Source organism: Rattus rattus, chromosome 2 (genome assembly GCF_011064425.1).
Source record: "Rattus rattus isolate New Zealand chromosome 2, Rrattus_CSIRO_v1, whole genome shotgun sequence".
NCBI classification, from domain to species: Eukaryota; Metazoa; Chordata; class Mammalia; order Rodentia; family Muridae; genus Rattus; species Rattus rattus.
Window position 1 is genome coordinate 3,689,492 of NC_046155.1, and position 140,964 is coordinate 3,830,455.

General features: G+C 47.9%; 7 protein-coding genes across 12 annotated transcripts in view; 3 read left to right on the plus strand and 4 right to left on the minus strand.

Moving 5' to 3' along the window:
* The window catches only part of LOC116894784 (aldehyde dehydrogenase family 3 member B3), an 8,468-nt gene extending 7,965 nt beyond the window's left edge, over positions 1 to 503 (minus strand). The window contains exons 1-2 of the mRNA XM_032896435.1: positions 429 to 503; positions 192 to 283 (exon numbers count right to left, since the gene is read on the minus strand). Of these exons, the coding sequence (XP_032752326.1) occupies positions 192 to 283; positions 429 to 503 (167 nt within the window). The remainder of the gene's footprint in view (positions 1 to 191; positions 284 to 428) is intronic.
* Positions 504 to 13,895: 13,392 nt separating this feature from the next.
* Positions 13,896 to 24,762, minus strand: Unc93b1 (unc-93 homolog B1, TLR signaling regulator). The gene is given in 11 exon segments (XM_032891278.1): positions 13,896 to 14,594; positions 16,202 to 16,320; positions 19,308 to 19,581; positions 19,893 to 20,075; positions 20,368 to 20,492; positions 20,745 to 20,838; positions 21,144 to 21,276; positions 21,486 to 21,647; positions 23,580 to 23,733; positions 24,088 to 24,229; positions 24,604 to 24,762. Coding segments are annotated over 11 exon segments (1,860 nt in total). The 3' UTR covers positions 13,896 to 14,279.
* Positions 24,763 to 32,684: 7,922 nt separating this feature from the next.
* Positions 32,685 to 47,195, plus strand: LOC116890801 (aldehyde dehydrogenase family 3 member B1). Its single transcript, XM_032891283.1, has 10 exons — positions 32,685 to 32,758; positions 35,991 to 36,153; positions 38,593 to 38,703; positions 38,792 to 38,912; positions 39,113 to 39,198; positions 39,941 to 40,022; positions 41,806 to 42,192; positions 42,584 to 42,750; positions 45,293 to 45,392; positions 46,585 to 47,195. Exons 2-10 carry the CDS (start codon positions 35,992 to 35,994, stop codon positions 46,773 to 46,775), a joined length of 1,407 nt encoding a protein of 468 aa, XP_032747174.1. The 5' UTR covers positions 32,685 to 32,758; position 35,991; the 3' UTR covers positions 46,776 to 47,195.
* Positions 47,196 to 47,931: 736 nt separating this feature from the next.
* Ndufs8 (NADH:ubiquinone oxidoreductase core subunit S8) lies at positions 47,932 to 51,867 on the plus strand. Of its 3 annotated transcripts, none has more exons than XM_032891280.1 (7): positions 47,932 to 48,021; positions 48,924 to 48,981; positions 49,053 to 49,103; positions 49,543 to 49,638; positions 49,733 to 49,905; positions 51,451 to 51,579; positions 51,662 to 51,865. In XM_032891280.1, exons 2-7 carry the CDS (start codon positions 48,924 to 48,926, stop codon positions 51,791 to 51,793), a joined length of 639 nt encoding a protein of 212 aa, XP_032747171.1. In that variant the 5' UTR covers positions 47,932 to 48,021; the 3' UTR covers positions 51,794 to 51,865. The 3 variants fall into 3 exon arrangements, with proteins under 3 accessions (XP_032747171.1, XP_032747172.1, XP_032747173.1); XM_032891281.1 differs by having other exon boundaries at positions 48,016 to 48,265; positions 51,662 to 51,867; XM_032891282.1 differs by lacking the exon at positions 47,932 to 48,021 and adding an exon at positions 48,553 to 48,577.
* Positions 51,868 to 53,675: 1,808 nt separating this feature from the next.
* On the plus strand, positions 53,676 to 65,625 carry Tcirg1 (T cell immune regulator 1, ATPase H+ transporting V0 subunit a3). Its single transcript, XM_032891284.1, is given in 21 exon segments — positions 53,676 to 53,758; positions 55,806 to 55,926; positions 56,212 to 56,290; positions 56,814 to 57,034; positions 57,125 to 57,213; positions 57,390 to 57,516; positions 57,596 to 57,678; positions 57,845 to 57,938; positions 58,023 to 58,235; positions 58,531 to 58,675; positions 62,424 to 62,450; positions 62,453 to 62,562; positions 62,658 to 62,815; positions 62,896 to 62,986; positions 63,774 to 63,892; positions 63,973 to 64,186; positions 64,477 to 64,608; positions 64,743 to 64,853; positions 64,929 to 65,046; positions 65,224 to 65,401; positions 65,484 to 65,625. Coding segments are annotated over 20 exon segments (2,505 nt in total). The 5' UTR covers positions 53,676 to 53,758; positions 55,806 to 55,809; the 3' UTR covers positions 65,563 to 65,625.
* Positions 65,626 to 67,141: 1,516 nt separating this feature from the next.
* On the minus strand, positions 67,142 to 113,447 carry Chka (choline kinase alpha). Of its 4 annotated transcripts, XM_032891288.1 has the most exons (13): positions 112,835 to 113,447; positions 100,341 to 100,452; positions 89,422 to 89,451; positions 88,412 to 88,465; positions 79,850 to 79,963; positions 75,701 to 75,834; positions 75,201 to 75,305; positions 74,135 to 74,193; positions 71,856 to 71,943; positions 70,991 to 71,099; positions 69,278 to 69,384; positions 68,709 to 68,790; positions 67,142 to 68,168 (listed from the first exon to the last, which is right to left on the minus strand). In XM_032891288.1, the coding sequence occupies exons 1-13, from the start codon at positions 113,170 to 113,172 to the stop codon at positions 68,109 to 68,111; spliced, it is 1,392 nt and encodes a 463-aa protein (XP_032747179.1). In that variant the 5' UTR covers positions 113,173 to 113,447; the 3' UTR covers positions 67,142 to 68,108. The 4 variants fall into 4 exon arrangements, with proteins under 4 accessions (XP_032747179.1, XP_032747176.1, XP_032747177.1 ...); XM_032891285.1 differs by lacking the exon at positions 89,422 to 89,451 and having other exon boundaries at positions 112,835 to 113,446; XM_032891286.1 differs by lacking the exons at positions 88,412 to 88,465; positions 89,422 to 89,451 and having other exon boundaries at positions 112,835 to 113,446.
* A 25,727-nt stretch (positions 113,448 to 139,174) lies between these two features.
* Positions 139,175 to 140,964, minus strand: part of Kmt5b (lysine methyltransferase 5B) — a 16,965-nt gene continuing 15,175 nt past the window's right edge. Inside the window, exon 7 of the mRNA XM_032896436.1 lies at positions 139,175 to 140,964. This exon is cut by the window's right edge and continues 2,475 nt beyond it. The gene's annotated coding sequence lies outside the window, so the exon portion shown is untranslated.

The window sequence follows — 140,964 nt, forward strand, 5'->3', positions numbered from 1 at the left end:
CAGCCAGACCTGGGGGAGTCCCCACCTAGACCCCTAGCCAGGAAGACCAGGGTCCATTCCCTGCAGAGTTTCCCTGGAGGACCTGGGCCTGCCTGGGGCTACTTGGTTCCCCACTCCCTAGACAACTGGAACAACTGGCCTAGACTCTATGCCTTCGCGCTCCTTCTGGGAGCCATGTCACCAGCCCTCACGATGCCCCCTGCCCAGGCTCCATGAGCTCCTGGTCACGTTGCCCATGGTTCTCACAGTGTCCATCCTTCCTCCTGCCTTCCTGGGGCTGAACCTGGGATGTAGTAAGGCCCCTGGGGCGCCTTAATGTGGGGCAGCCTACTCCTCTCAGCTCAGTTATAATCTGTAGGATTACTGTTGTGCTCACTGACTGTCACTGACTGATGTGTCGCTTACATGGCATGAGTCTGTAATTATACAGGATCAGCACCATAGGCATCTCCAGAGGCATTAGCACCATAGGCATCTCCGGAGGCAGGCCAGAGAGCCGTCATCCCAACTCTTAACTGCAGTGAAGACACAGAGATGTTGTGCACTGTGGATGTGGGATAGCAGGGCAAGGTCCTTGGGGTACAGAGTGTGAGAAATGGGGTATATCAGGGACAGTTGTCTTGATGGGAGCTGCTTCACGGGGAAACAGGGTGGATTCTGTGCACACCAAATACAACATGGAACAAGACTGGAAGGAATTGCGACTTTTACTCTTCCTGAGTGGGATTACAGTGCCTGGCAGATACTGTTACCCCATTTTTAGGATGAGAAGACTGAGGCTCCAAGAGGCCAGCTGATTTGTCCTATTCACAGTGGCTGCTGACCAATACATCTCTGTGGACCCCACAGACCTCTTCTCTCACCAATATTATGGTCATGTGCCAATGTGTTGTCCGTGGTGTGTGTGTTCAAATGTATGTGTGCTCATGTGTATGTACAAGTGCATGTTTACATGTATGTGTGGAGGCTATAGGCTAATGCTGAGTGCTTTCTCCAATGGTCTGCTTTATTTACTGAGGGGGGGTCTCTTACTGCCTCACAGCTCACGAACTTGGCTAGGTTGGCTGGTTAGACTTACTCAGGCTCCCCTCCCTTTGTCTGACTGTTTGGAGCTGAATTAATTAACACATGGACTGCCACACCTATTCAGCTTTTTCTTGAGTGTAGATCTGAACTTTGGCCTTCATACTTGTGTGGCAAGGCCTTTACCTACTGAGTCATCTCTTCAGCCTCACGAGTGCACGAGTGCATGTGCTTGTGTGTATGTGTGTGTGTGTGGTGTGTATGTGTGTGTGTGTGTGTGTGTGTGTATGTGTGTGTGTGTGTGTGTGTGTGTGTGTGTGTGTGTATTTAGAGACAGGTCTCACTATGCAGCCTTAGCTACCTGGTATTCTCTCATAACCTTGAACTTGTAGTAATCCTCCTGTCTCTGCTCCTACGTGCTGGTATCATACCTTTTATCATTAACACCTTTCAGAAGCTTCAATTTTCTACAATAAGAATGTAACACATCGGGGTTGGGATTTAGCTCAGTGGTTAAGAGCACTGACTGCTCTTCAGAAGGTCCTGAGTTCAATTCCCAGCAGCCACATGGTGGCTCGTATCTATAATGGAATCGATGCCCTCTTCCGTGTGTGGGAAGACAGCTACAATGCACTCATATACATAAAATAAATAGATCTTTAAAAAAAAAAGAATGTTACACTTCACGTCAGCGAGCTGTCTCAGTAAGTAGCCAGGAAGCCTGATGACCTGAGTTTGGAGTTCGGATACCGGGAGCCCACACAGTCAAAGGAGAGAACAGCTCATACAGGCCGTGCTCTGACCTGCACTTTCTACAGTCATTCTCCCACACCTGCCCGTTCTAGTTGCTGCAAACAACACACACACACACACACACACACACACACACACACACACACTAAATGTAAAAATAAAAAAAGTCACAGTTCTGAAAACACAGAAACATGACCACACACTCCCAAGCCCAGCTCTCTCTCTCTGTCTCTGTCTCTGTCTCTGTCTCTGTCTCTCTCTCTCTGTCTCTCTCTCTCTCTCCCCCCCCCGAAGAAATAAAGTTTGATAGTTCCATAGATATGAGAAACAAAGAAACAAAGTTGTAAAAACAAGGTTTTGAGAAATACATCTGACGTCAGGTTGCCTAATTTATGACAAAGTTTTAGTAGTCAGAATGACCAGACTATTCTGACCATAAGTTAGTACAAAACAAAGATACTGTTCTCGGAAAGACCCCCCTACCCCTCCCTGTTGTAAATCCTGAGAACAACTACAAGATGTCATAATGACCCTGCCGACCACCCAATACCTCCCTGCTCTAAGGGACGTGCCAACTTAGCCCTTTCCCAGGGATTTTCCAAGGCCAGGTGAAGGGCTGGATGAGGAAAGTGTCTGACTAAGCCAAGAACAGCCTGAGCAGGCCAGCCAATACCTGACCAGATCCTTTGTCCTGTGTTCCACCAATGAGAATAGGCCAGCTAACCCTGTTGCTGAAGTCTGCCCTCTGTAAAGAGTTGTGTGCTTTTTGGGATCGGGGTTGCCTCTCCCTGTGTGGATGAGCAACCCCACATACGTGGATCATTAAACCTTTTGCCATTGCAGCGGTTGCTTTGTCAATTTGTGATCCTAATGTAAGGCCACTACGGGGTCTTACAACATCTCTCTCTCTCTCTCCAGAATCTTATGTAGCCCAGGCTGGCCTCAACCTTGACATGAAGCCAAGGATGGATGACCTTGAACCCAATCCTCCTGCCTCCTCCCAAGTTCTAGAATGACAAGCTTGTGTCAGAATGATCCATTTATACAGTGCTAGGTGTTGTGGTAATCTCTTACCCCAATAAGCCCGTATAAAAAACACAGAACCCAGTTATTATTCTATTTATAAGATATATGCCTAGATTGGGCAGATATATCACTGTACTAATTATTCCCCAGCTGTGACACCCCTTGGTACTTGCAGATTCTCCAAGCCACGTGGTTCTGCTCCCTCCTCCTCCTCCCTCCTCTTCCTCTTCCTCCTCCTCCCTCTCCTCCCCCTCCTCCTCCTCCTCCTCCTTCTTCTTCTTCTTCTCTCTCTCTCTCTTTCCCTCTCTCTCTCATGCTCTCCCCCCCCCGTCTCTCTCCTCCCTCTCTGAGACCTCCAGACCCACCTTTACCGTCCACTGCCCAATCATTGGCTCTAGTCTTTATTTGACCAGTAAGAATGGAGAGAAGGTCCTGTGAGATCACCTGAGTACATGATCTACCACAGCCCCTCTTGAGGAAGTAGAACTAAACAACAAAATACTAACAGCACCAGGGCAACCCACATCAGCAGGGGGTGAAGCCCAAGGCTGCCCTGGCACACTAGGCCGGCACCCTGTACTAAGATGCACTCTGTTTCATTTTTTGTTTGCTCTCTGATACAGAATTTATTACATACCTGAATTCTTGAGTTCAGGATCCTTCTGCCTCGATCCCTAGAATGCTGGGATAACAGGTTTGTGCTACTCTGCCCTGATGGAATGTGGCTTTTTAAACTTGAAACAGTAACTCAGCTCTGGAGTGGTCTCCCAAGAAGTCCCATTCTTTTTAACAACCTGGTCACAGCTCAACCAGGTCCCCATATGCCTGTAAACCTGCCTCGTGTCACCTAGAACTTCTCCAGGAAAGACGGGGCTTGTCCCTACCCCCGGGAAACTGGGTGCTTCCAGCAACCTATCTATCACAGGGATATGATGCTCAGAAGGACAAGGAAGATCAAGACCACCATCCCCCTGGCCCCACCTCTGCCATGAGCCTCCTGGTCCACCTATCACTCTGCAGTTCGAGGCTCCTTTTTCTTTTTTTTTCTTTCTTTCTTTCTTTCTTTCTTTCTTTCTTTCTTTCTTTTTTTTTTCTTTCTTTTTTCAGAGCTGGGGACCAACAGGGCCTTGCTCTTGCCAGGCAAGCGCTCTACCACTGAGCTAAATCCCCAACCCCCAGTTTGAGGCTCCTTAGTGGGCTCAACCCCTGGGCTCCTGGTCCTTCCCCTGACCTCCTCATCCCTGCTGAGGCTCCTCTCAGCAGGTGCACCTACCCCTGGTCAGGCTGTGGGTGTTTGCCTTTGGTGGGCATTCTGGCTCCAGATGTGCAGCTCCTCTCCTACCCCGCTGGCTCCTGCCTCTGTCTCTGCCAGTCACTCTAAGTGCCCTTGGACCACAGTCCTGCACCCACGTCTGACAGCGCGGTGATTCGGTCCTCCTGGGGCCGCTGCTTTTAAACCTCACACCCTTCCTCTGCCAATTCTCCACTGAGGGGAACTGGAATGACAGGACGGTCAGGTTTCCAAGGCATGGAGGGGCAGCTGGGAAGCTAGCTGGAAGGGAAAATGTCTTGGGGCAAACCTCACCAGAGCTCCACCAGCGATACTATCTCCTCCAGGAAGCCCCCACAGACTAAGTCACCATCTCCACCTTCAAACACATGCACAGCCAGGCTGTCCCTGTCTGGCTAACCATGGAAACTAACTTCATTTCCACTTTCCTATGGTCAAATGCCACACATAGGTCAGAGGAGGGACCAACAGTTGCAGAGGAGACCTGGTAGGTATGGGGGGAGGGGGGAGGGGACTCCCCCAAGGTGGATGTCACTCATAACCCTATTTCCTACTGTCTGTGTGGAACCAAGCTGAGTTATTTAACCTCCTTGCATGTGATTGTGGTTGTTTCTGAGAGACTGTCCTGGGAGTGAGACGGCAAGCTCTCAGCTTCAGGCACATTCACCCAGTACCTCCTAGGGTTTAAGAAGCAGGAGGCTGGGATCAGCCCTGCCCTGTCCCTCGCTGGTGACCAGACCCTATGCCCCACTCCTCCCTAAACCAGACATCAAACACACCCCCAGTTCAGGGGTGCAGAGAAGGAGTCTCCATCAGAAGGTGTCTGGCAGAACCTTTCCTTGTGCTTGGAGTTCAGCCAGTGGAAGCCACAGCACAGTACAAACCTCTGGTCCATGAATCTTTGTTAGTTTCAGAGCTAAATGCCCATGTGGGCCCAGGAAGGAAGCACAGTAGGAGCCGAGGGGACATAAGATGGCTTCTCTGGGGTGGCCTTGCCTAGGAGTAGCAGGTGGATCCCAAAGATGACTTCCTACCCTGAGTTGTGTAGCTACACTGGGTGTAGGCTACAGGCTGTGTGAAGCTAACTCAGTGGAGAAGCTGACTCAGTGGAGAAGCTGACCCAGTGGAGAAGCTGACCCAATGGAGAAGCTGACTCAGTGGAGAAGCTGACTCAGTGGAGAAGCAGACCCAGTGGAGAAGCTGACCCAGTGGAGAAGCTGACTCAGTGGAGAAGCTGACTCAGTGGAGAAGCATTTTAAAGAGAACCAAACCAGGGAGGAACCTGCACAGTTGTGATCCTGAGAGCGATGGGCAGAGTGGAATCAAACCATTAGGGAACTTCCTGTACCCCTCTCGGTCCTGTGCCAGGCTGCTGAGACAAATGTCCCAAAGTGGCCAAGACAGCAGAGCTGTGCTCTCTCACAACACTGAAGACAGAAATCCACAACCACGCTCAATATGGTGGCTCACACCTGTAGTTCTAGCTCCACGAAGCCCAGGCAGGAGGATTGCCATGAGTTTGAGGCCAGCCTGGTCTACACAAAGAGTTTAGCCAGAGCTACAGAGTAAAATCTTGTCTCAAAATTTAAAAAAAAAAAAAAAGAAAGAAAGAAAAAAGAAGGAAGAGAGAAAGACACACACACACACACACACAGAGAGAGAGAGAGAGAGAGAGAGAGAGAGAAAGAGAGAGAGAGAGAAGGACCGATGTTAGATGGCACCCAATTCCCTTGGAGTCCGTGCAAGAGCATTCTCCATGTCTTCCAGCCTCAGGTAACTTCCAGAAACCCTTGACTCATCTCGTCTTTCCAGTCACTGTCTCTGTATGGCCTTTGTCTCAGAACACATCTATTCACTCTTTCCACCTATCACAGTGCTGGGAATGGACCCAGAGCCTCCAACATGAAGCGCTCAACTCCTGAACCACAGAGCTACATCCGAAGCCCACCTGTCTCTCTTATGAGAACATCTGTGACTCAAGTTATGGCCTATCTGAATGACCCTCTTGTCAAGATCCTTAACCTTCTCAGATCTGGAGAGAACCTTTCTCCACAGGGTCCTTTCCCAGTCCCAGCAGTTAGGAGCTATTGTTTCCAGATCTACTGTCTACTGACCTCAGGTGGGGGCGGGAGGCAAACACCATTGTTTGTCACCCCTAAGGAGTATGGGATCACAGCTCTCAGAGAACATACTTAGACGCCCACAGATGAAAAAGCCACCTTACCCTTGCCTTGACACACCCACGCAGGGAGGAGCCTAACAATAGGACAGGGAGAGAGGCAGAGAACCAGTCAAGTGAGCAGAGGCCATCAGTAAAACACAGCAGAGGGCTCAGGGCAGGTGGCAGGAAGCAGCCACATCTCGTGTGCTAGGAAGGGGAGTAGCATTTGACGCAGACTAAAATCAAAGCCATGGAGATTTCAAACTGGGTCACTGTCAGAGTTTTGGTGGCCTTGGATGGGTTGGTCCTGGAGAAGCCCATTTGTAGTCATGGGCTGTCCTGGACTATGTGAACTTATCTTAAAAAGAAAACGAATGCCTTCCTGGAAGAACTGCAAGGATTGTCCTGCACTGGAGGACAGGGTCTGGGGGCAAAGGGCAGGGGAAGATGGGGGCTGACCAGGTGCCTGCTGAAGCCACTGAAAGTCACTTTGTAGTTCTCAGATTCTGGGCCCTGGGAGGTGGGGCCCCTGAGTCCTATCTGGATAAAGAGGTCAACAAGTGCCCAGTAAGACACAGAGCAGATGCCCAAAGTGTGAGTCAGGGGCTCAGGGACAAAGCCAGCTGTGGGTTTTTCAACATGTCTTGGGCAATGGCAGCTCATGGGGAAGGAGTATAGAAAACAGGCAGCCATGCTGGGCAGTGGTGATACATGCCTTTAACATGGGCACTCAGGAGACAGAGGTAGGTAGAACTCTGTGAGTTCAAGGCCAGACTGGTCTACAGAAAGAGATCTAGGATAGCCAGAGCTACTAAAAGGAAATCTTGTCTCAAACAGCCAAAAAGAAAAAAAGAAAAGAAAAAGAAGAGAAAGAAAGGAAGGAAGGAAGGAAGAAAGGAAGGAAGGAAGAAAGAAAAGGAAAGAAAAAGCCAAGCTGGCACCAGGGATACCACAAGGCAGCTATGACTGAAATGGACAGACCTGGACACACCCAAGTCAATGAGGACAAACAGGTTAGAGCTGGAGGTTGCCACCTGGAGTCGGCCAGGGGGACACCTGGCTGGTCTGACTCTAGGTGGCAGTCATGTTTTGACCTAGCAGGTTCCTGCACTTGGAAAGCTGTGGTGTCAACAGGCTCCAGGGTGCGACTTGTTGCTCTGTCATCTGCATCTGCAGGCACAGGAGTAACAGCTGGGCTTGGCTGCTCAGCCGGGGCCTATAACATCCTCCAGTTGTGAAACCAGGGTTATCTCCACCCATTGCAAAATGTTCCCTAGAGTCACCTCACACCCTGTGGAGAACCGTGGACTTCTGTGCCCGGATGGATGCAGACAGTGGCTGGTACCTGGTGGACGAGGTGGGGTATCCTGCCACCAGACACTAATGAGACCAGCCTAAGAAGACATTACTGCAGGGGATGACCATGAGGGTGAAGTGGGACTTTTAAATGGGAAGACGACGCAGGTTAGTTCTCCTCTGGGGGCTTCTACATAAAGTGACCAACCACCAAGCATGCTACCATCAGCCATGACACTCCAGTGAAGTCTGGCAATGCCTTCCAAGATTATATATTCAAGTCCTAACCCCAGGGTGACAGTATTTGGGGGTGGCCCCTTGTAGGGATGGTTAGATTAAATCATAAAGATAGGGCTGGCTGTGGGGATCTGATGGATGTCCTTGTAAGAAAAGAAAGATAAAGTGTTGGAGAGAAGGCTCTGTTGATGACGTGCCTGGTTTTTAAGCCGGACGACCTGGGTTCCCACACCAGAATCGTGTGGAAAAGCGAGGTGTGGTGTTGCATGCTTATAATCCCAGAATGCAGGTGGGGCAGATGGGGGATCCCCGGGACACTGAGCAGCCAGTCTTGGTGAATTCTAGTCCAGTGAGAGATCCTTGTATCATAAAGTAAGGTGGGCAGCTACTAAAGATAGACAGCGGAGATTATCCCTGGCCTCAGTGCACATACACATACACAAAAGGAAAGAAAGAAAGAATGAGAGAGAGAGAGAGAGAGAAAGAGAGAGAGAGAGAGAGGAAGGAAGAAAAAGAAAGAAAGAAAGAAAGAAAAAAGAAAGAGAGAGGAAGGAAGGAAGAAAGAAAAAGAAAGAGAGAGAGAGAGAGGAAGGAAGGAAGGAAGGAAGGAAGGAAGGAAGGAAGGAAGAAACAAACAAAGAAAGAAACAAAGAAAGAAATGAGGAAGAGACACCAGAGGGTTTGCAGGTGTTGTCCCCCTCTCCCAGGGTGGAGATAGGACAGAGTGAATGGAATCCACCTGCTAGGAAGCTGGTACAGCCCAGCTGAATACCAGAACTGTAAGGAAAAAAAAATGTCTGAACACAGATCTAGCAGTGTTTTCACTGAGCCTTGGGAAGTGAAAAGCCATGGCACAAGAGAGTGTGGACTGGGGGAGGAGGGATGGGGGAAAAGCTACTGAGTGTCCAAGTCAGGGAGCCTTCTTGGGTAGAGAAAAACAGCCGTGCCCATGCCTTCAGGCCCCGGCTCCCTCTCCAGGACTCAATAGATTGATTCTGGGACACTTTGGCCTCCCACACCTTGGAATCCCCAGAGAGGCGCCATCTGTCAATGTTTGTTTATTTGTTGTTTGTTTGTTGTTTTTGGTTCTCATTTCTCTGTGTAGCCCTAGCTGTGCTAGAACTCTCTATGTACTCCAGGCTGGCCTTGAACTCACAGAGATCTACCTGACATGCCTATAATCCCAGCTGTAGAGAGTCAAAGGCAAGAGGATGACTATGAGTTCTAGCAAAGTCCATATGAACCAAAGCTACATGAAACCACAGTAAAAAACAAACAAAAACAAAAACAAGGGCTGGAGAGATGGCTCAGTGGTTAAGAGCACTGACTGCTCTTCTGGAGGACCTGAGTTCAATTCCCAGCCACCACACGGTGGCTCACTGTTGGGAGCGATGCCCTTGAAGCCTCCATCGTTGATGTTATTATTATGGTTAGAGTTAAGTATGACTGGGTTCATGGAAAATCCTCAGCCAGCTGCAGAAGACTAATACAAATCTGGTGGTCAAAATAATAATCATATGATAAAGATACCCAATGTGATGACCTGTAACCTTTCTGAAAAACCAACATCCTGCTGACTAACAGATATGACAAACCTGTGACTTTTCTGACATCCTGTCAACATCAGCCTACTCCCTGACCACACGAATATTGTGTCCTTGGCCTGCATAAATGTTTCTCATTTCCCCCCTCCCTCTGTTACCCATGTTATGGTATAAATTCAGCCTTGGGGAAAAATAAAATTGTCGCCTTGATCAGACTCTTGTCTTGGCGTCCTTCTTCGCGTCCCTTGTCCCCCATTCTCTTCCAGGTACCCTCAGACCCGTTGCTTACAGCTCACAACCATCTGTCAAGGGGATCTGGTGCCCTCTTCTGGTGTGTCTGAAGATAGCTACAGTGTACTCATATACATGAAATAAATAACTCTTTAAAAAAGAAAACAGACTGAGCAAGCCAGTAAGCAGTACCCCTGTGTCTCCAGGTTCCTGCCCCCTGTGCCCATCTTGATTTCCTGTACTGATGAACAGTGATATAGAAGTGTAAGTCAAATGCATCCTTTCCTCCAAGCAATAGTAGCCGTGAACTAAGACGCTGGGTAAAGCAGGCTGGCTTCAGGTTCATAGAGCTCATCCTGTTTCTGCCTCTGGGTGCTGGGTTAAAGTCGTGTGTCACCACATCCATCTTTCTCTCATCTTATGAGTACATTTATTTGCATTCCCTCCAGGCCATTTCTAAATGCTGCTGTACCCTCTTGAACTTTTACTAATTCATAAACTCGTGTACACACACACATACGTAGATGTATTGTGTGCTGTGTGATATGAGTTAATATTAGTAATAAAAGAACATGGTTGGGCTACCAAGGTGGGCAGGATCATCTAGAAGCTGCCATCACTGAAACCGCTGAACTGTGTGAATTTATTGCTATTCAGTCAATTGTGACCTTATTGAAAGACATAAACGTGGGACTGGAGAGATGGCTCAGCAGTTAAGAGCACTGGCTGCTCTTCCAGGACCCGGGTTCGATTTCCAGCACCCACACGCCAGCTCACAAGTCTCTGTAGCTGCAATTTCAGGGGATCTGTTACCCTCACACAGACATACACGCGGGCAAAACACCAATGTACATAAAATAAAATAAATTTTTAAATTTATTTTATTTTATGTATATGAGTGCTCCATCTGCATATATACCTGCATGGCAAAAAACAGCATCCGATCTCATTATAGATGGTTGTGAGCCACCATGTGGTTGCTGGAAATTGAAGTCAGGACATCTACAAGACTGACCAGTACTCTTAACCGCTGAGCCATCTCTCTAGCCCCAAATAAAACAATTTTTTAAAAAAAGAATGACACAAACATTTTTATCTGTGTTTATATCATTGTGTAGCCTCCAGCTGGTGGCTCTGTGCTTGGGGGTTTATAGCCGGTCACCAGCCCCAGCTTCCTGAGAGTAGATACAATGAAATCAGCACTTCCTGTTTCTGCCCTCCCGCCCCCTTTCCTTGCCTGTTGCCCTGTCTGCCCACCATGATGGACTGCATCCCTCAGGAAATATAAACCAAAATAAACTCTTCCTCTCTCAGCAACAGAGCAGGAACCCACACATCATCCAGAGTGTTGAGAAAAAAGAAAACAAGGTTCCATTCTCCTGACAGTGCTAGGGCCTTATGACATCAGGAGAGGTTCTTCTAAAAGCTCTGAAGCATCGTTCATTGTGAGAAGGCTGTGATATGGAGGAAGTCAAGGCCTGTGCCGTTGTCTCCAGCCCAGAAACCCAACAAAATGAAGCTGAGATAAAATGAGGCTTCACACAGCGGAGCCTTGTGAGGTAAGATAGTGGCTGAGGGCTGAGGTTCCCTAGGCAGATGGTAACCAGAGCTGTGGTGTAGGAGCTGTCCATCATCCTGGCCGGCCTCGTGGAACGTGCCTTTCATCTCAGTGTGGGAAGCAGACGGAGGCAGGAGCTAGATAGCTGTGAGTTTGAGGCTAGCCTGGTTCTACATAGTGAGTTCCAGGACAGACAGGGATATATAGACAGATCATGGCTCAAGAAGAGGAGGAGGAGGAGGAGGAGGAGGAGGAGGGGGAGGGGGAGGAGGAGGAGGAAGAAGAGGAGGAGGAGGAGGAAGAGGAGAAGGAGGAGGAGGAGGAGGAGGAGAAGAAGAAAGTCACCTTCCCCCATGACAACAGTGTGTGGTAGCAGCCACATGCCACCTTTGTTGTTGTTTTGAGTCAGAGTGCTGTCCTGAAATTCACTCTGTCGAAGACTAGGCTGGCTTCAAGCTCACAGAGATCCTCCTGCTTCTATCTCCCTAGTGCTGGGCTTAAAGGAGTGCACCATAACACCTAGTTCCACATGTCATCTTGCTGACCAGCATCTCAAGCCGTATGTCTGGGCATCTAAGGACACAATCAGGCTCCATGAGACAGTAAGGGGCAGACACATGTATCAAAGTATGTGACAGACACAATTAGTGAACCTTAGAATCTTGGACCCATGGAAAAAGTATTCTGACCTCATCCAAGCCATTTTTTTATTTATTTATTTATTTATTTATTTATTTATTTATTTATTTATTTTTTTTTTTTTTTTTCAGAGCTGGGGACCAAACCCAGGGCCTTGTGCTTGCTAGGCAAGCACTCTACCACTGAGCTAAATCCCAACCCCGCCAAATTTTATAATATGAAGAACCTGAGATTTGAAACACACAAAACCAGGGGTTGGGGATTTAGCTCAGTGGTAGAGCGTTTGCCTAGCAAGCGCAAGGCCCTGGGTTCGGTCCCCAGCTCTGAAAAAAAGAAAAGAAAAAAAAAAAAGAAACACACAAAACCTTCATTTTCTTTTATGCTGTCTGCAATATTTAAGTGTCTAAAGTATAAAGAATAGGGATGGGGGCAGGGAAGATGGCTCCACGGTTAAGAGCATTTCCTGTCCTTCGAAGAGGACTTGAGTTCAGTTCCCAGCCCCCACATTAAATAGCTTACAATTACTTGTTAACTCCAGCTCTCAGGGGGTCTAACGCCCTCTTCTGGCCTCAACAGGCACTGCCCTCACATGCACATAACCCCACACAGATACACATATCCTGACAAATAAAATCTTAATATGTATTAAAATAGCACAAAGTAACCATGAATATGCACTCTGGCTTTGCCAGTTAACGACACTGGCCTGATCTGGACAGATCTTCCTCCTTCCCTCTTCCTTCCTTCCTTCCTTCCTTCCTTCCTTCCTTTCATTTTTGAGACAGTCTCACTAGGTAGCACAGGTTGACTTTAAAACCGCACTCAACAATTCTTGTACCTCTGCCTCCTGAATCCTGTGATTCTAAGGCCGACGTCAGAGCCCTGGGGGTGAGGCTCGGTGTGTCAGTGTGCTCCTTCTCCAAGTCTAACTTCCAACTGTGACCGAAGTAGCTAAATCCCGCCACAAGGATGTCACCACACCTGCCTCCGCGGAGGGATTCTGAGGGCTCTGGTTTTTTAGGTGTTGTGTTTGTTTGCTTGTTTGTTTGTTTTGAGACAGGGTTTCCTAGTGTAATCCAAGTCCGTTTCAAACTTGTTTTGTAACTGAATAGATGAGGCTTTGACTGGCCTCAAACTCTCTGCAATCCTCATACCTCAGCCTCCCAAGGGCTGAGAGACCACACCCGGACTGAATTCTCAGACAGAGCACAGTCTTGTTGCCAAATTTGCCGGCCACACAGTGTTACTGTTTCTGGTCCGCTTGTCACCCAGTGTGCACAAGGCAGACTGCTTTCCCAAAACCCTTAGAAAACTGGACAATCTCCAGCTGTCCTGAGTTCCCTCCAGGACCCGGACTTTGGTTCTAACAATTCTCCTATGCAGAAACATTTCAGAGAGAAGCAACCTAGGACTCCAACGGTGATTCCTTCCAGGGTAACAGAGCCCAGCGCCAGGGATGGCTATAGACTAGAGAGGATGCAGAGGAGGGGTGGGAAGCCAGAAACCTGGGGAATGGCAGGAGGACCCATGAGAGCTTGGTGTGGAGCTGTAAGATAGGGTCAGGGGCATGGTCAGGGGTCAGCCAGGGGTCAGGGGTCTTTAAGGATAGGAAAAGACATGGCCCTAGCAGAGCCTTATGGAGAAAGTAATGGCTGTGAAGAAAAAGGTTTGGGACAGGGTCCCAGGGGTTTGACTTTTTGTCTGCTTCTGAGGTTGTCAAAGAGAAGGGCAGTGACCAAGTTTATCCAGGGTCCATGACTAACGCAGCCCCTGAGCTGGGAAGATACACCTCAAGAGGAGAAGGCTTCGATGTGTACTGGAGTATGGGTAGGGGATGATGGGTGGGCTGTCCCTGGCCACCTGGAGGGAGAGTGGCCTCTGGCATCCGTCCTGTTCTCTAGGCTCAGGGGAGACCGTGCTCCTCTGCTGAGGTCCCTGTAAACCATTCCGTGACCCCTGTTCCTGGGTGGGTGGGTGCAGCCAATAGGCTGTACTTCCAGGAAAAGACATGGCTCTTGGTGGGGCTTAGAGGGGACACATCCTCCATGGGGTAACTGAGCCTCCCCACAACCAGCCAAAGATTCAGCTTTGTGGGAGAAACCCACATGGGGTCTACTGGGACACAACTTACACCCTCTCCAGAAAATACATAAGTCTTTATTGATTATTTTCTATTTTTTAAAAAAAAAAATGCCCCCTGCTCTGAGGTGGGGGAACCTGTGGGCAAGAAGTACAAAGCTCCAGTCAAAAGTCGTTACACCGCACGACAGGGGCAGAGGGTGACCTGAGCAGTGGCATCGGAAAATCTCGCTGATTTAGGCAGAGGGATATCCCTTAAACAGGAATGGGGGCTTGGAGGGTGACCCTTATCTCTTTGGAGGAAGTCCCAGGTGTCCCAGGCTCTGAGGAGGAAAAGAAGGCCCTTTTGGCAGATGGGGGATCCTCAATCTGAGACGCAGTAAACTGAGACTGGGAGGCTGAAAGCCGAGTCTGAGGGCCGGGCTGGCCACCCTGGCTCCCTCACTGCTCCTCAGGACCATCGCCACCCAGAGCCTGTTCATAGGGACAGGGCCTGCGGCAGGGGCCGGCTGGCTCTGCACCCAGGGGCCCTGCCTGTGGCGCTTCCTCCTCTGCGCAGTCCCCCTGACCCTGCTCGCCCTCCACGTCGCTCTCATCTGAGTTGTCCTCCTCCAGGTAGCGGTAGCCGCGGACTTTGTGCTGTGGCTTCGGAATGCGCGGCTGTCGGGGGACCAGTCCCTGCTGCAACTTGTTTTCCATCCACAGGTATGAGGTTGTTGCTGCTACCAGGGTCACCAGCAACACTGCCAGCTTGGCCTGGGAGCAAGGGAAAGGAGAGACACCACGCTCCTTCAGAGTCTTCCTCCTCCCCGCCTCCTGCCTCTCCCCCCCCTCCCCCGTCACACGGGATTTCCCAGGCAGTCTCTGAAGACAAGACTCAAAACCCACACTGACTTGAAAGTCACATATCCCAGCAGGGCTCAGTTTCACAACGGAAGAGGGGCTTAATCCCTTTGTCTCAGAGAAAACATGAAGGTCAGAGAAAGTCTAAAAGCAGGCCTGGCTTCCTTGGACCACAGTTCAACTATTCCACGGCCCCAAACACAGGAGGACAGAGGTGTGCACAGAGGCACGGGCTATAATCCCACTTGAGAAGTGGAGAGGGAGGGGGTTTAAGTCAAGGCCGGTCGAGGCTATGTTTTGAGACTATGTGTGTGGGGTAAAATGTAGATACGGATACAGACAGATAGAGTGATCGTCAAATCCACTACATTGAGGCCACAGGAAAGCCTTCCAGTGCTTTTCCTGTTTGTCTCCAGTGTTGGGGTGAGCCGTGTACGTGTTTTGTGTGTGCCAGGAAGGTGTTCACCCCAGAGCACACCTATTCCTCTTTACAGACAGTTTGACTGTAACCCACAGCCCAGAAAGAAACACACAAATATGTTCGTATTTGTACTCTGGTTCCTTGCTATTTCAATTCATTTCACTTCCCCCCTCCTCCCCCAAAAATTGTTGCACCAAGCTGGGCCTGTCAGTGCAGGCCTGTCATCCCAGCCCACAGCAGGCTGAGGTCAGTCTGGGCTAACTTTGAGATCCTGACCCAATGATACGGGAAAATGCAACAAAAACACGAGACAGGGACCTGCTAAAATGACATGCCTGGGAAGGGAACCGACCAGGAGCTTAAGGTATGCTTGATAAGCAGCAAGGAGGGCCCTGGCTCCCATCTCCAGCACAGTCAGTAACAACCCAAAAGCTGGACAGTGGTAGCACATTTTACCCCAGCACTCAGGAGGCAGAGGCAGGGGAATCTCTGTGAGTTCCAAGCCAACCAGGTCTACAAAGGGAATTCCAGACCAGCCAGGGATACTGGGACCTTAGCTTAAAAACAAAACAAAACAAGCCCAGTGTAATGCTGCACACCTTTAATCCCAGCACTTGGGAGGCAAAGGCAGGTGGATCTCTGTGAGTTTGAGGCCAATCTGGTCTACAGAGTTCCAGGACAGCCAAAGCTATATTGTTAAGACTTAGTGATAAAAATAAAAAAAAAAAAAATTTAAAGAAAAAATTAAAGAAAAGAAAAATAATAATTTTCTTCAAAAACAAAAAACCAAAATCAAAACAAAACAACATAAAAACATAGAGGAGCTCATTCCTATAGGAGCTGAAATTAGAGCCCCTGGGTGTCCAGAAGTCCAGTAGCTGGTGAGCAAGTGATCTGACCACCCACAGTTCAGCTGGGTGTAGCCCACCAAGGCTAGCAGGTATAGCAGTAAGGGGGGTGTTCGGTTGGGTATATTCCATGGGCTAAGGAGTCCTTGGTTCAATGCCTGGCCTTTAGAAAGTAGTGCACTTCAGGAGGCTGTGAAAGCAGGGTCTGTCTCCCAGTGAGGCATGGACGCCCAAACTCCACCCATCCTCACCTTCATGGGCAAGCTGGAGCCCAGGTACACAACGAAGATGGCCACGGCCTGCCACCAGTGATAGATGGTGAAGATGAAGTCCTGCCTCTCTTTGTCTTCATATAGGATGCCCAGGAGTGCTGCAGGGAAAAGGGACAAGGCAGGTAAGGAACCCTGTACCAGTTCCATCTCAGTTCCTGAGATTGAGCCAGGAGTACCAACAAGAACGGTGCGCTGGTCCTTGCCTGACCCCTACTGGAGACTTTGGTTACTACACTGTCAAGATGAGCCCAGAGGGGCGCCAGAGCCTCCACGGAGTCCTGCTTTTGATCCATCACCCAGTGTGCCAAGAGCTCAGTTGCTGTTTCTCTACCTTGCCAGGGACTCAGAAAGAGAAAAGCCTATGGCATATGGCTTAGGCAGGAAATAAAAGGTGGGATATCTGCGAGGCAGAAAGAATTCTGGGATAGAGCCACGCCTGAGATCAGCTTGGGAAGATGTGAGGCACAGGACACATAGTACCTGAGCGCAGGCCAGCCACATGGCAGAGTGCAGGTTGTAATGAAGGGGATACTTTAGTTATGGTCTAACTATAGTTATATAGTTAACTAAAATATAGGTGTTTTAGTTATGATCAGAGTAGAGCCTAGCTATACAGCCAAGGTATTTGTAAATATATCTTGAGTCTGAGTCTTATTTCTGAGAGCATGGGACTGGGAGGTAGAACCAGAGTCTAATTTCTTTCTTCTTTTTTCCCCATTTTTAAAAAGAATTGTTTATTTTGTTATTTATGTGAGCACACTGTCGCTGTTTTCAGACACACCAGAAGAGGGCATCGGATCCCTGTTACAGATGGTTGTGAGCCACCATGTGGTTGCTGGGACTTGAACTCAGTCAGTGCTCTTAACTGCTGAGCCATCTCTCCAGCCCAGGCCTAATTTCTATACATTTCAGTAATTAGCTTTTCACGAGTTAAGCCTGGGGCGGAGCGGGCAGGGCTGGTTTCCTGAGGGATCACCTCAAGGTGGTAGAGAAACAGCAAGTGGAACTGAGACTCCAGAGCTCAGACGGGCAAAGGTAAAGGTTCAAAGGTCACACAAAAGGTGATTTAAGGAAAACTACTTAAATCTCCAAAGCTGGCCCAATTTTTAGAAAAAGAGCTCATACAGGTTGTCTGTTGGGTCAGAGGCTCCGAAGTAAGAAGATTGCATATGCCTGGCTGACTGTGGCTGCTACTTGCTAAGCTTTGTCCGCTCAGGATGTGAACAGCCCGGCATGTGGCTTGGGGGCAGTGGGGTGTACAGCGTCAGACCATGAGAATCAGTGCCAGTAAGGACAACCTAAGACTGTACTCATGTAGTCTGTCACTTATACATGCCTGTCTCCCACATACCCAGATAGCCCCACGCAGCTGAAGCCTAGCCCCCCCATAGCTTCTTTTCCCAGGGTCTCAGTCCAGCAGCCCAGATTTGGGCATGGATTCTGAGGCTGGGCGAGCTAGGTTTGGGCTGGACCTGGATCCTCATTACAAACAAACCCATCCAGGTATGGAAGTACACACCCTTAGTTCCAGAGCTGGAGAAACTGAAGCAGGCTGACCTCTGTGACTTTGAGGCCAGCCTGGTCTATATAGAAAGGCCATGTCAAAAAGAAAAGGAAAAGAAAGAAGAAGAGGAGGTTGGGGATTTAGCTCAGTGGTAGAGCCCTTGCCTAGCAAGCACAAGGCCCTGGGTTCGGTCCTCAGCTCCGGAAAAAAAAAAAAAAAAGAATTTTAAAAGAAAGAAGAAGAAAGAGAAAAGGAAGAGCCATTGAGATGGCTTTGTGGGTAAAAGGCACCTGTCACCAAGCCTAACCTTCCTGGGTGCAATCCCTAGGACTCGTGTGGTAAGGGGAGAGAACTGACTTCCATAGACTGTCCTCTGGACTCCATGTTCATGCCATGACACCTGTGCTCCCACACTCACACACAGATGCATTATAAATAAATAACATTATTAATTTTTAAGTCTTGGGAGGAAGAGGCAGGCAGGTATCTGAGTTTGAGGCTAGCCTGGTCTACAGAGCTTGTTCTAGGACATCAGGGCTGCTACACAGAAACCCTGTCTCAAAAAAGAAAAAAAATTAATTAACTAAAAAGAAAAAAGGAGGGCTAGAGAGATGGCTCAGTGGTTAAGAACACTGGCTGCTCTTCCAGAGGTCCTGAGTTCAAATCCCAGCAACCACATGGTGGCTCACAACCATCTGTAATGGGATCTGATGCCCTCTTCTGGTGTGTCTGAAGACAGCTACAGTGTACTTATAATAGATAAATAAATAAATCTTTTTTTAAAAAAAGAAAGAAAGAAAAAAATGAGGTGAACAGTGGCCTAGGCTGTAATTCCAGCACTCAGGGATCAAACTATTGTTTAAATCCAGCCTGAGCTACATGGTGAGTTCAACCCGGCCTGGGCTACATTTTAAGGCTTTGTCTCAAAACATATAATTGAAGAAGGAAAAGACTGAACGAGGTGGTGTATACCTTTAATTCCAGCACTAGGGAGGTAGAAACATGTAGGTCTCTATGGGTTCAAGGCCAGTCTGGGATCTATATGGTGAATGCCAGGCCAGCGGAGGCTACAGAGTGAGACCCGGAGAAATAGAAACAGAAAAGAGTCCAGTTCTGCATCTCCGCCCTGGAGTATGGACAAGCTCCTGCACCCTTTCCCTCCTGGGGCCTGCTTCCTATGGCATGGAAATTACGCCCACATACCCGAGTGCTGGTGCTTGTTTCTATATACTCTCTCCAGGTCTCCTCCCTGAGCCTGCACTCGCCCTGTCTGTCCACAAGATTTCACATGTATACCGCTCAGCGTGATGCCCACCTGCTGCAGCATGGGACTCCTACATCCTTCAAGAGTATCCAAGGGACTTCCCCAAACATCTCTACAGTATCCACGGAACTCTTTCCACCCCCGACTATGCCACACGATCTCTACCCGCCTCGACTACGTCCACAGAACCGCAGAGAAGATCCCCAGTGTCCCTTGTAACCCATAGGATGTTAACAGTTCGGAAACACCTAGAGGTGACCACAGCCTGCCTCTCTCTCCCCCACCTCAGACATGCCAGTTCCTAAGGCGGTACTCACTGCTAAGTCCGGTCTTGTTGAGGGCACTGCCCACACCCCAGAGAGCAGCCACGAAGTAAAAGATCCAACTGTGCTGGAGGACCCGAGGTGCTGGAGCCCAGAAAAAGAGGCTAAGGGTGAGCAGCAGGTGCAGTCCTGCCCCAGCCACGAGGGGCACAGAGCGAGGGAGCCACAGTCCCAGCAGCCCCAGGACCGAGGCGGCTGAGGCACCCAGGCTGTAAGCTATGAGCAGGTACGCCAGCCGCTCCAGCCCCATGGAGCACACGCCGTAGCCCTAAGGAGGAGAGCAAGAGAAGCTAGTTGGTCCTGAGCCCTTCCCACACCAGATAGCACTTTAGTTCACATCTTGCCCTCCCTGGATCTCTTGGTGCTAACTCTCTCTAAGGCTGTAAGAAAGGGTGAAAGCATCTCCATTCTAACTACAGAAAGTGGAAAAATGACTTGTTCAGGGTAAAAGGCGATGGGGATGAGAGAGGGAAGAGAAAGAGGGAGGGGACTAACTCGGGATATACTTGTACATATTTGTACGTGTATATGCTGTGCATCTGAAATTCAAGGATAGCCAGACGTCTCGTCTGTTCTTACCAGGGTGAAACCAGTGCAGGCAAAGAGCACCTCAAAGCCACTGTAGATAAAGAAGGGCACCAGATGGCGTAAGCGAAAGTCACGCACGTGTTTGAAGGGCAGCTGGAAGATGTTACCCCAGCCCACGCTGCGCAGGTCGATCTCTTCCGTGGGCCGGTAAGCGGCTCCACACAGGCCTAGAACCTGCAGAAAGGAGCTGTGAAGGGACCATCAGCCAGGCTTCCCGCCCTGGACACACCCACCGGTCTCAGCTCGAGACTCCGCCCTAGACACGCCCACAGATCTACACAGGGCAGCACTGGGAAGGCAGAGGCAAGAAGATTTCGATGAGTTCTGGGCTGTCCTGGTCTACATATTGAGTTCCAGAACACATTCTTAGGCTCCTGGCCTGCAACCCCGACCTGCCCACATACAAGGCTTGCAGGGAAAGAACCTCTTGCTCCCACCACCTCCTCCCCACCAACCCGAACCTCACCAGCAGCATGGCCAAGAAGGCCACCGCCATGAGCACGCTCTCTACAACAATAAGATTTCTGCTGCGAGGCAGCGTCCGAAGAACCGTCTTGTTGAAGCCATTCAGGATGCCATAGCTCTTAGTGCCTGCGGAAGGTGGGTGGAGACACAGTTAGGCTATACTGCAGCCAGGCCACAGTGAAGGTGGGGTGTAGGGGCAGGAAAGGATTCCTCCGGCAATCTCCTTTTTGGGGTGGCAGCTTGTGAAGGAGGCACCATCCACTTCCCCCCTCCATGCATGCAGCCCTGAAAGCTGAAAGGGTGGGCCTGGTGTCTGCTGGGTGGCTGAGTGTGAACGGGAAGCAAGCTTTGGAGGTCCTGCCCCTCCCCTGGACTGACCGCAGCTCTTCACGTTGAACAGCGTGTGGTTCAGGTCATACAGGTAGTGGTTGAGGAAGTAAACCATGGGCAGCTGGGCACAGGCGAAGCTCAACTGTGGGTGGGAGGGGAGGTGGGGGTCAGAGCCCAGGAACGGAACCAGATAGGAGGTGAGGCCTAGGGAGGCGTTTGGACATGGCCTCTTTTGGAGACAGCCCTGTAGTGGCGATGGGGTGCCCAAGGCAGGAGAACTTCCTCCTGAACACTGGGCAGGGAAGAGGTCTCCATCACTAGAGGCAAGAGAGCAGGGTGTGGCTCAGGAGGGCTGAGAAGACTGTGGAATGGCCTGTATTATGTGGAATCTAGACTAGCCTCCTGTCCTCCCCCTCCCCCTCCCCCGGGGCTTCCTGTAGCACTCACGTGGAAGAAACTATAGAAGATGGCCTGGAAAACCAGGAGATAGGGGGCGTGGGAGCCTCGTGGTGGGCGCTGCTGAGGCCCCTGCTCGTCTTGCTCCTTGTAGTGGGAATATTCGTAGTACTTCTGGGACATCCTGGAACACAGAGGGTGAGGGCTTTCCCCAGCCTGCCCTCTGCCACACCTCTTCCTCCTACAACTACAGCTATAGGCTAGCAAGCTTCAGAGGGGGAAACTGAGGCCCATGGAGTAAAACGCTTGCCTAGGGTCCCCTAGCCTAAGATGGCAAAGAAATAAATATTCAACCAGGTCTCCAAGCCTCTGTTTCAGTGCCACCAGGCTTACCTGGTGATATAGTTGCCCATGGAGGCCCAGAGGGGCACAATGGCCATGCCCAGAGCCACAGCAGAGGGTACCAGCGTGTAGTAGCGTTCCCAGTAGTTGGTAGAGACGAAGAGGGCATAGATGCCCACAGCTAAAAACATCATCCACTTGGTACCAAAAAACCTGTACAGAGGAAGGGACATTAGTACCACAGGTCTAGGGATTGCTAGGGCCTCGGGTCCCAGTTCCTAAGGCTGTGGGAGGTCAGGGGAAGCCTGAGAACAGAGGGCTCAAGGATATAACCTCAGAGACACTGACTGGCAGGGCGGCCTGTGCTCATGGCTGAGATAACAGCACAGGCGTGTGGCAGGATTCTCACAGTCACTGTAAGGATATAAAACAAGAGGGCAGGCCCAGAAAGGTCACTCACTCAGTGGCCTGCTTGCTGCTCACACACTGGTTCCTGTGTTGTGTCCCCAACCACTGTGAAACCTACACTACATGCATCTGTAATCCCAACCCTGGTTAAATGCTGATAGGCAGATCCCTGGAGTCCACTAGCCAGCCAGCCTAGCCTACGAGACAAGCCTTGAGTCCCTGTGAGAGACCCCGTCTCAAAGAAACCAAATAAGATGGACCTCTGGCCTACACACACACACACACACACACACACACACACACACACACACACACACACACGGTAGGGGGCTGGAGAGCAGCTCAGTGGTTAGGAACACTGAGCACTGGCTGTCCTTCCAAAGGCTCTAGTTCTGACTCCCAGCATCACATGATGGCTCACAACTGGATGTAACTGTCTTTTCGGGGGATCAAACACCTCTCCTGGCCTCTGAAGGCACCAAGCATGCACAGGGTATATATAGGTAGACAAAACACTCATACACATAAAAACAACTATAAGATAAAAAATAAATCTTTACCAAAATAATGTTGGAAGATCAAGAAAGACACTTGGCATTGACCTCTGGCCTCCACGCGTCTGCACAGCCATGTGCACACATACACGCGTTTATATCACACTTCAATATTTCGTTAATCTTTATTTTCTACTTTAAGACAGAGTCTTACTGTGTAGCCTTGGCTGTCCTGGAGCTTGGTATGTAGACCAGGTTGAACTACTGGATATCCACCTGCCTCATCTTTCATTACTGGGATAAAGCCATGTGCTAGCATAGCTGGCTGAATATTTTATAATCCTTAAGAAAAGACCTGGGCTGGAGATATGGCTCAGTGGTTAAGAGCACTGACTGCTCTTTCAGAGGTCCTGAGTTCAAATCACAGCAACCACATGGATGGAATCTGATGCCCAACTCATATACATTAAATGAATAAATAAATCTTTAGGGCTGGAGAAATGGCTCAGTGGTTAAGAGCACAGACTTCTCTTCCAGAGGTCCTGAGTTCAAATTCCAGCAACCACATGGTGGCTTACAACCATCTGTAATGGGATTCAATGCCCTCTTCTGATGTGTCTGAAGAAAAGAAAAGACCCACAGCCTGGGGTTATAACAGGTGCAGGTTCTCCATAGCACACAATGTCCTGGATTTAATCTCCAACACCACATAAAGTTGGGCATGATGCTATATACAGCCTGGGCAAGTTAAGTCAAGAGAAGAAAAAGTTCAAGGCCTCAAAAATCCCAAGTTAGCCATTCAGGAGTCTCATCAGACTGTGGGGAATTTCTGCAGTGGCCAGGAGGTTGGACCATGTACACCCTAGAGCTCCAGCCTGACCAACCTGAGTCTCTGCAGCTTTCTGTGAGCAGTCTCTTTCTGTGAGCACTGCCTTTCAACACAGTCAGGGCTCACTGGGCTGAGAACCTGGCCTGTGCTAGGGACTTCAAGGCTGTAGTCCAGGAAGTCACTGTCTGGTAGGATGCCACCAAACCAGAACCCCCACGAAACCAAATGTGCAGATGGGCGTGTGTGTTGTGCGGTGGGGGGGAAACTCTTGGTTCCTCCTCTATAATTGGGATTTCCCCTTTTCCTTCTCACACTCCCAAACAAGCAAGGCCTCTCAGCAGTTGGTCCCCTCCCTTCAAAACACGAGGGCAGCCCACAAAGTCGGGGTGGGGGAAAGGAACAGCAGCCTGGCACCTGATGAGCACAGGCGTGTAGAGCAGGGCAGCGATGGGCGTCACGTTGATACCCATCAGCATCTTGCTATCGATGTCCGGCAGGCCCATGTTGCCATACTTCACTTCCCTGTAGGTCTCATCATAGTGCAGGATCAGTTGCATCTGCAGGAGGCCTGGAAATGGGACAGCGAGGAGCAGTTAATCAGTCTGGCTCAGAGCATCGGAACAAGTTCATGACAAGGCTGGCAGGAAAGGTCCTTGCGACCCTTTCCTATGCTCATCAGGACCAGGATAAGGAAGACAAATTCCCATTCTCATCCACCCGCACTTAGTCTCCGGCTGGGTTGCGGGCACACTGGCTCGTGCCACCCCCTCCCAGTCCCAAGCTCACGCCAGGGCAACAGCAGCTCTGACCCGGGAAGTGAAAGGGGAAGGAGGCCAGCTGGCCGCAAGGTTTCTCTTTCCAAGCTCGGGTGTGGAGGGGGAGGAGTAGCAGAGGGATAGCAGGGTTCGGGAGTCTGCCCTACCCAGGTAGACGCCGTAAGTGAGCGTGCCACCCGTGCTGGCCGCCAGCACGTTCTTGACCACTCCGAGACGCTTGCGTCGGTAGTAGCGACGCTCCTCCTCCTCCTCATTGTAGTTGGGGTACGCGCCCACGAGTTCGTCCAGCTGTGGGCCAATCGCTAATCACACAAAGGCTCCCCGGTCGGACTCCTGACCCTACCCCTCATTCCAGGAGTCCCCATCCCAGGGCCCCCGCACCCCACTCGGGGTGTCAGTTCACAATTCTGGGGTCCCTGTCCCTCTGACCCAGAGACCTGACCTCTTCTCTAAATTCATGCTCCCCACTCCGGGCTCCAGTTTTCCACTCAGAGCACCATCCCCTATTCCGGAGTGTGTCCCTACTCTGAGACCCTGGTCCCCTGTCTGGAGCCCCGCCCCTCATCCTAGGGTACAGGGGCCCCCATCTCAGGGTCCTTCTCCTCCCGGTGCCTCGCAGGGCAGTCGGCCCGTTCTCCCATTGTGTTTCCCGCTCTGCTCACGGGAGCCTCTGGCCCATCAGGAACTCCGAGCCGGTCTTCATCCCCTTGAGGACCCGCGACACCGGCCACAGGGTAAAGCGGAGGCTCCACCTCCATGACCAGATCCAGACCAAGGGCTTGCTGTTCTGGGCACCACCAGCAGGTTGGGACTTCCTACATCAGAGACCGCCCTGTTCAGTCGGCCCCACCCCGTGTACCGCCTCCTCCCAGAAGTACTGTGCATGGTGGTGTGTGCGTGTGTGTGTGTGTGTGTGTGTGTGTGTGTGTGTGTGTGTGTGTGTGTGTGTGCGCGCGCGCGCGCGTATGGGTGTATGGTATATCTGTGGTGCATGTGTGTATACATGTGTGGTTTTGTGTTTATGTGTGTGAGGTGTACGTGTATGTGTGTGCAGTGTGTAGTGTGTGGTTTGTGTGTATGTGTGTTGTATGTTGGGTTTATGTGTGTGCAGTGTGTATGGTGTACGTGTATGTGTGCAATCTGTAGTGTGTGGTTAGTGTGTGTGTAGTATGGTTTGTCTGTGTGGTAGGTATATGTCTGCTGTGTGTGTATGTTTGTGGTTTGTGTGTGGCTTTTGTCTGTGTACATGTATGTGTGGCATGTGTATAGAGTGTATTGTGGTATATTGTGGTGTGGTGTGTGTAGTGTATGAAGTTATGAAGTATATGTGGTATGGACGTGGGTGTGTGTGTGTGTGTGTGTGTGTGTGTGTGTGTGTGTGTGTGTGCGCGCACGCTGCAATTGTATGCATCTTAGAACCCAGCCCGAGGGAAATGCTTGTTCCAGACTCAGATCAGCCACTGCATAACTTTATGACTTAAGAAACCAATTCCACCTCTTCATCCCCAGTTTACTCCTGCATACAATAGAGACCTTCCAAGCACCCCCCTGGAGAGTATCAGAAAGAACATGAATGAAAAATGAACAGAGTGGAATAGGTGACAAAGAAGGGTCGCTGGAGGGCAGGAGAGATGGCTCAATGGTTAAGAGCACTGACTGCTCTTCCAGAGGTCCTGAGTTCATTTCCCAGCAACCACATGGTGGCTCACATCCATCTGTAATGGGATCCGATGCCCTCTTCTGGTGTCTGAGGACAACTACAGTGTACTCATATAACATAAATAAACCTTTAAAAAAAGGGGAGGAGGGTCACTGGGGAACTTAGGGCCTGAGGTGTGGGGACAGGTTAAATTTGCAGGGGTTCTGAGCTTTTGGCTGGCAGGACTGTGTCCAGATGACAGAGGGTACTGCTGTGGTGAAACAGGTGGGGTGTTGCAGCGTGGTGCCTAGTAGCTCTAAAAAAGGAACAAGGTTATGCACACCTATACGCCCAACATACAAGACGTGGAGAAAACAGACTCAGGACTCAAAGGGTCATCTTGCTACATCTCAGGTTTGAAATCCAAAATGACTACAACATAAGACACTGTCTTACAAAGAACAAGAGACAGGTTGGGTGCCTTTGTGTGGGGCCTGGAGGACACAGGGCAGGAGGGGTACAGTGGGCACTAGGAAGTTCTGATGCTGTGTGGCTGCAGAGTGGATACCAGAGTTCACAGCCTCATATGGCGGTCATGGTGAGCCTGTGGCTGAGTGATCATAGTGTTGGGAGTGGCAGTGAGGCGTGATGAGAAGACAGCAGTTGGCATGGGTGTTGTACCACAGGGAGTGGGCTCAGTGGGTACTGAGTGGAAAGGGCAGTGGTGTGTGTGTGTGTGTGTGTGTGTGTGTCTGTGTGTCTGTGTGTCTGTGTGTGTGTGAGAGAGATGTGTTTATGTGTGTGGGTGTGTGTCATATGTCTATGTATGAGTGTGGGTATGTGTCATGTGTCTATGTATGTGTGTGATGTGTCTATGTGTGTATATGTGTATATATGTTTGGTTTGATGTGTGGTGTGTGATGTATGTGTGGTATATATGGTATATGTGTATAATGTATGTGTGTGTGCATGGTGTGTAGTCTGTGTTTTGTGTGTGTGATATGTGTGGTTTGTGCTATGTAGATGCTCTGAAAGAAGCTGAGAGGAAACACCAAGAGAAGCCCCACCCCTCCCAGGAGTAAATCCTTCAATCATATGGGCAGAGGTCTCTGTGTACCAGGGCAGAGGCTAGTATCATATCCCTAACATCTGTGCCCTCTTCTCAGTCAGCCACTGGTTTAAGAACAGAAATTAGGGCCAAAACCATGGCTCAACCAGTAGAGACGTTTTCTGTCTAATCTGACTACCTGAGTGCAATCCTGGAGCCCCGCATAGTGCAAGAGAGAGCTTTGTCCTCTGACCTCCATAGCCTGATGTGGCATTTGCACACACGTATATGCCACGTACACTTAGGTGGACTGTGAAAATTTTGTCAGAGAGCAGAGGTCACCTGGGTAGACATCCACTATGACTTGCAAAACAGAGAACTTGACAAGGCTTCTATCTCTGCCACTTCTAGTCAGACTGACAATTTGAGGTGAGACCCCAGTATGGGGCAGCTATAACCCACATGCTTTCCCAATGCCTTCTCTGCAATAATGTTTCATGATTTTGGCTTTGTTTTGGTTTGGCTTTTGAGACAGGGTTTCTCTGTGTAGCCCTGGCTGTCCTAGAACTCACTATGTCAACCAGGCTGGCCCTGAACTCAGAGACCTACCTCCCTCTGCCTCCCAAGTGTGGGGATTAAAGGCGTGAGCCACCAACACCCCACTACCTTTCATGTTTATATTCTCCTCATGACAGTAGTCAGTGTCCCTCACAGGAAGAAAAAGTGGAAGTGGACTGCGGCAGCTCACACCTGTGAACCCAGCACTGTCCCAGATCCCATCCTGGGAACCGTTCTAGTTTCTTTTCTCTTGTGAGAAAACAGTTGAGAGAAGAAAAGGTTTTATTCAGCTTATAATCTAGGTCCAATCCATCACTGAGTGAAGTCAAGGCAGGATCAAGACAGGAACTTGAGGGCAAGGTTTCTCACGTCGCCCCTCCTGACCAATCACTTCACAGCTGAAGAAAGACAGCGGAGACCATGGAGGATTGTTAAGGTTGGTCTGTTGTTGTGTACTGCAATGCTAAACTCTACATTGAAGTTCTAGGCCTACAAGTGAATTCTCAGTTACCAGTTTTTGTGATTCAAACCTTATTCCTTAAGTTAAAACTATTAGTTACATAAAAATGACTACAGCCACTGTCCCAGTCACCATGGGAGAGCAGCAGCCACAGCCCTGCACTTCCTCATGGCCCTGGGCTTCCACAAGGCCCACACATCAGCAAGCACACCAAGTTCTTGAGGCACACGATCGGGAAGTGTGCGGCTTCGCGCCCTACATACCAACATCAGTGCACCAAGATGTCCAAGGAGAAGTGCGCACTCAGGTTCATCTAGAAGAGGGTGGGCACACACACATCTGTGCCCAGAGGAAGCGGGAGAAGCAGAGCAATACTGGAGGGATTAGAGCTAGGTGGGCCTTTGAGTTACCTGGTTGGGAAAGAGGAGAGCGAGGAGAGAGAGAAGGCCGTCATGAGAGCAGATGTACTATGAGCACAAGGCCAGGAGGAACAGCAAGTATCTGGGATATACCACTGGGGAGGTAGCCAGGCCAGCAGTAGAAAGGTAAATTAGGGGTGACCCCCAGTAGTTATCAAAGACAAGTAAAATAATCGTAGTCTGGGTCTCATTTATTTGTAAACTAGTCAGGGACACGCTTTAACTGGTTGTATTACCTACCAAGGATGCTGCTTCTGGCTCCCTCGCCCATGGGTTCACGCTCACCTAACTTTCTTACATAGCCTAGGACCGCCTGCCCAGGGTATGGTGCCTCCCACAATGGGCTGGCCCTCCTATACTAAGTAAGCCAGGTAATCCTCCACAGACACAGCCACAGGCTAGTCTGATCTAGCCATTTCTCTCAATTTGGCTGAATCCCAGGCAATACTACCTCAGGTACCTTGTCCTCGAAATTTGGAATTCCTGTGGGCCTTGTCTGAGGCTGTTCCTGAGTTGAGACAAATTTAATGCCTGAACTGTAAAAAAAAAAAAAAGTCCCCGACAGCCCCCTGACTAGGAAAGAGGCTCTCAGAATCCTCTAACATTCCTCTCGCTTACTAGGATCTCTACTAGATGAGCCCCTTTTTGCTGTGTGGCCTCAGACCAGTGGCTGACCCTCTCTGGTCCTAGTTTCTGGCTGAGAGCTACAAGCTCAGTTCCAGCTCAGCCCTACATGACAGCCGCTCTGCCTGTGCATCTGTCTGGCTCAGTTCCAGACAGCAGCACTGCAGAGCTGTCACATGCTGATCCACGTGACAAGCGGCGGCCGGGGGCTCCATCCCACGCAGAAATCAAGGCCCTCAGTGGCCCCTCAGCTCTACACCTACCCCAGCTAGCTGAATCCTGCAGGTCTGTCGGCGGGGCGTGGGTCTGAAGGCCTCTTTTGCCCTCCCAGGTAGGCTGGGGAGCGGGGTGAGGCAGTGAAGAGCATCTCCCAGGTGCAAGGTCGGCGCAGAGGCCCTGACCAGCAACCTCCAGGCTGGCCCAGGGCACCTGTGAGGAAAGACACTGAATGGTGGCCCAGGGCAGAGACACAAAGGATGTTTCTCCCCGACACACATGTAATCCAATCGCCAGCCTGTCTGCCCCAGCAGCGGCTCAGAATCATCCCCCTTTGCGCTGGCTCCCACAGGTGTCCCTGGAGTAGAGCCAGGCACAGCTCTGCACCTGCAGAGAAGTGGGACCCCAGGGGCCACCTCAGCAACACAAGGTGGCAGACAAAGGGGACGTCTTTGGGGACACACATCCTCAGCTCTACAGTGATAGGTGTGCCATGCACATCCTACGTGGCCAAGTCCTGTCCCCTCACAGGTCCCGACTCGTCATTGTAAAATGTGAGGTGACAAGTCTGTGAGTGGGTTTCAGCTGGAGGTAGGTTGAGGGTCACAGGCAGGCAGAGGCCTGGGACAGAGATGGCAAAGTCTGGTCCTGAGACAGTATTTCTGGAGTCTGGGTCTGGCCTCTCCTTTTAACAGATAGGGAAACGGAGACTGAGAGTAGACAAGGCTGGGTGGGGTGTAGAGTCTTTTTGGATATTCCAGGCCTCTTTGTCCCTACCCCACTTCACACTGAAGTTCCTAGGCTGCAAACACTCCCACCTCAGCCTTCCTTTCCCTCCCCTACTCCACCCTATTCAATGCTCAGAACTGCTGTGTGACTCTGAACTGGTGCCTTTCTCTGGGCCCTACCTCCTGTTTTGTGGTCTGAGAGAGTATCTCAAACCTCTATGAGATAGATGTTGTGGTAAAATCCCAGCTAGCAGCTTCCACCTGGCCTGGAGCCAAGGTCAGGCACTAGGCCAGGGCGGCCCCGCCCCAGAGGCCGGCATTGTTGGACCTTGCATAAGGGCAGAGTGCCAGGCAGAGCTGGACAGCCAGGAAGCAGTGCAGCTTGGCGAGGCCTCAGGTACTGTATCCCGGGAAGATGAGAGTAGAGCTGTTATTGATCTGTTCCAGCTCCTCTGGGGTGCCAGGCTTCCTGTCTTGTCTGGCAAGTGGCAGTTTCACACACAGGCAGCTTGTGTCTACTAGGCCCTATCTGCCTGTAGCTTGAGGAGAAAAGGGAAGGAAGAGACTGAGGAGGAGGGCTGAGAGGCTCGGAGGGCAGGGCCCAGCTAGCTCCTGAGTCTGCACTGGGTTCCTCAGCCCTTACCCTCCTGGGAGACTCAACATCCTGTAAGGGGGATGAGAGACATGGCTGCCACAGGAGAGAAGGTCCATTCAGGCACTAGCTGTTTCCAAGGCACTACTACCAGGCAGGCCTGGCTAGCTGGAGACACTCCAAGGATCATAGGGAAAACTCTTCCTCAACAATACATTTAGTCAGAGTGAAAGAGAGGCAGCCACCCACCCCCACCATGCTGGGGGAGGGATCGTGTGGTTCCAAGGACTTCATATTCTGGGCAGCTTATCTATAGGGAGGGAAGGTGGGCTTGGTCCCCAGGCCAGAGATTAATTAAAGCAAGAGCCCCTTAGATTTCAGGACCTGACTGCCTGACCCACCTCTGGCAGTCCTAATGGAGGTCTCCACACCCTGAGACCTCCACACTCAGATCCCAACCCTCCTGCATCTCAGGTGATGCCTTTGCCTGCCCGGAACCCACATGGATTGAGGTTGCCTTGGACCCTCATCCTGGAATTCTTCTCTCCCAGTCCCTCTGGCACTCACTGACGCCCCCATGACTAAGAGCTTCTGGGGGCTGTGCCTGGATCAAGCCTTTCTAAACCCCTGCCTTTGAGTTTCCCCAGAAGCAAGCACTACAAGTGCCAGCAAGACCTTACCATGTTACCAATGAAAAAGGAGAGCCAAAGAGCCGAAGAGACCCGCCTGAGGTCCTCGAGCCTTGAATGAATTTGCTGGGACTTGTGCCCAGGTCACTGAGCCCCTAACTATGGAGGCCTGCGGTGTTGTTGAAGAAACCGAGGCAGGAAAGATGGGGGAGTGGGCAGAGCTTTCCTTTCTAGGAACCCATTTGGGTAGGAGGAGAGCAGGCATGAGTGGGAAGCAAAGTCCATTAGCTGGACCCTTCCAAGAGTACAGGGCTGGGCACTTGCACGGAGGCTAAGCCCCGGGCACTTGAGTGTTCACTTGTTCCCCATTTGCTTCAGTTTTCTAGTTCACCCTGCAGTCCTGGGCATCCACAGCAAATGCCCATGCTGGTCCAGCCTACTACAGGCAGCACCTGTTTGATGAGACAAAGTCTCATTGTAGCTCAGGTTTGCCTCAAGCTCTCTATGTAGCCAAGGATAACCCTGAACTCTCTGACTTTTCTGCTTCCACTTTCCAAAGAATCAAATTCCATCCTTTATGCGTACCAGACAAGCCAAGGGGTGTGTATACATCTCCAGCCCCTTCTTAGTAGTTATTTTTATTTTTTGTATGTTTTTTTTTCTTTTTTTCTTTGGAGCTGGGGACCGAACCCAGGGCCTTGCGCTCACTAGGCAAGCGCTCTACCGCTGAGCTAAATCCCCAACCCTTTTGTATGTTTTTATAAAACATTTGTTTATAGCTAGGCAGTGATGGCACACTCAGGACTCAGGAGGCAGAGGCAGGTGGATCTCTAGTTTGAGGCCAGCCTGGTCTACAGAGTGAGCTCCAGGACAGCCAGGACCACATAGAGAAACCCTGTCTCAAAAACCCAAAACCAAGCAAACAACAAACAAACAAACATTTGTTTGTGATGTGGGGTGGTGCATGCCACAGCATGCATGTGGAAGTCAGAGGAAGACCTTTGTGGGGTTGACTCTCCCCTTCCACCTTTATGTGGGTTCTAGAAAGCAACTTTAGGTTCTCAGGCCCTCTGTGACATCTTGCCAGCCCATAATTTGGGGGGGGGGTAAGGGGTTGTTTTTGGGTTTGGTTGCCTTTTTAAAAAAGATTTATGTGTGTGAGTGCTCTATCCACATGTATGCCTACATTCTGGAAAAGGGCATCAGATCCCAGTATAGATGGTTGTGAGCCACCATGTGGTTCCTGGAGATTGAACTCAGGACCTCTGGAAGAGCAGTCAGTGCTCTTAACCACTGAGCCATCACTTCTCCAGCCCTTCTTGTTGTTGTTGTTGTTGTTGTTGTTTTGTTGTTGTTGTTGCTGCTGCTGCTGCTGCTGCTGCTGCTGCTGCTGCTGCTTTGACTGGGGTTTCATGTAGCTTTGGATCATGTGGAATTTACTAGAACTCATAGTCATCCTCTTGCCTCTGCCTCTCTACAGCTGGGATTACAGGCATGTCTCATCATCAGGCTGATTACTGCTTTTAGAGGGATTCCCCAGGCCCGAGGTCCTACTTGGACCCTAGGGAAACACAAATGACACAGAAACTCCCACCCAGTCTCAGGGAGACCCCTGGGCTCACCAGTTCTGAATCTAAGCAGCTGGGCCAGGGCCTGGACAGAGTAGCATGGTGGACATCAGGAGGAATGATCGATTGAGGGCCAGAGACCGACCCAAGAGATCTGCTCCTCATGCTTCTTGGGCTCTTTTCTCTTCCTTCTGGTCCTGAATCTGCAGCTCGCAAGTGTTGCTTCCTCCCAAGGACTGTCTGTTTCTCTCCCCACCCTCAGGCTGCTCTGTTCTCAAGCTCCAGGAACAGGGAGTCTGAAGCAGGCAGCTTCTGTGCGTCTGGACCTGGACTGAGGTATTCCCAGTGTGAGCATGTCCTCAGGCTTGCTGTCCTGCCTGCACCCTGGTGTTTGTTTCCTTCAGTGGGGTGAAGAACAATGCCCTTGCTGTTGTTGTGTTTAAAGGAGTCAAGACAGACATCGTTACTGACTGAGCCAGGGTGGGATATCCCTGGGGAGCTGGGGAGGGGTACAGCCCAGTGGAGTTACACAGGATTCCCCAAGGGTATGTCCACTATGGCTTCCTAGTTTTCCTGTGACGTCTTAGTTTAAGCTTCCTGATCCCAGGTGACAGATGACCTTGGCTCCTCTAGCCCCCAGTGGACACACCCTTAGTCCACAGTAACCAACCTCCAGGGGGCATCATGGGCCAGGCGGGCAGTCCTATAGGAGAGATGTGTGTCCCGCTGCCATGGTGTGTTGGTATCAGTGTTGCTAGGAGCACTTCTAGCGTGTTCTGCACAGACCTCACCCATGGAGCTCCATGCCTGCAGTGTTTGGTAGCATGCCTTACATTTTTGTGGGCTCTGAAGAGGCTCCCTCCAGTGAGCAGAGAGTGACTGCCGGAGGTGTCATTTCTTTCTTTCTTTTTTTTCCTCATGGATACGTGTGTTCTGCATGTTCACATGTGAATGGGTTCACTGTGTGGGGGCTGCACATGTGTTTATGTGTGTGTGTGTGGAGGCCTGAGATTGATGTCGGTCGGAAACCTTTTTCATAGCTTCCCACTTTGCGACATGGTCTCTCAGTCAAACCTAGAGCTGGCCAATATGAGCAGTCTCGATAGCCAGTTTGCTCCAGGGTGTCCTCTCTCTGGTTTCTGCGGTTGGAAATATAGGAAGGTCACATGCCCACTGGCATGTCCTCGGGTCTGGAAACCTGAACTCTGGTCCTCTTGCATGCACAGCAAGGGCTTTAACCACAGAGCATTTCCCAACTCTGCCCGTGACTCATGGGCACTGACCTTCCCAGTACTTCCTGAGAACAACAAATGCTTTGTACAGTAGTCTACTCTGAGGCCCTCTAGCAAACCAGGGCTCCTTCTCCCGTGGTGGCAGGGAAACTGAGGCAGGTCAGAAGAGGCTTCACTCAAGGCCTCACAGTTGGTAGAAGCAGAGCCCAGAGACACACTGATAACGCTTGGGGGTGGAGGGTGGTGCTGTCCCTTACCATCTCAGCTTGTCTTGTTGGGACAGGAGGCCTGGAGGGTCAATACTGGTCCCTCAACACAGACTCTGGGGTTGCTTTGGCTCCAGATTAACTGCTCTCCACACACCAGTCCCAAAGGCCTCCCAGGTGCTGCCTGGCAGTAGCAAAGCCCTGATGCTCACCCTGGGCCCAGAGGCAGACAGCAAGGCCCCTCTTCACAGCTATCAGCTAAGTCAAGCATGGTGCTGTGTGCCCATCAACTTAGGAGATATAAGCAGGGGGACACGAGTTCGAAACCATCTCAGCCACATAGAGAGTTTCAGGGCAGCTTATCTCACAGTCAACCAAACCAAACCAAACCAAAACACCCAGGGCTGAAGAAATGACTCAGCACATAGAGTCCTTGCCAGCAGTGTGAGGACCAAAGTTCCTATCCCAGAACCCGGCTGTCTGGAATTCCATAGCCTGAAGGTAGAGAGAGTGGAGCCCAGAGCAAGCTGTCTGGTTACACTAGTTTTCCTTTTCGGACTTCTTCTTTGTATTATGTGTATGTGTCAGTGCAGGAGCATGCAGAGGTCAGAGGTGTCAGATCCTCTGGAGCTGCAGTTCCAGACGTGGGTGCCGGGAATTGAACTCGGGCCCTCAGGAAGAGCTGCACATGCTCTTAATGCTGAGCCATTTCTCCAGCCCGGGAATGGTCTTATCTGTGAACTCTGGATTCAGCTGAGAGACTCTGACTCGATAAGCTGGAGAGTGACTGAGAAAGACACCGGAATCAGTCTCGGGCCTCCACGTGCGTGTACATGACACACAGAGGCAAAACTTTAAAAGACAAACCGACAATAACAATGACGAATCTCCACACCTCCAGCAACCGGGAAGTTTGGGGCACTCAGCCTCAAGAAACGAGTTAAGTAGCCACAGTGGGGTTGGCCTCCTGGTCCTGTGGGAGGGGACAATAAGTGGAGGTAGGCAGAGAGTAACTAGGCTTCCATGCTATGGGGCCACACTGTACAGAGGCGAGTGGAGCCGAGGGGTCCATTGTGAATAAGGGAGCTTTGGACTGGGTTTCTGGAAGGGACTTCAGCTACACTGAGTGCTGAAATCAGAGGAAGTGAGGACAGAAAGGGCCCCCAAGGGGCTAGGCACCAAGTCTAGGAGTGAATTTGTCACAGGGCTCCTCTGATGGGGCCAGGGGAGTAATCAGGCCCCTCTCTGTCTTCCAGTCCTAGCTGGTGACTGCCTATCACCCCGCCCCACCCTTCTCAGCTGTCACTTTCTCTTGCGTTCCAGCTGTGATCATGGCTGAGATGGGCAGGAAGGCCTCTGGGAGGAAGCCCACGCCATTCTTCCCTTTGTGCAAGGAGACACAAGAGTGTCGTCACAAAGGTCTAGTAACTCTGTCCAAGGTCAGCCAAGGTCTCCGAACTGTCATCACTCAGTGGGCTCCTCTTGAAGTGCCCCTGAGCTGTGGTGGCTGCAGTGGTGTCCCTCGCCATAGTCCATTCCTGTCCATTCTACCAAGGCCAAGCAGTGGCAAGTAGCCCCTGGGAGGGCACTAGAGCAGGAAGGGCCTTGGGTCAGAGCTAAACTTCCCTGAAGAAGCAGCAGGACCCTGGCTCTCTGGCCCATCTTTTTTAAAAAGATTTTATTTATTTTGTGTATATGAGAACACTGTAGCTGTCTTAAGACACACCAGAAGAGGGCATGGGATCCCATTATAGATGGTTGTAAACCATCATGTGGTTGCTGGGTATTGAACTCAGGACCTCTGGAAGAGCAGTCAGTGCTCTTAACCACTGATCCATCTCTCCAGTCCATCATCGGGCCAGACTTAAAGGCTGGCAAACAACTGTCCCCAAACCCATTCTCGGTCCTGTAGCTTCCTGTAAGTCCACCTGGCAGCAGGAGACATGTCTCTTGTGTCTGGCTGTGTCCCATAAGGACAGAGTCTCAATCAGTGGCCACTCTTGTCACCAATGGGGTTATCCATGAGAGACCCTGGGAAAGCTCCGAGTCACTGGGAAGGGCAGGGGCTGAAGAGTGTCACAAAGGTGAGGGCAGCCCCAGCCACCTGATTCATACTGCGCTGTCCTGCAGAATGGACTCGTTTGAAGATAAGCTTCAGCAGCTGCGAGAGGCCTTCAACGCCGGGAGGACGAGGTCAGCTGAGTTCCGGGCTGCACAGCTGCAAGGCCTGAGCCACTTCCTCAGAGACAACAAACAGCAGCTGCAGGAGGCGCTGGCCCAAGACTTACACAAGGTGGCATGGGACAGGGACAGTGGGGTAGGGCTGTGTGTGCCCCCAGGTTGGCAAGGGTGGTACAGCTGGGATAAGGAGCACATCCTCCAGGAAGAGGAGCTGAAAGCCCAGGGGACCGCAGCTCCTTTTGTGAGACACAGCAGACTGTGTGACCCTCCAGCTGTCCTCCATCTACCCTGCAGCTGCTGACAGAAAACTCGGTGTGTGCTTGGTACCAGCCTAGGGTCTGGAGAGATAGGGCAAAGCAAAGTCCCTGTGTCTACAGAGCTGGCTTCCCAGGGGCCAGGCTGTGCATGCTGCCTGGTAATGTGTAAGGTTAACACGGACACTCCACTGTTAACAGGGGCCAAGCCCATGAAGCTGGTTTGTATGTGGGAGTCAAGAAGGGTTTTCTAAGAAGGTAGGAGAGGCTCAAAACAGACAGGAAGAGAGAGTAGGAGAGAGAAAGAGCTGCATGGACATTGGAGGAAGTGGCCCAGCAGCATATGCAAAGGTCCTGAGGCAGGAGAGCTTGGTGTCTGTAACTGAGGAGCTACAGGAGCCAGAGTGGCTGGGGGGAGTAAGAAAGACAGAGAGATATGGAAGAGAAGGCCTGAGGGAGTGGGCCACACCCCTGGAGGGTTTGGATCTCACCTGGCACTGTAGACATCACAGCCTCTGTACCCTACAGGCTCTGTGGTTCCCTCAGTTCCAGCAGCAGCCATACAGGGCCCCCCCAGCCTTGAGATAGCTGCCCAAGGGATTGCCCCAGGGAGTTCTTCTTCTCCACATCCCCTGTGGTTACCTTAGAGATGCTCCCCACCCCCAGTCCAGGACTCCTGGGATGGACTCCTGCAGCTTCTCACCAACCCCGCCCAGCACCCAGGAGACCCGACCTTTCCCCCTTCAGCTCAAGTTCCACCTCTGCTTTCTCCTCCGACTCCAGAAATCTGGATCTTACAAAGGATGCAGCAGCCCAGAAAATTCAACTGGGTGCCTCCCTCTGACCCAGTCAGACTACTCACTGTCTCCACCCTCAGCAGGCCAGGCAGCATCTGCCCAGTGCTGTGGACATTCCCTCATCCTACCCCTGGCACTCCTCCTGCTGGGCAGTCACAGCCAGTTAGCCCTAGAGGAGGGATCAGAGAACTCAGTTTCTTGACTGGAGACACACAGCCAGTAAAAGCAGAGCCCGAGGAAGAGCCTTGTTCATAGTACCCTGCTCTCTTGAGGTCACTGTGCCCCCTGGGTGTAGACTGATTCTTTTTTTTTTTTTTTTTTTTTTATTAGACATATTTCTTTTATATTTCAAATGTTATTCCCCTTCCGGTTTCCTGTCCATAAGCCCCAATCCCTCCCCCCCCTCCCCTATATGGGTATTCCCCTCATAAATCCCCTTTACTGCCCCCCATATTCCCCTGCACTGGGGGTCCAACCTTGGCAGGACCAAGGGCTTCCCCTTCCTCTGGTGCCCCAACAAGGCTATTCTCTGCTACATATGCAGTTGGAGCCCTGGGTCAGTCCATGTATAGTCTTTCCGTAGTGGTTTAGTCCCTGGAAGCTCTGGTTGGTTGGCATTGTTGTTTTTATGGGGTTGCGAGCTCCTTCAACTCTTTCAATACCTCCTCTAATTCCCCACAAGGTGGTCCTGTTCTCAGTTCAGTGGTTTGCTGCTAGCATTGACCTCTGTATTGGACATGCTCTGAAAGTGTCTCTCAGGAGAGATCTATATCCAGTCCCTTTCAGCATGCATTTTTTAGCTTCATCAATCTTATCTAGTTTTGGTGGATATATATATATATATATATATATATATATATATATATATATATATCATACATATATATATACACACACATATATACACACACACATATATATACACATACATACATACATATGTATGTATGTATGTATGTATATGGGTCACATGTGGGATAGGCTTTGAATGGGTAGACTGATTTCTAAACCCACCCTAGGGTCTCCAGGGGCTGCCAGGCTCACCATGAGCTGTATATGGCTGAAACTTGCTGAAACTAGGCTCAGCTACTAGGAAGCATGGTGGTGTTGGATAGCAAAGACATCGACCGGGCTTTGCATGGAGAATTCCCTTGCACAGTCTTGCCTGGCACTCTGAACTTTCTCTCCAGGCCTTCATCTTCTGCCACCAGGGCACTTGGTAATATTCCCCTGAGCTATGGGAAATCAGACAAGGAGAATCGTGCCTTGTGCCCCATGCTCTGTGTTCTGTGCTGTGCAGAGGCAGAGCAAGCCCTGACCAGCCACCAGGGCCTTTGGACTTGCTAGGATCTCTCCCCACTATGTAGCCTGCCTCCAGGTGCCTAAGGCTCCCAGGAGAGCATGAATGAATGAATGAAAAGATAAAGAGATGCAGGACCTACAGGAAGGAAGCAATACCTGCCCCATTCAGCCCTGACCCTCATTCCTTTCTGTATGTAGTCAGCCTTTGAGTCGGAGGTGTCCGAGATTGCCATCAGTCAGGCTGAGGTGGACCTGGCCCTCAGGAACCTGCGGTCTTGGATGAAGGATGAGAAAGTGTCCAAGAATCTGGTAAGTTGAGGGGGGTGGCAGGTGGCTTTGGGAACTCCTCGTTCCCACAGTGTGACTCCACGGAGCCTCATTGCTCACTCCGACCCAGGCCACACAGCTGGACTCAGCCTTCATCCGGAAGGAGCCCTTCGGGCTGGTCCTCATCATCGTGCCCTGGAATTACCCATTGAACCTGACACTCGTGCCTCTGGTGGGGGCCATTGCTGCAGGTGAGGAGAGCTTCGCTTTCCCATAGTCCTACTCACTGGGGAGCTCCAGACTACCTAGGAACCCAGAAAGGGAAGACTGGGGGACTGGCACCCTGCTCTTGGTGGTCCTATCCAGCATTTCTGATTCTTCTTCTGAGGGTGGGTGTGGATACATACCCTGCATGGCTACCCTCTCAGCATTCCCTCTGTGCTGTCTACAGGGAATTGTGTGGTACTCAAACCCTCAGAGATCAGCAAGGCCACTGAAAAGATCCTTGCTGAGGTCCTGCCCCGCTATCTGGACCAGGTAAGCAAACATAGTTGAGTTTTTGTTTTTTGTTTGTTTGTTTGTTTTTGTTTTTGTTTTTTTTTTAAGATTCATTTATTTCGGGGGCTGGAGAGATGGCTCAGTGGTTAAGAGCACTGACTGCTCTTCCAGGGGTCCTGAGTTCAAATCCCAGCAACCACATGGTGGCTCACAACCATCTGTAGTGAGATCTGGTGCCCTCTTCTGGTATGTCTGAAGACAGCTACAGTGTACTTATATATAATAAATAAATAAGTCTTTTAAAAAAAGATTAATTTATTCCATGTATGTAAATATACTGTCGATGTCTTCAGATGCCAGAAGAGGAAATCAGATGCCCATTACAGATGGTTGATGAGTCACCATGTGGTTGCTCGGAATTGAACTCAGGACCTCTAGAAGAGCAGTTGGCGCTCTTAACCACTGAGCCACCTCTCCAGCCTGATAGTTGAGCTCTTATACTTGGCTAGCAGGGCCTCTTCTGAGTTGCATGGACTTAGCTACATCATCTTTTTTTACCCTCAGCCTTGGATCTAGCCTATCTAGCCCATGTCTCCTGAAGTCCTATAGCTGGCCCTAGCATCATTTTTCCTTTTGGTCTAGTGTTCAGTCATCCTGACCCCAGGAAGTTCTCAGGAAGAATTGTCCATGCCTGGGTGAAGCAAAGTGGGTGGGACCCAGGCAGGGTGGACTACCCTTGGACTCAGAAGCTGGGTCTGAGGACCCTTTCCTACCCCCACAGAGCTGCTTTGCTGTGGTGCTGGGTGGGCCTCAGGAAACTGGGCAGCTGCTGGAACACAGGTTCGACTACATCTTCTTCACAGGTAAGGCTCTGGTGTGGCTCCAGCCTCCACAGACTTAGAGAGAAGGGCAGAATCTCATGTCCACATACACCGCCCTAACCTCAGCCTCACTAGTCAAAAGTCTGCCCCTCTCAAGCTTCTACTGCACCAGGTCCTGACAGCAGACACCCATGGCCTCCCTTCAGCCTTGACATGTGAGAGGCTGGCTCAGGCTGCTGAAGGGCAGTGGTGTCCCACCCGGGGTTGGTCAGCTAGCTAGGATAGGATTTGCACCAAAGCTCTAGGGAGAATAGCTTACCGAGGTCACCTGCTGTTATGCTAGCTTGTCCCAGGTCCCCAGATATCTGCTCCAAGGGACCAAGACGAAACTTCTGGAGGATATAAAAGACAGGGTAGGTGGTGGGCAGTGCTTCCAAGGCCTGAGCTGGCTGGTTTCTGACTTGCATGAGGTTAGAGCCCAGGAGAAGTGGGCTTTGGAATATTTTCTAGACTTTGCCGCAAGCCTAGGAAAAGCCCAGCTAGGAAGAGGGAAGGCTGCGAGACAAAGGCAGATTGGTCTTCCCTATGGGAAAAGCCATGGGGACAGTCTCATAAGTAGGCAAGGGAGTGTCATCAAAGTCATCTCTACCCCCTCAGCCCAAGTAGCTCTTAGGTTTGGGTCCCCAGGGCCAGGTGCAGAGGCAAAGCACAAGGCCAGTTCCAAACCAGGTCCTAACAAACCAGACTGGGATCTTGATGCTAGATCCCATGGCTAACCCAGTCAGTCTGCTCATCTGTAAAACGAACGCTGTCCAAAGCCAAGGTCTGCCTAGAAGGAAAAAACTTTATCCAGCATACAGTCCTTAGGAGTGTTCATTGAACCCCCTCCTCCCTCAGGCAGGGGATCTTTGTTGAGTATATAGACTGTAGGTCATGTGGAGACTGTCCTGGAGTTTTTGTTTTTTTTTTTTTTTTTTTTTTATCTGTGTTTGAGGTGCTGGGAATCAAACTCACATACATGCCAAGCAAGTGCTTTCCACTGAGTTCAACTCTTAACTGGGTTTGGCTTGTTTGTTTTGTTTTTTGTTTTTTTTTTTTTTTGGTTTTTTTTTTTTGGTTTTTTTTGTTTTTTTTTTTTTTTTTTTTTCAAACAAGGCCTCACGTATCCCAGGCTGGCCTCAAACCACTACATAGCTGAGGGTGACCTTGTACCCCTGATGCTCTTGCCTTTGAGATAGGGTCTCACACTGTAGCCCAGGCTGGCATTGAACTTGAAGTAATCTTCTACCTCAGCTTCCTGAGCACTGAGATCACAGGCGAGTGTCCCTGTCCCCAAAGTGCCACTGTGGGGTGGGAACTGGAGAGCAGAGAGCAAACAAAGAATGGAGGAATTGTGGTCTGGCAGGGAAGGGCTGGGACGGGCTGGAGGATGAGAGGGTGAGGGAAGGAGGAGAGGAGGCCTTGGGGAGTAAGTAGCCTGTAGAGCAGGAAGTCAAGGAAGATGAAGTATACGAGACCGAGAGGAGAGTCTGGAGCATCAGTCAGGCTAAACCAGCTCTGGCCTTAGAGGACAAAGAGAAAGACATTGGAGGTTTCAGGAGATGGAAAGTCCTATGCTGGGCTGGAGAGTAAGCTTCAGGGTGGGCCAGAGACAGAAGCGGATACAGGGAGAAGCTGAGAAGCTGCACTTAGGAGTCATGGGGTCCAGCTTACTGCTGGGAGTACAGAATAAACTCCTTTGGAGCTCCTGTGCAGGGACGCAGGTGAGGCCATACGCCTAGCCAATTGACTTAGGAGCCACTCTAGGCCCTTTCCATGTTCTCAGGGAGCCCTCGGGTAGGCAAGATCGTCATGGCCGCTGCTGCCAAACACCTGACACCCATCACCCTGGAGCTGGGGGGTAAGAACCCCTGCTATGTGGATGACAGCTGCGACCCCCAGATAGTGGCCAACCGTGTGGCCTGGTTCCGCTACTTCAACGCCGGCCAGACCTGTGTGGCCCCGGATTATGTCCTGTGTAGCCAGGAGATGCAGGAGCGGCTGGTGCCCGCCCTGCAGAATGCCATCACGCGTTTCTATGGAGACAACCCACGGACCTCCCCCAACCTGGGCAGAATCATCAACCAGAAGCATTTCAAGCGGCTCCAGGGATTGCTGGGCTGTGGCCGTGTGGCCATCGGGGGCCAGAGCGATGAGGGGGAGCGCTACATTGGTGAGTCTCCCTCTAACATAGGCTGAGACCCTTCCAACCAGAGGAGCCCATGCTGGACTGCAGGTCTCAACCTATGTCTGAATCCTCCCCATATCTCTGAAGCCAGCCTGAGCACACAGCTCTAAGTAGTCAGTGCCACAGCACCCCTATCAATGTGGGTCCTCAACAAACCCAGGACTCACTGAGCTGTGACCTCACTCTAGAGGTTCAGAGTGTAGCTTAAACTTCTGTTCTAGCTTTTGTTGTTCTGTGAGACTCCAGACCCCAAGCCTGAGGTCCTAGGAAGTCAGACCCTGGACTTACCTGTGTGCAGGCTCTGTCCTTACTGGAGCCCCTCTTTCTGGACATGGTCTTGCCTATGGATGAGGCAGGGTTGCCTTTTGTATTGCAGCCCCCACAGTGTTAGTGGATGTGCAGGAGACAGAGCCCGTGATGCAGGAGGAGATCTTTGGACCCATCCTGCCCCTGGTGACTGTGAGGAGCCTGGATGAGGCCATCGAGTTCATCAACCGGAGGGAGAAGCCACTTGCGCTGTATGCCTTCTCTAAGAGAAGCCAGGTGGGATCAAGTACCAGAAGTGGGCTGTGGGGGGGTGGCAACATGCGGGGGGAGGGGGCAAGCTCCTCTGGGTAGTTACACAGCTTTAGGCATGGTGGCCTCCTGGTTTTCTCCCTGCCCTCCCTCCCAAAAGGCAAACCCTCCCTGGACACAACTATCCTGGATGCCATCACACCTGGCCAAACAAGTTTTTGAGATGAGGTCTCATGTAGCCCAAGTACATACATGATACATACATACATACAGGCAAAATATAAACATGAAATTAATACATCTTAAAGATTAAAAACAAACAAGTCAGGCTGGAGAGGTGGCTCAATGGTTAAGAGCACTGTCTGCTCTTCCAGAGGTCCTGAGTTCAAATCCTAGCAACCACATGGTGGTTCACAACCATCTGTAATGAGATCTGATGCCCTCTTCTGGTGTATCTGAAGACAGCTACAGTGTACTTATATACATAAAATAAACAAATCTTTAAACAAACAAACAAACAAACGAACAAACCAGTCTATCTATAAGGGGGTGGGTTAGATAGCTGAGTCATTAAAGATTCTTCACAAAGCCTGGTGACCTGAGTTTAGGCTCCAAGAATCCTGTGGTAGAACAACCAATTCCTACTCATTTTTCTCCCAAAAATCTTCACATGAGCTATGACTAGTGTCTCACTAGTGTCTCTTTCACACACACACATAAAAACACAATAAAATTTAATAAAATTAAAAAAAAAACCCTACCAAATCAGTTACACACCCAGCTGTCACCGTTCTTAAAATGCAGTTTATTTATACAAAACTTTAAGTATACAGAAAGCTGCAAAGGTAGTAGACTTCCTGTGTACCCCACAACCAGGGAGGTACAGCAAGCGTCACCACCACTGGCTCCCCATCCTTGCCACGGGTGCCCTGGATCTTGTGCTGCATGGATTTGGCCTCGGCCAAGGTCTCTGCATTGTCCCCAGTTTCCTGATTTCTCACAGCTCCATATCAAGGAACAGAATTCTAGAGAGAATGCCTCTGGGCTATCACAGAGCCACACGTATGTAGGAAGTTAAAGGTTGCTTGAGCAAGGCTGTGTCTGCTAGAAGGCTCCGCTGAGAGCTGTTCTGTCCTGTCTGGAGGATCTGAGCAAGCCTCCATGCTGGCCCCGAAGTTGACAGTGTGCTGGAGCTCTCACCATGGAGGGGCAACTACTGCAGACATGTTCTAGACCCCAGGGGAACGGTTTGTCTCCTGAGCCATTTATTCAATCAGAACGGCCTCCTGTGTGTGCTTTCTGCTTAGCATTTTTTAATTACATTTGTATATATTTGTGTGTACACGCAGAGGTTGGAAGACAGCTTGCAGGAGTCAGTTTCCCCCTTCTACCTTGTGAATCCTGGGCCATCAGTCTTAGTTCATCAGCCCTGGTGGCAAGTGCCTTTGCCCCTGAAACACATCACTAGCCCCAGCTTTAAGGACAACTTTTTTTTTTTAACATTTATTTTTTGTGTGGTGGTCAGAGGATAATTTGAGGAGTCAGCTCTCTCCTTCTACCATGTGTGTTTTGGGGATCAAATTAGACTGTCAGGCTTGGCAGCAAGAGTCTGTACACACTGGGGCCATCTCAGTAGCCCATTAAAATGAGCTGAGGTTTTAAATAGCTCAGGCTAGTCTTCAACTACGTAGCTAAGGATTACTTGAACTCCTGGCCCTCGCACCTGCACTGGTGTGATTATGGTCGCATGCCCCCATATCCAACATTGTGTCTGACTATGCAAGCCTCTGGGCCATCCTGGCTCTGCCCTGTTCTACCTGAAAGTCTTTGCTGGGACCATCTCAGACTCACCTTCAAACTCAGCCATTCCTCTGTGGAACCTTTAGAAAACACAACAGCACTTTCAGCAGAGAGGGCCAACCTCCCTCAGAGTCTCCTGAACACAGCTGGCACTGGCCTGAGAGCAGACAGTCTTCCAGCCTGCTCACCCTCTGGTATGACTGTTGCTCTGGGTAGCCTCAGGCTGAGGCAATGCTGATACCTGGTAGGACCCACTTCACCAGACAAGGCCTAACTCCGAGTTGTCATCAGAGGGCATTAAGTAGGGCAAACCCATGTCCTTCCCCTTCAGCATCTAAGGGACCTACAGACTGGAGAAAGTCCTCCAGAAAGTCAGGCAAGGCTGAGCTCAGGTTGCTAAGCCCAAACCTGACTTTAGCAACCCAAACTCTCCCCACAGCTCCCCTTACTTCTCTTTCGCTTCTCTGGAAGAACTGTCTCATTTACAGTAAGACTCAGTAGCTACCCCATTCCCCTCCCTGGGAAACCTCCATGACTTGACACCACACTATTTCCCTTCTCTGACTGTCTGAGTAGATGATGCTGGCTCCCATGACTTATTCTGGGGCTTGTGTCTCAACACCCTAGGGACATATACAGGCAGATACATAGAGAATATGTCCTCAGGGTGGAGTTTGAGAGTCTGTCCCATTAGGCCCATCTTGGACCTCAGGCCCTCACCAGAACGAAGCTCATCCAGGTGTGCTTTACAGGTTCCTTTCTCTCCCAGGTCATCAAACAGGTGTTGGCCCGGACCAGCAGTGGGGGCTTCTGCGGGAACGATGGCTTCATGCACATGACCCTGTCCAGCCTTCCTTTTGGAGGAGTGGGTAGGTGGTGACAGAGCTCTGCCCTCCTGGGCTGGTCCCCCACCTGCATCCCCATCCTGCTACTTGACCACACTAACTGCAGAAGATGCGCCCCACTCTCAGCGCCCAGTGCAGTGAGCAGGAGCGGAAGCCCCTCTCCACTGAGTGTCCATCTAGCCTGCCTCCCTCCCACCTCTCTTCAGTCTGTGGTGGAACTCTCCAGATATTCTTGCACTAAGCACGTGGGTGAGAAGCCGTGGAGAGATCATTTTGGTGGGTTTATAAAACCACACCAGTTGCCTCCAGCCACTGAGTTCTTTGTCTCTCCCACAGTCTTGGGCCACCCATCCCCATAGTCCCTGCCTTGAACTCCATGGCAGGGCCAAATGATGCTCCTTCAGTCTTCCCAAGTCCCTGCAAACCCAGCTCTGGTTGTCTCTGTTTCCAGGAGGCCAGGGATGTGGAGATGCCCCATCCCCCACACCTTCAAACCTCACAGCTGTATCCCAGCAAGGCCACACGCATGTGACTAGAGCAGTCACTTCTCCTTTAGGCCTACTTCCTCACCGAAAGTGTCCTCCTGGTCCTTCCACACGGCCAGACTCAATATCAGAGCAAGTGACAGCATTGCCTGCCCAGTCCTGGTCTTGCCCATTAGTCCTGCTCCCGTTCCCCACTTAGTCCTTTGTGACAGCTACTGAACTTGACCCTTACTCCACCTCCTACACTCATCCACTACACTGATTCCACATCCCTCTGTCTTCCCTAACTTTAACAAGTCAGCTTCCTTACTCCCAACTCCATCCAGGCCATGACCCTTAGAGTTCTTAGGTTGTGTGCTTGTCCCTTCCTAGACAGTAAGAGCTACACAGGTTTGAAGATGTCGCCACAACCCTAGAAGGAAGGTGCCACTCTCACAGAGAGCCTAAGGCAGTCACTTGCCCAGAGTGACATAGGTGTTCAGGACAGGGCCGGGATTCAATGTTGGGCAGCCTGGCTCCAGAATTCATGCCCAGACCTCAGTTTGCCTGTTCTTCAGGACACCTGGTAAACTGCCTGGGGCAAGCTCAGTGCTCATCCATAATGCCTTGTGATTAGCCAACTGAATAGACAGAGAAACAGAAGATAGCCTAGCTGTCAAAGCCAAGTCTATGTGATGTCCCCTCAGTTGGCCCTTAAAGACCTAAAAACCCATGTTTTGTGCTGCCCACAGGAACCAGCGGGATGGGCAGGTACCACGGCAAGTTCTCCTTTGACACCTTTTCCAACCAGCGTGCCTGTTTGCTGCGCAGCCCTGGGATGGAGAAAATCAACGACCTGCGCTACCCGCCCTACACCAGTCGAAACCTCAGGGTGTTGCTGGTGGCCATGGAAAAGAGATGCTGCAGCTGCACGCTGCTGTAAGCAGGGGTGTTGGGGCACAGGAGCCTGCCTGGGGCATAGCTGTGGAGAAAGTGGCCTGCCAGGGCCCTGGCCACAGAGAAGTTTGCTCAGCCCTTCTTGGTGCAGCCCTTCACCTCCTGCAGCTCCCTTTTCTGGATCTTTGAATGAGAAAGGCTGAGGGTAGGAATGTGGGAAGGGATGCAGTGACCTGCCCATCTCCTCCAGTGCTAGCTATAGAATCTGAGAAAACAGGGCACTCTGAATTACTCGCCTTCTTGTGGACAGTGCTGCATGGGAGCAGTGATATTTGGCACATGCCATACTCTGTGACCAGGCATGTCTGGGTCTTCTGAACCTCAGTTTTTGATCTGCACAGTGGAGAGAAATGAACAAAACAGCCTATGGTCGCTGGAAGTATTAAACTAGGAGGGCTTACTCCAAGCTACAGGTGTCTTGTCTCTTTTGGAGTGGACGTGCTGCCTCCATGGTAAGACTAAGATCCTTCCCCAGCTACTTCTCACTCTTCAGCTCTGCACAGGGTATCCCCATCTTGCCTCATGCAGACACTCCTCCTCATTCTACCCAGAGGTGAAACATTCCACCAGTCTGAGCTCCATGCTCCATGGGATGGTGCTTCCAGCCACTCAACTTCTAAAACCCAAATTTTGTCTCTACACCTGGCCTGTTTTTTTTGACCAAGTCAACATGTCCTTCTTGGCCTGCTAGATTCCTCACTGCCACTTAGACACTATTCCCTAAAGGAAGCCTTCCCTGATCACTCGATACAAGGCATGCGGATTGCCTCATGGTTCCCTACTCCCAGGGGCAGACTTGACAGAAATCCTGCTACCCGCGGCCGTTACAAGGACCAGAAGAAGCCAAGTAATTAAAGAGCTTATGAGCTGTCGCCATCTTTGCAGTATTCAAATGAGCCCCACCATTCCCTCCCCTCCCGGAAATGTACCAGCGTCCCAAACCGAGCTCAGGAAGTCCCGCCTTCAGCACCTCGGAAGTCAGGCGTATTAACCTCTCCGATACAATATGGCAGCTCCCTACAAAACTTCAAGCATCTGCTCCCATCAGCCAATTAGAGAAAAATATAGTCCTGGGCCCGCCTCCTGCAGCACCGCAGGCCAATCAGACCAAAGAAGGAAAGGGAACTCTGGAAAAGGCGTGAGAAGCTCGTCCAATGGCAGCATCCCGAACTTAGGCTCCGCCTTCCGGTTGACCCGCACCTGGGCCAGGGACGGAGCCGCTGCACTTCAAGGTGGGTGTCCAAGGCAAGGCAGCGAAGACAGGGGTTTGGGTGACGCAACGACAGGGTCGGACGGGTGTCACCACTGACCTCGTGAAGTCTTGTATCTAGCGGGTCGGCTCGGGACCTGCGGCTTCTGTGCCCTTTCGCGAACTGCGGACCGAGACGCCCGCACCCTCGGGCGCATGCGCTGCCTCGCCGGATGCCTTCTGCGTTCATAGGGTCAGAGGTCAAGGGGAAGGTCTGAGGGAAAGTGGTAGGTTGGGGTCCAGGATTGTCTTGGGTCAAGAATTAGCCGACCCGTTACAGGTCAAAGGTCACAAGAGGGCGCTAGAGCGTTGGTGATGTGCCAGACTCTCGTTCAACACCCCCTTGGTTGCATACATCCCTAATTTTCGGGACCCCTCTTCCTACATCGCAGGCCAGAAACTGAGACTAAGGGACGTCATTTGCCCAAGGTCACTCCGCAGGCTGGGGAGAGTTCCAGGAGGTCCTTGGGTTAGGGAGAGGAACTTGACCACATGATTATTATTCATGATTACTTCAACCTTTAAGGGTTTTTCTGCAGGTATTGCCTAGATTCCTGTCCTGGTTCCAATATCATTGGGTAATTTGGGGCAATCACTTAACATGACAGGGTCTGTGACATCTGGCATGAAGCCTGGCTCAGAGCTAATACACTGGTGGTGGTCAGGGAATTTTGGTGTGAACAGAGGGTAAGGAGTGGACAGGGGAAAATGGATTAAATAGGTTGCTTAGGAGCTGCAGAAATGGAACTTGGGGTGAGCAGAGTGAGGTCAGATTGAAGGTTAGGAGTGCTGGTCTTGACTGGGTTGGTATGTGAATAGGGTATAAGATAGGTCCTGAGGAGGGCAGTTTTAGACCCTTCCCCTCCCTTGTTCTCCATGTTCCAGATGTACCGCCTGAGCTCGTCAGTGCTGCCCCGGGCCTTGGCCCAGGCCATGCGCACAGGTAGGACTGGAGGCTTTTCCTGGGGATGGGAAACTGAGCTTCCTGGTGTGAAATCACCTCTCTCCTTGCAGGACATCTTAATGGCCAAAGCCTTCATAGCAGTGCAGTGGCCGCTACGTACAGTGAGTACCAGATCTTCTAACTTGAGGTTTCCTGACTGTCGTCACACCTGAGGCTAGGCAAATTGCTTTGCTAGGGACCCTCTGAGAGCTGTAGTTTCCACTCTGAAAATGAAGGTAGCCATCAGGAGAGAATGTGACTCATTGTCACTGTGGTGGCAGTCAAAGGAGAGAGGCATGTGATGGGGAAGAGCTTCTAGGTCCTGTTCCCCTCTATCCGGACCCACTGGGAGGACCCAGGACCCTTACTCCCTGAACTTGAAAAGCTATGCCAGGTTGCACTGAGTTACCTGGCCAGAACAGAAACCACCAGCACCCGCCGGGGCTGCAGGCCTGTTTTCCTGGGCCCTCACTAAGAACCCACCTACTGGCCCTAGGGTTGAGAGTTGGGCCTCATCTTCCAGAGCCAGCTCCCTTAACCTCCCGCCCTGACCTCCTGCAGAGTATGTGAATATGAAGGAACAGGAACTTGACATGGACATGAAGTCTGCGACTGACAGTGCAGCTCGGATACTGATGTGGACAGAACTCTTCCGAGGTGCGTACCAGGGCCGAGGAGAGAAGTGAGAGTCAGGCATGGATGGCCGGGGAGGAGAGCATCCCCTTACATACAAGCTCTGTGCTACTCACAGGCCTGGGCATGACCCTAAGCTACCTCTTTCGGGAGCCCGCCACCATCAACTACCCCTTTGAGAAGGGCCCACTGAGTCCACGCTTCCGTGGGGAGCATGCACTGCGCCGCTACCCGTCTGGGGAGGAGCGTTGCATCGCCTGCAAGCTCTGTGAGGCCATCTGTCCTGCACAGGTGAGTCTGCCTTCTGACTACTGGGCCCTAAATCTGACCCTACCTTGATATACTCCCCCAGGAAAGTCCCTTCTTTTGTCTTTTGTGACAGTCTTACTATGTAGTACCAGCTGTCCTGGAACTCACTGTGAAGACTAGGCTGGCCTTAAGCTCAGAGATCTTTCTGCCTCTGCATGATTCTGGAGTACTAAGATAAAAGCATGCACTGTCACAGACATTGTCCTTTTCTCACTTGACCTAACCTTGACCCTGTGTGGGGGACAAGTCCTTGATGTCCAAGGGCTGAGTCAGGAAGCCAGCCAGGGGCAGGCTCCATTCCAAGCAGGCCACATGGCCTACTCATATCCCACCCTAGGAGTCAATAATCATGTGACATTTGGGCCTAGGGGCCATGACATGGTTTCAGGAACCCTGTCTGTCTGCCCATTCTGGGTTCGAGCTGAGGGTATGCAACAGGAGTGTCTGGTCCTCAGAGCCTGGCTGCTCCTCAGAGCCTGCCTTTCAACTGTGCTGGTAGGCGCTACACAGAATATCCGAGGTTGGGGAGACAGGAAGGTGCTGTGATGGCTTTGTTGTGCCTAGCACGAGGTCCAGCAGCTGTAGCCCTAAGACTGACCCTGTGACATTGCCTAGCTTGCCATGCTTAACTCCAGCTCTGAGCTGTGTCCCAGAAGCTCAGTGTGTCTGGTGTGGCTCCTAGGTAGAGTGCACTCTGCACAGACAGGCTAGGCTCATCCCTCATATCCTCCCTGTAACTCCAAGAGTAGCCGGAGAGATTGAATTCCCGCCATTATAAACACAAAAGGATGTGCCTTTGCCGGACATGGTGGGACATGCCTTTCCTCCAGGCCCACCTGGTCTATAGAGTTCAGGACATCCAGGGAACACAAAGAAACTCTGCCCCCCCCCCAAAAAAAAAAAAGGAAAGAAAGAAAGAAGGAAGGAGGGAAGGAAGGAAGGAAGGAAGGAAGGAAGGAAGGAAGGAAGGAAGTAGTGCCTCCTGAGGCTCTACTATGAGTAGCGAACTTTCCATTAGGGAGTGTCACGTTTGTTTAAGGTCCTCCTGGCCTGTAGTTCCCAGGCTATCCCTTTTTACCCTTGCCTGGCATACAGCTGCTCCCCAGAAACTGAAAGTTAAGGATATACCTTCAGATTTGGTCTATGTCCTTCATTACTCTGTGGATTCAGGAAATCCTTCAGTCTCTCTTGAGGCTTAAGTTTCTCCAACAAATGGGGATTGTTAGGAAAGGTGTTCAACACGGCAGTCCTTGTGTACTCACTGTCCAGGGGACCTCTTAGGGCCACACCTTTTCAGGGGACAGAGCAGATCCTAGCCTTTTCCTGGTGGGACAGGAGGGTCACCTGGGTAAATGCTGAGCACAAACCTGGCAGAGACTAATGGGGCCACGTGAGTGGGGCTCATTTGGACGCTGAGGACATGAGGCATCCATGCAGACGTCCAGGGGGCAGATTGAGCTGTGATGGGCAGACCCAGGGCCAGGAGGGGTCTGCCAGTCTGACAGTGACCTGTGGCCTGTCCCTCAGGCCATCACCATTGAGGCTGAGCCAAGAGCGGATGGCAGCCGCCGAACTACACGCTATGACATTGACATGACCAAGTGTATCTACTGTGGTTTCTGCCAGGAAGCCTGCCCTGTTGACGCTATCGTGGAGGTGAGTGGGCTGGGTGAAGTGGCTAGCACAGAGGCTCCTGGGAAGGGTTTGCCCTGCTGACTGACTGACCTCCTCCTCACAGGGCCCCAACTTTGAGTTCTCCACCGAGACACACGAGGAGTTGCTGTACAACAAGGAGAAGCTACTCAACAATGGTGACAAGTGGGAGGCCGAGATCGCGGCCAACATCCAGGCTGACTACCTGTATCGGTGACCGGGCCACCGGTGACCAGGCCACCTGGCCAGCCTTGTGGCCCCTATAGCCCATAAAGAAACTCTGATCCCACACTGCCTGTTGTGTTCTATTTCTAGGGCAGAATCTACCCCACGCAGCCAGGCCTCTGGTTTGCTCTGCCCAGACCAGATAGATGTGCATGGCCTGCTGCATCCTTCCCTCAGCGGGTTCCAGTGGCTCACCTGCCCGCAAAATCTGGCAAAGGCAGAGCCCAGCCTTCCTCTATGGCTCCAGGCTGCTGGGCCTCTTTGTGGTGGGCAACAGTACCCAGAACCATATCACACATCTGGGCTTCTTCCCACAGCCTTCCCACACCACGGGTCTGTTGTCCCCATTGGTGTCGGGTGTCTGAGAGGTGAGGTCCAGTCTTCTGTCTTCTCAGATCTCCATCACCACAGTTGTTTGAACTTGGATCCTTTCTGGCTTCAAGCCAGAGTCCATCGAGAGCCTCAGGAGGAAGCTGGGTAGGGGCTGAGTGGTAAATTGTTCTTGTCCTGAGATTGCACATCAAAGCTCAGTGCGGCCACTGCTGGAGGATAGAGTCTTGTGGGTCCCAGAGTCATTGGCTAACCAAATTTAATCAAGATGGCAAGTTTCAGGCTCAGTGAGAGACCGTATCAAAAATGAGTAAGGCGGTGGGCAACCGAGGAAAGACATCCGCTGTCAGCCTCGGGCTTCCACGTGTGCTTGCACGGGGAGTGTCGCTGCACACACTTGCACCCAGTAACCCCCAAGGTCAGAATATCCTTTGGGGAACAGGAAGCCTGCTATGGGGTGACAGTCACAAGGGAATGACATAGGTCCCGCTGCCTCTGAGCTGGCCTTGCCTCTTGCTACATCCCCTTTGCCCACTGAGTTCCCTGCCCAGGCTGCTATGGGGCCCCAGCTTCTCAGTTTGCAGTCCCAGTGAAGCTGTGCAGCTCTGACTCCTCCTGCCTGTGGGTGTGAGGTGAATATCTCTCTCTCTCTCTCTCTCTCTCTCACACACACACACACACACACGCACACAGACACACAAACACGCACGCACACACACAGGCTGCTGCTGGCTTGGTTCTCATATTCTAATGTACACTTCTACCACAGCAACCATGACAGCTTTGTAGCCCTGGATGTTCCCCCACAGTGAAGAGCACTGACTTGTGCCCCCTGGTGTACTTGTGTGAGGGTCCTCACACCAAGTCAGGTCAGACCTGTGCCATACCTGCTTTCTGAGGATACCTACCCACTTTGACTCAGTTTCCAGGTTGCCCTAGGCTCCCATTCTTTACTCACACATACTAGGGCCCACACACACTAGGGCCCTTGTTTACTGAATGGGGTCCAAGGATCAGCAGAGCTGAGGGGCCCCTTGCCCCTCTGGTCCCCAGTGGCTACAGTCCAGCCGGTCCAAAGTGCAAGCAGCTAAATGGTCCTGAATCTCAGTTTCCAGACTTCAAGGGCTAGGAAGGAGATTGAGGCACTTCTGGAGAGTCTCCAGTCTCCTGGGAGCAAGTTCCTCAGCAGAGACTGGCCCAACCAACACCCTGCTGCCAGTGGAGAGGGTGGCAAAGAGTGGGCTCACGCTTACCCAGCCTGAACTGGGTGAGGTTGGGTAGCAGCAGATCTTGCACAATAGCTAAGCAGCTTGTACGTGCTAGGACCCATCAGGAAGTTGAAGGTGGCCTACCTATCCTTAAAGTCCTACCTGGCATCCCAGGTGTCGGTTATCTCCCAATCTCCGGGATTAAACGATTCAGGGACCTCCAGAACCATTTCATCCACCGCCCTCGCCCCCACCCCCACCCGGCGCCCAAACTCAGCGGGGGCGGCCCGGGGCGGGCAGTGGGCGGGCCGTCACAGGCCACGCCCACTCTGGTATTTCGGAGCTGGAGTGAGCTGCAGAGGCCGGCGGGCGGGCGGGCTCAGCTCCTAAGTCCGGAGTTGAGAGACGAGTCTACGTAGGTGAGTATCCTGCTAAACTGAGGAGCCCCAGCCCTGCTTACCAACCGCTTTCTCCGCCTGGACAAGGGTCTAGTCGCCCCGCCCGACTCCGGGTGGAGGCAACTCAGCGGCCACGCGCCCGTGTTAGGCTGTGTGGGGTGCAGGCAGGCCGCAAGGAGAAGCAGAGGATAGATTACTAACTCCGGGCAACTTCAGAGCTCGCCTCACCAAGTCTGAGCTCAAGGAGCCCCCTGCTGCGTCTGGCTCTGTGGGAGGGACCCATTCTACAGATGAGGAAACGGAGGCCGTCCGGGCTCAAGGCAGAATCCAGCCCCTCTCCTCGTTCTGTCATCCTCTGAAGAGCAGGGGCTGGAAGAAAAGGATCGAAAGGGGGATGCAGGAGTAAGGCAGACCTTCAGGGCTTCCGGGGGCGGGGGTAGTGAGGGGGAAGGCCAGAGCAGGAATGGTGTGTGTGGGTCTAGCTTGCAGATGTCCTGGTGAGGCAGGAGACAGGACCTTTAACATCACAGTGCATAGTGTGGACTCTCTGCAGGGAGTGTGGAGCAACTTTTATTTGTCTTGCATTTACTGGCTAGCATCCCTTGTCTGGGGCACCCCTGTATTGGTGGTTATGGTGCTGGGACATGGTGGGACATGCCAGGTCAGAGCAGCCTTCCTCTGTCTGTGTAGACCCCTCTCTGGTCTGGTTCCTTGGCCATATGGCCTTAGACTTCACCTTACTCAACCTGGGTTTACCCATTTAGAAGATAAGGCTGGGGTAGGAGGAGTGGTGGTGGCACAGGCCTTTAATCCCAGCACTCAGGAGGCAGAAGCAGGCTCATCCATGAGTTCAAGGCCAGTTCCAGGACAGCCAGGGTTACACAGAGAAACCTATCTTGAAAAACAAACAAACAAATCATAAGGCTGGGGTGTCCACTAGGCATTGGGGGGAGGGGTGTTTATAGAAGTAAGATGTAGGAAGACTCATCTTTTGTTCACCTCCCCACTCACATCTTTCCTGCCAGGGGTGGCCAAATTTTATTCTGTCAAAGAGGAAACAGACCCAGAGAGGGCAAGTGATTTACCCAGTGTCACACAGCTGGTTACATTTCAGGGAGGACCCTAGAGACTTGGTTCCTGGCCCTCTGCACCCAGCCCTTCCTGCTCACCCTTGCCTGTGCAGAGCCTGGCTCTTCTGAAGCCCTTGCCCACCCTCTGGATTCTTTCCTCTTCCAGGCTGGGGACAGGACTGTGGTTTCCCCTTAAGTAAACCAGGCCTAGGGAGGAAGTTGGGCAGAGCCAGGCAGCCAGCTGGGCCCATATTAGTATCTAAAGTTCCTCTCAATGTGTGCTCCCACTTGTGTCCCCCAGCCCTCAACGCCAGTTTAAGAGCTGAGGAAAATGTCCCACCAGGACCCTGGCCCTGAAGAGCAATAGCTACAGAGCAGGCAGTGGCCCAGGGAGAGTGTTGGAGTCCACTCTCCAGCCAGGAAGTGTGTGTGCCTGCTGGGGTTGGAGCTAGGCCACCAGGGCTTCCCGCCCTTTGTTTCACAGTTTCACTTTCTTGGTTTCAACACCGGACTTCCCAGCCCCACAGGCAATGCCAGCAAGCCGGGTAGCCTAAGGCAACCCCCACCCAATCCTCTCCCTCAGGATTTTAGCCCCAGGGAACTTAGAGAGCCTTCCACCCACTGCGTGTGTAGGGAAGCAGGCTAGACAGCTCAGCAGCATTTGGTGTCAGTTGTCATAGCCTCAGGACTGGAGCCTCTGGTCCCAGGGCTAAGCTGGGTCTCCAGTAGGGACAGGCAGAGAGGTGATACAGTGCTGCAAACGGTGGTCTCTGGGATAGATTGGAGCAACGAGGCAGTGGAAGGCTAACAGCTTATGGTAGGCTTTGGGGTCATGGGCCTGCTCCATGCTTTCTCAGGCTACTGACTTTCTGTCGACCTCAGTACCCATTACCTCTTTCGGAGCCTCAGTTTCCCCATCTGTCGATCCAGTGAGTGGGAAGAGGCGTATGGATGCCTGCCTGGAACTAGCTCCTAGCCAACCTTTTGCCTGCTCTAAGGATCATGGGCTCCATGTTCCGGAGTGAAGAGGTGGCCTTGGTCCAGCTCCTGTTGCCCACAGCATCTGCCTACAACTGTGTGAGCCAGCTGGGTGAGCTGGGCCTCGTGGAGTTCAGAGACGTAAGTGGGGTGGGACAGAGCCCTGGGCAGGTAACCCACATCAGGAAAGGCCCCGTGATTCCCCCTGGCCCGCCATGGAAGCATCCCAACCCTCCCTTCCAGCACTGGTACCCTCCTCATGCCTAGTCATGCCCTCTCTGGCACGGGGTTGAGTCTGCTCCAGCTGGTCACTTCAGGCTCACTGGGCACCCAGCAGCTTTTTGGAGGAGGTGCCTCAGACCTAGATCCCAGAGCAGTTCCTAGGCCCCTCCCAGAGATTCTGACCCCTATGTGTATCCATCACAGCTCAACGAATCGGTGAGTGCCTTCCAGAGACGCTTCGTGGTAGATGTCCGGCGCTGCGAGGAGCTGGAGAAGACCTTCAGTAAGTTGGACCCAGACCCACATTCCAGGCTGGCTAGCTTCTTGGAAGGAGCACTAGCCAGCCTTGGTCTGAAAGGAAGTGTCCTAGCTACCCAGGTGGAAGGCAGAGAAGGGAGGTGCAGGCGGGACTGCCGGGATCCGCAGGACGAACTTGGCTCTGGGTGGGTGGAGCCAAGGTTGACTCTGGGTGGGTGGAGCCAGGGACCTAAGGCTGGGCTGCCTTGGAGTATGAGCTGCAATTCAGGCTTTCGGCCTACATGGACTGGGGTGGGCAGACGCTGGAATGGAAGGCTGTGAAGTCCTTCCTTACGTTAGAGATGAGGACAGGACGGGGGAACAGAGCTTCTGAAACAGCAGTTTAGCCTGGGATTTTTCTGGAGCCCTGACTCAGCAGATTAGTCATGGCATTTGATAGGCGTTTGGGCTCTCCCTACATGTCTGCAGCTCTTGGCTAACAGTAGACATTAGCTGGCATAACCCTGTGTGGCTTCCCCTAACCTCCCTGCCACCCTTTCTGTGTCTAGCCTTCTTGCGGGAAGAAGTGCAGCGGGCAGGCCTGACACTGACCCCACCCGAGGGGACACTGCCAGCACCACCTCCCCGAGACCTGCTGCGCATCCAGGAGGAAACGGACCGCTTGGCCCAGGAGCTTCGGGATGTTCGAGGCAACCAACAGGCACTTCGGGCCCAGCTGCACCAGCTACAGCTCCACTCAGCCGTGCTGGGCCAGAGCCACGCCCCTCCGGTCAGCCACAGTCAGGGCAGGGATGGGGACAGGAGATACATATGCCAAACCCAACCTAGGCCGGGCCTCACAATGTCTCTTGGTGACCAGATGGCAGCTGTCCATACGGAGGGACCCACCACTGAGAGAACACCCCTGCTTTCAGCCACCCCAGGGCCACATGCAGACCTGAAGGTCAAGTGAGTGGGAGCAGTTTGTCTTTTCTTGACAGCCTGAGGGCACTGACCAAAAACAGGGACCCTTTGGCCCCTGAGTCTCTGTTTGTTGTGTTTGGAGGCGGGGGAGGTTCCCTGTGGGTACTTCCTGCTGAGGTGGCTTGGGAGGAGGCTGCAGTCCCCCTCCAGCTCTGTTGCAGTTTTGTGGCAGGTGCTGTGGAGCCCTGCAAGGCTGCAGCCCTGGAGCGCCTGCTTTGGAGAGCTTGCCGCGGCTTCCTCATTGCCAGCTTTAAGGAGACTGAGGGGCAGCTGGAGGACCCGGTGACGGTGAGCTGGCAGGAGCCAGGGTTAGGGCCGTTTGGGAGGAGCCAGGGCTCCAGAGAGGAACTGAACCTGTTTTTTTCAGGGTGAGCCTGCAACTTGGATGACCTTTGTCATCTCCTACTGGGGTGAGCAGATCGGACAGAAGGTCCGGAAGATCACAGACTGGTGAGCCACAAGTCCCTTGGCCACTGCCGGTGTCCAGCCTATAGCCACTTCAGATACTACTGGTCCCGGGTGGCCCAGGCCCCTGATAACACCGTCACCAAGTTTGTCCTGCCCTCAGCTCTTCCTGGTTATTTCCACTGACTTGCACTACCCCATCTTTCCTCAGCTTTCACTGTCATGTCTTCCCGTACCTGGAGCAGGAGGAAGCCCGGCTCAGGACCTTGCAGCAGCTGCAGCAGCAGAGCCAGGAGCTTCAGGAGGTGAGCGCCCATGTGACCTGACCCCTGCTAGCTCCCTCACCATTCCTTTCCATTCGATTCATTACCTTTTTTTTTTTGCCCCAGGTCCTGGGGGAGACAGACCGGTTCCTGAGCCAGGTGTTGGGCCGGGTGCAGCAGCTGCTGCCCCCAGGGCAGGTGCAGATCCGAAAGATGAAGGCGGTGTACCTGACCCTCAACCAGTGCAGTGTGAACACCACACACAAGTGCCTCATTGCAGAGGTCTGGTGTGCCACGAGGGACCTTCCCACTGTACAGCAGGCGCTGCAGAGCGGCTCGGTGAGCATCCGGGCTTTGTTCCCTCCCTGCCTTAACTCATTCTGCTTCCAGTCTCTCCTCAAGCTTCTAGAACCTTACCTTTGCTCTGGGATTGAAGGATGGGTACCGATTCCTCGGAGCCTCCTCCAGGGCATTTTGAATAGGGTGGGGCTGACCAACTTCCCCCATGCCATCCCACCCCACTCTCGACCCAGAAATTGCCTTCTACAGTCCACATCTCAGCTGGGTCTGGGAGGGAGGGGCGGGGTTTCTACAGGCCCTAGCATCAGCTTCTGTCTCTGCCTCGGTACCCCAGAGTGAGGAAGGAGTGAGTGCTGTGGCTCACCGCATCCCTTGCCAGGACATGCCTCCAACCCTCATCAGGACCAACCGCTTCACCTCCAGCTTCCAGGGCATTGTGGATGCGTATGGTGTGGGCCGATACAGGGAAGTCAACCCTGGTAAGATCCACTGCTCCTGCGATGGGGGCCAGCCCTCCCGTCCTCTGTCTGGATACAAACTTTGAGGGTTAGGCCCCTGCCTTTGGGGTGCAAACCTTGAGAGGGGTAGGAGCTGGGTCCACTCCACACTTTTTTTTTTAATATTTTATTTATTTATTATATATGAGTACATTGTAGCTGTCTTCAGACACACCAGACGAGGGCATCGGATCTCATCACAGATGGTTGTGAGCCACCATGTGGTTGCTGGGATTTGAACTCAGGACCTCGGGAAGAACAATCGGTGCTCTTAACCACTGAGCCATCTCTCCAGCCCCACTCCACACTTTTGTAACAGAGGCGTAGTCCCCAACTCAATCTCCTGGGAGGCTATTGGGTACCCTAGTCCCAGTTGGGATTTTACACTTGGTTCAGCTGTTAAATCCACAGGGAACCAGCTTGGAACAGTTCAGAAAACAGATTTGGGAGTGACTTAAAGTCCAGCTCACTTGTTTTGATGAGTTTCTTAGTTTCTGTGGGTCACATTTTTCCTGGTCTGTAGAATGGGAATGATAGTACAAACCTCAGGAGTGTTAGGAAGGCTAGTGGTGGTCATAGGCCCCAGGCCGGCCTTCGATTGTGGCTTACTTGGCCACGCTGTGTTGTTGTTGTTTTATGAAGTTGGAATTAATAGGATGAGGATGTGGCTCAGTTGATAGAGCGCCTGCCTCATGGATTCATGAAGCCCTGGGTTCAATCCTCAGCATAAATTGAGCATGGTGGTTAAGCCCATAATCCTAGCACTTGGGAGGTAGAGGCAAGAGGATCAAGAATTCAGGCCTCTTCAGCTACGTAGAGAATTCAAGGCTCAGCGGGCAAAGTGCTTGCAGTAAAAGCGTGGGCCTTTGTACCAGTCTGAGTCCACGTAGATGCCGGCTGAAAGGTTCTGGCCCTTCAGTGCCTCAGAACCAGCATCCTGGACTTGATCCGAGGCCCTTCCAATGCAGGTAGGACTGCCACGATGTGCTCATGGTGGCTGTCCCCTGCCAGCCCTTGGGGAAGGAGGGTGCTGTTTGCTGGAACAACTGCAGTAAAGCGTTGTGGCTCCTCAGAAGGTGGCTAGGTAGCAGAGATGGCTGGGTGTGGTGTAAATGCCTGAGGCAGAGGCAGGCGCAGGGATCTTAGGTCAGCCTTAGCTACGCAGTGAAAGGGTCTGTATTGGCTCAGGACATCCCAAGACCAAGTTCTCAGCACAAAAGAGATTTATTTGCCCCAAGAGACAAAAGGCGTGGACAAAGAGACAAAGATGGAGATAGAGGATGAGGAAAGGGGAAGGGGTATTTGTCCTGGGGGTGGGGCGACTGCAAGCAAAGGGCTACCTCTGGATAGAGGAGACAGATGCGGCCCATAGGAAAATGGCAGGTTATAAAGGTACAATGGGGAAACCATTCTGATTGGCTGTGTTAATTAGGTGACCCAAAGGGGGCTTTCGATTGCTGGACTTCAACACTTGATAGCTGGACCTCGGTAGTCAGCCGTAGGAGGAGGGAGTGGACAAATATGGGAATAGACCTTGGTGGCCAACTTCGAGAGAGAATGCAATCTAACAGTGTTTAGCAAGACCAAGGGGCAGGGGGAAGGAGGGGAAGGCCTGCCAGAGCCATGCCTGCCGTGCATGGGCTGGCTGGGGTCCCTTCACATGGCAAGCCCTGTGCTACTAGACGTTGTCTAAACATAACCAGCAGAAATGTAGGTTGGAAGTCTGAGGTCAAGTGGGTATCAGCTGCACTGTTCCAGCTGTCAGGGGAAATCTGTTCGGGGTCTTTTTCCTGGGCTGTGAACAGCTGTCATGGCCATGTGGTCTTCTCCCTTCTCCTGTGTTCAAGTGCCTGTCCCTTTCTGTATAAGGACACCAAACATAGGGTTAAAGTTCACTCTGTACAACAGCTGGGCAGTAGGATGACAGTGTGGCTCCTGAAGGCCCCTACCTATTCTTGTGCACTGGAACCCTCCTCCCAACTCTAATTCCAGAGACTGAGTACCCAGTTTGTTCTTACGGAGTGCCCACCAGATCCCACGGGCTCTGGTCTCCGCACTCGGGATGCTCATCTGTCTGCGAAGCTTTTGTTCCGTCTGCCCCTCTCTTCTGCTTTGTTCCTTCCTTCCTTCCTTCCTTCCTTCCTTCCTTCCTTCCTTTCTTTTTCTTCTTTTTTTTGCTGTTCTGTTTTTCTTTTTCTTTTTTTAACATTTTATTTATTTTATGTATATGAGTACACTGTCGCTGTCCTCAGACACACCAGGAGAGGGCATCAGATCCCATTACAGAGAGATGGTTGTGAGCCACCATGTGGTTGCTGGGAATTGAACTCAGGACCTCTGGAAGAGCAGTCGGTGCTCTTAACCGCTCAACCATCTCTCCAGCCCGCTGTTCTGTTTTTGAGACAGGACTTCATTGATCCTAGACTGTCCTCAAACTCTTGTGTGGCCAAGGATGACCTGGGGCTTCTGATCTTTCTTTGAACGCCACCTCCCAAGTGTTGAGATCATCAGGTCTGGTCTGTGCACTACTGGGCTACCTGCTAGCTGAACTCACTCTCCAGCTCCTTTTTGGCTCGTGTGTGTGTGTGTGTGTGTGTGTGTGTGTGTGTGTGTGTGTGTGTGTGTGTGTGTGTGGTTTGTTTTGTAGTTCTGAGACTGTCTTTTTTTCTCTTTCTATTTTTTGGTCTTGGACTTTTGAGACAGGGTCTCTATGTGTAGTCCTGGCTGTCCTGGTACTCATTCTAGACCAGGCTGGCCTGGAACACACAGTTATTCTCCTGCCTCTGCATCTTGAGTGCCAAGATTAAATAAAGATGTGTGCCATTAGCCCTGCCTTGAGACAGGGTGTTACACTGTAGCCCAGGTTGGTCTTGAATTCATGGCAATCCTCCTGCCTCGGCTTCCTGAGTTCTAGAATTACAAGTATGAGCTACTCTGCTAGGCTTATACATCTTCCTAACATAACATTCAGAACCCGAGAAATGGTTACCGAGTAAAGGCTTGTGAATAATTCTGACAGCCTGAGCTCAATTTCCAGGGCCTGTATAGGAGTAGAACTAACTCCTACAGTAAGCTATCCCGAGCTGCACACATGCATACCCTCCCCTTGCAACAGAGTTAGGGAACGGCTAGGCCAGGAGAGCCTGAAGACCTGAGTGTAGGTCTCCAAAGCCCACGTAGGTTCAGCAGTGCATGGATGTAATTCCAGTGGTGGTGAGATGTGGGCTGGAGCCTGGAAGTTCCTTTTCAGTGAGGTTCCGGGCTAAGGACAAGTGCTGTTTCAAAATGCAGGACTGACCCATTGTTTTCCCTGATCTACATGAGCATGTGCACACATAAACAGAAAACAACAGTTGGGAGGAACACAGCAGGAGTTAAGACCATTCTGGACCACTCAGTAGCTGCCTTATCTTTAAATAACTGACTGTAGCTAGAACTGCTAGACTTAGGTCCACAGCCTGTCACCCGCCAGGCCTGCCCACGACACGCATTTATAATAACCCTGTGAGGTGGCACCAAGATCTCCGTTTTGGAGAAATGGGCAGAGGAAATTTAAACCACAAGCCTTGGGTGGCATCGATTGACAGTTGTAGACTCTGAAATATGCCGAGTGGTCCCTGCCTCGCACACGCTCTTGGCTGGTCCTGGGAGGCCTCTGTGGCAACTCGGACAAGAAAGCAGATCCCCAGCCCCCACGGGAACTGCCTGACTGTATTCTGTGTGCCTACAGCTCCCTACACCATCATCACATTCCCTTTCTCTTTGCTGTGATGTTTGGCGATGTGGGCCACGGACTGCTCATGTTTCTCTTCGCCCTGGCTATGGTCCTCACTGAGAACCGACCAGCTGTGAAGACCACGCGAAATGAGGTATGAACCATCCATACCTGACAAGGGATAGGGCACAAGAGCTGAGCAGCCGTGAGCTGAGCTAAACAGCTTACTGTCTCCCCCTGATCCCCCAGATCTGGCAGACCTTCTTTGGGGGTCGCTACCTACTCCTGCTCATGGGTCTGTTCTCCATCTACACGGGCTTCATCTACAACGAGTGCTTCAGCCGAGCCACCACTATTTTCCCCTCAGGCTGGAGTGTGGCTGCCATGGCCAACCAGTCAGGCTGGAGGTTAGGACCTATGTCCCTCCCTACCCACCCAGGGCCCCTGGCCCACTGTGCAGCTCTGACATTATCTATTTTTGCTGCAGTGACGAGTATCTGTCCCAGCACCCCATGCTTACCCTGAACCCTAACATCACTGGTGTCTTCCTCGGACCTTATCCCTTCGGCATTGACCCGGTAAGTGGGCGCGCTGGTGCATGTGAAGGGGGCAGTTGGGAAGGCTGGCTAGGGATCCACAGCTCCACCTGTTTGCTATCCCCCTTCGACAGGTGGCACTGTGCACTTCCTGGGTGCCAGGCTTGGCACACAAGCAGAGAGGCCTATAAAAATAGTATCCAGACGGAGTGTAGGACACAAGTATGATTCAAACACTTGGGAGATGCGAGGCAGGAGGATCAGAGTTCAAGTGCACCCTTGGCTGCATACAAGACTTCAAGGCCTGCCTCGTTACATAAAACCCTGTCTCAGAACAAACCAACAAAAACCTAGAACATGGGCTGGAGAGATGGCTCAGTGGTTTAGAGCACAGACTGCTCTTCCAGAGGTCCTGAGTTCAAATCCCAGCAACCACATGGTGGCTCACAACCATCTGTAATGGGATCTGATGCCCTCTTCTGGTGTGTCTGAAGACAGCTACAGTGCACTCATATATAATTAATAAATCTTAAAACAAAAGAAAAAACAAAAAACCTAGAACAAAACAGCAGTCCACTAGGTGGGAAACAACTGATCCATATAGCATTATCCTATTGAACAGATGAGAGTGGAGCCTAGGCTTGGGTGCCTGAGCTACCCAGCTGAGCTACCTTAGTCACTAGTCCCTTAGAACTAGTCCCTTAGAACTAGTGACTAGGGTGCTAGAAGTGGGTTTGTCAGGGGAGCAGGGTGATGAAACATGGGAGGGGGGGTTCCTGGCAAAACTGTGACTAGTGTCCCTGTGTGCTCACCTCTCCCACTACCCCAGATCTGGAGCCTGGCCACCAACCACCTGAGCTTCCTCAACTCCTTCAAGATGAAGATGTCTGTCATCCTTGGGGTCACACACATGGCCTTTGGGGTGTTCCTCAGCATCTTCAACCACGTGTGAGCTAAGGGTGCCAGTGAGCTAAGGGTGTGGGCAGTGTCCTTGTGGGTCCAGGCTGCTCTGACCTCTGTTCCCACAGGCACTTTGGCCAGGCCCACCGGCTACTGCTGGAGACCGTGCCTGAGCTCATCTTCCTGTTGGGCCTCTTTGGCTACCTTGTTTTCCTCATTGTCTACAAGTGGCTCTACGTCTCAGCTGCCAGCGCCTCATCGGCCCCCAGTATCCTCATTCACTTCATCAATATGTTCCTCTTCTCCCAAAACCCCACCAATCGGCTGCTCTTCCACGGGCAGGTAGGTCAGGGACAGAGAATGACTGACTCTTTCACTGGGGACCTCCTACCTCAGGCACTGGGTCACCAGGAGCTGCAGAGCCATCTGAAAAATGGGTTGTGGGTCAGAATACCGCCAGACGGTGATGTCAGAGCCAATGGACTAAAATTTGGGTCTCAGGTGTTGGGAACCTGAAGTCCTTTCTTAGAGGTCCCTGGGGGAGGGACTACAGTTCCCAGTGATCAGTATGACCACACCAAGTGACTGGTTACATGCCCTGTGCATGGTTGCTTTTCCCTTCTTGCACACAGGTAGTGGTACAGTATGCGCTGGTGGTCCTGGCTTTGGCCACAGTTCCTATCCTGCTGCTGGGCACACCCTTGTACCTTCTGCGCCAGCACCGCCGAAGAAACACTCAGAGAAGGCCTACAGCAGGCAGACAGGTAGGAGGAGGAAGGAGTACAGGGAAGGAAGGCTGCATGGGAAGTGACCTTTGCTTCCCTGTAGGCTCCGTGCTGCTAGGTGGGTAGCATGGGCTGTTCTAGGGGCTGGAGCTGTTGATGCTATCTGTTCTCAGGATGAGGACAGTGACAAGCTTCTGGCCTCCCCGGATGCTTCCACCTTGGAGAACAGCTGGAGCCCTGATGAGGAGAAGGCTGGGAGCTCAGGAGATGAAGAAGAAGCTGAGGTGGGTGGTATAGTACTTTGTTGGGGGAGGGCTGCCAGTTCAGACCATGTTGTCTCATGGTCTCTTATCATGCAGTTTGTCCCTTCGGAGATCTTCATGCACCAAGCCATCCACACCATTGAGTTCTGCCTGGGCTGCATCTCCAACACAGCCTCCTACTTGCGTCTCTGGGCCCTGAGCCTGGCTCATGCTCGTGAGTGACCTTTCTCTCAGGGCCTCAATATCCTACCTAGTCAAATGGGGCTGTCCTACAGAGATGCCTCAGCAGTTCTAGGGGCAAGGATTCAGGAATGCTGTTGGGGTGGGGGCGTGACAGGCATTCCTTCACCCTTGACCTCAATAGACCTCACTAGCCCCTATTTGTGTGCAGAGCTGTCTGAGGTCCTGTGGGCCATGGTGATGCGCATAGGCCTAGGCATGGGCCGAGAGATTGGTGTGGCAGCTGTGGTGCTGGTCCCTGTGTTTGCTGCCTTTGCTGTGTTGACTGTGGCCATCTTGCTAGTGATGGAGGGGCTCTCAGCCTTCCTGCATGCCCTGCGGTTGCACTGGTGAGCACCCCACCCCCGTAATGAGCCTGGGCATGGAGGGGATGGGTGGATTTCCTCTCACTGGCCCCTTTCTCACACCCAGGGTGGAGTTCCAGAACAAGTTCTATTCAGGGACCGGCTACAAGCTCAGCCCCTTTGCCTTCACTGTGGACAGTGACTAGCACCTACTTCGATCCCTGCTTCTTCAAAATGGGACAGGAATAAAAAGCTGGCTGGCCCAGGAACTCTGCCTTTGTCCTCTCTGGGGTACCAGGGTTAGGCTGACACTTTACTGGTCACAGCTCTAGATTCTGAAGATGACATCTACTTAGACCATCCTTCAAGGGAGGTAGAGGGTAGGAGGCACTGTTTTAGGATCTGAGCCTTTAGAAATTGCTGGGATAGCTGTGTTAAAAAAAATCTGCAGACTCTTGGGGGACAAAAGGGACAGTTAGTTTTGTGAGAGTGGATTCCAGTCAGGTGGGAGGAGGTTCCCATTTTTGAGGTGTGCAACTGGCTTTGACTTCAGGCTCTGTCTCCCTGAAGTCCTTATTAAGGTCCTCCGTGCTTGGTTGAGGTAGGCGTGGCCTCTTTCACTCCCTCTGGCTGGGAGGCATATACATAGCCAGTGCATGTCGGAGACCAGAGGCTCAAGTTTTCCAAGTTACAAAGTAGTTCTTGCAGCTGAAGGCCCCAGCAACAAAGGCTGCTTTGAGGCCAGAGCTGCTCTGGGCATAGCGAGCCACAATGACCCTGGCCAAGTTGCTGGGAGGGTTGTAGACTGTCCTGCTGAAGACACTGAATGCAGGGTTGGAAATAATAGTGCCTTTCAGGCACTTTCACATGCTTGGCAGACTAAGCTAAGAGAAACATAACAGAGCTGGGCAGATGAGTGCAGAGAATCCCCAAGGAGTTAGCAGGCCTGTCCTAACTCTGAAGCTTGCCGTCCTAGACTGGCTATTTCAGTTGCCATGGGAACAGCATGCCATAACACCACCAAGCTCTGTCCTGGCAGTGATGACCACTTACAGGTGTGACTGATCAGACCAAGATGGATCTGATCCCCACTCATTTGAGCAGGAAATAACTGTCACAAATGGGAAGCTGTGGAAAAGCAGGTGGTGGGTGAGAGAGAGAGAGGGCTCAGTGACATTAAGAGCCTAGACTACTCTTGCAGAGGGCCTGGGTTTGTTTCCCAGCACTCACTGGGCCATTCACATTGGCCTATGATTCCGCTCCACAGCACCCTACTCCTCTGGACTTCTGGACTCATGTAAAAACAAGAAAAATAACGTTTAAGAGAAGCATGAGGGGTCCTCATGCCTGTTACTTCATTAGGCAAGCTGAGAGTCAGCTGGAGTGAAGCCGCTGTGAGACAGGGCAAGAATAAGCAAGTCATGGCCACTGCTGTCCTATCTTTCAGTGGAGAGTTCTAAGGCCGTGTAACATGTAAACAGTGCTGGCATGCAGCATTCTTGCTGAAGCTTGGTTGATCAGAGCAACAGGAACAGCTGCAGCTCCCTCTGCTGCTTACTGGGCCTGACTCCTGACAGAGCAGCTGAGTGAGGCTCAGTCAGGAAGGGCAACAAATCCCAGGGACCTTTGCTGTCTGGAGACCAGTGGGATACCAAAATGTGGTGTTGCTGAGAATGAGGTGTGATGAGGAGGATGCCAGCCTGGCACTAGTCATGTGGCTTTTCCACGTGTGTGCTAGTGGAGAGCAAGACATTGACAGACATATGAAGGGTAACAGCCTGAGACTAAGTTTCAAGTTGTTTATTTATCTGTATAATACAGTCTCGGTGGTAGCAGAAATATGTGCACAAAACAATTCAGAGTTCAGAGTAAAAAAAAAAAAAATTCTAGGTTTATCCCATTGGGTATTAATGTACATGGATTTCACAGCTCTAATCTACCTGCACCCCAATACCCCATACATACAGCTGCTGTCTCCCAGTGACATCAGATGGGAAGCAGCTTCAGAGGGCAATGGGCAGAAGCCCAAGTTCCAGGTCAGGCAGAGAGAAGGCAAGAAGGGGTGAGGAAGCTGGCTCCACTGCTCCTCCCCGGGAAGCTGAAGCATAAAGCACACCCAGTTAGGAGACACTGCAGTTATGGCCAGTCAGTGATGCTGGCCCCTGTAGTCATGCGTACACAGGCACAGGAGGGCTGCAGCTACTGCCTGCAGATGCATACCCATAGTCAAGTGTACCCTGTACAGAAACAACTGGCTGCCTCCACAGACCCCACAATTCAGGCTCCTCCTGTTGAGCCATTTCACAGTATGTCTGTTCACTTGCCCTTCAGAGTGTCTCCAACACATTGTCAGACTGTCACCTTCAAAGCCTGGTCACGAACGTGTTGCAGCACATTAATATCCTAAGTCAGCACTCAGTACCCACACAGCACTGCTCTGTCTGGCTGGGGCCTAAGTGGCTGAAGCTGTAGCCATGTAGCCGAAAGGCCTCCCGCTTAGGCGGGGTCTGAGCTATTGCACTATCACACTATATTTCTGCTTCCAATCATGGTTCAGAGTCCTAGTGAGAGTGTAAACAAAGATGAAAGAAATGTTACTCCACTTTAATATAGTCTGTAGTATCATACACATCGGTGCTCAGTAGTGAGACGTCCAGGCCTTCTGCCCAGGGCAGTGGTCACAGCAGCGCTCCACTGAGGGCCTGGTGCAGCCGCCTCCTGCAGTCCAGTGGTGAAGAGTGGAGCCATCCATTCACACACCAAGCTTCCTCTTCTGGTCAAAGTAGGCATCGAACCTGGCTTGGGCATATTCCTGGGAGATACCAAACACAGTAAGTACTTCACTACATAGCCAGGCTGACCTGATGTTCAGTGCTGCTGTGGACCACCATGCCAGCAAAACCCACATCTGTGTCTCTGATTTCACTGTGCCACAGAGCATGTGTAGAGGTCAAGGAACAACTTGCAAGGGATGGTTCTCCTTCCACCATGTAGGTACTAGATTGCTCATCAAGAAGCTTGGTGGCAGATGCCTTTACCTGCTGAACCAACTCTCTGACTTCAAAACCTGCTTTAAATATCCAAATATTTCCTGTCTTTGCCTCATGGCATCATTACCAAACCTCCAACCTAAAGGACAGTCATCCTAGTATAAGAGGGACCTGTCCCAAGAAAGAGTCTATGTCAAGGACAAGGACAGCTCCTATGGCCCTGGAGTACGGCAACTGTAACATCATTGAGAAGGACCTGCAGAGCTACATGCCCCAGTGCCACCAGGTCATCCAGCGCCAAAATCAAGCTCACACACCATAGCCCCCACACCATAGTTGGAAGAACTGCCCCTGAAACATACCATGTACCCAAATTCAATGGATGAGATCTTGGCCTGTACAATGGACCAAAGTCCCCAGAGGAAATGAGAGGCAAGGGCAAATCTGTAACCACAAAAGTGAGAAGGTCAGTCAGGGAACCAAAGAGGTCATCTTATACCCCAGCCATGCTATCAGACATCTTTCTTATGCTATGCGTGCTGCCTTGGCCCTTTTGTGGGACTGTATGTAATGTATGTAAGGGGACTGGAGTCGTTTCACCTCTGGCCAGCCATGGGAATACTTACTGGTGTGAATATACCCAGCTGCAGGGAACCCGGGACCCTGGGGTGCCCATGCTCTGCTACAAGAGAGCACACAGAACCGCCAGCTGACAGTAGCTCTTGAGAACCTGCCCTATGCACTCAGCAGGAAGTGCTCCTGAGCGGGCTTCTGTAGCCCACAGTCACCCACACTTTCCAGAGCTCCTGCTAAAGTTCAAATAGCATGAGTACAGTCATGTCACCATCCAGCCTCTCCTTGCAAAGACACACACCACCACCACTGACTGGCAACTGGCTATGCTTGCCGACACACAACAGGGAAAGCTTACCTGTTGACTTCAAGCAACATGTCTTCCTTTGTAGCAGACTGCTCTTCACTGCTGAGGCTTTCAAAATCATTTTGGAATGTAGTCAAGTAACTGGAAATAAAATGGAGCTTAAAAAAGAATTAACTATGTTAGGATGGATGATTATTTCAACAGCTCAGAAAAAAATGTAACTAGAAAGTAACTGCCTTAAACTTGCACTGTTCTACAGTCTGAGCGCTGTCTTTTACCATTACCTCTGCCTGTCTGATAACTCTTCCCAGCTGTTCTGACAGCTCTGAATCTGGTGCTACCCATCTATGGATCTAACTTCTCTTCCAACAAGCCTAGGCCCTTTCCTCACCCCAAGCAGACCCATCATCCCCTACTCCTCCTGACCCTCACATAAGGCTGCCTGGCTTTGGGCATATTCAAGTTCATCCCCAACAGCCTTACACGGTGACCAGAGGAGAGTAATGATACTGTCTGGCATCTTTGCAAGCTCCCATTTGAAAGGCTGACCCTGGAATACAGTCTGCTTCCTGAAGCTTCTTCATTGACTCCTGGCTCCATAGACTCAAGATGTTCCCTGACTGATCTGGAGCAGTGGCTTGTTCACACCTGTCCTCACAGGAATCATCTGAGCCACCATCCTGCAGCATTCCCCTTGAGTTTCCCTAGACTTTTCCTGTTCACTCCCTGCCCTGCCCACTTTCAGGACCAAAGCCCATCAAGCTTCCTTCCAGGCTTCAGAGATGGGCTGAAAAATGAGAAAGAAAAAATCCCAGGAAGAAATTCCCACAAGAAATGGTTCTCCACACAATAGTTAAGCCCCCTTGAAATCTGGGATGGGAAAGGAACCACTCACAGCAAAGCTTTTCCTCCAGCTACACACAGGCTCACAAGTTATCCCACAAGCTTAGGAAATGGAGCTTTTGGAAAATACTGGAGGAACCACAGGAGGCCTAACCCTCCTCTGACTGAACCAGGTATCAACAGCTCAGGGAGTTAACAAAAGATAACTCAGATGTCCAGTACGCACCCACATGTTAACAAAACTGAATTATCACTATTATTTTTATTATTAAGGATGAGCCCAGGGCTTCTTACATGCTACCAAGGCTTCCAATAATCTACAGCGTCACTCCTCCCTGGACTGTGATGCATGGTGCTGCTGTGCAGCCTGGGCTCACAATCCTCTTCCCCTCTCTCTCTTCCTTCTAGGCAGCCCCAGCAGTTAGGCATGTGTCATCTAGGCCCAGGCAAAATAATGTTTTTAAATATAAGTAAAATAGTTTTCCTAAGCTTCCATAATTTAAGCAGACCATCATGAACCTGGGATGTCTGAGTGGTATAGCAGAATACTCAGTCTAGCATGCAGGAGGCCCTGAGTTCAGTCCCTAGCTAACACCCACACAGGCGTGCTTTACGTTTTGTTTGGTTTCTTCTTTAATGAGTAAACAGTGTATCTTTTAAAAACAAGCATGTGCCAGGGATGGTGAAGCACGCCTTTAGTCCCAGCACTCAGGAGTCAGAGGCAAGTGGATCTTGGAGTTTGAGACCAGCTTAGTCTACAGATTGAGTTCTAGGACAGCCTGGCTTGAAAAACCTAATTAACTAACAAACTAACTAGCTAGCTAAATAAGTAAGTAAGTAAGTAAGTAAATGAGAAAAATGAGTGTGTAATCCTAACCGTGTGAACCCTGGCTAACTTATCAATACAAATGAGTCTCCTACCTGTTGTTTTCGGGTAGGATACTTCTGAATGTTTGCTCTGAAGAAAGGATACTTTTCATAGGTATAATCATACATCCATTCACAGAAATGATTTCCAATGTCAAATCCCCTGAAAGAGAGAGCAATGCCGTCAAGGAATGAAGCATGTTGCAGGACCTGCAGGTTCCCAGGGCAGAAAGGGAAAAGGCTAAATGAGGGCTGGGGAGATGGCTCGATTGGAAAGAGCACTTGCTGCTCCTGCAAAGGGCTCATGTCAGGCAGCTCACAACTGCTTGCTAATTTTAGTTGCAGGGAATCTAATGGCCTCCAAGAGCCCTCATGGGCACATACATAATGCATATACATACATATAAAAAGTCTATTAAAAGCTGAATGAACCTTAAATGGGATCTCTGATCCCCAAGGTAGGCTTCTAGAGTAGATCTGTCCAATCTAGGCATATAGCTTATAAATGTTAATAAATGGTCGTATTTTTTATATGGGCTTACTGGGTAAGAAATTACCCCAACACAGGAATATGTATGGTAGCTTTAATGACACAGAAGCCAATTTGGGTAAGCATCAGAACCACAGCAGACGGAGAACCAAAGGTGCTACCTGAATGCTACTTGGGCACCTGAGTACACTGCTTCTGGGGTAATCAGTTCTCTTGTCAGGAGAACCATCTTGGCAGCCCAGAGGAAGTGGCAAACTGCTGTGAGTGCCTGCTCTAACTGCATAGAAAGGCTGATTTGCCTCAGGGGCAAATAGCTTCCTTTCTTGGTGGGGAAGCTTTTTTTGCTCAGTATGCTGTTTGAGCCTATAATTGCTTTGTATCAGAATAATGAAATGACACTGAAATTGGAATTTGACTATAACACATTACCTGTAATTGTAACTGCTGTATTCAAAGTCAATGAGCATCAACTTCTGCTTTTCAGAATTCTCTTGGCCTTCCAACAATAAGATATTACCTACCAAAAAATTGGGTGAAAAGGCATTTTTATAACACAAGGCTCAACCCTTGGGAGGCAGAGTGTGATTTTTACATCAAATGATTTCAGCTTTGGTTCTAAAGACATCATGGGCATATAGAGTACAAGTTTTGTTGTGGCAGTGGCCTGGCTCTAAGCAGGAAGGCTCCAGGACCACCTGTTCCTAGTCTCTGTCTCTAGGATCTCTGCATAACTCAGATCATAGCCAGACTTCCTCAACTACTGCCTGGAGCAGTACTTTCCAAAAACCTCACACAGTGTGTGTTAGAATACATCTGGTTTCCTTACGTCAATGTCCCAGAATCTTGGAACTGGGTTGCTGTCATCAACTGCCCAACTGGGACCCAAATAATTTGTTCCTGCTTGCTGTCCAGCCCAAGAAGACCAGAGACAATGAGTGGCTCTATGATGTTTCCTCCAGCACTGAATCAAGGCAGGTGGGTGACTGCCAACCTGCCTGGGTCAGCCTAGTGTGTTCAGCAGCTCAGGAGTGGATGAGAGGGCCTGGAGCTCCATACCTTGCTAACTCTGGCCACTCTCTCCCCCAAGGTTTCTGATTAAAGTAAACTTCTAGGTTTTGCAGCATATTCCTGTTGCTTCCAATGACAATGAAAACAAGAACAGGAGAAAGACACCCAAAATTGTATAATAAATAAATGCAACCGTCATTTCTATTTTTTCTACACTTGGCCATCAATCAGACAAGTGACTTGGTCCAGACTCCTCTCTGGTAATGATGCTCTGCACACCTCATCACCATCAGGACCAGAAGGCTGTGGCTAACAGGCAAAGCTGTAGCTTTCCTGTATATCCTGCTCTTCCCCATTGCTGGGCAAGCCATGATCAGCTAATCAGAAAAATACTTTGACTCAAATTAATAACTTATTGATGAGGAGTCTTCATAAGAAACTAATTTAGGGACTGGAGAGATGGCTCAATGGTTAAGAGCACTGACTGCTCTTCTAGAGTTCTTGAGTTCAAGGTTCCACCCAGCAGTCAATGGAAACAGAGGTAGAGACCCACAGCCAAATATTAGATGAAGCTACAAGAGTCTTGGAAAAGAGTTGGGGGAAGGATTAAGGGACCGGAAGAGGATATGGACTCCACAGGAAGACCAACAGAGTCAACTGACCTGGACCCTAGAGACTGAACCACAACCAAGGAACAAGCATGGGCTGGACCTACGCCCCCTACTGCACATATGTAGCAGATGTGTAGCTTGGTCTAAATGCAGGTTGCCCCAATTGGAACAGGGGCTGTCCCTGAACCTGTTGCCTGCCTATGAATCCCGTTCCCCTAACTGTGCTGCCTTTTCTGGCCTCAGTGGGAGAGGATGTGCCTAGTCCTGCAGTTACTTGATGTACCAAGGTGGGGCAAAACCCAGGCGGGGCTTCTCCCTTCTCTAAGAAGAAGAGGTGGGAGAAATGGGGACAGGAGTTGTATGGGGGTGTGGGGGTGGACTGGAAAGAGAGGTAGACTGATATTAGGATGTAACGTGAATAAATTAAAGAAGAAAAAAAAGGAGTTGCTTTGGTCATGGTGTCTTTTCACAGCAATAAAACCCTAACTAAGACACAGGGGAAAAAACCTAGTAAAATTCTTTAAGAGCGGGGTTGGGGATTTAGCTCAGTGGTAGAGCACTTGCCTAGCAAGCGCAAGGCCCTGGGTTCGGTCCCCAGCTCCGAAAAAAAGAAAAAAAAAATTCTTTAAGAGCAACATATACTTTACTATAATTTTCTCCAGTGGTATGTAGGCATTTTCTGAGAAGGTGTTCTAAGTAAGTTGCATAGAGCCTGCACAATCTTGGGCTGCTTTGTAGGCTAAAGTAGGATTATCTACCATAAGGAGTTATACACAAACAGGTACATGTGGTTTCATCCCAATTCCCAGTTTAAAGAAAATTTTTTCAGATCTTTCTAATATATATATTTTTAATATTGTAAATATAATTAATACTCTTCATTTTTTGAGAACTTGCTTTTCTAACTATAGTTTAGAAGGTTTTCTTTGGTATAAAATTCTAGCTCATTTTTGCACTTAAACTTCACTTGCCAGCTGCATCTTATTTCAATGTACTTAGTGTACTTGTGCTGTCATCTTGCATGCTTCACACACATACATCAAGAGTCTTACACAGGCTTCGTCTTTAGTATGCCATGGCAATTCTTACCTTCTTGACAGTCATTATGACAAAATACAACTGGGGATCTAGTATACTGCAGCAATGACCTGGAAAAGAAAGCCCCACTGTTACCTATCTAATTCAGTAAGGTGCATGCATACTCTCATGGCTAGCACAGAGCAGCCTCACGAACACCCATCCTATTTGGTGGGATACACTCACACTCGTGTGGCCAACATCAAGCCTGCCTTCCAGCACAGCACACTCACACATCCAGGACCACGTGTCAGTGTATGTCTCAGCAGAGAACCCACTCAACTTCTCTGCACTGCAAGCTCTTCCCCACTGGACTACTGTGTCCTCTGCTATCCCAGAACATACAAGTGCTCCTCATGAGCCTAACCACTGACTTACATGCCCCTAGAATGGTTCCTTCACAGCACGCATAGAACTAGACAGTTGCTTTCTGTCCTAATAAAGCAAGAGTTCTAAAATCTTGGCACCATTTCCACCTGGCATAGCACACAGGCCTGCACCCAGCCTCACCAGAAGGACACAATAGGGGGTTCTGCTCAGAAACCAATCTCAAAATTTTCAATGTCTGCCAAAGCTAAGGTTGGCCTACCATCTCCCTGGCCTACTACCCCCGTACCCCCCATCACTCCTGTTCTAGGTTAAAAACCTCACAGTGGGGGCTGGGGATTTAGCTCAGTGGTAGAGCGCTTACCTAGGAAGCGCAAGGCCCTGGGTTCGGTCCCCAGCTCCGAAAAAAAAAAAACAAAAAAAAAAAACAAACCTCACAGTGATTAAGCTGAATACTTACTTGTAGAGGAATTGAGTTCATGAGTTCAGATTTGAAAATAAAAATAACATCTTTTAAAGACAAATTTACCCTGCCCTCCCACACACACCTTTGATCCCAGCAGAGACAGAGACAGAGGCTAGCGGTCAACAAAGTGAGTTCTAGGACAGCAAGTCTATACAGAGAAACACTGTCTCAGAGAGAGAGAGGGTTCAATCCATCCTGTTCACCAGGACTTACTACTAAGAGAGCATTAATTCAGTAGATGACGAGCTTACTATGTCAGGATAGGGGACAGAAGGCTATACTCACCTCAGGTTCTCAAGCTCGAGAGGCAGGTTGTAAGAGAGGAACTTGTGCAGTTGTTGAACTTTGGCTTCCCTGCTGAATTTAAGTCTTAGTACTTGATTCAGGTATCTGCCATAGGAAGGACAAAGACCAGTGCTAAGCTGAGCAGATGTATTCTTAGGCCTCACTCAAGCACCCAACTCTAGCCAGGCCCAGCACCAAGGAAGCCCAGTGTTTCCAGGAAAGAGGGAGGGGTGGTTGGGCCTACAGTACTCAGGGGGACCAGCTTTCCACCCACCCACCTGATAGCAATTTTGCAAACAAGTCTTCATTCTTGGTCCAGGAATTGATTGATACATGCAAGAAAGACTTAATCATGAGACATACATCACAAGTAAGGCATGCACACCAGTGAACCAAAGGGGTCTCTGACCACCCTGGCAGATGAAGGGAAGCACTCACTTCTGTTACTGCCAAAGACACCAGGGTAAGAGTGATGAGGATCAAGTAATTTCAACACTTACTTTTCCATTGTTCCAAAAAGCCATTTTGGTTCCTTATTGAATGGCATTTTCATACCATGAAATGTGGCCATTTTTTCAGCTATTTCTGCAGAAATATCTGGTAAACATAATTCTTCAGTGTCCAATCGCCGGCTCTGGAAACAGGAATCAGGAACTGTCATTTACACATGCAACCTAACAACTGTACTAAGACCACACCACTTTAGAAACAGGAACCAGTTAAGGTAAGTTATTAAAGTCTCACCCAGGGCACAAAGTTTTCTTAAGTAGCCCAGCATGGTGGTGCATACCTTTAATCCCAGTAACTCAAGAGTCAACAGCAAACAGGTCTGTGAGTTCAAGGCCAGTCTGGTTTAACATAGTGAGTCCCAAAAAAAGAAAGACACAGCATCTCCACAGGTGATGCCCAGTAAGTGCCATGGTACTTCTATACAGAGGAGCATGGTATACGTTGAGAAGAGTGTACAATGAACAGCAGGGTGTACAACAAGGAACAGGTCCATTTCATTAAGAACCTGAGGAAATTCCTTCTTTAATGAGCAAAACACACCATTCTCTTGTGACATGTGATAGATCTCTACAGCTACAGCTGACATCAGCACGCAAGGCCCTGTTGTTCCAAAAAAAAAAAAAAAAAAAACTGGTTTAGCTGAACATCTTCCTATCATTGTTTGGGGTTGGGGAGGCCCTAGGTGCGGAAAAAAAAAAAAAAAAAAAAAAAAGAGGGAACATCTTCCTATCAGGGGAGGCCCTAGGTGCAAGAGGGCTACAACTGGCCCTGCTGCGTGGGTTGATATGGAGCAGGTATCAGACATGGAGGTCAAATCCTAGCCTGTAGACATTGTGTTGACACTTATTAAAAGTACTCCCAGAAACATGTCCTTAGGCTACTGCAACAACACAGTGTACTTATTAACAAAGCTAGGCAGTTTAAGCCTATCACACGGCTAAACCATATATGGTTTTAACCTGTTGCTCCTAGGGCTGCAAGGAACAAAACAGCACAAGATTAAATCAAGCACAAAAGAAAAATTATGTAACCAAGAGATTCAGGGCCACTCCTCTATAGCTACTATAAGAGTCTGACACAAACACAACACATTCATTATAGGAAACTTCTTTGCTTGCTTTAAGACAGTGTCTCACGGTCTAGCCTGGAATTGACTATGTAGACCAGGATGTGGCCTCCAAGTACAAAGATCATCCTATGGGCTAGAGAGATAGCTCAGAGGTTAAGAGCACTGGCTGTTCTTCCAGAGATCCTGAGTTCAATTCCCAGCAACCACATGGCGGCTCACAACCATCTGTAAAGGGATCTGATGCCCTCTTCTGGTGTGTCTGAAGACAGTGACAGTGTACTCACATACATAAAATAAAATTAAATCTTAAGAAAAAAAAAACAATTATAAAAAACAAAAAACAAAAAACAAAGATCATCCTACTTTTGCTTCCTGAGTGCTGGCATGCACCACTATGTCTAGTCTTCTTGCTTGTTTTTAGACAGAGTCTCAACTGTGAAGCCCAGGCTGGCCCCGGATTTAGGGTTACCCTTTTGCCTCAGCCTGCTGAGATTACAGGTGTGAGCCACCAGTCTGGCTTAACATTTTCTTTTCTTTCTTTCATTTTTTTTTTTAAGATTTACTTATTTATTTTATGTATACGAGTACACTGTAGCTGTCTTCAGATACACCAGATCCCATTACAGATGGTTGTGAGCCACCATGTGGTTGCTGGGGATTGAAATCAGGGCCTCTGGAAGAGCTGTCAGAGCTCTTAACTGCTGAGCCATCTCTCCAGCCCAACATTTTCTTTTCTATGTAGAAGAAATACACTCATAATATGATAATAAAAAGTACAACACATAAGCAAGGAACCCACTCATTAGTTATCAAGTATTGTGTACTATACATAACCATATATTTTCTTTTTGTTTTTGGTGAGACTCATTTTTTTAATTTGGATGACTATGCCTATTTAGGAAAAAAAGGAGCTAAGATACATATTTAAAAGGACAAAAAAATAATAAAACAGGGTCTCATATAGCCCAGCCTTAAACCTTCCAATGTAGCATAGGATGAAGGTTCCCAGCCTTCAACTCCCAAATGCTGGTATTACAGATGTATACCATTTTGTACAACAGTCCTGAGGAACTACTTACTTACAGAGCCTCAATTTTCAGTCTTTACCTAGCTTGGAACTTCCTATGTAGACCAACCTGGTCTCCAACTCAGGTATCAGTCTGCCACTCCTTTCCAGGTGCTGGGATTAAAGGAGTGTTCCAGTGTACCCTACATGTCCTAAGGAGATTTTTATGTTTTGGGGTTCAGTGCAAGGGCTTCACTGTAATGCAAGGCTTTGAGTCTCAACAGTTTTCTACATCCATTTGTGTCTATGGGTTCTTTACATGAAACTAAAGGCTTATATGGTCAGTCGAGTCTCCCTTGGTCCCCAGTTTCCCTTCTCCCTCCCTTTGGAGATTTGATGAAAGATTTTCCATCTAAGCCCAGCAGTGGTGGCACACTTCAGTCCCAGCACTTGGGAGGCAAAGGCAGGTAGATCTTTTGAGTTTGAAGCCAGCTTGTTCTACAGAATGAGTTCCAGGAACTATACAGGGGAAAAAAAAAAACAATTTAAAAGAAGAAGAAAGAAAGAGGAGGAAGAGAAGGAGGAGGAAGAGGAGAAGAGAGGAAAGATTTCCCAGGAGGAAGAGGAAAAGGAAGAAGAGGAGAAGAAAGACTTCCTGTCTCTTTCAATGTAAGCTCTGTGAAAACAAGAGTCACAGTGGCTCTTTTCTGCCCTGACTCATGGTGCTGCCTGTGAGAATTACTGTATACAGGGCTGTCCTTTCCCACAATGGATAGGACCCAGGACCCAGCACAAGGTCACCTGGCTGAGATGCTATTTGCCACAGCTCAATATATATCCACAAGGATGATGGAGGAGTTTCAGAAAGACTACATTTATTAACAACAACAAAACAAAAACATTTAGCTGGGAGGTGGTACACTCGAGGCAGAGGCAGAGGCAGAGGCAGAGGCAGAGGCAGAGGCAGAGGCAGAGGCAGAGGCAGAGGCAGAGGCAGAGGCAGAGGCAGAGGCAGATCTCTGTGAGTTTGAGGCCAGCCTGGTTTACAAAGTGAGTTTCAGGACGGCCAAGCTACACAGAGAAATCCTTTCTCAAGGCAAACAACAACAACGATAGCAGCAGCAGCTGCCCCATGACAAGTCAAGGAAAATACTGACACCTTGGAAACAAGAACTGGGCCAGAGCAGCAAAATGGGATGAAGGAAACCTTAAACAGTGGGAAGAGGGAGGATGATGGAGACAAGAAGGAAGAATAAGGAGTTCCAGCTTGAATGCTGCTCCATCCCATAAAAAAAGACCCCAGAGGCTAAGAATAAGGTGAAAGAGGAAACGTTTAAGTGGCAACAAAACGGTGAGACGTGTGTGTGCATGTGTGCACCTATTTTTTAAATCTTGTTAAAGACTTATTTTTATATGTACAGTTGTTTTGCCTCTGTGTATGTCTGTACCACATGCATGCCAGAAGAAAAGAGGCCAGAAGGAAACGTTGAATCTCTTGGAATGGAGGAACAGATTCTACTTGTGAGTCACCAAGTGGGTCTAGGAATTAAAACCCAGGTTCTCTGGACGAGCAGCCAGTGATCATAACTGCTGGACCATCTCTCCATCCTCTCACATATAATTTCCCCTTGTCTGACTATATCTATGTATGAAAGAAAGGCTACAGCACAGTTTAGATGCTAGGCAAGTACTCTACTATCTTGGTTCACGCCCAACACATTTTCTCTTGTCTTGCTTTCCTTACGACCCAGTTTAAATAAGTTACACTTAAAAAAAAATTTGAAGACTTCTTTGCCTTATTTTCTGTAAGTGAGAGTCTTATCTGCATTGTGTATTTATTTGTGTACAATGTACACGTCCTGAACTGGCACTGACTGAGCCAGTACTGAGAATTGAACCCAGAGCCTCAAAAGAGCAATGAGAGCTCTTGATTGCTGAGCTATCTTCCATTTAGTATTTCCCACATTTGTGAATCCCACATTTAGTATTTCAAATGACATTTAGCTTTCTTATTTTGCTACAAGAAGGAAAGGGAGTCCACCCTTGTGGTTTCCATAATCTTACCGGGATAAACTGCTCCAGTCGGCCTTGCGGAAAGATGCCATAGAGTTTTGGCCCAAGTGACCTCTCTGCAAGAATGGCAAACATAACACTCTCCAGAACCATTGCTTCAGCCCCCTAGAACAGATGGCAACAGACCAGGCATTAGTGTTTTCCTAGACAGGAAGTGCTATCTCAGGAGCAGGTTCCTCCAGGATGCTAGGCCTTCTTTGGCATGGGCAATGATTCTCCTCTGGGCAATGATTCTTCTCCATCCCTCCCTCCGTCCCTCCCCCCTTACACACACACACACACACACACACACACACACACACACACACACACACACACACACACACGACTTTTTCACAGCATTATACTATATAATGTTTTAAATTTAAGTCACTAATTCCAAAAATACAATTTTCCCTCCAAGTAGGGTTAAGACTAAAAAGTTCTACAAAGCAGTACATTACATACTCTGTAATTCTCTGTAGAAAATGCTTTAAGGTAAATAAAAAAATTTGGTATCTTACTAAAAGTTGTGTTAACACTATTTGTTTTGATAAAGTCTCAGGTAGCCCAGGCTGGCCATGAACTATGTAGTAGATGATGCTCCTGCCTCTGCTGGGATTACAGGAATGTGCCACTACATTCACTTTATTTGGTACAGGGGGGACCTAAACCATGACTTCTTGCATGCTATGCAAAAACTTTATCCCCAGCCCCAACCCATGTAGTCCTAAGTGCCTGTGGTTTTTCCTATGTTGTTACCATGCCAACTGTATCTTAGGGAGACAGTTACTGGGCTAACCATAACGGAAGTCCTTTCCCATGTCGAATGGTACTCTCCAAAGCAAGTCACTTTACCAAAGTAAACTGGCTTATTAGTTAAGGGCCGCTGCTTTTATCCTGTCTGTTCATTTTACAACATTACTGTTGAGTCTCACCCTGGGCTTCTCACCAAAGACAATGTCCATTCTGATGAAGGTGACTTAAGGGCCTCTCCACTCAGTACCCAGTGAGCTTGAATGCTCCAAAGGCTGCCTGCCTAGTCCGTGGGCTCCAGGTTCTGAATTTCAGTTCTGGTCTGTTATGTTCTCTATAAAGCCATTATGTTCTTCTTTAGGTTTACTTTGTGTATCTGAGTGCCAGTCTGCACAAATATACGTACAGAGTGTATGCCTAGTGCGTGACCAAATCAGAAGGTATTGGATTCTTTAGAAGTGGAGTTCTGGATGGCTTGAGTTACTGTGTGGATACTAGGAACCGAACCTGGGTCCTCTTTAAGAACAAGCGGTCTTAGTCACTAAGATATCTCCAGCCTCCTCCCTATCTTTATCTTTATCTTCTATCTTTAGTCCTAATAACTCATGGAACTCTCTCTACCTATGATTTCAAAACCCACCTTTTCCCCAATTCATATTCCTGTCACCCTGAAAACAGCAAATTAGGTAGGGCATGTGAGTTGTCATTTGTTAAGAGTGGGTGGGAGGGTCTTTGGCTCTCCACAGTGTTACTTACTCATTTAGTGTCTTAAGTCCTAGTTCAGATTCCACCTTAACTTTCAAAAACTTTATTTTCTCCATGCAGGCAGTTACATGCCATGGAGCCCATGTGGAAGTCAGTGGATAACACTTGGGCGTCAGTTCTCTCCTACCTTATAGGGTCTGAAGATCAGACTCAGGTAGTCAGACCTGAGCTAGAGCCTCCACCAGTCGAGTGTCTCACTTGGCCCCAATCCCACACCAAAAGGTGTGTGTGTGTGTGTGTGTGTGTGTGTGTGTGTGTGTGTGTGTGTGTGTGTGTGTATGTGTGTGTCACTACTTCTAAAATCACAACTTTCCCCCTTCTTTCCAGCTTTCAGGTGATTTTTTTTATCACTCTTTGATGTGCTTTTTCTTTGTTTTGTTTTTTGTGTTTTTTTTTTTTTTTTTAAAGAGACAGGGTTTCTTTATGTAGCCCTGGCTGTCCTGGAACTTGCTCTGTAGACCAGGCTGTCCTCAAATTCAGAGATCTGATCTCCCTTTGTTAAGAAATATGCTATGGTTGAATACAATCCCAGATAAACATGCTTGCAGCATTCACATTACAAAACTCAGGGGGCTTAGAATTTAGCTCATAGTAGAGCATTTGCTTAGGAAACAGGAGGTCCTGCATTGGTCCTCAGCTCTGAAGGTTTAAAACAAACAAACAGACAAAAACTGAATTCAGAAACTGAGGACAAGCTCATTAGGCAATGGTAGAATACCACAGCTGATAAGACAATAGAAAGAAATGCTGTTTCCAAAGCCGTCAAAGCATACAAAATCTTAAGTCAGTCATGGACAAGTGCTTGTTCCTAATCCCTACAATTAAAGACTAACTATAATCTTGTATAATCCCCATATTAGTCTATATTATACTTTGAGAGGCTCAATCTGTATTTATTAGTTACAAGTTTGTGTATTTGACAATATAGATATTAATTGGTTCAGACTAAGGAATTGGGTATCACATGGACTTGTATCTTTTTGACAACACCGAATACCTCTGTTTAGCACATGAAATGTTCTTATTGCTCATCTAACCCTCGTAACACATTGGTTTAGGAGGGACAGTTACTGCAGCCCTGTCTGACCTGAAGACCGATACTGCAGAGACTCTCAGGGGAGCTCAAGCGAAGGCCCTCAAGGTGTCTGTCATCTGCTGTAGTCCTCTCCCCTGTAGGCTGGGAGCAGTCTCCTCGGCGCCTCCTACAGTGGAAACTGCAAAAGCAAGCAGAGCCTGACCATAACTGAACAAGAGTATCCTGGGCTGAGCTCTAGAGTAGGCAATCTACCAGGTATGGCTCCTTGTAGCTCTGAGCCTTCTGTAGAACTCCCCCTCCCCCACATTCTAACTTCCAGTTAAATCATTTCTAAGCTTCTTTTGTCTAAAAATCCAGACTTGTTATGATTAAAATTTGTTTTCCAACTTCCCGTACTGCAGAGTGATTACGATGACCGTGAGGGTTCAACTGTATCTGAAGTGTTACATTTTGTATTTTTTTTCTTGTGACAGTCTTAGGTAGCACTTATTGACCTTGAACTGGTTATAGATAACCCTGAACTTCTGATCTTCCTTCCTGCTGGGATTAAAAGTGTGAACCACCATGTACAGGTCTTACAATGCTTGCAGATGGAACCCAGGGTTTTGTACATGACATGCAAGCATCCTGTCCACATAAAAAGAAAAAAACTTGAGAGAGAGAGAGAGAGAGAGAGAGAGAGAGAGAAAGAGAGAGAATATATATATATATATATATATATATATATATATATATATATATGAATGAATGTGCATGTTTGTGGCTGCCTACATGCCACAATATGGAGGTCAGAGGACAACTTCCAGGAGTTGGTGTTCTCTTTCCATCATGTGGCACTGAGACTTGAACTCAGGTGGTTAGGCATAGGGGTAAGTTGACTTTACCCACTGAGCCATTTTGCCAGCCTCTTCTGGTTGGTTTTGGAGACAAAACCTTTGCATAATTGTCCAGGCTACTCTTAAATTTCCAATCTCCCTGCACCTCCTGCATCAGCTTCCCCAGTGACAGGCTGCAGGCAGACAACACAATACCTGACCTCATGTGTAAGATTTAAAGTTCAGTAAGTTCATCAGTGCCTGTCTTAGGTGTGTGGGAGCACTATCACTGGTACCTGGATTAATATTCTACCTAGACTCCTGCAAAGCCCATCAACCTGCACACAGATACAATCAATTCCAAGTCCTTGATGCTCTCCCTGGTGGCTAGGTGAAGCAAGTGAGCAGTGGTCAGAACAAACAGGGCCTGGCCCCTAGCCAACAACTCCATTTCATCATCTGGGGCAGCCACAGGCTAGTGCTACCTTTTGGAGATATCAATACCTCAACTATTTATTTTGGTTTCAGAAATAAAACTTAATCATTCATTGATTCAGAACACAAAATGTTTGATAAATATTTAGCATTCTACTAAATATCAGGGAGCCAAGGAGTAAGCCCCATCAGGCCCTGTCTGTATGGAACTCACAAAGAGAACTAGGAAATGACTAAACAGAATTACAGGAGTCAAGGCCACGAAGGGACAGAAGGCTGGAAGGACAAGCTATGGAAGGGCAGTGATATCCAAACAGACCCAGAAGTGCAAGGTACAAATGAGCTATGAGTTCTTCTGATGGAGGAAGTCTGGAGCAGTCAAGGAAGTGAGAGAGCAGTTGCTCAACTGGGCAACCAGGGCAGACAGGAGCAGCCTGTGGGACAGACAGGAACATGTGAAGCAACATACATTGAAACCTTATGCACTGAGAAAACTCCCAGAGCAAAAGTGAAACTGGCTTATTGCCGAGAACTCCCATTCTACAGCAGTGGTCTCAAAGCAGGCACATCAGTAAGCACCCCTAAAGCTAAGGAAACATCAAGGAAGGGGAAGTGGAAAGAGTGCAATGGCCAGGTAATGAGCAGGAATGCTGCACCGAACTGTCTTCATGACATGATGTGGCTGTTGCACTTGGGAGCTCACAGCAGCTGTGGTTTCTACATTAAGACCTGCACAAAATCAAGCCAGTCAATGTCCAAACAGGAGAGCAGTGACTGTTACACTACCACTTCTAGCTGAGGGATCATTAGCAGTTATTGGCAGTTAATGGTTTCTGGAGCTTCTCTAAGTGTGTGGCCCTTGCTGATTCCCACGCTCTTTCTAATGGAAGGCTCACATTTATGTGCATGCCGGCAGTACTAACTGGACTGGACCCTAGGAGTTGTTGTTTTTCTAAAAGAGGACACATATTGGGTGGAGTTCAGGCAACATACTGAAACTTTGCTTCTAAAAAACCCCCAAGAAAAACCAAAAATGTTAACATTTTACATAACCTACCACTTGTAAACAACTGATTCAAATCTGGACAATGGGAGGAAGAAATCCAGGGAGAAGAGGTGGTAAGATGGCTGCCTTATTAGAAGAAGGAGCTTATTAGAAGAGAAGCAAAATGGCTGCAGACTTGGCAATGTACAAGTTGCTAGTGATAAAAACAAGAGTTTCAGAGGAGTGATGGGTACATGGATTAGATAGGAAAGGGTGAACAAAAGAAAGAGAGTCATCTAGATGGGTGAAGGAAACAAATTTATACTTTTCATTATCTTTATAAAGTTTTAGTTCTGTAGGGGAGAACTCTTAAGCTTTGTTCCTAAAACTTATATAATGTCAGGCAAGCTCTATACCACTCATCTATAGCCTCAGTTTGCTTTATCGTTTTTTTAAAAAAATTACGGGGTTGGGGATTTAGCTCAGTGGTAGAGTGCTTGCCTAGCAAGCGCAAGGCCCTGGGTTCGGTCCCCAGCTCCAAAAAAAAGAAAAAGGGAAAAAAATTTACTTATGGGCTGGAGAGGTGACTCAGAGGTTAAGAGCACTGACTGCTCTTCCAGAGGTCCTGAGTTCAATTCCTAGCAACCACAGGTGACTCACAACCATCTGTAATGGGATTGGATACCCTCTTCTGGTGTATCTGAAGACAGTGACAGTGTAGTTATATATAATAAATAAATAAATCTTTAAAAAAAAGAAGAAGAAGAAAAGCAGGAGGGCTAGAGTGATGGCTCAGCTGCTCTTCTAGAGGTTCTAAGTTCAATTCTCAACAACCACAAGTATATATAACGGGATTCTGATGATCTCTTTTGGTATGCAGGTGTATGTGCAGGTGAAGTACTAATACACATTTAAAAAGAAAGAAACAGGGATTGGGGATTTAGCTCAGTGGTAGAGCGCTTGCCTAGCAAGCACAATGCCCTGGGTTCGGGTCCCCAGCTCCGAAGAAAAAAAAAAAAAGAAAGAAACAAGTAACTTCTGCAACTTAATATGCTAAGGTGGGCTGATATCCATGGGAGGTGAGAAGGGAAGACTGGGAAGAAAGGAGGGAGGGGAAACTTCGATCCAGAAGTAAATTAATTAATTAATGATAAAAAGAAGCAGGTAGAGATGCTACAAGAGTCCTGATGATGATCCCAGATTACCAGTGTTAGTTAAAGGCTAAATATACCCATCTTCAGCAGGTATTAGAAAGTGAGGAAGACTTGGATGGAAGAAGCTAAGAACTATAAAGAAGATGTGTAATACTGCGTTCAGTCAAGTTAGAAGCCTGCAATTTTTCTGTACAGGGTTTTTTGTTTGTTTGTTTGTTTTTTGCATTAAATCCTGGGAGACACACACACACACACGCTCTATCTTTATGTACATCTGCATGCCAAAGAGGGCATCAGATCTCTGGGATTTGAACTCAGGACCTTTGGAAGAGCAGCCAGTGCTCTTAACCCCTTGAACCATCTCTCTAGCCCTGCCTCAATCTTTCTCCATCAACCTCCAAGTGCTGAGATCACAGGAATGAATCATGGCTTTAAAACAAACAAAACCCCTAAAACTTAAGACGACTTAGGAAAGACTAAAATAAAGAAATTCATTTTAAAAAGAAAAATAGAGGGGTTGGGGATTTAGCTCAGTGGTTAGAGCGCTTGCCTAGGGAAGCGCAAGGCCCTGGGTTCGGTCCCCAGCTCGAAAAAAAAAAAAAAAAAAAAAAGAACCAAAGAAAATAGAAATTTTATCAGGAAAAGTAGCAGAGATTACACTGAGGTGGAAAGGACATCAGCAAGAACATCTGACTCCTTGGAGAAGGAATGGGGGATTATGACAATAAGCTGAGAACTGAAACCCAAAGAAGAAAGAGTGGACATACTGGATGCAAGACAAAGATCCCCTCCAGAGGGGAGATGAACGGGGTTGGAGTAGATGTCAGAGAAGTGATGCACAGTCAAAAAATGAGTTTCATACTCCATGCACAGGGTGAGGACAAGAAAGCAGCCAGAGAAAACAGATCCCTAAAACAGACTTTGGAACACCTTAGAACCCAAAGGCAAAGCTGAGGTGAGGTTTAGCAGGCGGCCAGGCAGTAAGCACTGCTGAGGTGGAACACCAGCTCTCAGGCTGTGGGGTGCAGTGCAATGAAGGCAAGCATGGAGGTGGCTGGGTTCAGCATAGTAGGTAGGGGTTACAGGTAAGCACAAAAGAGACAACTGGAAGAAAGCACTGAGGATGTATGGCGGGAAGGCCTCAGAAGCATATCAGAAGGACAGCCAATGAAGAATAAGGAGAGGACAATGTCTGCACTACAGAACTTCAAGAAGCCAAAGTAACTGCTTAAGGCCCACATGACAAAGAAGGTTCCTACCACCTTTTGGAGACAATCAGGACACACTTATGGGAGAGGACATAAGAAGGAATAATTGAAAAGCTCAGGAGGGATTCAGTGGAGAAAAGAATATCTTGGCCACAGAACGATGGCAGGGCTCAGAAGGGACTCCAACAGGTTGTTATAGAATCTTGGCATAATGAGGGCAAGAAGCAGACAGCCCACGGCCCAGGATGAAGGCAAGGGGCCCTTCACGTGAGCTGGGGTTTCTGCTGTTAAATGCTTGGAGAGAAGAAGGAAGAAGCGGGAGACAGCAGCACCTGTGAATGGCTGGATAGAAAATGTCCTCTCAGAGGGCCTCAAAGGATGACCTGTGGGATGGTCAGGCTCAGGAGCAATAGTGAGAAGAGGAGGACAATTATCACTTTTGCACTTATGTATGCATGTGTTTATTTGTTTGTGTGCATATAGAGGTCAGAGGATAAATTTTGAGTTCTTTCCTTCCACTACGTCAGTCTGGGGATAAAACAGGTAACAACCATACTCAGTAACCAACTGTGTACATGCCAACCCCAAATCGCAGGAACAATCAGACCCCTGGGGAGCAGGTCCTAAGGAGGAAGGGGAGGCAGCTATGATTGTTTATCTTTGAGGATGGCAGTTGAAACACGAGAGAGGAATAAACAAGAATATGGGTGCCAGAAAGCAACACAGAGAACTTCTGGGACAAGGGCTCTGCTACTAGGTTGCTACTGCAGCGGCAACCTGACAGGGAAAGCAGGAAACACAGTCCAGAACCTTCCAGGGGTGGCCAGCTGGCCATGTCACATTGATCATCTTGTGCACACAAGTGCCCCTTCCCTGTAAGTGTAAACACACAAGAGAATGCTCACAAAGTATCCATGCTCCACCCATTCTCATTTCACATTGGAGTCTCAAGTTCCCTCGATTGCATATGTCTCAGTGTCGTTGTCTCTATTTCAGAATTTGGGAAGAAGCCTTTTCAACCTGGCTACCAAACCCAGGACAAGCACTGCCACTTCCTCAGGGGCAAGAACACCAGTGAAACAACCAGGCAATGAACTGCTTCCTAATGATGGTGAGACACTGCCAGAGGAGGCAGAAGCCTCTACAACAGAGTATCAGATATTATTACCTAAGCCTGCATCTCTCGGCATGTCAAACACTGCTTAGAAATTGCCACCACAGACAATTCAACTCCCTACCCTAAGGAGTTAGGAAGCCCTTGCAGCTCAGCCTAGTGAGTTGATTCCAACTGGTCCAGAGCCCCTCTTTTGAGAAAGATAAAGATCGAGTACAGAAACCAGGCCTGCCAAACCACAATTTGGTAAGGCTAAACACCACCAGTTTACAGCTCATGCAGATGAGAAGGGACTCGATTACTTACTTGAAATTCATTTTCATTCTGAGCTTGTTCGGATCCCTCTTTATTACAGGACCTCTATGAATGAGAAAAAGCAAACACTTCCGGTGAGATGGAGCACTCTGAGCAGACACTAACTTTGCAACCACAGAACGGGTGTTCACAAAACACCTCAGATATTTAACAAGGGCTTCTGGCCCCCCAGGTGACCAGCGTAGTCTAAAGGCACCAGCAGTCTCCAGCACTTGTGCCAAAACCTTCAAATACTTCATCATTTTACAAGGAAAGGGTTGTACTGCTGAGACCAAATAGCTGTGCCTCTCATGGCAGTCCCCATGTACCTTTCACAATTTCATTGTTAGAGGAAAGTCACTAGAGAGTGCTCTCTTCCAATCGGGCCTTCTAAAGCTCTGCCTGAATTAGCTATGTGGTTCTCTCAAGCGAACCTGCAAAACAGGAATGTCAACACGCCTGTGGAGGGCTGCAGGCAGCAGAGAACATGAACAGAGGATAGCAGTAAGCAGGTGATAAGGCTAGGGTGAGCTCTATGCACCTGCCACTTGACCAGACTAGCCCTCGGCTCCAACCAGTCGAAGTCCAATCTCAACTCTTCCTCTTGTAAATAGAGGACTGTGCATTTAAGAAAGCCCTAGGATTAGCTGATAACTGACACATTAGGAGCTACTTTTACATCAGTTTCCTTAATGAAATTACAAATTACTGGCAACCAGGCTTCTAACAATAACAACAGACTGGATCATGGACTGGGGTTAAGAACTTGGGCTATTTCTTAAAGCTCCCCCCACCCCAAGTGCTTTAAAACCAAAACACTGTCTTAGTTAATAATGGGAAGGGAAAAAATAAAATCAGAAATATAAGAGTTTTGTCAAAATTGTACAGTCACCTGCCTTCAAAACAGTTCTTAACAATTACATCAGATTTACTTGAGCCAAACCCAAAAGGAATCCTGTAAAGGAAACCTCCATAAAAGAATTTTAAGCTAACAGATTCTTGAACATCCCATAAAAACATACCTTGCCATTCCACAGCTTTATCAAAAACACCTGTACCAAGGGTGGAAAGTGTGGACAGGAAAAAAAAATGCCACGTTAAGCAACACCAGCTACTCTAGCAGCATTCAAAACACCCTTTGATAAAGCAACCGCTCTCACCATCATATACCAAATAATATTCCAACAGATATCTTAATGTGTTTGGTATAAAAGATACATTTATCTTACTTCTTTATAAAAGCAGACAATATAAACATCCATGTTCATAAAGCTATCTGCAAAGGCTCCTAACAGTGGTGCTTACACATATATAATAGTAATCATAACATGCGGGTGAGTGCATCTGAACAGAACAGTCAGTACAAACATGGTGTGCTATTTTTATTTGTGTAATCTGCATTTCCCTGATGAAAATCTAGATGTTACAGGTTAAATCCCGTTACAATGAAAGGTAAAAAACCTAAAATATACCAATAGTTCTTGCCCTTTGGTGACAGTGTGTCAGCCTGAGGACAGAGTGACTCGGGATCAGAAAGCTTTACCGCTTCTTATACCCAGGGCACTCTGGCACTGACCCCATTGTGTGGACAAACACAGCAGTCCATCTCAAGGGATCTATGGATTTCTAATGAATGATGGGCTCTGCTTTTCTACTGTCAGTGCTCCCTCAAAGCACACAAAAAAGTCCTGATGCTTCTTTGCTGTGGCTGGTGTAGGCAAGCACGCACTGCACTGTGCTGCACATGACAAACATGCTCAAGGAGTCACCAAGTGCCTCAGAGCGGACTAGCCGCCAACGCCAGGATGGGGAACTAGCTGCACGTGAATCAAGAGACCAAATGGGGCTACATGTCTCTTTAAAGGTCTTTGTACTTTTTTTTTTCATTCAAGGAAATTTATGAACGAAACAAGTTCTATTGTCTGATAATTACATGCTAACACACTATAGAATGTCAGAACAAATGAAGAATTTTCACATCCTATGAACTTTGCTGTAACGGGATTTGACCTGTACAAAACCCTAAATGGCTATAGTCACTCCTGTGCTGTTACTGCTCTAACTGTACCATAGGGAGACAGTTAAAAGGCTGTTAGCTCACAGAAGTCCTTTCCCTGTCTAATGGTGCTCTCCAAAACAAGTCACTTTACCTAAAAATACAACTCCTTTTAAACATATTGTTACAATACATGGACATAAATTCTATTGCTCCTTTTCCCACACCCACTCACCCCATCCTGTTCCAAGTGGAACCTATGATTTATACCATAAGAGCACCATCACAAAGACAAGATGGACTTCTGTAGTCCCATGTTCTATTTCCTCAGTACAGAATGAGCTGGAACTCAGGAGAAAGGAGAGGAAATCTCCAAGCAGGAAGGCAGATGGCCATGAACTCATGCAAAGGCAGACACCACCTAAGGTGCACCAAGCAGACACCTTCTGTGTGTGAGTCCCAAAGACTGTTCAAACAGAAAGCAAATTGGGATTTTAGAATGTATAATAATTTATTTTAGTGACACAATTTATTTAAGCAGGTATTAAAATACACTGCTTAAACATTGAGTACAACTTTACATTTTCCTCCAACTAACTTGAAAGTTTACTAAATTTTAACATTAGTTATTTTATTGTCTATGTGGGTGCTGGAGGCCCAAAAATAATCGATCTTTGGCAACTGACTCTCTCCTTCCACTGTGGGTTCCAGAGATTCAGCTCAGGCAGTCAGATTAGCATGGCAAATGCTTTTATTCGCCGAGCCTCTCAATGGCCCTATTTAATATTTATGTGCAGTCTTAAATTTTTTTTATTATTCTATGCTTCTATTTTAATCATGTGTGTACATGTGTGTTTGAGTGTGGATCTGAACATGTGTGTCCAATGACTGTTAAGGCTAGAAGGTGCTGGATTCCCTAGACTGTAGTTAAACTTGACTGTGAGCCATCATGTGGGTGCTAGGAACTGAGCCTGGATCCTCTACATGTATAAGTTGTCTTAATCACTAAGCTGTCTCCCCTGTCCCTGTAAAGATTTTCTTTTTATTGACCTAGTCTTAAAGATAAAAATGTATTAAAATAGGGGTTGGGGATTTAGCTCAGTGGTAGAGCGCTTGCCTAGCAAGCACAAGGCCCTAGGTTCTGTCCCCAGCTCCGAAAAAAAGAAAAGAAAAAAAAATGTATTAAAATATAAGTTCTGCCAGCTAAGATAAGAGAATAGAGGACTTCCATTTTCACTTCTTACTTGTCCACTACTTAGAAGCTACTTGAAAGCAAGCACTACACTTGATGCCAGGCTTCAAAAACAAAAACAAAAAATTGACACAAATCATACTTAGGGCTTTATGGATTTGGTTGGGTTTTTGTTGTTGTTTGGTTTTGTTTTGTTTTACAGAGCAAACAAATTAAGAAAAAAAAAAACCCAAACTGATGAACTATGGAGAATAGGAGTCTTCCCAGGAGCAATGCCTTTGGTTTTGTAGCTTAAGGAAGTTTTTTTTTTGTTTGCTTACTTGTTTTTGTCCAGGGTTTAGTATGCTTAGCAAATTCTCTTCTACTGTCCTTAGTTTGGTTTTACAATTTAAGTCAGACTATGAAAGTAGCAAATGTTCCTGTTACAGTTTTGATCTTCAGAAGGTTCTGTCTTAGGGTCTTGACAAGAAAATGGAACCGTGTTTTCAGTAGTTCATGCTAGCACTAAGGCAGGTCTGATTCAGTGCCAGACTGGTCTACATAGTGAGTACAGGACTACACAGTGAGCAGCAAATGCACAATGTTGGAGCATAGGGTGACTACTGTGTAACTTTAGGTTGAAAAACCTACTTTAGGGCTGGAGTTCAGTGGCAGCATCCTCATGGAGCACAGGTGAGGCCTTTGGCTCAATCCCCAGCACTCACAGGGTATCTACTTTGAGTTACCTATTATTCCGAACTAGTACAAGTTTCTGTCTCTAAGTTCACTAAAACCATCACACAGAACAAATTGACTTAGCAGACTTTATTTTGGCAAGTTCTTAGTAAAAGACTCCTCAAATAATAAGAAAAATGAATTTGACTAAACTCCAGCAACAGAGGCTCACATGTGAGGTGAAACAGAGTGGCACATTGTTGTCCTCTGAGTCTGGGCCCATGAGTTTTTGTAGATAAAACTAAATTAGTGATTAGTGAAATGCATAGAGAAGGTGGTGTGAAATGACAGGTAAGTATTTGAAACATTTACAATGTCTTCTTTTTAAGAGAGAGAGAGAGAGAGTGTGTGTGTGTGTGTGTGTGTGTGTGTGTGTGTGTGTGTGTGTGTGTGTGTGTGTGTATGTTGTAAGTGGTCACAGGGGTCAGGTATTGGATCCCTTACAACTGGAGTTACAGGCAGTTGTGAGCAACCAAGTGAGTTTAACCACTGAACCATGTCTCCAGCCCCCATCGTCTCTTTTAAACAAATCTCTATAAAATATAAACTATAGCCTTTTTAAATGACCTGGGACTTATGGAAGATTAAGAAAGAATAACCAACAAGTGGTGGTGGTGCATGCCTTTAATTTAATCCCAGCACTGGAAAGGCTAAGGCAGACAGATCTCTGAGTTTGAGGCCAGCCTGGTCTACAGAATGAGTTCCAGGATAGCCAGCGCTACATAGAAAAACCTTATCTTGAAAAAACTAAAAGAAAGAAAGAAAATAAGAAAGAGGAGGGGGGAGAGGGAGGGAGGGAAAGAAAAGAAAAACCTAAAACAGTCTGTTTAGTCTGGAATAAGGGCCAACATACCCTGAAGGACTAAGCAGAACCTGAGCATCTTTGGGGCTTTAGTCCCTAGGATCCCAGGAGAGAAGGAACTACCTCTTACTGAGCGTCAGAAGCCCTTACTGTGTAGCCCAGGCCTGGCTTTAAAGACCTAAAGTCTTCTCCCCAGCTCTCCAACCACATTTAATTCTGGGTGATACATCTTTTGTTGTTGTTGTTTTTTAATGTTTTTGAGAAAAGATCTCAGTATGTTCCTCGATGGCCTGGAACTTTGAGATCTTCCTGCCTCCTGCCTTCTGAATGCTGAGATTAAAGGCCTGCACTATCATGTCTGCCAAGAGACGTCATGCCTAACATGGAAGCAGCACCATAATTCTGCACAGTTCCTGCCACTAATTAATGTTATTGTCCCATCTCAAGTGAGGCTAGGAAAAAAACAAACAAACAAAAACCCCTGAATAAGCCAGAGTTGGGGCTCTCACAAAGTCATAAGACTCAACTAACAATGTAATTATCTGACAGCAAGGACACCCTCCTCCCCCTTCCCCCCCTTTTTGGTGTTTGAAAAGTGGAACTACAGCTTGGTTTAAAATTTGTACTATTTCTATCACTAATAAAGTTGTGGCTTCTTGTTGAAAAAAAAAAAAGACTCAACTAACATTTTTACTTTTTGTTATTGCTATGTATGTGTACATGTATGTGTATGAATGCAGATGTTCACAATCCATGATGTCCTTGTGCTGGTCAGAAGACAATTTTCAGGAGTCATTTCTTTCCTTCCATCATGGGTTTTAAAGATCAAACTCACTTATTTCATCAAGCTTGCTGGGGATTGCTTTACTCACTGACTCACTTGCTGGCCCTCAACATTTTGTAGCATGTGTGCTTCTCAGTATCATCATAAGGCATAGCCTTCCACCTCCTTGGTTTCAATGTTAAATAAAGGAAAAATATTTGTTTTTTTCCCCAGCACTGTAAAATTACTGAACAGGTTACAAGATCGCAATGTAATGCTTTAAAATGCAGCTTATATAATTACCTCATGGAATCTAAATAAGTCATTTCTATGACTATGTCTTATTATTATCTAGTCCACCTTCTTGTACCTGAGTTATCTTTAACATGGGTGGCAGATCAGAACCTCTAAGAGGCCTTGGGGACATATGCCAACATTGGAAAGTGGAAGCCAGAGACTGGGGGCTCCTTTCAACACATTCTCAGGGTTCAGGACTTTCTTGCATTCCAAGGGTTGTGAGTGAGTTTCCCAGAGGCCCTCACCTCTCTGGGATGGCGTACTTCCAGGTTGTCAGCACTGCTGTGCTTCACACAGGAAATGGCACCCAGGGCTGAGGGTGAAGAAGAGTATCTATGCCTAACTTTAGCCCCACTCCCAAAAGATATATGTACATGGTGTGCTGGAGCTGAAGGAAGACCCTGAATACGTCAACCTCGTTCTCAAACTGAAACCATGAATTTTGAAGATTATTAAATGTTTGTCATTTTCTACTGAGGAAACAGAAGATAGGGGTCTAGTTTGCCTTGGACAAAAAAAGCCAAAGGAAAGGTGGTATTTCATTCAATACATAACATTCTGAAATCTTAATCACTGCACCTCTCTAAGCACAGAGCACTGTAGCTGCTGCTACTTAACAAGCATTACAGTTTTCTTTTTAAAAAGCATTTCTTGAATCCAAAAACTACATAAAGAAATGAAAGCTGTAGAGAATGCTCCAACTTCAGAGATCTCATACTATACCGTGAATCGTGTCTGTCACCTGGAAACCAGAGTGCTCCAGGCACGATCGCATGGACAAGCCTGCAGCAGAGAACACATGCACACAGCTAAAGTGGTACATTACCCCCACACCCTTCACTCCCCCAATACATTCCTTCCCAGAGAGGGGCGGGTTGTGGTCAAGTCATCATTCCAGAGATCAGATCTGCATTGGCTTTGTGCTAAAATCCCAAACATTTACGACCAGCAAGACAAAAACACTTTGAATACGCCAAAATTAGACAGTCAGTCTGTGGTTTATTTAGTTACCAAAAGGCACCAAAGCAGGTATTGAAGGACAATAGGTAGTGATTTGGCAACTACATCTGGAGAGCATTAGCTGAGAAATGCTAGTGGGTGCCCATGATGGGAGCGTTTCACTTCTGAGAATGAGGTTCCAGCTGCCTCAGAAACAGATGTAATTACACTGTTGTCAAAGCACAGGGAATCTTTGTTAACTTGGACTCATAATGATACTAATGTAACAAGGAAAAGATGGCAGTTCCCAGACCTTAATGCCAGGGCCTGGCTCTCCACCAGTCACTGCACAAAGTATGACCTGAATTCTTCACAGAAAGAAACTGAGTTCTCGGTAACCAATAGTTCTGTTCTGATTATCTATAAGCTACTCTTACTGTAATTTAATTTTTTAAACTGTAGTTAAGAGAAAATAAGAAGACACTGTGTTTTCTTCTGAACTCAAAAGGGACAATGTTCTTAATTATAATCTTTGGATCAGTGATACATATCTGCTTTGTGCCTTGTACCTTTAATTATATTATAGTTAGTATTCAAACAAGCAGTAATATTAGCCTTCTGTTATTTTTTGCAGACAGAACCAGAAGGAGCTCTCTTTGATGTGTTACAGATACTCATACCCAGGCTGTCCACAGTGGTGAGGCCAGTCCTGCTGCTCATGCAGAGGATCTGGTCTAACATTATGATTCTGACACAGGGAAGGCAAGGCACCCTCTGAGCCTTCTGTCAACTGGAATAGCTGACACCACATGAACAATACATACTGACATTTGTGTCTTCCACAATTCATGATAAATAAACTAGTTATTTATAATCAGCTAAACTTGTCTTGCTAAAGCATGTTGCAGAGCTCACATTCCCTCCCAGTATCAGAAAGAAAAAAATTCAAGTCACATTGATATCTGGCTCTAGAAGTCTAAGCTCTCTTCTAATGATTATATCGCCATCCAAAGTGGAAAAGGCCGAACTATTTATTTACTTTTCAAATTTTCCATTAAACAACTTTAGTTCACAGTAATTTTATACTTGAGCTTTGTTTTCATTATCTATCCAACTAATAAAAACAGCTTCTTCGTGAAAATAGAAGCTAAGCTATGTAAAGTCACTAAACTATGCTGCCATGTTAAAAACAACCCAGTATGTTCATGTTTCAAAATTTCCTACAAATATTGCAGTGTGGACCTTGTCTCATCTTGTGCTCATATTTTCAAAAGAAACTATTCTTACCCTTTTTAAACACAGGACTTTTAACAGATTCCCATAAACCTCACAGAAATCCTAAACAGAACCTGAAGACACAATAGGGAAATTTGCTTATTTCTCATCTAATAGAGAATATAAGGGGAATAGGAAGAGATGGATGTTTGGGGGACACAAACTGTGGGCCTTAACCCATTCAGAGGGGTAAGCCAGTGTTACCTCTTGGTTTTCTCGTACTAAACCTCAGAACTGCACCAAAGAGCAGTCATTTCACTGTGACTACAGGAATAAAGGACATTAGAATCTCAAAGTACCAGGATGGGAAATGAAAAGGCTAAGAAGCAGCTAGTTATTCTAAACCAAACAGTAATAGATCAAAGAATAAGCTTAAGACATATTTCCATTTAGTATCTGATTCTCAGAAGTAAGAAGTTCAAAATGCTTAAAGCAAGAATGGGAAAAGTGAAAGGAAGGATATACTAAATTAAATCAGTCCTACAATTAAGCAAAACATCAAAAAAAATTCTGAAAAATAAGTATGCCATTACATGTAGTTGTCTTCAACTAATATTCTTCAAGGAGAGAGTAAGGTGTGGCCCTTAAAGGGTACTATGGCACTTATACTGCTGGCCGGGGAGACACTTCATTTGTGTCTGGATAAACACACAAATGATGGGGGCTTCCATTATGTAGTAGAGATAAAAAAGGAGAAAAACAGAAGTTGAATCCTCCTATGATTTAAGCATTCCTTTAGTGCAGAGGTTTACTAAAGCAATGGGATTTATTGTTACTAAGGTAATGAGATTTCTGTTCTCAGCTACACGTGAAAATGGCAGTCTACTCTGAATGTTGGTGAGCGTCTTATTGTGAGGATAACACATCATCCTCACCATAGACCTTAAACATTTCCTTCCTTACTTCAACTCATTCTGAAAGTTCTAAAAGAGAAAAAATAAAATAAAATCACACACTAAATTAGATGTAAGAAAGTTTAAATACTCTAGGCTGGCACTAAATATCCCTGGTAGACCTTACATAGTTTGAGATCTCCACTTCAACTCAAAAAAAAAAAAAAATTGCAATTTGAGTGGCTGGAGAGATGGCTCAGCAGTTAAGAGCACTGACTGCTTTTCCAGAGGTCCTGAGTTCAATTCCCAGCAACCACATGGCGGCTCACAACCATCTGTAATGGGATCCCAAGGGGCCTCCTCTGGTGTGTCTGAAGACAGCTACAGTGTACTCACATAAATAAAATAAATCTTTAAAAATAAATAAATAAATAAATAGATAAATAAATAAATAATGCAACTTGAAGCTGTAAGTTCATGACTTTACTATTTAAACTTCAGTAGGAAAACTGCACTTAAGCTAACTATATTAATTATATGAAAATAAGAATTCTCATCTATGAAACAAATGAAAACCCTTTTTCTGTCAAAAATTGTTTTACTTTTTATTACATCAAATGTGAGACTGTTTGTTATATGCTTTTCCTTCCTTTCTTTCTTTCTTTCTTTTTTATTTTTTGTTGGTTTTTTGAGTGGCTGGCAAACATGGGATGTCACTTTAGGAATGAAAGATGGTTTAACATTTTCCAAATTACAAAACAATAAAAACAACAACAAAAAAAAGCAACAAAAAAGAAACCCCAAAAACCTAGAGAAATGTACCTCTCCTCAAATCGAATGGTCTACTTGTAAAATATATTTTACTCTATTAGATGGTAAGAGTTAATTCTACCTTACACAGCTTTAACTACTCTGCTATTTAAATGTTCTTACATCTGATTTAGTGTGTTCAGTGTTGTTGCCCATGTGCTAAAGCACACAGTGGAGGTCAGAGGACAGTTTCCAGGACTTGGTCCTCTCCTTCTACCATGTACGCTCAGGGATTGAACTTGGCTCACCTGGCAGCCAGCAGGCACCTTTACCTGCCAAGCCACCTTGCAAGCCTACATTCTGCTATTTATTTTTGAGTTGCCTAACAGTATGTGTGTTTTTCTCAAAAATAAACTGAGGTATAGAATTCGTTTTGAAAGAAAACTATTTGCAGACACTTGCATTATCTTAACTAATTTAAGACTTCTAGACTGTTGTGACTCCAGGCTGGCTTCTGCAAAGTCACTTATATGGCACCCACACATACAGTTCAGCTATCCAGTAGATTAACTTCTAATTTGAATAGAATGTAAATTTAACTCATCAATCACATTTCAAGTGTCTAACATTCACATGTACTTAGGTGGTGACAATCACATTAGACAAACTGTAAAGCACAGTTGCAGAGCTTTTCAAACTCTCATTACTGCAGCAAGGTCTAGGCATGGCAGCTCAGGCCTATAATCCCAGTATTCTAACTTGAAGGCCAAGATAAGGGCACTGCTGTGAGTTTGAGGGTAGCCTGCTTGGGCTACGGTGTGAAGATCCTGTCTCAAAAAACAAAATGAAAGTTTTAGTATAACACATGGAAGAACATAGCGTGAGCATTTAAAATGCTTCACTGGGGCCAGAGAGATGGCTCAGTGGTTAAGGACACTGCTCTTCCAGAGAACATGGGTTCAAATTCTAACATTCACACAAGAGCTCACAACATGCCTAAAAGTGCAGTTTCAGGGGATCCACTACCTTCTTTCATCTCCTTGGGCACTAGGCACATACCTAGTGCACATGCAGGCAAATATGCCCATACACATAAAATAATACTTAAGAATGCTTGTATTTGAGCTGTGCAGAAACGGCAGACCCGATGATCAGATCAGATGACGTAGCCGTTTGAGCAGTTATTTAAACGCACTGCTGCAATAGGAAACGCTTTAAAAGATCAAAAGTGGACACATCAGGCAGTGATATTCAAGGGAAAAGTTAATACTGACTCATTAAATGTGCCTAAAGGACACCAATTACTTCAAAACTATGCTTGATACTTTTGGGCTAGAGAGATGACACAGTGGTTGAGAGCACTGGTGATCTTCTAGAGGTTCAGAGTTCAATTCCCAGCACCTACACGGCAGTTCAAAGTTCTATAGCTCCAGACCCAGATGACCTGATGCCTTCTTCTGGCCTTTAAAGGAACCAGGCATGCAAGTGATGCACAGATACATATGCATGCAAAGCACCCATACACACAAAATACATTTAATAAACAAAGCAAAACTACAGTTTGGCAGCAAGCCTAGTGATACATGGCTGTAATCACAGAATGCAGGAAGCCGAAACAGGAGGATCTCAAGTCTAAGACCTGTTTGGATTAATATAGTGAGTTCCAGGCCATCATGGGCTACAGTGAAATCCTGACTCAAAAAAAAAAAAAATCAAACTAAATAAAATAAGATTATTAATCTAACAAATTAAAAGCTTTAAAGAACTCTCACCTGCACTGAGGTCATACTTTGTTAACTATAACATTCTTTAAAACTCAAACAATTCAAACAGGATGCTAATATTGTACATACTTTGAGTAAGAGGAGTTGCTCTTACAGAGAGCCTAAGTAAAATTCCCAGCACCTACATCACAGCTCACAACCATTTTAACTCCAGTCCTAGGGGATCTGATGCCCTCTTCTGGCCTCCACAAGTACTACACGTACATGGTAGACACAGGCAAACAACCATATGCATAAAATCAAAATATTTTAAATAAAAGTTATACATACAGGATAAAATATTGCTGATTAAGTCTAAAATACCTCCCCCATGTTAAAATTTATCATTTAAGAATGAACTGAAAAGTTCAATGTAGAAATCACTATCAAAGTCAGGTCAACCTTATGATTTCTCTAGAGTCCTAGTTTACTAATATTAGATTAAAAAATAAGAAGTGATAGACTGTAAACAATAAGCCAAGTGTGCAGCCCAATTAAAATAAAAGCAGTAAGTATCTTTAGTACATGTCTACAGTATTTAGGATCTCTTTGCAGGTATCTTAGGAAAGAGTGAAATGTCAGTGGACCGACCCCTCCCAGGTGAACCCTGAACTCACCATCTTTAAGATTGCCCCATACAGTCGCAAGAGCACTTTCCGAGGTTCATCACCAACACTGGCTATGGAGTCTGGCAAGGAACACTGGAACAGCATGTTACTGAGACCACCCCTGCGAGAGAATACACAGAAGGAAAAGCTCAGACATTATTCCTGGGTGAATACAGACCAGTTGACAGATACTCACCTGAATCTTGGTGGATTCTCTCAGGATACTTGAAAGGTAGACTCCCATTTTCAAACAAACGAGTCCAATTGAATAGATAAATCCTCAATCTGGGTTTTCTAGAGTTGGGACCATTGAATCACCCTTGTATATCTTTTTTTTTTTCTTTTTTCTTTTCTTTTTTTCGGAGCTGGGGACCGAACCCAGGGCCTTGCGCTTCCTAGGCAAGTGCTCTACTACTGAGCTAAATCCCCAACCCCCACCCTTGTATATCTTAAACATGAGAGGGACCAAGGAAGAAGCTCCTTGGCACTAAGAATGGGAATGCTCACGTGCCTCTGCAAATCAATTATTTTTCTAGCCTACTACTTCCATTATACTATCCTGATCACTATCAAAATCTTTGGACAACTTTTTTATTCACTGGTAGAGTGTTTGCCACTGAGTAGATGTGGAGATCAGAGGACAAGCAGGCAGAACCTAGTGCTGTCCTTCTGTGATTTGGTCTCAGGGAGCACTCATGTTAGCAGGCTTGGAGGTAAGTTATCTTGTCCAGTGAATACTCCTTACCCAGCTGGGACGATCTTAAGACTTCTCCAGGGCTTTTTATTTGGTGTGTGAGTCTGAGACTTAACTATTTTATGCTAAGGTTAGTAAAAATACCTATCATTTTTTAACTAAGTCTTTAAAAGAAAAAACCTAAAACATTAGGGGCTTTTAGGAGATAATAATAACCTACAGTTATTTTCAGCTTTCACTGTTAAACCCAAAAGCAAACTACATGGTCCTTTAAACAGTAAACAGGAGAAAATCAACTGCTTTGGCTGGAGAAGACCAGGGATAGAAGATAATTGTTAAAAATGAACATTCTTAAAATGAAATTCTGTGCAATTATTGTACTGGCTGATTTTGTGTATCAACTTGACACAAGCTGGAGTTATCACAGAGAAAGGAGCCTCCCTTGAGGAAATGCCTCCATGAGACCCAGCTGTAAGGCATTTTCTCAATTAGTGATGAAGGGGCAGGGCCCCTTGTGGGTGGCACCATCACTGGGCTGGTGGTCTTGGGTTCTATAAGAAAGCAAGCTGAGAAAGCCAGTAAGTAACATCTCTCCATGGCCTCTGCATCAGCTCCTACTCCCTGTGTGAGTTCCAGTCCTGATTTCCTTTGGTGATGAACAGCAATGTGAATGTGTAAGCTGAATAAAAACTCTCCTTCCCAACTTGCTTCTTGGTCATGATGTTTGTGCAGGAATAAAAACCCTGACTAAGACACTTAAGAACTATGGATAAAAAGGACTTCAACTGTGGTTTCCTAATTCCTATTCTGATTCCTGTTCAAGATCTAAGAACCCCAAGCTGGCCTAGAACATTCTCCAGGTATGTAACACCATACCGTTTGATTCCCATCCACCCCCACCCCCAAGTGGTTAAAAACTTCTAAATACTACTATACAACTGTACTCAGTTTAGGCTTTTGTTTGTTTCGATTAGGTTTTGTAAGACAGGGTACCATATATGCCAGACTAATCTCAAACTCACTTCATTCACTATGTAGCCAAGGCTGGCTTTGAACTCCTGATTCTCCTGCTAAGATAAGTCTCACCCAAAGCCCCAGGGATTATAGTTGGTTGGAACACATCTAGTTGAAGAAGTTTTTCAGTAGGCTGCTAAAAACAAATCTCAATGTCTAGGAATGACAGCAAGAGTATAGGCTTATTCCCAGAAGACAAGGCAGTTGTCACTTTAGTTTAAAAGTCCAGGAAGAAGTCTCCAGGGAGAAGAACAGCAGCTTTCCTCTTCCTAAATTAAGCTGGGGTAGTGCCTCCCTTTGCTGGGCTTATCACAATTCCCCACCATAAGCAGCTACAGCCAGCAGGAGCTTCTGACTACCAAGCAACAGGACAGGCCTCGTTTTTCTTCCTGTCACATCCTCTCCAAAGCCTAGTCAAATAAATGCCAGCACAGATGAACTACTGTTCTAAACTGTGTGACTTGATTCCAAGTTTGTCTTCATAGTCACAAAAGGCAGGCATGCTAAGAGAGCCAAAAACAAGCTCACAATTCAGACATCCTTAGTCTATTGTGTTACCTGCAGTCTCAGTTAGGCAACACACTGCAGTGAATAAGCTGTCTGTTACAGTTTGATGTTAGAATGAGTGAAATAGGGTCATTACACCAGCAGCCGAAGAACTATGAGAAACTAACCAAGAAAAAAAAAACCACACACATTGACCAATTAGTCAATCCTATGATTGGGAACAAGTCTGCTGCCAACAAAGGCCATAGAAATGACAGTTAAAATGCAACTGCCATATAAAATTATCAAAAATCTAGATACTATTTCTCAAGGACTTCAAAGATTTTGAACCCACAAATTTAGCATCTTGTATAGTATTTTACAATAAACATGAGTCCCAACACAGCATAGCAAACACAAGATACTGAAGCCAAAAACAAAAATGACACAACACAAACACCAGCACAACCAGTAGGAAACAGCAAAGAACAGTAGAGCCAGGTAGATCTCCCTGAGTTCTAAGCCAGCCAAGAATACATAATAAAGAAAAAATAATTCTTGGGTTACATTTATAACTACTGGGTTTTTGTTTTATTTTGTTTTGTTAGGTGTTCTATCCCACAAAAATTAAATAAGTAAACATATTTGAAAGTATGCATACAGATGACTCACAGACTTTACTGGCCTGGAGTCATCACTGTGAACATATCACTGTAGCTGCTGGGAGAAAGGGCAGGAAGATACTGAGTGAAACTCATATGTGAATGGATTCCAGATTAGATTATGAAATGTTTTTGATTCTTATAAACATGTTTTTGTTTTTTTTTACCTCATACTTTTTCTTTAAAAATATAGTGTTGGGGGCTGGAGAGATGGCTCAGTGGTTAAAGGCACTGACTGCTCTTCCAGAGGTCCTGAGTTCAATTCCCCAGCAACTACATGGTGGCTCACAACCATCTGTAATAGAATCCCATGCCCTCTTCTGGTGTGTCTGAAGACAGCTACAGTGTACTCATATAAATAAAAATAAATAAATCTTAAAAAATTATATAGTGTTGGTGGCACTGGCCTTTAATCCCAAAGGTCGTGGGTGGTACATATATCCAGAAATAAGCACATGCTAGACTACCAAAGCATTTCTAGTAGTTAGATAAAAACCAGCATTCCTTCAGAACTTGTAAAATAGGTTCCTGTCACCCAAAAGGAGTAATTTCCCTTGCCTCTGGCAGAAGCCATGTAAAATCCAGAAAAGTAATACATATATTTCCAGTGTGCCTCTGTCACGATGAAGGGCAGAGACAGGAGAATCCCAAAAGCTCATGGGCCAGCTGCCTAGTATATGCAATGAAGAAACACTGCCTCAAACAAAGGCAAATGTTGAGGTCTAACCTGAGGTTGTTAGCCACGAAACTCCATACATGTGCTATGGAATGTACCTGCTAGGGTGAGTGTGTGTGTGTGTGTGTGTGTGTATTTGTACATTTCAAAGATTTTCAAAGATGAGCCAGCAGCCTGGCCCTTCTCACTGTTCCCCTACCCTAAGACTCCCTTCAGCTCAGAGCTTCCCTCCCCAGCTACTCACCCTCCTTATATTCCACATGATCTGTTCAACCTGTGCTCTCTTAATCCTCATGAAGATAGCCCAGTCTGCTTCCTTTTCTCTCTGCACTGCACACCCTTGCATATAACCAACACTCAGGAGGTTGAAGCAAACAGGTATCTTTGAGTCCCAGGACAGTCAGATAGGACTCTGTCTCTAATAGGTACACACACACACAGGTACATGTACACACCGTTATCTAAAGCTTTCTGTAAAGTTCCTTAGTCCAATCACACAGCATTTGGTATATTCTGAATACTCCCCAAGAAGACTTTTGGCCCAGATGTCTATCATTCCTGGATTTCCTAACAAGAACTCTTAAAAAAAAAAAAAAAAAAAATTGCCATCTATGGGGCCGGTCACTTTAGTTCCAGCACTCAAAGAGGCTCAGCCCTCAGAAGGCAGGCAGGAAGATCTCTGAGAGTTTGAGGCCATCCTGGTCTATGTATCATCTCTAGGGCAGCCAGGGCCACACAGTAAGTCTCTCGTTTTAAGTCTCATGTAAGGACTAAGTGTACTCTACTGGCTTCACCCATCATTTTACTTTAAATAATGAGAGTTTCAAGTTGGAAAGATGGCTCAGCAGTTAAGAGAGGTGTCTGCTCTTCCAGAGGTCCTGAGTTCAATTCCCAGGAACCATGTGATGGCTCACAACCATCTGTAGTGAGGTCTGATGCTCTCAGGTGTACATGCAGATAGAGCACTCGTATACATTAAGTAAATATAAATAAATCTTTAAAAACTAGTATGATTTTATTTAAAACAAAACAAAACAAAAACAAAAACAAAAACAAAAACAAAAAACTAGAGTTTTATCTGGGTAGCACAGGCCTTTCTTTAATCCCCGTACTTGGAAAGCAGAGGCAGGTGGATCTCTGTGAGTTTGAGACTAGTCTGGTCTACTGAGTAAGTTCCAGGACAGCCAGGAAACCCTGTCTCAAAAAACAAAACAAACAAAAAACCTCAAGAACTGGTTAGCTTGCTTCATTCTCCCAACTTGTCCTTCTCAAGACTTCAGGAAAGGAAGAAAGAAAACAGCCTGTTCCCTGTGGGAGGTAAACAGAGACTTGTCTTCTGACTTGAAAGGCAGTGTTAGCTCAAGAGCAGCAAATACCAATCACCCAGGAGACTTAAGAGTGGGGACTGAGTCCCACACACAACAAAACCCCAGCTGGAACATGAGAAGAAAACAAGATGGCCAGGCCCTCAACAGCTGCAAACAAATATTGTACTCTGTCTCACCAGTTTCAAAGCCCTTCAGGATGAGACACCACAGCATTGCTCTTAAACCATTGTTCACTCCCAGGCACAGGGAGCCTGTCCAACCTTGGTGTCCAAATACAGAGTAGTCAAATACAGGCAGCTTCTCAAACCTTGGCAACCTATTTACTGTCTCCAATCACTGGGCACTCTCAAGTCAGGCTGGCTGTGAAAACTGCTTTTCATGTTTGGCTGCTCTGAAAAGTTCACATACATGATATGTATCTTCCACATATAAAAGGAAGTGAAATCTGATGAAATACTGGCACCAAACTTTCACAATCCTAAGAGTAAACCCAAGTAACCATGACTTACTTATTCCACATCATATGACCTACATTAAAACATCCTTGAGCACCTGGAAGCTGACATACATGTAGTGGTAATTATGGCAACTTACTAATATCCATTTCTTGGGCAGGTGACACAACCCTTTAACCTTAGCAATTGGGAAGCAGAGGCAGGAGGATCTCTTGTGAGTTCAAGCCAGCTAGGGCTTCATAGAAAGACCCTTTACAAAAAGAAAATAAAAACTTAAATAAAACAACAACCCTAACAAAACAAAACAAAACTAAACAAACAAAAAACATTCAAAGCCTCAAATCTGTCTAAAGCCAGCAAATGTGAGGCCAGCCTGACTTATATAAGTTTCAAAAGCAAAATTTGCTAACTAAGTGTAGTGGCACATTCCTTTAATCCCAGTGCTTTAGAGACAGAAGCAGGTTGATCTCTATATGTTTGAGGTCAGCTTGATCTATATAGTAAGTTCTTGGCCAATCAAGAGAGATCCTTAGCCACAGAGAGATCCTGTCTAAAATAAATGCATGGATGGATGGATGGATGGGTGGATGGGTGTGTGTGTGTGTGTGTGTGTGTGTGTGTATGTGTGTGTGTGTGTGTGTGTATCTCCAGCACTGGGAAGCATAGGAGCCCCTGGGTTTGCTGACTAGCAAGTCTAGGCAGATTGGTGAGTTCTACATTCAATAAAAGACCCTATCTAAAATATAGGGTGCAGGACTAAAGAGATGGCTCAGTAGATAAAAGCACTGATTGCTCTTCCAGAGGATCTGGGTTCATTTTCCAACACCCATATGGGAGCTCACAACTGTTTGTAACTCCAGTTCCAGGGACCCAACAACCTCACACAGACATATATGCAGGCAAAACAACCAATACAAACAAAATAAAAATAGATCATTAAAAAATGGAAAGTGATTAAAGACAATGCTAGATATGACTTCTGGACTCTACACAGATGCATACACATATAATTTTTAAAAGTAAACCAAAAGGAATAGTGACTATGGTCAAATATTTGAAAATAAAGTAGCCTGACTTTGACTACTTGCCACCTTTCAGGGTTCAGGAGTACTCTCCCCATTTCACAAAATAATTCCATATGTCTCCTTTCTAGTTCAACCATGGAGCTAACCTTCCAATCCTTATGAAAGAATGAAAGAAAGGAAGGAAAAAAGAAAGAGAAAGAAACATCTATTTCTTTCACACTATGTATACAGATGTTTTGTCTGTATGTATGTGCACCAAGTATGTGCCTGGTGACCAAAGAGGTCAGAGAGGATGTCAAGTTCTCTCAAACCAGAGTTACAAATGTCTGTCAGCAACCAGTACCTTTAACCATTAAGTCTCATCTCTCTAATCCCCACCCTCCTCTCAGTCCTTATTTTGTACGTGTTCTGCCATCAGCCCAGAGGCTACTGCAATACTAATAAACAAAATGAGAAGGATTAGAAAGTGCACTGTCAAAGACAGATTACAATCTCTTTATGAAAAATAAGGGTTTCCCTAACTTAAAAGACAGGAGTCCTAGAGAGAGGCCGCCTGACAAGGCTCCAATGGAAGGGAAGGCCAGCAAAAATGAGAGAGCTGCAGGTAATGTGGTGCACGTGTTACCTCTGCACTCAAGCAAAGGCAGGGAGATTTCTGAGTTTAAGGCCAGCCTGGTCTCCACAGCAAGTTCAAAGCCAGACAGACTACATAGTGAGACCCTGTTGCAAAAATAAATAAAGAGCCGAGCAGTGGTGGCTTTAATCCCAGTACTCAGGAAGTAGAGGCAGGTGGGTCTCTGTGAGTTCAAGGCCAGTCTGGTCTATACGACATGTTCCAGGGCAGTTTCAGGACAACACAGAGAAACCCTGTCTCAAAAAATCAACAATAATAGTTTAATTAACTAGTTAATTAAAAATCAACAACAGAACGAAGGCATCAGTGTAGAAACTAGACAAGCCAAGAGACAAGGTACAAGAACATAGAGGGCAGAAGGAAAGGAAAAACAGCTACAACAGTACTGAAGTTCCACTCAGCTTAGGGGAAGCTATATGCTGAGAACTCCCACCCAAAATGAGAAATGATGCAATGTCCTGATTTCCAGTTTCCAGTATGGCATGCAGAAAGAGCCACTCAATCCGAACATGAAAAAGCTCATCTTAGATTTACCAATGTGGTGAGGTTGCAAGCAGACTGCTCCCCAAAAAGTAAGTAGACAGGCCGTCAGAAGCAGAGCAGAAACTGTACAGCACCTAGTACAGGAAGGACAGGAAGCCCTCATAACTGATAAAACTGTTGGAAGCTCAGGGTGAATAAGTCACAACTACAGGGATGAAAGGGTATGCAAGTGTGTGCCAAAAATCTCAGCACTTGGGTGCTGGAGCCACACAAAAGCAAGCAAGTAAACCAGGGAGGGAGGGAGAGGTGTACTTCAAGTAGAAACAGGGGTTGGGGATTTAGCTCAGTGGTAGAGCGCTTGCCTAGCAATGCAAGGCCCTGGGTTGGGTCTCCAACTCCAAAAAAAAACAACAAAAAAAAAAAAAAAACAGAGAGGGAAGAAAGAAAATGGGCTTGTTGTAATCATGTTCAATCACTGGCCTCTCAACTCCCATGTCTGAATCCACGAGAAGAAGCATTGAACCTATTGAAGTCCACAGGTAAGGCAGCTCTTCCAAGTGGCCCTGGAGTCCAAGCATTTATAGGACCTGAGTTTTAAGTATTTATTTAATACTTAAGAATTAATACTTAGGGCTAGAGAGATGGCTCAGCGGTTAAGAGCACTAATTGCTCTTCCAGAGGTCCTGAGTTCAATTCCCAGCAACCACATGGTGGCTCACAACCATCTGTAATGAGATCTGGTGCCCTCTTCTGGTGTGTCTGAAGACAGCTACAGTGTACTTATAGAAATAAAAATTAATAAAAAAAAAAAAAAAAAAACGCATCCCCCACTCTCCCTCTCCTTTAAAAAAAAAAAAAAAAAAGAATTAATACTTAACAAAGAATCACAGGCATGTGGTGCATATATATATATACATGCAAACAAAACACTCGTAAAATACAAATTATTTAATTTTAAAAAAGGAATCCTATTTACTACTAGAGATGTAAGCTCCTCTTTTGCACTGTTGAGGAGTCTATAGCAACATAAAGTAGAATGCAGAAAAAAATCCCCATAACTATTTCATAGTTATCAACAAATAAATTATTAAATTTATAAAAAGGCATAGAAGACAGATTAGCCAAAATAGTTTTGGAAATGAAGAAAAGAATCAGAGCTAACACTATCACCCTTTAAAACTACAATAATTGGGGTTGGAGAGATGGCTCAGCGGTTAAGAGCCCCAACTGCTCTTCCAGAGGTCCTGAGTTCAATTCCCAGCAACCACATGGTGGCTCACAACCATCTGTAAAGAGATCTGATGCCCTCTTCTGGTGTATCCGAAGACAGCTACAGTGTACTTATATATAATAAATGAATAAATCTTAAAAAAATAAAAATAAAACTACAATAATTAAGGAGGGATTGCTCAGCAGTTAAGAGCACTTGCTAGTCTTACAGAACACTCAGGCTTTGTTCCCAGTTCTCTTATAGCTCATAAACACCTGTAAATTCAGTTACAAGGGATCAGGTACCCTCCTCATCTAGTCTCCATGGACAGTGCATACATGTACATGAATGCATGCAGACAAACTACTCATACACACAAGATAAAATAAATAAATATAAGCCACGTATATTGGCACATACCTTCAATCTCAGCACTGGAGACCAAGATCTCTGTGAGTTCAAGGCCAGTCTGGTCTATATAGTGAGTTCCAGGCCAATCAAGGATATACAGTGAGACTATGTCTCAAAAAAAATTAAATGAAACTAAAAATGTTGATAAAAATAAACTTGGAAAAGCCCACAAACACGATCTTTGACAAGAGCAAGAGCCATACCATAGAGAAAAACAGTACTTTTGGCAACTAGTGTCAGAGCAACTGGACACCACATACAGACACACGTAAGAGTTCAGAAACAAACCCCTTTAATAAACCTCAAATGAAACATGCACCTCAATGTAAAATGCATACAGTAAAATTTCAGCACCAACACAAAATCCAGATGATACAACAACGTCTGATGATAATTTTTCAGTTAACACAATGAAGGCAAGATCTAAGGCCAGGTATAGAGTGCATGCTCTGGCTTGAGTATGATGCTGAAAAAAATAATAAAGACAAAAAAAAAGCCAGGCTCAGCAATCCATACTCATAATCCCATAACTTCTGGAAGTTGAGACAGAGAATTACTAAGAGTTTGAGGCCAACCTGAGCTAAAAAGTTAGAGTCTGCCCAACGACCCCACCAAAAAAAAAAAAAAAAAGACAAGAAAAAAAAGAAAGCCAAACTGAGAAGAAGTTAGAGGTCATTTTTCAGTACACAGGACCATATCTCACAAAGTGCTGAATGTGAAATGCTCTCTAGGAATCGGTCTTAAGGGAAAGTAGAAACAAGCCTACAGCCAAGTATGTTAAATACTGATGTCAAGGCCAGCAACTCTTAAGTCCTGGAGAGGAAATAATAGATGGGGGATGTGCTCCTTCTTTTTGGTTCTCCCTGAGTGAGGCCTTGAAGCAGGAATGTTAAAAGCAGTCCTGGGGAAAGGACTGCCAAGCAGAGCAAAGAAAAGCCTGGTACTGAAACACAGAGCTCTTTCAGAAGCACTGGGCCCAATGGAAGGAGTTCAGCAGCCATTGTGGTTGGGGAAAGGGAGATTTTAAAAGAGTAACAGTTCCAGGTAGACTGAAACCCAGGTTTAGACTTTGCAAACAATTTTAGGTTTTATTTCCTAGCTACAAAAGCCATGGAGCAACGGATGGCATTTGTGAAACTGTTGTCAACAGGAAAGAGAATGAACTAGATAGAAGGTGGTACATACAAAATGATGCTGAGATGGCTGGGACCTCCTGTTACCCTGTGACAAGGCAAAAAAAAGAGAGACTTGTGGGGGAACAGAGCAAATAGGACGAAGGAATTGGAGCCTGGCTACTATTAAGGCAAGGGCAGAAAATACATTCTGAGGTGGGGAGGAGTCAAATGGCTAAACCTGGGACAAGCTGAATGAACTGAAATGAATAAATCAGGCAGATGGACTGGACCCAGCAAAAGTAACAGACAGGCCACTAACTTAAAGGTAGTTACTACCTCTTCCCCACACCTTAAATCACCCTTTCTCCTTATTCAATATATTCTATAACCACTGACTATCCCGCACGTTTACAGCATGCCACATTTTAAAAGACACTGCGATCCAAAAGGAAATTTTGTCTTCAATACTAACTCTTAGAGAAAAAAAAGGAAAACCCCAAAAGATTCTCCATACTTTTGCAATGACTAGTTTGAGCAAAACAGATTTAACTGATGAGTGACACAGTCCCTGGAGACAATCACAAACAGGCCTAAGGCTGGGTATAGGGCTGTCCAAACAGACCTCAGGGCCAATGTAAAAGAGAGGAACACCAGAGGGCTGTCAATGGACCTCAGGCAAGTCACTCCTTCAGAGTTTTGGTTTAGTTTGAGGAAACAAGATCTCATGTAATCCAGGTTGGACTCCAACTTCAAACCTGCCATGTAGCCCAGGCTAGCCTTTAACTCTTGATATTCCTACCTCTCCCTCCAAAAGTGCTGGAACAAGCACATCCCCTGAGACCTACCTTTACTTCTATAGGGAGAAGAATGTGCCACAGTAATCTCTACCATTCCCCTGGTGACAACTGCCAAGCCTGCCAGAGGACAAGTTTGGGGACAAATTTTTCTAGGACACTCAACAATGATTTGAGTATCTGTGGTTCTGTTTTTCTACTACCTACCAACTACCTTTTAACTATCCGCTCAGACACATCTGACATATTCTCATGTCCATGAGGGGCCTGAAAAGCTAAGAGGAAGTGCCATCCATCCAAAGAGTTAATTTTGCTGCATTCATGACTCTGGTGAAAGACTGGGCATGGAAAAGGAATCAAATGACTAGAACTGGATTTGAGGATTATTGATGGCAGCCAGCCAGCCAGCCAGTCAGTTTCTAGACACTTGGCACTCAACTGGGTCAACCAATCAAACAGAAACTAGTAGAAAATGACCAAATGGGTTTTTAAAGGTCAAAAAAAAAAAAAAAAAAAAAGTTCAATACTGAATGTCAAGCACTTGTACAAAATGGCAAGGGTACAGCTACATTTCTCTATTAGTCTGAATACATTAAAAAAATTTTCTAATCTAAGATGAAATATATTTAAATTTAAAAGGAGTGAAGAATGCCAGGCAGATGCTTTTAATCCCAGCACTCGGGGAGGCAGAGGCAGTGGATTTCTGTGAATCTACATAGTGAGTTCCAAGACACCAAAGCTCTGTGTGTGTGTGTGTGTGTGTGTGTGTGTGTGTGTGTCTCGCACGCACGCAGGATCCTCAGTGGTTCAAAGTCAGGCTCCAATACCTAGGATGCTCAAGGCTACTCTGCCCACAAGAGATCCATCTTTCAGAGAAGGAATTCTTTTTATTTCACGATTATTTGTGAAGCCACACCTCCAGACGCTGGCCAGTAACACAGGCTGACAAAGACTTAAGAGCCTCAGAAGGAGATGAGTGCTACCTTCCATTAACACACATCAACTTCCTTTCTACCTCTTTTGGAGACTGTATCTTGCCATGTAGTTCTGGCTGGCCTGAAGCTATGTAGGCCAAACCAGCCTCGAAAATATATAGAGATCCGCCTGCCTCTGCCTCCCTGAGTGCCAAAGGAGAATTTCTGGAAGGGGAGAGGGCTGTGATCAAATTACAGACTAAAGGGACTACAAGGAAAAGTTACCCGGGGACTTTTCCTCCCTCTTTTTCTAAAGCCCAGCCACAACATCCCTTTTTCATTGAAGGCCCTCGTAGGGAAACGGCTTCCTAGACACATCTATTTTGAGCTTTGGTACAGAATGTACTTGTGTGACTGCACAGTATTGTTCTCCCGCAAGGGACCAGCATCCCAGCTCACGTATTCTCAAAGCTCGCCCGCAGGCGGCCTTCCGCGCTGCGGGGTGTGTGCTCCAGGATCCAGGCGCGGCGCTCACCTCTACCCCGGCCGCCGCCCCGCCCCGCCCCCCCGCCCTCCCCCCGCGCGGTGCCGCAGTCACCGACCTGATGACACTGATGTGGAACTGGTCCTCGCGAAGGCCCCTCCAGGCTCCGGGCAGGAATTCCTTGCACCACAGGTAGGCCCTGCGCCGCGTCCGGGGCTCGGGTTGTTCGTCCGCTAGCGGCGGTGATGGCGGCGGGGGCAGCGGCAGGGGCGGCGGTGGCGGCGGCGGCAGCGCGAGAGGTTGGGACCGGCCACCAAGCTGCTTGGACTCCAGCTCGCCTGCGGCATCGCGCTGCTGCCCTACGCCGGGCGTCGGGGCAGCGCTGCCACCGCAGCTCAGCAGCAGCCCAAGCGGGGACGGCTCGGCCTCGCCCCCGGTGCAGAACTTGGTTTTCATGCTGGATAAGCGGTCGAGAAGGCGCGGACGGCCACAGCACGAGAGGGCCACACTCGGGGTCCGGCTGGATGCCCGCCTCTGGGGGCCGGCGCGGGGAATGGCTCACCGGCTTCACTGACCGGCGGGGCGGCGGTTGTGGGAGCGCGCGGGGAAGCGACGTCGGCGACTGCGGGGAGAGGCAGCAATGGACGCCGAGCAGCAGTGACGAGAGACGAGCGCGGGAGGCTGACGGCGGGCGACTGCTGTAGTGGGCCGCGGGGCTCGCTCCTTTACAGAGCGGCACGCGGAGAGCCTAGCGTCACTGCCCGCCCCCGCGCTCGCCGCTGATTGGACACTGCGGCGCATCACAACCGCCGCCACCCTCGCCACGCCGCTTTCCCATTGGCTGCGGCACAGCCCCTCCTCGCCTCAGGCGGTGAGCCCACGGTGAGGGAGGGGCCAGTGCACCGGGGGCGGGGCCTTGTCTAGGGGTCGCGAGGGTCCTAGAAAGGACCCGCTACCTCGGTTGCCAGTACTCACAAGGTGGCGCCTTCGCGGACTTGGGCCTCTCGAGGCTAGAGAGTCGAGTCGAGGCCTCTACAGCTTTGGCAGACCCTAGAGTGAGTGTTGAGAGGGAAACTTTCCTTACACGCCCCCAGGTCTGAAAGTGGTGATTTGAAAGGCCCCGGGGATTTTGCAGGAGCTGACAGGAAATTGGTATCTGGAGGCTAGCTGCTCTTTCCGCGTGACCTTGGGGCAAGGCAGCTCCTGAAGGAGCTTTGTGGGTGTGTTTTTAACAACATTTCCCAGGCGTTGTTCGAGATGCATCCACGCTTGATACAACTCCCGGCCCGAGGCATTTTTCATCTGCGGTTCTAATATCAAAAAGAGACTGGGTCAAGGCCACACACCCTCTTGTCAGCTGACTGCGCTCTCGGCTTTAAGCCTCCCTCTACGCACCGCAGCCTCAGTTTCCCTGTCCGTGGTGCTGAGGATGTCAGCTAGATTCTCAGGACATTTTCCTAACAGCCTGGCCTCAACAGCCGCCAAAATTGCTGGCCAAGGGTGCTTCCTGTCTTTTTGGACGCTATCATCTGCCGCCCCCCCCCTTTCCTGGCTGTCCAGTCGCGTGACCATGACTAACGTACCTTTGCCCTAGGGCATGGAAGGGGGCCAAGGCCCTACTCTGAATGCCCACACATTGCCTCATTCTTTGGTCTGATCTTTCAGTCCTTCCAGGAAGTAATTGAGGCTACAAAGAATATAAAAGTACAGGTCTGTGTTGTGGGGTATAACTAGGAAGAAAAGTTTCTCCAGCTGCCAAAGGTCTAGAAAATCCAGAGCCCAACATGCAGAAAATGGCTTCTTTGTGGGTTTTTCAGTCTGCTGGAAGCCAAAACTCTTCAAAAAGAGTAGATACTTATCTGGACTTACTCTCCCTAAAATGATATTACTGAACAAAAGAATGCAAATAATCTAAGCATGGTGGCACATGACACTAATACCAGCACTTGAGAGGCAGAGGCAGAGGCAGGCAGATCTCTGCAGGTTGAAGACCAGCCTAGTCTACTCAGCAAGTTTCAGGGCAGCCCAAGTTTCCTAGTGAGATCCTGTCTGTGAAAAAAAAAAAAAAAAAAAAGTGCAAATGGAAGGAGACTTAGGAGGATCCCGTGGAGCTAGACCTGGAGTTGAACTCCAGAGAAGTAGGGAAAAAGGAGGCCTAGCTTAAGAGTACCACTGTGTGCTAGAAAGGCTAAGAAATCAAGGCCTCCTTTCAGGAAGGCATTGAGATAAGGGAGCGAAGGACTTTGAAAACAGCAGTCCACGTGGAGGTGGGGCCGTGCCACTGGCCTTCGCAGGTGACTGGCCCTTTGTCCCCATATGAGTCCCCATAATCTCAGAGGAATGTTGGCAAGCTGGCTGAGAGGAGAGCTCTATAATTTGCAGTAATGTTTTCTCTGACCTCTTCTGGTTTAGACTATGAGAACCCACAAGGCGCCTTCGTGGGAACACAATTTCCAGTAGCAGCAAGAGGTCACCCTGGTAAAAGGGTTGGAAAGGCTCCCTCCTGGCAGCCAAAGCTAGGAAAGAACATGAACATAAATCACCCACATAAAAACTCTAGCCAGAATAAAACCCTGCCTGGAATACACACACACACACACACACACACACACACACACACACACACACACACGAGGGGTGGAAAACCTTATTAATGGCATATATGAAATTGCCTTAATGAATCTGTCACTTTGATACCAGCTTTAAACAAATGAGGCGGTAGCCAGGCAATGATGCTGCCACACACCTTAGTCCCAGTACTCGGAAAGCAGAGGAGAGTGAGTCTGTGAGTCTGAGGACTGACTGTCTACAGAGCAAGTTTCAGGATGACACAGAGAAACCTGTCACAAAGAGCAAAACAAACAAACAAAGAAACCAACAAAGCTGGGTGTAGTGGCATGTCTTAGAATCCTAGAGCTGGAGAGGCAGAGTCAGCCTCATTCCTGGGGCTCACTAGCAGCCAGCCTAGCCAATTTGGCAAGTTCCAGGCTAGGAAGAGACCCTGTCTCAAAAAACAAGATAGCCGACACTTGAAGAATATCACCTGAGGATGCCTGCTGGTCTCTCCACAAGTGAGGACACACCCACATGTGCACGCGCGCACACATACACACACCCACACCCACACACACCCACACATACACACAAAGCAGAACTTGCCCAAGACCACACAGGTAGGAAATGATAGCCTGGATCTAAACGTAGATGATGTGGCTATAGGGTTGATTTAGGGTCACCTCAAGCAGTTTCTCCCCTCTGTCATTCCAAGCTTTCCAAATCACAAGAAGTGGGTGGGGCCAATGGGTCCAACTCCGCTTTGTAAGTAGAAGCATGTGGCTGGTACCAGCCTTGCGTGCCCGAACAGCAAGGGCTAGCTCTAGGACAGGCACGCCCTGTTACTAGCATCTATGGCAATTCTGAAGTTAGGTGGAGGTCCTGTGCCACACACAAGTCCCTACTTTGAGGAAGGCCAGAATGAACCAAGTTTTCCTCTCCTGTCACAAGTTTGCCCTAGAGGCACAACCTTCTCCTCCCTTCTAGAGCCTACATCACAGCAAGGGAGAGGTACAGCCTTGGAGCCTGGCTGCCCGGGGTTCAAATCTTACCCATTTTACTTCCTTGACATCTGCCTTCAAGCAGGCTTCTTCTGCCTAAGCCTGTTCCCGTCTGTCAAATGACTATAATAGCCTACCTCCTGGCAGGGATAAAGGGTTGCAATAAATTTTCTTGTTAAAATCACAAGTCATTTGGGAAGAGGAAACTTTAATTAATAAAATGCCTTTATAAAATTGACCTGTTAGGCTGGAGAAATTAAGGCTCAAAGGTTAAGAGCACTGACTGCTCTTTCAGAGGTCCTGAGTTCAATTCCCAGCAACCACATGGTGACTCCTACCATCTGTAATGAGATCTGATGCCTTCTGATGTCTGACAGCTACAGTTGATTTATATAAATAAATAAAACAACAAAAAGTGAAAACTGGCCTGTAGCATATCTTGACCATTTTCTAGATTAATGACTGATGTGGCAGAGTTCAGCCAGCTCTAGGCAGTGCCACCCTGGGCAGGTGTTCCTGGATGGTATATAAAGCAGATTGAGCAAGCCGTAAGCAGCACTCCTCCACGGTCTCTGCTTCAGTTCCTGCCCTGAGTTCCTGTCCTCGCTGTCTCAATGATAGAGTGACCTGAGAGTTGTAAGATGAAAAACCCCTTCTCCAAGTTGCTTGTGGTCATGATGCTTATCGCTGCAATAAAAACCCCAATGCGGCTGTACACTGCTGGTGCACACCTTCAGTCCCAGCACTTGGGAGGCAGAGGCAGGATGATGTCTGTAAGTTTGAGGCCAGCCTGCTCTACAGAGTAAGTTTCAGGACAGTCAAGGCTAAAGAGACAAACACTGTCTTCAAGATAAAAAACAAAACAAAAACAACAACAAAACCCTAAGGTATCTTAGGCACTGGAGTGATCAATCCCACCTAAACTTGACGCAGTTTAAAACTGGGGGAAAAAAAAAGGCTTACATGAAAGACAACTGTGTCCATAGACAAGGAGGGACAGCACCCCTGGGGTACATTGGAGGACCTTAAGAGTCTGAGAAGGCAGAATAATAAGAGATTACAGCAACATTTTTAAGTATGTTCATAGCCCTTGAGCTGAAAAATTCTGTTCCCAAGGGAAAAAATTGGCTGGGCCAGGGAAATGACTCAGAGGTAAAATCATTCGCAACCAATTCTGAAGAACTGCACTCTGTCCCTGGAACTCACAGTGGAGAGACCCAACTCCCCAAAGTTGTCTTCTGACTTTCCCAAGCACATCACATTCCTCACACATACTAAAAATAAATAAATAAATAAATAAATAAATAAATAAATAAATTTTACTTAAAAATAGGTGGGCAGTGGAGGTGCACACCTTTAATCCCAGGACTATGGAGGCAGAGGCAGGCAGATCTCTGAGTTTAAGACCAGCCTGGTCTACAGAGTGAGTTCCGGAATAGCCAAGGTTACGTAGAGAGGCCCTGTCTCACAAAGCAAATGAACAAATAAAAATCAAAAACAGTTCCCAGAAGCCAGGAGTAATGCCACATAGCTGTAATCCCTGGCACTTGGATGGTAGAGGCAAAAGGATCAGGAAGTCAATCATCATGGTACTATCAAGACTGAGGTCATCCTGGACTACATAAGACCCTGACCCAACACAAACACAGGGATGAACAAGGTGGCTCAGTAGCCAGCACATACCTCCAGGCCTCAGAACCTGAGTTCCACGCCCACGACACACATGTTGGAAGGAGAGAGTCTACTCCCACAGATGGGCCCCTGACCCACACATACACAGTATAGCACTCACAGGGCCCTACCATAAGTATGTAAATAAATAAATAATTTTTTAGTGTTAAAAAGGAGAAGTTCTCAGAAGCAAAATTTCCCATGCATAACATATCCCATTACCACATCTATAATTGACAAGAAATGGAAAGAACCTCAGTGCCCCGCACCTGCAGGAACTAGACCATTTAAGGGCTGTAAGCCGGGGGTAAAGTCGCTCTCTAAGTACAAGGTAGGAGGTCTATTTTCCATGCATCTCTATAGCTTCTATGTGCCCACCATAGGACTTGGCAGGAGAGGTACAAGGAAGCAGATCTTCTGGCTCCTGCTCTAATCTAGATGGGCAAACGACCCACCCCACCCCCTCTCCTCACCCCTGGTTGCTGTGTATTATCTTGTCTTCCCATCAGACTGGAGCCACTGAGAAAACAAAAGGGGCCTAATGTTTGTCAACCCTTAGCAATACTTGCTGAATGAATATATCTGTGAATTCTTTTGGCCCGGTCTCCGTTTCTTCAGCTGTGAAGTGGGGACTAGATCACCAGGTATGCGGGGTGGTCCAGAGGACTGAAGAGAGGGACACCTGCTAGCTCACGGTGTACAGGAAACACGAGTATTGTTGCCTGCAGTACGTTGCTGATGCTGCCTCTCTCCTAAGGCCTGTGTTCCGAGATGAATAATGAATAGAGTTGTGTAAGAAGAGAGGTAGACAGTAGACAACGCAGTGTGTCATCTGTCTACCAAAGTGTCAGTGCCTGCACACAAGTGACCAGGGCTTGGCAGAAGAAGCTTCTCTACACAGGCTCTGGCTCTGGGAAGAGTTTAATCAAGCTATTCAACCTTTTCTTTTGGAACAAAAGGACCAAAGTGTCTGAATTCTGAAGACTATGCATTAAGTGGCTGATGGGCCGTGGGAGGCAGGGAAGGGGACTGAATCTCTGTGCCATGCCTCAAAGTTCTATGGCTGCTGCTTCTGTCCAAACTAAGAGCCAGACAGGTGTTCCTATTGTCTTTGGGAGGACAAGGACTCTAAAATACACAGAGTTCACCTAAGCAAGCAAGGGTTTTCCTTCACCAGCAACTCCACCTGCAAGGCCCCAAAAAGAATTTCTGGGGAATGGGAATATGTCTCGGAGTTAGAGTGTTTGCCCAGTCTAGCAGTCATAGGCCTTGTGTTCTATTCCTAGCACAAGAGTAGCATCCTGTTCCACCCTGACCCCAACATCACCAAAAAAAAAAAAAAAAAAAAAAAAAAGAAAAAAAAAAAAGAAAAAAAAAAAGAAAGAGAGGGGTTGGGGATTTAGCTCAGTGGTAGCGCTGGGTTCGGTCCCCAGCTCCGAAAAAAAAAAAAAAATACAGAAAAGAGAAAGAAAGAAAATTGAAGGTGGAGGCTAGGCTGAGGTAATGGCTCAGTCAGAAAGGGCTACCAGTGATGAGAACTTAAGCCTGGATCCACAGCACCCATTTAAAAGGCATGCCAGTAGACAATTCCAGCCAGAGCTGCAGAGATAGAGAAGACTGGAAGATGCCTGGAGCTCGCAATGAAGCCTAGGTGAGTGGGTAAGCTTCCAGGTTCAGAGGCAGACCACATCTCCTCAAACAAACAAAGTGGAACGTGATTGAGAATGGCAGCTGATGTTCATCTCTCTCTCTCTCTCTCTCTCTCTCTCTCTCTCTCTCTCTCTCTCTCTCTCTCTCTCTACACACACACACACACGCACACGGCAGGCACACAGGCACACAGGCACGCACGCATGCACACTGTAGGAGAACTTTGAGTCTATTTAGCACTTGTCTTCCAGACCACAAGGGCATCTCACTGGGGCGTGAGACTTGTCCTGGGCCAGCAGATCCTAGGGCCCCACCAGGACTCCTTCAAGGACCCTTATCTTTCTTTCCTGCATTTCTGGTCTAGCAAGTCATAGACACTTGGCACAGAGGGCTCCCCAGAGGGTCAGAGGAACAGAGCTCGGGCCAGGCTACCTGTTCACACAGGGCCAGCCTGTTCACACAGAACCAGGCGCTACTCCAGTCCTGAGCCTTCAAATATTGATGAGAACACAGAGAGGCCAACAGGCTGGAATGCCATATGTTCAGGAGTGGATGACAGTACCCGCCAGCAGAGTGACGGGGGCTGGACCCCTATGCTGAGCATTCAGGCTGCACACAGCATCTCTGGAGGCTTTCTGATTTTATTTGACATCTTTCTGCCATCCAAACAATTGCAGCACCCACAGCTGGGGCCGAGGGCTAAAGAACTCAAAGAATGTATGCCCAGAAGTCTAGCTGCTGGGGCACCTCTCCTCTAACAACTCATTTGCATGGATCCCAAGCATACTGTGCAGATAAATTAGTCTTTGGAGGCCATACTCCCCTGGGCTCTGTGACTTCTGATGAGGAAATCTCTCCTCCAGGCATCTCCTTCCTTAGTTGGAGTCTTTGGCCCTTTTGAACTCTCCATTTCTTTTTGTTCTTTGGGGGGGGAGGGGTGGATAAGGGGTGAGACGGTTCCTAGGCCTGACTGACCCACAGCCTTGTAGCAGCTCTCCAGCTTGTGCCTACTGGGTTATTATTAGAGAGGCGTGACTCTCTAAGTCAAATGCTCCTTACTGTCAGGTGGGAAAACTTCCTACCCCACAAGCTGTTGGAAACATGCCCTGAAAGGACTGGGTGCAGAACCGGGGCTTCAGAAACCATAGCTATCCCCACTGCAGGATTCCCAGAGGCTGGTAGGGACCAACTGTGGTCTGTTAAGAGGTCCCACAGCAGTTGGTTCCCAGTGTCAGCCAGGAGCAAAGCCTGTAGGGATCGAGAGATGGCTCAGCGGTTAAGAGCACTGACTGCTCTTCCAATGGTCCTGAGTTCAAATCCCAGTCACTACATCATGGTGGCTCACAACCATCTTTAATGAGGATCTGATGCTCCCTTCTGGTGAGTCTGAAGATAGTGACAGTGTACTCATAACATAAAAGAATAAATAAATTGAAAGAAAAGAAAGAAACCTCATGTGGGCCATGCAGCCTTCTCAGAGATCAGCCTGGGCCAGGACACTTTTCCATTTTTTTTTTTTTTTTTTTTTGGGTTCCTGGCACCTTCAAATGCAGATGGATGAACAGGGTTATAACTGGGGCATACTAGAGCAGCTTAAACTAGACAAATCAAACATCTTTTGTCTCGTTTTTCTTTGCTACAGTGTGTCGTGTACATTGGACTGGTCTTGTACTCACTATACAACTAAGGCTGACCTTTGACCCCCAGTCGGTCCTCCTGGCCTCTCCATCCTGCAGGTGTGAACTGCCAACCCTGAACATGGGCAAATGCTTTTCACGTATATAAAGGCTTACATGATAGAAAAGGGAGAACCTTGGGGATGTTAGAGTTTATCAAGGGGACAGCCCTCCAGTCCAGAAGTGATAACCAGTGGGTTAGGTATGTGGATCTCCTGACCAGAGAGGCTTCCATGGGTATGTCAGTCACGTCAACTCTCCTGCTCAAAGCTTCTCAACCCACCTGAGGCTTATAGCTAGTAAGTCCTTCAAACACTGTGTCTTGGTGGCACTTCAATCTTATTGAGACACTGTATTGAGACACTGGAAAGCCAAGTCTGACACACAGAAGGCTCCTGCTACAAACCCTGAGCAGCAAAGGGATCCCTGTAGAGGAAAGCCCTGAGTCCTCTGGAGTGATTGCCTGTGGTGAATCAGATGAAAGTCTGTTTAATGATTTTGTTTGCTCACCCTGCCTTTGTGTACCTTTGGGTCCAGAGCAAGTGTACTGTTTAAGAAGGCTCCAGTGCTGGTGAGGTGACTCCCTGAGTAGTAATGCCACTAAACCAGCTGGCCAAGCTCCTCCCCAGAACCCACGTGGTGGAGGGTGAGAGCCAATACCCACAAACTGCCTTTCCCCCTTCACATTGCACACCATGGTACATCACACACTCACATTAAATAGATATAATTTAAAAAGAACAGAGCTCCAGAGAGGTCAAAATGAGAGATGAGATTTCTGGGCTGGGAAAGGAAAAAACTGAGTTCAGGCGCTGGACTCTTCCCTCTCCAGTCAGCCGTGGTCACTAGAAGTCCGACCAGCCTGGCGCCCTTGAGATGGCCCTTCAACTGCAGAGGACCCTCTGTACAGACAGACAAGCTGAGGCTGAGTAAGGAGGAGGCAGGGATTGCTTACCCAGGATGCCATGGCCCACTCCGGGCACATCTCCTTTCTCTTTGACCCGGCTAGACAGTGCAGAGCTTCCTCAACCTTGTACTCTTGCTGATGCCATTTCAGGTTTAACTAGAATTTGGTCTCCTTTATGAAGACTCCCATGGAAAATTACCCATCTCTGTTCTAGGAACCCAAGGTCAGGACATCCTAGCTAACTTACATTTGCTTCTGTTAGAACTACTTGTATGTGCAGAACCCCCTCAAACAGCCAAGATCCCAGGAAATGGTTTTTGCCTTCAAACCTCCGGTGCTCTGGACCCTACTAGCTCTGGCTACAGTTAGGTCCCTGAATACTCAGGTGTGGTCCCGGCCGGCTGGATTAAAGACTTTCAGTCTGTGTTTGAGTTGTCGTCTCTGGTGAACTCCAGTCTAACATCTCCTGGACATTTATCATCGTTACCTCGGATGAGGGGAGACTTCTAACTGACCCAAGTCCTGTTCTCAAAAACGCTTAGAGTCATACAAGGAAACAGGCAAAAGAGCAGTGCCATTGCCCACTCTGTGTGACCTTGGCCTGTCCCCAGGCATCTTAGACCAAAGGGCAGAAAGGGGAAGATGGACACAGGAGATGGGGGAAGGGAAGAGGAGGCCACTTTGGAAGATCTACTAGTTCAGGGCTGACCCTTTCTCCCAGGGTTTCACTGAAGTGGCTGAATTCCAACGCCCCAGGGTGGCAGGGAGAATCTGGTCCAACCGGATTCCAGACTCCCTGCCAGTCATTCTGATGAAATCTTAGAGTGGACACCTGATTCCTGGGGGTCCTGTGGGCGTGGCTCTATCTGTGGACGGGATCTCTGTGAGAGGTGGAGTCAAATCCAGTGGTTTGGAGGCCCCGGAGTGGGACTAACCACGCATCCTTTGCTTTAGAGCATATTTACAATGCTGATGAAGTCTAGCAGCCCTGGATGCAAAAGGTGGGTAAGAGTGCTTATAAGCCGCTTGTTTTATTGGGACAAAGGTTCTCATAATGTGCTGCAGGCTGCCCTTCATTCAGCCCCAGAAGCTGGAAGAAGACCCCCTGGCCGATCAAGAAACCTTGCCAGGCCTCTTCCCCAAGCCCTAGCATTCTTGCAGTGACCCAGATCACTTCCCTGCGGACTCTCGGACTCTCGGTCCCTCTTTCTCTCTCAGTACCTAAGTATTTTAAGTGCTCAAAGAATAGAATGAGCTAGATACTGTGGTATGTAATTACCCAAGGGTCCCTGCCATAGGGAGACCGGAGGATCAGGAATTCAAGGTCATCCTCCAGGCAGCACTCAGCCTGTTCCTCTCCCACTGAGTGCACCACTGTCTGGCGGTGTTCACCAACAAAGGTATCCCCAGACCTGATGCTGTCTCAAGCCCTCCACTTTGGTCCATCAAACTTGCCCTTTGACCTTGGGTCTCTCCTCCAGGTTGCTCCTTGGCTAGGATTCTCTGCCTCTTTCAATGCCCCCCCCCTTTTTTTTTTTTTTTTTTTTTTCAGGGTTGGAGGAGGGGTGGATTGAGATAAGACTGGGTTTTCCATGTAGCCCTGACTGACCCCCCCCACACACACACCCCACTGCAGCAGTTCCCCAGCTTGTGACTACTGAGTATTTTGAGTATTTTGGGTTAAAGGGGTGCACTCCACACCGGCTCCATTCATCCTCCTCACATCCTTAAAAACACTCTTGTCGGGGTTGGGGATTTAGCTCAGTGGTAGAGCGCTTGCCTAGCAAGCGCAAGGCCGTGAGTTCGGCCCCCAGCTCTGGAAAAAAAAAAAAAGAAAAAGAAAAAAAAAAAAAAAAAAAACAACTCTTGTCCTTCCTGGATGAGATGCTGTGGGGACTTTTGCTCTCTGGGTGCATTTCTCCTTTCTGAGCCTACCAGGAGACTGTCCCCTCCCAGGCTGCAGTGAGCTAGGCTTGCTCATTTCATGTGGCTTGCTAGGCTGTGGCTTGCTGTGTGGGTCACCTCTCTCTCTTGGCAGATTAGCAGTGCCCTCTAGAATCTAACTAGTGTCAACAGACAGCAGTGGAAGGTGTAGCCGGGTGGTAGAGTGCTGGGCTCACATGCCTGCATGAGATCCTGTTTGATGTCAGGTACTGAGGAAGTGGTAAAGGAAGGGCCAAAAGAGTTGCCAGTCTTGAAAGCCCAGGTGCTCACGCCATGGAGGGGTGTCTGCCCATCATCAGAACAGGCTAATGGAGAGAGGCGACCGAGAGCTATTGTACTTTCCCTAAACTTTCCCTTCTTAGGGGGCCCAGGCAGGTACAAGATGAAGAGAAGGAGTGTCATGGAGTCACCAGAGGACAGGTACCTAGCCAGGAGCACCTGCAGGCAGGGATTCTGGGTGAGCTAAAGCAGAGGTCTGTGACATTCAGCCATTAACAATGGGGCTCCTGTTACAGTAGAGGGTTCTTTCCTCTGTCACGCCTACCTGACAAACCTGATGCCTGGTGAACAGGCTGTGACTGTCTCCCTTCTCCTCAGTTCCTTTCCTGTCCTCATCAGTTGAGGACAGGAGGGAGAAGCAGGAAATGTCCTTATTTCTCTGGCCAAGAATACCAAAAGGGAGCACCTGGTTTCTAATCTCCTCCTGAGTGAGCACCTTGCCTGCCTGGAGCTTTACGCAAAGGTGTGGTTGAAACACTACTCCCGAAACTGGTCCCTTCTGCTGTGCGGCTTTGGAATTGTGTGGAAACAGGTTATATATTTTCTCCAGTTTCAGCTCATTCTTGCGTCTCTCCTCTCAGGGAGTGTTTGTCACAGCAGACACAAAACTACTGCAGATGAATAGCAGGCTCTATAGAGGCTGCTAAGTGAAAGTTATTTCCCCCCAGGTCAAAAGAATGGAATCTACCTCTGGCCCCAGGGTGAAGACCTGGCATTCTGTTCCAAAAAGAACATTACATACTGTTGCTTCATCTCTCAGGAGTTAGTCCATCTGGGCCTGTCAGTCACCTAGCTGGGAAACCACTCCTGGGGAAGGCTGACTCCCTGAGGCAACACTGAGGAAATGACAAGAATAACTACCCCTTAGTAGGATCCTGGACCCCTCTTCCCAGACACCTCACTCTCCCCCTTTTTCTTCCTTCTAGTCTTTTCTCAGAGTCTAAGCACACTTCCCCTAATGCTCTGAGTTCCTCACACTTTCTCCTCCCCATGTATGTGGCTGCTTATAAACAACATGGCTGGGGTTGGGGATTTAGCTCAGTGGTAGAGCGCTTGCCTAGGAAGCGCAAGGCCCTGGGTTCGGTCCCCAGCTCCGAAAAAAAAGAACAAAAAACAAAAACAAAAACAAAAACAAAAACAAAAACAAAAAAAAAAACAACATGGCTTCCTCTCTTCCTCTTCTCTGTCTTCCTCCATGCAGCTGCCACGAGTCATAGCTCACCTACTCTGGTGTTCTTCTCTCAACACTAGTAAGCTTGTCCTTGAACATCTGTCCAAGTCCATTTCTAATTTTTTTAAAAAAAGATTTATTTATTTGTTTATTTAACATATATGAGTGCTCTGTCTGCATGGCAGAAGAGGGCATCAGATCCCATTACAGATGGTTGTGAGCCACCATGTGGTTGCTGGGAATTGAACTCAGGTCGTCTGGAAGAGCAACCAGTGCTCTTAACCTGTGAGCCATCTAACCCCTCTAAATTATTTTATTAATAAGATTGAGTGAGAATCCTAGAGAATGTGTTGTAACCAGTTAAAACTTGTTTTATTTTATGGTTTTATTTTTCCTTATCTTGTATTAGAGACAGGATCTCACCATGTAACATTAGCTGGCCTGTGACTCACAGAGGCCCACCTGTGCCACATGTCCTAGTTTTTATAATGGGAAACTAGATATGTCCCCACACTTCCCTTGTATTAGTCAGCTTGCTGTCATGGGACAAAATACCAGAGATTTAAAACTTACAAGGAGGAGCAGTAGGTCCTGAGGGAGAGGAGCCCATATCTACAGACACTGCATCTTGCTCTAGCCCTTTCCTCTGCCTCCCAGTTGCCAGGGTGTGAACAGCTCTGTGCTCCCTGCCCTGATGGACTGAACCCTCTGAAACCATGAGGTAAAACAAAAAATAAGTTAAAAGGGAAACACAGGGCTTGGCATGGTGGCACACGCCTTTCATTCTGGCACTTAGGAGGCAGAAGCAGATGGAGCTCAGTGAGTCCCAGGTCAGCTCTGGCTCTGTGAGATCCTGTCTCAAAAACCAAACCAAATCAAACCAAATCTAAAGCAGTAAAGACCCAGGCCCTTCACAGAGACACTTCCACTGAGCATTGTACCTACCGGGGACGGTCCCTACCCGAACCACAGCATCAGGCATGTAGACCACTGCGTCTGTGGAACAAGACAGATTCCTTTCCTCTTGGTCCTGGTGCCCGCAGGGATGGAAGGACAGGTCTCTGTTCCTGTTGGAGTTTCCTTGTGAAATGCCCCCTAGAGGTTACATGTTGAGACTTTTGTCTGCACCTCTGACACAGCGTTGGGACTGGGACAAGGTCCTTAGGGGCTTTATCTTGTTCTGACTCTGTCCCCTCTCCCTCTGATTCCTGGCTACTACATAGTGAGAAACGGCGTCCCTGACACTCTTCTGCCTTCAGAAACAGCAGGGCTGAAGGGAACAGAAATCTCTGAGAGCATGTGCCAGCTAAGCCTTGCTTCCCCTGCCTGTTCTATGCTAGCATTTAGTTGCACCAACCAAAATCCGACTGACATAGGCCCTCACTTCCCCAGGCTAGCACAGTGGAGAATTCCACTTCACAGACAGGGCATTAGGAACGGGGCAGCTAAACAAAGCGGTTGAGGCTCCTAGCCAGAGCATTGTGGTCATTTGACCATCAGAGCAGTGCGTGTGTGCTAAGCACTCACAGGCACCCAGACCCTGTGCTTAACTTGCCGTACACAGTAAACACCATCCTCACTTTGCCCTGTAGGGAGCGCATGTTGTCATTCCAATTTTCCAGATAACCAGACAGAGACAGAAGAGTTTGTCCAGGGCACCAAGGGTTGGGTTCAGCATGCCACCATACACACACATGCCGGGTTGGCAGACCTTTATAGTCCTGTAGAGCCAGAGGATCTGCTAGTAACTCAACTGTCTCTGTGGCTGCCTGCCAGTGAACCACATTTCCCAGAACCCCATGCTCTAGTGTTCTGGTTATAGACTGTTAACCACAGGTTCTTGTCTAATCTCTGGAAGGCTGGGACAGGTGATGGCAGGCACAAGTGTGGGTCTTTCTAGATGTGACACTACATCTGTGACCTCTGGCAAGGCGGATCTCCCCTAAGTCATCAGCGTCCTTTTGAAATACTCTAGGTTTAGGTCTCACAGGTGACACCGAGAAGGATTGTCTTTTAAAAAGCATTAAGGAGAGCTCAGCTATTTCTTTTTCGTTTTTTTTTTTTAAAAACAATATTTATTTTCTTACATATATGAGTACACTGTAGCTGTCTTCAGACACACCAGAAGAGGATTCCATTACAGATGGTTGTGAGCCACCATGTGGTTGCTGGGAATTGAACTCAGGATCTCTGGAAGAGCAGTTGGTGCTCTTAACCACTGAGCCATCTCTCCAGCCCCTCTTTTTCAGTTTTTATTTCTTTTTATTTTCTGCGTATGGACCCTTTGCCTGCATGTATGTGCCGCATTTGTGCGTGGTGTCTGCAAGGCCAGAGGAGAGCGTTAGATCCTTGGACCTGGAGACAGATAGTTGTGAGCCACTATGTAGGTTGAACCTTGGTTTTCCACAAGGGCAGCCAGTGTTCTTAGCCATTGAGCCATCTCTCCAGCCCCGGATTGTCCTTCTATTAGAGATTTATTATAATTAGTAAGACATACTAATGCCATCCACAGGCAGAGAGCAAATGGCAGGAGAGGTGCAAAGGGACCAGGTTCATATGTCAGACTCTGTGGGTCCCTTCTTTAGGGTTCCAGAGAAATAGGGGAAGAGAAGAAAATTGAAAAGTTTTTTTTTGGGGGGGGCACAGTTAGTTATTGTTAGGGTAACCAGGGGCATTCAGTTGAAGCATGTCAGATGACTGCTTACACCAAGGCCAGGAAGGCAAGTATAGAGAATACTTCTTCATGCTAAAGTCAAGTAAGTCAAGACAACTTACCATCAATGCAAAGTGTCTTATCATAGTTCAACCAAAGTGGAGTTGTTGTTGTAAAAATATAAAAAATAGGGGTTGGGGATTTAGCTCAGTGGTAGAGCGCTTGCCTAGGAAGCACAAGGCCCTGGGTTCGGTCCCCAGCTCCGAAAAAAAGAAAAAAAATATATAAAAAATAAAAAGCTGTCTTTTATCCCGCTCCAGGCCTGGAACTGTAGTGCCCCAAGATATCTGGTAGATATCTTGCCAGAAGCACACATTCCAATTCCATGGTGGCCTAGACTCTCTAGTTACTGCACACTCTCTTTCACTTAAATCGCTACATGAAAGAACACACAACACAACCTCTGATCCAGTTGATAAGATATAATTGCCCACCTAGACATACAGTCCAATACACATCCACCCCTTAAGAACATTCATAACAACCTGTAAAGGTACAGCGTGGAATCTTAACGTCAGCCTCCATATTGTCCCACTGCAGCTTCTCTCTCTGTCCCTCCTGTCTCCTCTTCCTTTCCCTTCCAGTCTCCTGGAATGACAGGCCTCCTCCTATCCTGTACCTGCCCTACCTATATTTTACAAATTAAATGGGGAGAAGGTTCTGGTGAATTCACCTGAATCCTAAGTACGGGACTAGGCAGCCGTCCTTGAGGCAATGAAATTAGCATCAAGATACAGATAACTCCGGGGCAAATCACAACATGGAGGAGCCTTACATATGTTGTCACCCTGGCTGCCACCTTGGCTCCTGGATTTAGGAAGGGGTCTGGTGACTCTCCCTATTCCTTCCTTCTATGAGGGAACATCAGCAGGCCTCAGCCCATACCCCTCGCCATGCCTTGTGAGCATGTGTACTCCATAGGACAGGGCCATAGCCCATGGTTGACAGAGCTTTAGGACTGGACAATGAATGCCTGGCTCTGAACCACACAGACAAGCAATATCCAGGCTGACCTATGGCTCAACTTGGGTTTCTGAATCCCATCACCAGGGCTGGTTGTGGAATACAGGTGAAGGATTTCCTCTGTGGTGGTATTCAAGGATCAATGCTAAGAAGCAGATGACCCCAGTAGGAGAGGGCTCTGCTTCCCCAAGCCCCTGCTAAAGTCCCAAGATTGTATCTGTTAGCCCATCTTGTTTATGTGTTCAACCCTGGACCAATCATGGTGTTTAAGTAATGCTCCCCCCTCCCCCTGCCCCAAAGCCTGGTGTAAAGCCAAGTAGGTGGGAAGGCCTGTCTGTCTCTCTTTTTTTTTTTTTTTTTTTTTTCTTTTTCGGGGCTGGGGATCGAACCCAGGACCTTGCGCTTCCTAGGCAAGTGCTCTACCACTGAGCCAAATCCCCAACTCGGCCTGTCTGTCTCAAACCACATCAAGGAGAATGTTGGTGTGGCTTTCCAGAGAAGGAAGAGAGGAGCCCAGGAATCAGACCCCAGAGGGAAGTCAGAATGGAGACCACTCACTGTTTCTCAACCCTACCAACGGTGGCTAGCCTGTTCTTTACCAGGTTGGCAGAGGCTCAAGTAGGGGTCGGGGGCTCTTCTGAAGCTGAGTCCAGGAGACAGGAAAAAGCACTGTCCTCCTGTTTGTCTCCTTCCTTATAAATGAGAAACCTCCCAGGCCACCTGTGTCTCCCACCTCGCCCAGCAAATCAGATGCCAGACACGGCTAAGAGTCATCTCATTTCAACCCCACCTGAAAGCAAAACCACCTGTTTCACATCTGCAGCCACTAGGACACTAAAGCAAAACCAATAGCCAAGGACTGGATGTGGTTCCACAGTGTAACAGGCCAATGTCTGAGGGCTTGGACTTGACTCAGCCCACAGCACTGATCACGGAGTAAGATAATACATATTACAGTATGGGAGCCTGGGTAGATAGCTCAGTAGATAATGTGCTTATCAAACAAGTACAAAGATCTTCAGAACCCCATAAAAAGCTGGGTGTGTCATGCATTGTATGCATGCTTGTAATCTGAACACTGGGGTGGGGACAGAGATAGGCTGACCCCTGGAGGTCTCTGGACTTCTGGCCCAGCCAAGAGCAGGAGCTTCAGGTTCAGTGAGAGATATAACTCAAAATGTAAGGCGGGGAACTGGAGAGATGGAACCGTGGTTAAGAACACTTGTTCTGGAGGCTCACAACCCTATGTGACTAATCCCGAGGGAGCTGACATCCTCTTCTGACCTCCTGGCACTGTACACACATGGTGCACAGACACACATGTAGGTAAAATGCCTTACACATAAAATTAAATAAATCTGGGCTGGAGAGATGGCTCAGTGGTTAAGAGCACTGACTGCTCTTCCAGAGGTCCTGAGTTCAAATCCCAGCAACCACATGGTGGCTCACAACCACCTGTAATGGGATCTGATGCCCTCTTCTGGTGTCTGAAGACAGCTACAATGTACATTTATATACAATAAATAGATAAATAAATGTTTAAAATAAATAAATCTTAGAAAAATCTAAAAAGGTAGAGTGATAGAAGACACCAGGCGTCAACAGTATGTTCAGATACACACACACACACACACACACACACACACACACACACACACACACACCTAGGAGCACCTACACACACCTGCTGACAGCCTTGGGCAATTGTGGCTTTGTAGTCAGAAGCAGAGTGTCTGTGGGAAGGCAGTCCTTTACAGTTCCTGAAGCCAAGTCCAAAGTCAGCCTGTCTGACTAGGTTCCCATCAGTCCAGCCAACACAGAGGCCTCAGAAGTCATTTGGCAATCACATTCTGCACCTCCATTGCCTCCTAGTTACCTGACCTAGTGACTAAGGACTGGAGGGCCATGACCCGGTGCCTGCCACGCTCGCTGCAGTTTTGTCAATTTGGAGCCACATTCTCTGCCTCCCACTTCAGGGAAAGGATTTGGGGTGAGGATAGAGAGCAGGTTCTCTACTCACTTGCCGCATGCCCTCCCTTACCCTGCTTAGTTTCCCTCTCTGTGTTTATTGGCTATAAACAGGCAGGCCCAGAAGGTTCCTTGCATTTGGATGATGCTGGGTTGAAGGCTGTGTCATTCCCAGGAATCTGTGTTGAGAGGTGGGCCAGCAGAGGACACATCCTCCGGCAGTGCTCTGTCAGGCACCAGGGCTGTGACAGTGACAGGGTGAAGTAAGAAGGTTATAACACGGGGTTGGGGATTTAGCTCAGTGGTAGAGCGCTTGCCTAGGAAGCGAAAGGCCCTGGGTTGGTCCCCAGCTCCAAAAAAGAACCAAAAAAAAAAAAAAAAAAAAGGTTACAACACAGAGCAAACTTCTAGCCTCTCCTCTGCTGGGATTCAATAGTTGGAATGGGTTCTGGATCCAGTCCTTTACTCAGAATGGCTTTCTGGACAACTGCCTCCCTGGGACAGAGGGACAATGACAGGTGCAGGGCTCTTAACCATGTAGCTATAAGGCTTTGACATCAGGTCTTTCTGAGCCCTGTCAGGCTGTGGTGCGGAAACACTGGGGAGCTGGGGTTGCTGGAAGTTTCCATCTCCAGTGAAGGTACCTGGATGTATGTTTACCAACCCATGTATGCTTCCCTGGGTCAAGGCCTAGCCAGGCCCAAAGGACTCTGGGTATCTTGTGATATCACGACTGAGTGGGGGGAGGTGAGTGTGTTTGAGAGACATGAAGTGTGGGAGAGGGAATGTTTCAGAAATGATACTGGGAAGGCCCAAGTCAGAGAAAACAGGTAGAAAGCCATTTTTGAGCACACCTCAGACCTGTGTTCCATACCTACCTCCACATGCACCACACTTCAAGTGCCAACCAGGGTCCCACACAGCTCCTCGGACCTCAGGTCTTCACAAGGCCTGTGAATTAGAGTCTGTGGGCTGAGTGGTACTGGGTCATGTGCCACTTTGAAGCTCAGGTTTCTTCTAGAAACAGATAAGGGACCCACAAGAGGCTTGTCTGAACTTTAAGGCACACTCTCTCTCTAAGGCAAGAGCTGACTCATGTCTCTGTTACCATAGTTAGACCCTGTTGTAGCTCCAGGGTCTAGAGGAAGTTGAATATTAACTCTTCTGGTGGGTGGCCCCAGGTAAGCAAACATAGCTGTCACATGTCAACAGCAGTTTCCTCCTGCTGACCTGGCCACTTGCCTGGCATTGCCTGCCACGCTGGCATAGGGTGGGTGGCTCAGGCAGCCAGATAGGAAGGGGAAAGGACTGTCTGCATCCAAGCCACTTGCCTGGCCCACTCAGCCTCACTACTCTAATGACTCTGGGCAGATAGAATCACGGGCTAGAATGGCTTCTGCAGTCAGCCTTTCACCCGACGAGGCCTCCTGTGGCAGGACCAGGCTCCCATGCTGGTGGCCCTGAGGCCGGGGCTGGGACAGATTGTGTGAAAACATAGACATAGGAATTAGGTCACAGGAAGCTGTGTGACCTCCCAGCTTGTCTGGGCACACAAAGCCAAACATCTTTCTATTGCGTGCACCTTTTTTTTTCTTTTTTTTTGGTATACTGGGTTGATTTATTTTTAAATAATATTTACTTATTCGTTAAAGTTTTCTTTATTGTTATTTTATGTGAAGGGATATTTTGCCTGCATGTATGTATGTATGTATGTATGTATGTATGTATGTATGTATGTATGTATGCAGTGATTGAAAAGGCCATGGGAGAGCATTGGATCCTTTGGAACTGAAGTAATAGGTGGTTGAGGATGGTCATGTGGGTTGGGATTCAAACGCTGATCCTCCGCAAGACATTTAGGCAAATGTTTTGTTTTTTTTTTTTTTAATTTTATGTGCACTAGTGTTTTGACCGTATGCATGTCTGTATGAGGGTGTCAGATCCCTTGGAACAGGAACTACGACAGTTGTGGGCTGCCATGTGAGTGCTGGGAATTGAAGCTGGGTTCTCTGGGAGAGCAGCCCCTACTCTTAACCACTGAACCATCTCTCCAGACTTAAGCAAGTGTTCTTAATCATTGAGCCATCTCTCCAAACCCTTAGCTTTTACTTTTTTTTTTTTTTTCCTTCTGGAGACAGGGACCTACATCGTTTAGGCTGGTCTTAAATGTGCTGTATTGTTGAGGATGTCCCTCCAAGGTTTTCACCATCATGTGAGGCATTCTCTTGTTTTAGTTATCACCATCATCTTCATCACCTCTGTGTATGTGTGTGTGTGCGCATGCACCTTTTTTAAAATTATTTATTTATTTTATGTATGAGTACACCATAGCTGTCTTCAGGCACACCAGAAGAGGACAACAGATCCCATTACAGATGGTTGTGAGCCACCATGTGGTCGCTGGGAATTGAACTCAGGACCTCTGGAAGAGCAGTCAGTGCTCTTAACCGCTGAGCCGTCTCTCCAGCCCTTTTTTTTTCCTTTTTTTTTTTTTTTTTTTTTTTTTGCTTTGTTTTATTTTTGTTTTTTTTTTTTTTAAAGATAGGGTTTCTCTGTGTATCCCTTGCTGTCCTGGAACTCTCTCTGTAGACCAGGCTGGCCCTGAACACAGAGATCCTCTTGCTTCTGCCTCCTGAGTGCTGGAATTAAAGTGAGTGCCACCACCACCTGGTGACTACATTCTTGACCTCTTATCCGGGAATGAAATAAGGGGAGACAGCCCATTGTTTAAAACACTTGCCATTCAAGTAACCCCAGAATGCATACAATGCCAGGTGAGCGTGGTGTCTCTTCTGTACATTGGTGACCTGGCACCCTCAGATGTTGTGTAGCAGTTTCTTCAGAGATAAAACCCCTCAGTGGGGAGAAACCCTCCTTAAGGCAGTTTGTTCTAGAGGGAGGTAGACCATTGCATCCTTCAGCAAAGCCCTATAACCTGAGGAACCCTGGCATGGAGGGCCCACCTTTACTCTCAGCACTCCAGAGGCAGAGGCAGGGAAATCTCTGTAAGTTCAAGGCTAGCCCGCTTTGCATAGAAAGTTCCAGACCAGTCAAGGCTGCAGAGTGATACCCAATCCCACAACAACAACGACAAAACTGAACCAACTTTAGGAAGTCCCTGAAACTGACTAGATCCTCTCCGTACTTCCCAAGTAGTGGGGACTGCTGAGAGATACGCTGAGACTACCTGGAAGACGTGCTGACTACTGAGCCCCCTGGAGTAGATGTTCTCCAACCTGCTGATCTGCCTGTGGGCTGTGCAATGAGCTACAGGTTTCCAGTCTTCCTGAGCTGTCACCCATGCTGGAGTGGACTCTGGTGATACAGCTGTCCTTGAGTCATATCTGCTCCTGTGAGTAACCCCTCACCCACACTCCTGTGAGTAACCCCAATAAAGTCACTTGTTGGCCAAGGCAGACTCTGGTTGTGTTCTTCCTTTACTCTGTTGTCAATTCCCTATCTGGGGTGAGTAGCCATTTGGGTCACATCTTCTCAGGAATTCGGTCATACAACATCAGAGTAACCTGGACTAGAGAGACTAGCTTGATTTGATTGAGAGAACCTGATTAAGTGCTTAAGGTAGAAGAGCAGTGGACAAGGATTCCTCACATCAACCTGAGGACGGGAGGGGGGTGGAGGGAGGAAATAAAAGCCTGCACTGGCTTGGTGGGTGGTGGTGGCGCTGGCCTTTAATCCCAGCACTCAGAAGGCAGAGGCATGCAGATCTGAGTTTGAGGCCAGCCTGGTCCATGAAGTGAATTCCAGGAGAGTGATGGCTGCACGGAGAAACCCTGTGTCCAAACAGCAAACAACACAAACAAAAACCACCAACAAAAAAACCCCTGCGCTGTTTGCAAAGTTGTGAGGAAATTTGATTTAAGCAAAGCAATGGAAAATATCCGAATGTACTGGGGAGGAGCAGTGACCACATGAGTGAAGAGACAAGAACCTCATTTACCTTTAAGAGTGCCTTTTATGGGGTTCAAGAGTAGGAGGAGTTTTATGGGGTTCAAGAGTAGGAGGAGTTTAGTAACTAGAGACATACTTTGGGGGGCTCTTCATTTTGATTGTCAGGCTTCTACCACATAGGTCTTCACTCACTGCACATGCCCTTCCCATAATGCATCTGATTGTGATCATATGCACACCCAATTATGCATAGGCATAACCTGATAAATAAGGGGTTCGCCTTAAAAGTCCACTTAGACACAATTTGCCTCATTTGAATACACATCCAAACCAGTTTAGGCCAGATTGGCCGTTCTATTATACCTGGATATATATGGAGTATGTTTGACTAGAAACAGTCCAAGTTCAAGTGTCATTAAGACAGTGGTTCTCAACCTACAGTTGTGACAATTTTGGGGTCACATATTATGATTCAGTAGCAAATATTATAACAGTAGAAAAAATACAGTTGCAAAGTAGCAAGCAGGGCTGGAGAGAAGGCTCAGCGGCTAAGAGCACTGACTGCTCTTCCAGAGGTCCTGAGTTCACTTCCCAGCAACCACATGGTGGCTCATAACCATCTGTCATGGGATCTGATGCCCTCTTCTGGTGTGTCTGAAGACAGTGACAGTGTACTCACATATATAAAATAAAGACATTTAAAAAATACATAAAATATAAGGTAGCAATGAAATAATTTTCTGGTTGGGAGTCACCACAACATGAACTGTATTGAAGGGTCACAGCATTAGGAAGGTTGAGATCCACTGCATTAAAGGGTTCCAGTGTGGATGACAGGTTGCTAGGCACATTGTCTGGAGTAAGATGTTGTCATATATGTGCAGGTAAAACTCAGGTTGCCAAGTGCATTGCTAGAAGGTGGATGTGTGCACAAACCCATGCAAGCTACGGAACTGCTTCTACTACTTGTCTGCCTCATTTTCACTTAGACTGTCTTTCCCAACTCGAGTCCCTTGTCAAAATTTATTCCCACCTAGACACTCATATTTAACAGGCAGAGGTTAGAATCTGAATGTGAGGGCTAGAGAGATGGTTCAGTGGTTAAGAGCACTGACTGCTTTTCTAGAGGTCTTGAGTTCAATTCCCAGCACCCACATGGTGGCTCTCAACCATCTGTAATGAGATCTGATGCCCTCTTCTGGTGTGTCTGAAGACAGCTACAGTGTACTTATATATAATAAATAAATACTGAGGAGCTGAGAGAGAGAAGGCCTTCTCTGGGAAATTTAGGCAAAGACCTCCCCCTGACTGCAATCCTTGTTGAAGGAAATGGCCCTGGCTTGTCCAAACTGCTTTATTTTTATGGTGGATGTGAATGCATATAGCTTACTAAGGATGAACCAGGGACTAAATACCTGTTGCAGAAAGGGATGCCCAGGAAGGGAAGCTCATTGGCCAAACACTTGGGGCCTATCTAGCCCCACATTAGCATAGAGAACTCTATAGTTTTTATGCTATGTGACCAGTTGTCATGGTTCTCTTAGTGGGGTGTCATGGTTACATGTTCCAGGACAGGTAGAGTCTGGCTGGGCGTTGGTTCCACACCTGCCATTCTCACTTATGAGATTTACTGGGGGCTTTTGAACCTGCTTTGAACTTACCAGTTCTTCTGTTTGGTGGCATGGTCCACTTGCCCCCACAGATGTGGAGTTTTATGCCTGGCTCAATGTTTTTGACACCCTAACCTCTATGCCTTCTGACCCCACTATCTCCGGAGGCTCCTGCTAGTCTTAGATTCACTGATCAGTGCTATCAGTTGGAACCCCACGGATGTCTGGATGCTGACTGTAAATACTTAACCAATTATACTGGGAATCTATAGCTAGCTTACATTCCTACTGTCCATTTCACACTTCCCAAAACCTCAGACCTCACCTTTCCCTCAGATGACCTTGCCTATTGCTTTTTTTTTCTTTCTTTCTTTCTTTCGTTCTTTCTTTTTTTTTCTTTCTTTCTTTCTTTCTTTCTTTCTTTCTTTCTTTCTTTCTTTCTTTTTTTTTTTTCCTGGAGCTGAGGACCGAACCCAGGGCCTTGCACTTGCTAGGCAAGCGCTCTACCACTGAGCTAAACCCCCAACCCTGCCTATTGCTTATAGACAGGGCAGAGCTCTGAAGTGGCCTGGCTCTCCTCCACGCCCTTAACCTTTTCCTCTTGGTAGTCTCATAGGAAGCCTGTGCTATCCTGGAAAGGTGTGGACCTCCCACTTACACCTGCCTCATTTTTGTATTTTTGAGTCTCAATGTAGCTCTGGCTAGCTCAGAACTCCCTACATAGACCAGGCTGGAACGGAACTCAGAGATTCTACTCCCAAGTGCTGGGATTAAAGGCATATGCCAACACACCCACTCCTTTTTATACAAAGATGTATAGTCATTTTGCTTACATGTATGTATATATGTAGTGTGTGTGTGTGTGTGTGTGTGTGTGTGTGTGTGTGTGTGTGTGTACATGTATGCCTGTTGCCCATGGGGGCCAAAAGAGGGTATTGGGTCTCCTGGAGATGGAGTTACCTAAGGTTGTGAACCACAATGTGGGTGCTGGAAACCAACCTGGTCCTCTGTTAAGGACAATTGCTCTTAACCACTGAGGTATCTTTCCAGTCCCGTGGACTCCTCTTGTAGCTGCAAGCCAGAAAGACAGGTTTTTTTTTTCTTTTTTTCGGAGCTGGGGACCGAACCCAGGGCCTTGTGCTTGCTAGGCAAGCACTCTACCACTGAGCTAAATCCCCAACCCCCAGAAAGACAGTTCTTAATCCCTCTGTTATTCTTAGCTCTGAATAACTAACTCCTCTCACCTCCTTTCTTACTCTGTGGTAACTTCCAGTGTCCTTGGTTAAACTTGCAGTCTTTTTTTTTTTTTTTTTTTTTTTTTTTTTGGTTATTTTTTACGGAGCTGGGGACTGAACCCAGAAGAGGGGGATCCTTGCAGATGGTCCTAAGCCACCATGTGGTTGCGATTTGACTCTACCACTGAGCTAAAACCCCAACCCCACTTGCAGTCTTTTAATAAAAGTAGTGATTCCCCAAGCTAGACTTCTCCACTCTCCCCCACTAGCCTGGTCCTCCTAAAATGACTCCCAACTGCTATCTAAGGTCACAGAGGACAAATGGTGTCCAGTGCAGCACTCCCTGTGTGGGAGGCCTGGGCTGTCTATCCTAAACAACTCTCATCTTTAACTCAAATCCTACCTAACTTCAGATGCCTAAAAGGTGCTCAATGTATTTGGAAGAAAAAAAAAAAAGCCATTACTCGTACTAAAAAGGACTTGCCTGTTCATGTCTCAGACTGAACCTATGTGACCCAGCAAAGCATGGTTTCTTTTCAGTAGAGCAGACTATGGTGGGCCACTCCCATCTACCATGGCTGAGCCTGGGCAGTAAACTGATAAAGACACAGAGAATCTCTTAATCTGTCCTCAACTGGCAGTCTGGGTTATATAAAAAAAGCTTAAGTGATCTGGGAGGGTGAGTGTGGCAGAGGTGGGTTGGGGGGTGGTCATTCATCTACCCTCTGGTCATTCATCTGGTCCTCTGCTGCTTTCTGGGATCTATTGCTGTCCATCGCCCACGGGATCTAGGACACTGGGGAAGGAGGCTATAGCCTTCTCGTTCATGCCAAGAGCTCACTTGCCCTTTCGTAGGGGCCACAAAAGTTCCGACCCACCTGAATCTGACTGGCAGCCTATGTAGCAGGACATATACTGGACACAAAAAGTTGAGATTTGAGGAGGGAGTCTCAGGGTTTCCAGGCAACTTGGTGGAACTTGGTGAACTGTGGAAGCCCGGTAACACACTGAGAAAAAAAGCCCTGATGTGTCTGGGATGCTGAAAGCAGCCTTTCTGGGGTGAAAGACATGGTCCCTCCATTCTGAGGGAGTGAGTCAGGCTACTCTCACTCATGGTCACCAGGTACAATGGCTCACTCCAATTCACAAACTGCTTCCTGGAAGCATCTGGTGGAAGACTTCTTAAGATACAGTGAACACTGACCAGATCATTTTAATTTCCGAATTTATTAAAATGATTAACCTCAATACTGCAAGTGCATGTACAAAATATTTGTAAAAAATGTTTTTTAATGAAACGTTAAAGAACTTACCTCAAATGCTGAAAAAGTCCTTTTTCATTCTTTCAGTACAAGGAATACATTGTATCTCAAAAGTATTACAACTCAGCAAAACAATTTAAAACAGTAATTTGAAAAATGATTGAAAATTGAATACTTTACATATATTTCTAGGATCATTTCCTAATTCTTACAATTGCCAAAAACTTTACCAATCATTGCATAAGCTCAAGCTGAGAGTTTTATTGAGTGTAACCTCTTCCAGACTGGTCAAGAGTGTGGGGTTCTGGCACCCCCACAGTGAAGTTCTACAGCAGATCGAGAACAGTCTGAGGCCCCTGCCTTGAGAAACGGAAATAAGGTTCCCTAGACGGCATCAGCAGCACTGCTGAATGCTTGTGCATACAACTCCTGAGAGGCAGCAACTCCTCACAATGTCACTGCTCTTAGACCCATGGGAAGGTCGGCCTCCAGACGAGGCCACAACAAAACTAAAATAAACATCATAAATAAGTTACTAAAATTAAGCTTAAAAATGGAGAAAATGGGAAATATGTTATTTTGTTACTTTTTCCTTAAGATTGAAATTCCTGAAATGGCTATTGTTGGTATTCAAAGAAACAGGAGGATTTAGTCTCAACAGCCCAAGAGAACATGGGAATGCAGGTGACCAGCTGCCCTGTGCAGGCTCCTAAGCTCACACTTACACCTGGGGATCCCATGGGGACTGGAAGCATCATGGAAGGTGTTCTGGATGCCTTGACACAGGAGATCTTGAGACACAGGGCTGCCTTTCTTCACGGCTATAGCAAATGGCTGTGTGTGTGCGTGTGTGTGTGTGTGTGTGTGTGTGTGTGTGTGCGTGTGTGTGTGTGCATGCTGTCTTCCCTTCTGCTTACCAGTGAGATAGACACCCAAGAGGGTGAGACCGCATGGCAAGGACAAGACTGTACAGGACCACAGCAGGGATTCTATCATGCACAGGAGCAAAGACATCGTATCCTAGAAACACTCATGAATCTTACTAACTTGTAACTGGAACCTATAAGCAACGGTTTTAAGGACCCAAGTGTCCCCAAGCTGAATACCATAGGTGTCCTCAGCAACAGGGAAGCACGGAGAAGCTCTTTGTTGGACCTTTCACTCCCTGCAGGCCCCCTCTGACACGCTGGAACAGAGTCCATTAGCGTGTGTCGTTTAGGAACACTATGCATCTATCTGAAAGGGGACCTACACATTTCCCAGGAAATAAACAGACCCACTGGTGTCAAACACCTGCTACAGACTGACTGATATTCTCAAATTCTTTGATTTGTAAAATAATCCAGAGAAACAAACAAGCCTGTATTGAACATAAAGCAGTAATCAAAAATTGCTCATTAAGTTAAAGTTAATTTCTCTTCTCAAAGTGCTTCAAAAACAAATTAAATCTGACTCCTCTTTTTGTTTGACTGATAATATAATCAAAAAAATCTGATACTTTCATAATAAACTAACATAAGCCAAGAACGCCCACTGATGCAGTGCTTACACTATATATTTATAATTTCCTATTTTATTGGCATGAATATTTCTAAACTTAAAAACCTTCCTGGTAAGTTCTTTTAATTCCTTATGACAAAAATTTCTCACAACACACAAATATTTACAACATATACATCGTTTTCAGCTCTTTACATTGAATCCCAAAGACAAATGTTTGTATAGGTTACCACAGA

Coding starts and splice junctions, on each gene's coding strand:
- LOC116890801 (XM_032891283.1), top strand. CDS start 35,992: ATGGACTCGTTTGAAGATAAGCTTCAGCAGCTGCGAGAGGCCTTCAAC. Junction 36,154..38,592: donor TGGCCCAAGACTTACACAAG/GTGGCATGGGAC, acceptor TTCTGTATGTAG/TCAGCCTTTGAGTCGGAGGT. Junction 45,393..46,584: donor CCTTCCTTTTGGAGGAGTGG/GTAGGTGGTGAC, acceptor TGCTGCCCACAG/GAACCAGCGGGATGGGCAGG.
- Ndufs8 (XM_032891280.1), top strand. CDS start 48,924: ATGTACCGCCTGAGCTCGTCAGTGCTGCCCCGGGCCTTGGCCCAGGCC. Junction 49,639..49,732: donor GTGGACAGAACTCTTCCGAG/GTGCGTACCAGG, acceptor TGCTACTCACAG/GCCTGGGCATGACCCTAAGC. Junction 51,580..51,661: donor CTGTTGACGCTATCGTGGAG/GTGAGTGGGCTG, acceptor TCCTCCTCACAG/GGCCCCAACTTTGAGTTCTC.
- Chka (XM_032891288.1), bottom strand. CDS start 113,172: ATGAAAACCAAGTTCTGCACCGGGGGCGAGGCCGAGCCGTCCCCGCTT. Junction 71,944..74,134: donor TCATAATGACTGTCAAGAAG/GTAAGAATTGCC, acceptor ATTTTTTGGTAG/GTAATATCTTATTGTTGGAA. Junction 68,169..68,708: donor CCATTGAATTTGGGTACATG/GTATGTTTCAGG, acceptor GGTATCTCCCAG/GAATATGCCCAAGCCAGGTT.